The sequence below is a fragment of the Bombyx mori genome, chromosome 9, assembly GCF_030269925.1.
Source record: "Bombyx mori chromosome 9, ASM3026992v2".
Lineage (NCBI taxonomy): Eukaryota > Metazoa > Arthropoda > Insecta > Lepidoptera > Bombycidae > Bombyx > Bombyx mori.
Window position 1 is genome coordinate 9,131,052 of NC_085115.1, and position 144,179 is coordinate 9,275,230.

General features: G+C 36.6%; 8 protein-coding genes, 2 long non-coding RNA genes and 2 other non-coding genes across 25 annotated transcripts in view; 3 read left to right on the forward strand and 9 right to left on the reverse strand.

The window, feature by feature from the left end:
- Nucleotides 1-8,120: 8,120 nt before the first annotated feature.
- On the reverse strand, nt 8,121-9,656 carry LOC119628903 (uncharacterized). 2 transcript variants are annotated; one of them, XR_009973837.1, is made up of 2 exons: nt 9,472-9,656; nt 8,121-8,446 (listed from the first exon to the last, which is right to left on the reverse strand). It is a non-coding gene; the product is annotated as an uncharacterized LOC119628903 (long non-coding RNA). The 2 variants fall into 2 exon arrangements; XR_005245030.2 differs by having other exon boundaries at nt 8,121-8,471.
- Nucleotides 9,657-13,105: 3,449 nt separating this feature from the next.
- LOC119628974 (U1 spliceosomal RNA) lies at nt 13,106-13,268 on the reverse strand. The gene has a single exon (XR_005245069.1). It is a non-coding gene; the product is annotated as a U1 spliceosomal RNA (small nuclear RNA).
- Nucleotides 13,269-23,882: 10,614 nt separating this feature from the next.
- Nucleotides 23,883-31,195, forward strand: LOC119628374 (uncharacterized). The gene is made up of 3 exons (XM_038013063.2): nt 23,883-24,027; nt 24,203-24,380; nt 30,618-31,195. Exons 1-3 carry the CDS (start codon nt 24,010-24,012, stop codon nt 30,806-30,808), a joined length of 387 nt encoding a protein of 128 aa, XP_037868991.1. The 5' UTR covers nt 23,883-24,009; the 3' UTR covers nt 30,809-31,195.
- LOC134199369 (uncharacterized) lies at nt 24,079-35,428 on the reverse strand. Its single transcript, XR_009973839.1, has 4 exons — nt 35,268-35,428; nt 29,847-30,791; nt 24,857-25,076; nt 24,079-24,330 (listed from the first exon to the last, which is right to left on the reverse strand). It is a non-coding gene; the product is annotated as an uncharacterized LOC134199369 (long non-coding RNA).
- An 11,009-nt stretch (nt 35,429-46,437) lies between these two features.
- Nucleotides 46,438-62,929, forward strand: LOC105842846 (bombyxin B-3-like). Of its 5 annotated transcripts, none has more exons than XM_062670099.1 (4): nt 46,438-46,537; nt 46,780-46,939; nt 61,359-61,529; nt 62,710-62,929. In XM_062670099.1, the coding sequence occupies exons 2-4, from the start codon at nt 46,789-46,791 to the stop codon at nt 62,862-62,864; spliced, it is 477 nt and encodes a 158-aa protein (XP_062526083.1). In that variant the 5' UTR covers nt 46,438-46,537; nt 46,780-46,788; the 3' UTR covers nt 62,865-62,929. The 5 variants fall into 5 exon arrangements, with proteins under 5 accessions (XP_062526083.1, XP_037868874.1, XP_037868872.1 ...); XM_038012944.2 differs by having other exon boundaries at nt 46,460-46,613; XM_038012946.2 differs by lacking the exons at nt 61,359-61,529; nt 62,710-62,929 and adding an exon at nt 56,407-56,912 and having other exon boundaries at nt 46,440-46,613.
- Mir3275 (microRNA mir-3275) lies at nt 51,967-52,111 on the reverse strand. The gene has a single exon (NR_107560.1). It is a non-coding gene; the product is annotated as a microRNA mir-3275 (primary transcript).
- An 8,149-nt stretch (nt 62,930-71,078) lies between the features above and the next one.
- On the forward strand, nt 71,079-76,664 carry LOC101741759 (bombyxin A-3 homolog). 3 transcript variants are annotated; one of them, XM_062670268.1, is made up of 3 exons: nt 71,079-71,178; nt 71,421-71,580; nt 76,101-76,664. In XM_062670268.1, the coding sequence occupies exons 2-3, from the start codon at nt 71,430-71,432 to the stop codon at nt 76,289-76,291; spliced, it is 342 nt and encodes a 113-aa protein (XP_062526252.1). In that variant the 5' UTR covers nt 71,079-71,178; nt 71,421-71,429; the 3' UTR covers nt 76,292-76,664. The 3 variants fall into 3 exon arrangements, with proteins under 3 accessions (XP_062526252.1, XP_021202225.2, XP_021202223.2); XM_021346550.2 differs by having other exon boundaries at nt 71,098-71,254; XM_021346548.3 differs by having other exon boundaries at nt 71,101-71,254; nt 71,421-71,598.
- Nucleotides 76,665-80,099: 3,435 nt separating this feature from the next.
- Nucleotides 80,100-98,459, reverse strand: LOC101735865 (lachesin). 2 transcript variants are annotated; one of them, XM_012688560.4, is made up of 10 exons: nt 98,243-98,459; nt 93,529-93,626; nt 89,931-90,135; nt 89,223-89,378; nt 88,307-88,435; nt 86,835-86,972; nt 86,337-86,486; nt 84,414-84,491; nt 81,621-81,719; nt 80,100-80,276 (listed from the first exon to the last, which is right to left on the reverse strand). In XM_012688560.4, exons 1-10 carry the CDS (start codon nt 98,325-98,327, stop codon nt 80,257-80,259), a joined length of 1,158 nt encoding a protein of 385 aa, XP_012544014.2. In that variant the 5' UTR covers nt 98,328-98,459; the 3' UTR covers nt 80,100-80,256. The 2 variants fall into 2 exon arrangements, with proteins under 2 accessions (XP_012544014.2, XP_021202222.1); XM_021346547.3 differs by having other exon boundaries at nt 81,621-81,722; nt 98,243-98,458.
- Nucleotides 98,460-101,112: 2,653 nt separating this feature from the next.
- LOC101735733 (uncharacterized) lies at nt 101,113-103,925 on the reverse strand. The gene has a single exon (XM_021346546.3). It carries the CDS (start codon nt 103,681-103,683, stop codon nt 101,869-101,871), a length of 1,815 nt encoding a protein of 604 aa, XP_021202221.2. The 5' UTR covers nt 103,684-103,925; the 3' UTR covers nt 101,113-101,868.
- A 9-nt stretch (nt 103,926-103,934) lies between these two features.
- LOC101735593 (uncharacterized) lies at nt 103,935-105,616 on the reverse strand. Its single transcript, XM_004924000.4, has one exon. It carries the CDS (start codon nt 105,318-105,320, stop codon nt 103,944-103,946), a length of 1,377 nt encoding a protein of 458 aa, XP_004924057.3. The 5' UTR covers nt 105,321-105,616; the 3' UTR covers nt 103,935-103,943.
- Nucleotides 105,617-109,304: 3,688 nt separating this feature from the next.
- Gq (G protein alpha q) lies at nt 109,305-129,513 on the reverse strand. 6 transcript variants are annotated; one of them, XM_012688540.4, is made up of 10 exons: nt 129,198-129,513; nt 128,525-128,728; nt 124,673-124,857; nt 122,622-122,776; nt 121,683-121,811; nt 121,392-121,520; nt 119,634-119,763; nt 116,857-117,010; nt 115,347-115,454; nt 113,297-113,438 (listed from the first exon to the last, which is right to left on the reverse strand). In XM_012688540.4, exons 2-10 carry the CDS (start codon nt 128,640-128,642, stop codon nt 113,356-113,358), a joined length of 1,191 nt encoding a protein of 396 aa, XP_012543994.1. In that variant the 5' UTR covers nt 128,643-128,728; nt 129,198-129,513; the 3' UTR covers nt 113,297-113,355.
- A 4,323-nt stretch (nt 129,514-133,836) lies between these two features.
- The window catches only part of LOC101741517 (fatty-acid amide hydrolase 2), a 14,098-nt gene continuing 3,755 nt past the window's right edge, over nt 133,837-144,179 (reverse strand). The window contains exons 2-9 of the mRNA XM_004923958.2: nt 143,237-143,419; nt 141,924-142,143; nt 140,444-140,661; nt 139,544-139,673; nt 137,730-137,869; nt 136,749-136,889; nt 135,249-135,518; nt 133,837-134,533 (exon numbers count right to left, since the gene is read on the reverse strand). Coding sequence (XP_004924015.1) covers nt 134,243-134,533; nt 135,249-135,518; nt 136,749-136,889; nt 137,730-137,869; nt 139,544-139,673; nt 140,444-140,661; nt 141,924-142,143; nt 143,237-143,419 — 1,593 coding nt within the window. The 3' untranslated portion in view covers nt 133,837-134,242. The remainder of the gene's footprint in view (nt 134,534-135,248; nt 135,519-136,748; nt 136,890-137,729; nt 137,870-139,543; nt 139,674-140,443; nt 140,662-141,923; nt 142,144-143,236; nt 143,420-144,179) is intronic.

Genomic DNA, 144,179 nt, shown 5'->3' on the forward strand with positions numbered 1-144,179 from the left:
CTGTTCTCTAATTATTTTTATTGTCTAATTGGGTGAACTAATAAGCAGGTAAAAAAATATCGAAATATTTCCTTTTACTATTCAAACAGTTTAGTGTGTATTGTAATAACCATTGGACACAAGACGGTGGCTGCACTCAAGCACACTCGGCTTCCGTAATGAGAGATTAGCCCGTTGAACACAGGTGCGCCTTTGCAGGTACATAGTTTTAGCCTGAATTAATGCGCCCACACCCGGGATTTGTTAAATGAAACTAGGCTATACGAGATCCGATTATGCAATGAATTTCGGGAATTCACATCAATCGATCTCTTGTATACATAATGTAATAATATGTGCAACGAATACATTTCTAAGTCGTCATTTAATATTGAATTTATTGGAAGTTTATTTTACCTTTTCTAAGTTTTTTATTAATTTTATTGAAGTAGATATCTTAGTATCTACTAAATACTAAAATATCGTATTAGCTGTCATTATAAAAAAAAACATTAAAATTGTTTTATTATTATTATCAAATAAACATTATTTCTATTAGTTAATAATATAAGTTACAAAAATATGGTCAGAAATACAGGATTTCAAACGTTTTTAAAGTTGAAAATAGTTGTAATCAATTCTAACTTGTAGATGTCCAATAGGCAATTCAAAGTATTTTTTTGTTGAAAAATATTTATAGGAATAAATTAATATATAATTTAATTTATTTAATCTGTCATAGAGATGAAGAAGATAATTAATTTGCGGTATTGCAAGTCCGCACGGTACCGCCATCTTGTCAGTTTCTGGCGCGAAAAAGACACGAGTTTCGAATTGAGGAGTTTGACTCCCGTTTTATAATATCAAAGTAGGTATAGCGCTTATTCGCGTTCAGTGTGCATAGTGCGAGTTTTTTAACGTTCTCGATAGCGTAAAAGTTAGTTCATATTTGTATGGAATGGGATCGTTTGCCGCTAGGGGCGCTGTTCCAATTGCATACAAAATTGGCTTAACTTTTACGCTATCGAGAACGTTAAAAAACTCGCACTATGCACACTGAAGTATACCGCCTTCGGTAATGGGGTAGACCGTACTCTCGTCTCTAGAACGACAAATTAAAACGCGTAAAATGACAATCGACTGAAAGTAAGTAAACTTTTTTACAACAACATAATCAAGCGACCTTCACATACATATTTAACAAATGTAGACAGAGCGAGAGTATTCTTTATTGTACACCAATAAAAATCAAAAATGCGAAAGATTAAATACAAAAAGGTACAATTGGCGGTCTTATGGTTAAGAGCGTTCTCTTCCAGACAACCATCAGGTGGACAATAATCGTTTGAAAACGAAGTACACGCGGTGTACCAATTAATTCAAATATAGATTCATATATATATATATCCTATATAGCATATGGTTATGGAGGCCAGTGTGCTTAGTGAGAGTTTTTTAACGTCCTCGATAGCGTAAAAGTTACAAGTATGAAATGGGATCGTTTGCGTACGTTTGCCACTAGGGGCGCCGTTCCAACTGCATACAAATAATACTGCTTACATGCTGCTTAATGCTTACTGCATAAATACAAAAAGGGCTTAACTTTTACGCTATCGAGAACGTTAAGAAACTCGCACTAAGCACACAGAAGTCAAACACGAGGCTTTACGAAGCGTTTAACGTTTAAGCGTTAAAAGATGGCAATTCTTTGAGGAATCCGTAGAATTAGAATCCGTAATTAGAATTATTTCCATGCCATCAAACTTCGAGAGATCGTATTAAGATAAACAACAGATAGTTTAAGCTGCCAGGGAAACGTCACAGATCCCCACAGAACGTAGTTGGAAACGGATAACTCAATTTATAACTGTTGAGATCACAACCAAATTGTACTTGCAGATCTCACCTGAATTTATGTAAATTCCACCAAAGCTAATGTCAATGTTTCAACTTTGAATACCGTTTCCCGACCTACGGATTAAAGTCCCACGGAGCTGGCTTACTGAGTTTGTTAAATTACGTAATACATAGTCTTGTAAATAGTTTGTAATTGAGTTTAATAACTTTTTTATTTCACGTGATGGGTGAAAGAGCTAGCAGCCCACCTTGTGTTGAGTGGTTACCTAAGTCCATAGGCATCGTGAATGCACCACTTTGTGTGGTATAAAAGCTGTACCATCCTTTGAACCGGAACGCATTACTGCTTCGCGGCAGGAATAAGCAGGGTGGTGGTACCTACCCTTTTGGGCTCAGGTACGTCCTGCCATTAGTAATTACCGCAAATTCATATTATTGCGGGTTTCAATTTTACTACAAGATGCTATTTAAGGCTATTTTCCTTTGTCGTGGAAGTCATTAAGTAAGTATTACAAAAAAAAAGGTCACGACTACACAACTAATCAATATATTGTCTATTTCTGCGCCACGAAGCGACCATCCAAGGGATCTGATTTTAGTGGAAGGGTAGTGGCTTACTAAGTGTATTTATTATCTATGGTGGCTCTAACAATATAACTGAGACGGTTTTTGGCGGGAACGCGAGGAGTGAAGTTGTGTAATTTGTTTTATTTTGTGTTTCTTCAGGTTTAAATGTGTAATAACGGTGGTTTATTAACTGTTTAATATCTGTGAAAGTGCACAAATGTGGGAAAACGAAACAACGCTGGACGTAACTTTTTGGGATCCTCCAAAAAGTCCACTGAAAAAATCTCAGTAAATGACCGCCATTTTACTGAGATTATATGTCATCCCATATCATCTCATCTCATTTCATTTCATTTCATTCCAGTTGATTAATGTCTCAATTTAATCATCTATCTTTATTTCATTTCATTCCACTCTAAATTTTCATTTTTTATAAAAATAAGAAAAATAAGACATGACTTAAAGGTCCTAGTTACCAGGTCATAAAATCTCTTAAAAAAACCAATTGAGACATACTCACGTCAAAACACTATACAATTATGTTTTAACGTAAGCAATGGTATCCACGTTGTGATGCCTATAAGCAAACGATATTCGCCATCTAAGCCAGTTAATATACATATTTAAATACAATACTGTTTATTCTTTTAAACACGTTGTCTCCTTGTAGACTAAAGTGCTCATGTACTAGATATAATTTTCATTGTAAATATATCTCGATGTTTGTTTGATCTTTAAATGTAGCGCGTCGTTATTAAATCCGCGGACGTTTCGAATGAAACGTGATTGTCATATTAAAATTACGAATAAAATATACGTGATTTAACGGGATACATAGTCCCTAATAAAGTAAGCTATTCTTGTCGTTGAAAAAGATTAAATACCGACAATTCTGTGATAGTTTATAACCAAGATTATTGTTTCACCTAAATTTATCACAAGAATTTTACCTTAGTTCGTTGAATTCACGCTCCTAAATTTTCAGCTACTTGGATACGTAACTTCAACGATAGTAAGAGTTTCAAATGTCTTCTTAATTTTAGACCGTCTTTTCTTAGTTTATTATTTAGAATAGTTCTATACTTAATCTAGTGAGCTACTCATTCGGTTTAAGCAAGGATAAGTACAATAATTCTGCCTATTTCTATGCTTTGAACGGCAGGAAAAACGTTGTACAGCACAATGTAAATGCGATTTTAACGACATATCTTACTAATGGAGGGTAGCGACATTGACATTGCGATATCTATGATCTTCTAAAACCATTTAACAGCCTTGTACACCATTCTCTTACTATAAAACATAATTGTATTTTTATAACTCGATATTATATTATGACACAATGATCATCATTAGTAGCGGTCTAAATTTGAAAACAATATCGTGGGAGGTCGCATGTGTCAAAGTTAACCACTCGGCCAAAACATTTTTAGTTTGTCAGAAAAGTCTTGTATCTGAAAGAAGTACTATTGACAAATTAATAGCCGAATACTATCCTATCCATCGTAGACCATGATGAAATTATTTAATTGATCAACTGTGCTCGAATTCAATTTTCCAACGAACCAAAAAAAAAACTATTACCTTATTTTAGAATTTTTGTTTTAGTGTTGTAGCAGAAAATAATCTGCGACAACTAATTAGTCGTTGATAGAGAGAAGTTTTAAACGATTACTACAAAACTTTTCGGCGTGATTTTAACGCGAACTTTGTACGGAAAACGGCATCAGATAATAGAATAGATAGCCCGGGATATCGGCATGATTCCGTGCTGGATCGAGTCCGATTATGCAAACGAGATCTAATCCGGCTTTGTAAAGGTCTCACAGTCAGACGGCGTTGTTGAAACACGTCCATTCGAGAGACACTTTATACTAGGGCCCAATCACTTCAGCGGGGCAGAAAAAAGATTAGATTTTCTCTCATTTGAACCAAAACGTGACTGGCAATGGAAATTGATAGAGAGATCGTTTCGAATTCCTGAGGTACTTCGAACTGTAGATATATATAATGTTCGTTATCCGTCTACGTGTTTTGAACGATTTATTGTATTAGAGTGATAAAATTAAGAGATCGCTGAAGCTAACGTTAGTGTGAGATTTCATAACGATGATATTGAATAATGCATCGATTTTATTTAATTCAGTAGTAAACGAAATTACCACTCATCTGGTATTTAGATACTGGGGTCTACAGATGTCACAACGTGAATCCCACCACCTACTTTGAGACATGAAGTTCGAGCTCTCAATTATATTCAACTCTCAATTATAGCTGTTTTATCTTTTTTATGTTTGAGGGACTACTGGTGGCCAAAAGGACTTTCCAGTTTCACAAAGACAGGTTGTGTTTTTTTTTATTGCCCTTGTAGGCAGACGAGCGTACGGCCCACCTGATGGTGAGTGGTTACCGTCGCCCATGGCCTTCAGCAATGCCAGGGGCAGAGCCAAGCCGCTGCCTACCGCTCAATACTCTCCACAAGCCTCTTTTGAAGAAGGACATGTCATAGCGCTCGGGAAACACCTTGGAGGGGAGCTCATTCCATAGCCGGATGGTGCGTGGCAAAAAAGACCTCTGGAAACGCACTGTCGATGAGCGCAGCGGTTCCAGATAATATGGATGAACTCTGCTCCGATGGCGGGAGGTGCGATGGTAAAAAGGAGATGAAGGGATCATCTCAAACACCCTTTTTTACTGGTGGTAGGACCACTTGTGAGTCCATGCGGGTGGGTACCACCGCCCTGCCTATTTCTGCCGTGAAGGAGTAATGCGTTTCGATTTGAAGGGCGGGGCAGCCGTTGTAACTATACTGAGACTTTAGAACTTATATCTCAAGGTGGGTGGCGCATTCACTTTGTAGATGTCTATGGGCTCCAGTAACCACTTAACACCAGGTGGGCTGTGATCTCGTCCACCAATTTAAGTAATAAAAACAAAAACTATTTCCATTCCGAATTTAATCAAATCTGTTTTTCGTGTAAAAATATTAACAGTAGAGACATCTACTTCCGTATTTATGATGTAAGTGTGAGTTAAGTATAATTGTGTGGAATAGCAATTGCAAATTATATCTAAAGTTGTAGTACACAATTCTTGTTTTTCTTGCGAAAACAAAGTTTTTCTTAAATGTCACGTCGAACTTGTTGGTAACATTTAGCGTAATTGTGTAACACCCTTCACTTCTGTTATTCATAGAATACGCGCAAGTGTATTTGGCCGAAAGCTTAGACCTTTTGCTTTGAAATTGTAATAATATTTTCATTGTATCTAGTTTTTCTTTGCCCGAAAATATTATATCGAGAGAATATTACCACTGAATATGTTTTCGTAGGTCGTTGATTGGCTTTCTTTATGTTTTTGTAGGTAACGTTGATGTCTTGTAAACAAGTCTTTTCCATTAAGAGTGCGTATAATAAAATAAGAACTTGAAGGTTTAATGTAATAGCCAAAAAAAATAATGTAATATAAAGAAGATTTGACATAAGCAATCTTAGCTAAGTTAATACGTTCAGGCATTTTGTAAGGTTATTAAAATAGGTACTAAAAATGATTATCTCTAAAGAATCTATTATTTTTATTATCATTATTATTATTTTTAATGCTTAGATGGGTGGATGAGCTCACGGCACACTTGGTGTTAAGTGACTACCGGAGCCCATAGCCCATCTACAACGTAAATGCCGGCACCCATTTCGAGACACGAGTTCTAAGGTCTCATTTTTTACAGTACACCGGCTGGCTCACCTTTCAAGGCGAAACGCATTACTGCTTCACGGCAGAAATAGACAGGGTGGTGGTACCTATCTGGGTGGATTCACAAGACATCCTACAATCAGTATTATTTAATTAAATTTTATAGGGTGATTTAATTATTTCATCTGTTTTAATTCCACCTATTTATGTTGCGTCTTGCAAAGCCTCTGCTTTGTGATTATTCGTTATCGTCTCTTATTTTAGGTGACATTCAACGCGTCACATATCGATGTGTTCAGTGTGGTGCAAATCTAATCGGATCAAGGCGTCGACCTGCGACCTCGTTACGTTTTATCATTGACCTTATGATGACCATCGATTTCCATTAATTTGTGTTCATTTAAAAAACTGTTTGTTAAACTGTATAAATCTAATCTCGAATACAATCGAATCGAACGGCCGTCTGGCGTAGTGGTAAGTGACATGGTCACTACACAAGGGGGTCGCGGGTCCGAATCCCGCTAAGGGAAGATATTTGTATGATAAATATAAATCTCTTTTCCAGGGTTATGGATGTATATTAAATATTAAAATATATGTACGTGTATAATAAAAATCTTACATTTATTTGACATTTATTTACCGTTATCTGGTACGTGTAACACAAGTTCTTTACGAACTTAGCACGGGACCAGTTAGCGTGGCGTGATTGTTATTAAATATTTATTTATTTAATCATAATTTCAATCAATTCTAACACGTTTAATAACACGTTAGTTATTTTTGTGAAATTTGTCGCTTTTGTGGTTGTTCACTTTATTATTCAAATTAAATAACCTATTTCTGAAAAGTATTCATACTTTGCACGTATTTTATTGACGATGAAATATCAAATGGTCAAATAGTCTAAATCAGATCCAAAGCATACCTTAGGCACCTAATTTGACCTGTGAGGAAACAATCTTGGGTTTTATCTACTCAAGTTTGCAATAAAAAATTATTCATTCAAAACAATAAATACTTTTGGGCGGGAACATGATGTGTCAAGTTTTGTGAATGTTTACATTTTGTTAATCTAGTATTTTATTAGGTTTGTTCGTGTGATAATAATGACCCATTAACTGTATAGAGAGTTGGATAGTTTAGAATTAGGGGAAAACGAAGCAAACTCGTTGGATATCGATTCTGAGATTTTTAAAAGTCCATTAAATTGTCAGTAAATTTTCACCATTTTACTGCCAGGTTACTATCATTACTTAGGCATTTAATTTCATATAAAATCATTCCATAACTAATATCATATCAAACGATTTCACTTCTTTCCGTTCTAAGCTTCGGCATTCGGTAAAAAAAGATTTGGCTGTATGAGTTATTTACCGGTCCAATGATGAATGAAAACAAAAAAAAATCAAAAGGAAAAATTGACAAAAACGTTGACAGACTGGAAATCGAAAACCTAACTAAACATAAAACTGACTGATCTGATAGACATGAATTGATCCATCAGTCGGCAATGTTTGATGCTACGTCGAATGTCGATAAAAGGTTTAAAATGCTGTTTAGTCTGTTTTGGCATCGTCGGACTATACGTTTTAGCTTTATCGATTAAATTATCAATATCGATTATTATTACAGTATTTTTCTATCAAGCTTATTATTAACTCTGTTTGAAGCCTGTTAACTCAATATGAATAAGACAGTGAGTATTTCACTGAGTTAACCAAGAGCAACGGATCAAAAACTTGTTTCATTAAAAAAAAATGTGGTTATTATTGCGTAAGTAAGGCATTTTCTATGCCCGTAAGGGTACTACCTACCACCCTGTCTATTTCTGCCGTTAAGCAGTAATGCGCTTTGGTTTGAAGGGTGGGGCAGCCGACTAAACTAAGACATAGAACTTACGTCTCAAGGTGGCGGTATTTAATTTGGTGATGTCTACGGACTCAGGTACACACTTAACACCGAAACGGTGAGCTCTCCCACCTATCAAAGCAATAAGAACAAAAGGTGGATAGATACAAAAATGAATGAATACAAGTATAAGTTTATTTTAAGACTTTCTCAATAGGAAATAATCTAATTAACACATATAACGAAATAAAATCTTGATTCAATAAAATCAAACAAAAAAACATCGAAAATCGTTTAAGATCGGAAATAATCGTGATCCAATAATCATAACGTTGTGGTTCGGCTACGTTCCTTTTATAAAACCTGATTTTTTTACCTGGCCTTCGCTTATTTTCGCTTATTTCGTATTATCCGACGTCCCCGAGGTACCTTAGGTATTATTAAGGTCGCGAATCACAATTGGCCTTTTCGAATAATACCCACCAATACCTGTTTTTATCTGGTTGAAAGAATTTTGGTTTGCACTACAACTTGAAAAATTTCATGGTCAATTACAGTTAAGATGCCTACACAATCTATAAGTCAGAGCTAAACAACCGACATCTGTTGTTTTGTAATTAAAGTGTTTGTTTTTATTTATTAGCATAGATGAAGAGACAAACTCATGGTTCACCTGAATGGACATCGCAAGGTAAAAGTCGAGCCACCGCATTCCACCTTGATATAAGCTCTAAGGTCTCAGTATAGTTACAACGGCTGCCCCGCCCTTCAAGCCGAAACGAATTACTGCTTAACGGCAGAAATAGGCAGGGCGGTGGTACCTACCCGTGCGGACTCACAAGAGTACCTATCACCAGTGATTACGCAAATTATAATTTTGCGGGTATTGATTTTTATTACACGATGTTATTCCTTCACCGTGGAAGTCAATCGTGAACATTTGTCAAGTACGTATTTCATTAGAAAACTTGGTATGCGCCTGGGATTCGAACACCGGTGCATCGCTAGTTATGCACGAATGCACCGGACGTCTTATCCTTTAGGCCGCGACGACTTGTATTTCTGGCATTTCTGGCTTTGGCAGGACAGGTGAGCTTATTCAGCAGGGGGGAGGTGGGAAGATTTGCCGACAGCTGGCCGAGCCCCTCCGAATGAGAATTGACTGCTCGAGGACAGTTGCTTCCCGAATGCATCTAATACCAGATCGGAATCGGTATCCGCTGAGAAGACCCGGCGAGAAAGTTTGGTGATGCTATGGACTAGGTGCAAATATGGTCTCAATTGAACTTTGCACTTCAATAATGTTAATACTACAAAAACGGAATGAGTTAATGCTTCTCAGTATTACCCACCAATAATATATTTATGGTATAATATAAAATATGTACTATCAAAAAAAGAAAGCCTGACAAAATATGCAATTTTCAATCAGTACACTATGATGATGATACGTACATATAATTGGGCCAATTAGCCGATTCAATATCTGTTTTAAGGAGAAATATGTACAAACGCGACCCTCACCTCTGCGTCAATTGGGTTTTCCTCGTATTTAATATGCAAACACGTGAACACGCAGAATGAATTTTAATACCAATCTACATAACAAGGACGATTTTCAAACATTATTACATCACCGCACACCGAAATCATGTATTAATGTATGCACATAAATTTTACAATAACGTTACATGTCAAAGGGATTTCTTTTTTCTTGAACGTTTTTTTTTTAGTAGAGACTCATAGAAGGTATTAACGCCTGTTTTGTTTGAAATCGTTTCGAATTTAGTGGAATGTATTTTCTACTTTAGAAGCATTGTGTACTAACATGGCTGTTATACTAAAATGTGTTTTTTTAGTTTCTTCTTTGAGTCTCTTTCTCAAAACTATAATTTTTAGATTAAATTATTTTAGTCGCTTTCAAAGGATAACGAGAGTACACAATAAATCGGTAATACCACGTGTATGGATGAACTGAAATGTTTTAATATTTAGCTGTCCCACTCTACGAATTGGAATGCATCATTGCCTCGCCGACATAGGTAGTTTGATGGCTATTTAATAGTTAAAAACCGTCGTATGGCTTTAATAACGCCCTACCATCAATTTCAATCTAAATGGCAAGAGCCCGGTAATACAATAAATAGTACTAGAGGTCCCGCAGTAATCGAAATTCGACTATAATTAATTGGAATTGTAAGTTTGTACACTAATAAGATTGTATTTTATACTTCTATAATCGCAAATTTCGCCAAGACTATACTATAAAAAATATTAACAAAGACAAACAATATTTAATCTATTCTCAATTTGACCAGACGTCAAGAACAAAAGTTTGACAATAAATAGTATGCATGCGTGTGTGCGTCAAATACATGGTATGTAGTGTGTGTAATGTTTTCTTTATTGATTTAATGTATCTTTTATGCATTATTTAAAAAAATATTAACATTGTGTACTTCTTCTCCTTATTCTCTATAAGTGTGGAAAATTTCATACTCCTCCGGCCGCGCAATTTTCGTAAAAAGGGATACAACGTTTTTGCTTCACGTATTAATATATAGATTTATAATACAGATAGCTATGCAAAATTTAAAATTACATCATTTCAAAGATATATTCGAGTTAATGTATACCATAATACGTGTAATATTTCACGCACATCGAATTGTCGAAGGAAAACGTTTTTTAATCAAAACACACATAAAGCGGTGCATCACCGCGTGTCACCCTTTTACGAAGAGCAATTTACTTCGTGGTAGGAAAAACTAAATCTTTACAAATTTTTCACCACGGCGGTGCGCTGGTTCTATATTTTTGGAGGTTTCTGCGGGGGTAAGTGTCACCAAAAGGTGAACAAAAAGAGGGGTAGGCTGAGGCTAGGTAATGAAAAGTAGACGTACTTACCAACCCGTTGCTGGCTTCTTGCAGGCTGCAGAATCCAAGAAACGTGACTGGTGGACGACGCGTAATGGCGGCGCTCGGCCAAATGGTTTGACAGCACTCCTCTAAATTCACGGTGTTCATAAACACGGGTATATCACTCGCGCAACGACGAGGATAATCGTCCGTAAGAGTTCGTAATAGAAAAATAGTAAAAAATATTGAGATGAAAAACAAGCGGCGTTTGTGTGTACAATGCTCGCGATGCGGTTGGCGATAGTCTCCTTTTTTTCTTCTTTTTCTTTTCTTGTTTTTGTTTATAGCTACTCATTCGATAGGTTTTATGTTTCCCGTGGAATCCAAGCTGGTTGTTGAGTATGCCTTTTGAGGTGATGGAGTCCCAGATTCGTTTGTGTAATTTGTATAATTTAGCCTTTCGTATAATTTGCCTGAAGCTGGGAGGCAGTTGATCAGGCAGTAGCTCTCGGGTTCGCTTTAAGTTTTCCAGGTTAGTATATACGTAACTAATATTAACGTGCGCTTCTTTTCACAAAGCGACGAAGATGCAGTTCCTCACAGCAGCATTTAAAATGGAGTCAGTGGAATGTGAAAAAGAACTACATAACCATATAACAAAATTTAATTGATTAATCTAAATTTGATTATAAAGTAACAGTTTTCATTAAATGTTTTTAGTATTTCCATTCCATTTACAAATGTTGCTTACTTTTAATCAAGAAAAAGCTTTGTAAGAAATTTTGACCCTGAACTTTTACGTCACGCTTTAGTACCAAATACCTAGGCATCAAAGTTGATGAAGTCGTCCCGAAAATAGGGTTTGAGTAAGTAATTTGTCAAGATTGGATCCGATAACATCGACATAAATTTGGAACATACCTATAGTTAGTAGAACATATCTTTAGTAGTTGTTTTGTGTTTCATATTTTTTATTAATATTTTATTTCTACATACAACCTAAATAGATTTAAAGCTTAACATGAGTACAGCATCAATCATTATATAATAGTGGGCGTACAAATAAATTATCCGTTTTTCTGATCGAAGTGTAAAACTAATTTCATAGCTGGATAACTTTGATACACATAAAAGCTTAAAATAATGTGGAGGTTCATTATTTGCGCTGTGGTAAACTAATTAAAATGGTAAATTAGTTAAATCATTAATAAGTCTTTCCAGCTAAATCCCGCACGCTTCCATTGAAATAAAATGGAACCGTTGATGCGTACAAAGAGGCGTGTGTGAGTATTTCACTATATAGGTACATAGATTCTAGGCCATAGTTAGGTATTTCAGTTCAACGTTTCTTCTTTTCTTTATTATCATACCTTATAATAAATACCTTTTAGAATAATCTACACATAAAAATGCCTTCTTAAACCGTCAATTATATATTATTATGTAGAATTGTACATTCTGAAGCCTTTGTCGCGTAAAGGATAAGAATAATTGAGAGATACAACAACCCTGTAGGCAGTTATTACTTTATCTAAGAAAATACACATGAATACATATAAATAAAATTGGAGTGTCTGTTTGTAATATTTAAATAATCGCTTTTTATTACATGCATAATAATATGAATATGTAATACGGTATATACACCAAAATACATTTTTTACAATTTTTGTCTGTCTGTTTGTTCCGGCTAATCTCTGGAACGGCTGGACCGATTTTGACGAGACTTTCACTGATAGGTAGCTGATGATATAAGGAGTAACTTAGCTTAGTCCACCCAACTAAGCAATAAAAAAAATAATAAAAAAACAGAGAATCTACCACCGGATCGGAATCGCGACCCATTGAGAAGAGCCGGCGAGAAATTCAGTGGGCTGATACGTTCTTCATCGTATGGGTAGGAAGCAATATTCCACCAGGACTTGCCGCGAAATACTAATGTGTTCCAGTTTTAACTGTGGGACAGCCATTACAAAACATAATTGAGACATGAACCCCATTTATTAGGTGTATTCACTTATATTCACTAGGGGCGAGGGTAATCTAAGCATGAATATTTTTCCCAAAATTTTCAGATTGCGTTGGTTGGTTACTTTTGTTTAAAAATACTTCTTTATTTTCTTACTTTTATTGCTTGTAGTGTATGCACTAATACAGATGCTGAATTATATTTTTTAAACTTGTTTTGGATATTCGATGTCTTTATTATATATTAGAATTTAGGTGTAATATTTAATCGGCCGTTGTGCCAACCATACCATAGCAATAATATGTATATAAAGAGATAATATTTAGTGAGGAGGGGACAGCGCGTACGCAGTCTCCACTGCCAAAAATTGCGCGTCCGATTTATCCACATTAGGGATAATCGCAGGGGTTAACGAATCCGTAGTGCAATGGAAACATCTCGCCCTGGGGGAACTGCCTAATTGATTACGGTGTCCCCTATGGCAGGTAAGTATGATTCAAATTTTTTTTTTCTACCTAAGCTGGTAGCCTAGAGAGGTTATTCCAGCGGAACCTTAACTAGTAGGTGAGCTCACGGGGCTCAAACCTGACGACGATGCTAACACGAACCCTAGCAAGAGTCGTGCTTCGCAGAATCTACCACCGGATCGGAAACGCGACCCACTGAGAAGATCCGGCGAGAAACTCAGTGGGCTGTGTCTGAGAGCTAATTTACTCGTCGAGCCCTTCGTCGCAAGCGACGGGTTCGACGAGAACGGTGACCGGACCGGTACTTGAAGTACCTAGAAGCACCGTTAGTGGATCAGGAGGATCCGCGATGACGTGTTTTGGGCGACGTCGACTGCTTTCCATTCTGTCCGCAGGATCGGGAATGTGATTCAATTATAATCAATCGTGGACCTGATTGAAACTATACTTATCTCGTCACCGCGATTCAATTTTGGCGTGTTTATCTGTGGACGCCATCTATTGACCATAACATAATTATATAGGGAAGGGAAGGGTTCTTAAAGATCCCATAGACACAACCCACTGAGCTTCTTATAGGATCATCTCAGTGAGTTGCGATTTCGATCCGGTGGTTCATTTTGCGAAGCACTGCTCTTGCTAGGGCTAGTGTTAGCAAATCCTCTTAGCTTGCGCCCCGTGAGCTCACCTAACAGCCAGTGCGTTGCTGGAATAGCTCTTTCGGTTACCAGCGACCGAATAAGGAAAAAAGGGGGTCTTAAAATCCCTGTACAAGATAAATTGTGTTTATGCTGTTTTTTTTTTTTTTTTTTTTTATTTAATGCTCTCAAAAATGTTATAGAGAAGCACATAATTAAATTGTAGTAACGAGTTTTATTTTAATCTAATACATTTTCCTTTATAAACCTCGGGCTCTTGAAATACCTATTATCTACTAAGTAAAAGCACTTTACAAAACAAACAAGCCTCCAGAAGTCGTTAAAGCGAAACAAATACGTGGCTTCTCGGCTGAAAATTACGTTTCGCATTCGTAAATTGAACTGTTATTGCCCAATAACAAAAAAGGAATTTCTCGCTGCTTTCTTTCATTATAATTAAAAAAAGCTTGTCTTCAGAACCAATGGTAATTAATAAGGAAAGCATGTGATTTGGTATGGGTTTAAAATATTGATTCTTAGAGATTTAATAGATTTTGTATTACAGAAAAATAGATATGAAATATATGATAGATAAGTTTTAATTAAAAAATACATACTTTTTTTAATGATGTTGTCCTTCTTACTCCTTTTGTGCTTAACTAAAAGAAATATGTGCACTACTCTGCATATTGCTATTTAAAAAAATATATCACTGCAAAAATGGTGTTTGTGTTTTAGTTATGTATTTTGATTAATGTTAATGTTAGTTATGTTATTTATTTTCGTGTATAATAAATAAAATATTTGATCATAATATGCCATTGCAGTGGATATATGGAGATATAATCCAAGAAACAAATCCCTATGTAGCATGATAATAGGACATGATCACTTCAAGAACGCGGCACGACATGAGAACCCTCTTGTTGTGGCCGCTGGAAACTACATACCCGATCCTGTAGACCGAATGGTAAACCGTCGACGTCGCCCAAAGCACGTCATTACGGATCCCCCTGATCCATTAACGGTGCTTTTAGGCACCATAAGCGACGAAGGGCTCGACGAGCGAATTAACCCCTTGACACATCCCACTGAGTTTCTCGTCGGATATTCTCAGTGGGTCGCGTTTCCGATCCGGTGGTAGATTCTGCGAAGCACTGCTCTTGCTAGGGTCAGTGTTAGCAACACTCCGGTTTGAGCCCCGTTAGTTCACCTACACACGTTAGGGTGAAGCTGAAATAGCCTCTCAAGGCTATCAGCATAGGTAGGAAAAAAAAAAAAAAGAAAAAAAAGGACATGCTGCGACCGACCGATCCCATAAAATGTATGAAAAAAGACAAGAAGAAGAAGATTTTAATGTTGTTATTTGTGGGTATGTAAATATTTGCATTCTAAAGGAGTCAGTGGTGGTCCACACGAGAGGGAACTGTATTGCGGTTAGTAAAGTCGTGTATGGGTAATGAGATCAGACTATGTTTATTAATAAAAAAAAATAAAAAAAACCATAGAATAGTTATCTATAAGAATGGACAAAATGCATACATACATATTTAGCGACAGCTACTTTTTTGGTTGTTATAAAATACATCATATACTGACGTTACAGTTTTATTTATTTATTTTTCCTACTTAAGATGATAGCCTTGAGAACCTATTTCAGCGTAACCATAGCTAGTAGGTGAGCTCACGGGGATCAAATCCGAGTGATGCTAACACTGACCCTAGAAAGAGCAGTGCTTCGTAGAATCTACCACCGGGTCGGAAACGCGACCCACTGAGAAAATTCGGCGAGAAACTCAGTAGGCTGTGTCTATGGGTTAATTTGCTCGACGAGCCCTTCGTCGCAAGCAACGGGTTCGACGAGGACGGTGACTGGGCAGTGATTAACATAGTTTTGTAAAAAATGTTCTTAATTTGGTTCCGAAAAACGGAGCTATTCAAGGAAACGATTTCAATACCCGCTGCCCAATGAACGCTATAAATAAACTTTTCCGTTAAATAAGAATTTATGAGTCCGGACACAACTTTACATAATTGAAAAAACCTTCGAGATGAAAAAAAGATTATTCTGGATAAGTCTTATAGCTGTGAAGGACGTATAATTGGCTGTCTTCGACATATTTCACATTTCATCAAATGCACATTAAATGTAATGTGTCCAGATTTGAATTTATATTTATAACTAGCTGACCCGGCAGACTTCGTAGCGCCTCAATTGGTAAATAAAAGACGTAAACTTTTGTATAAAATAAACTTAAAACAAACAAAATGAATCCGTCCGACGACACATCAAAGGAAAAACAAAATTGTTATTTTTATTTGATTCCGAGCATTTCATATTTTCATATTTTATCTTTTAAACCTTCTCTGGACATCCACAAATAATTCAAGACCAAAATTAGCCAAATCGGTCCAACCATTCTTGAGTTTTAGCGAGACTAACGAACAGCAATTAATTTATATATATATAGATATTTGATTGGTCGTCGTTAATTTTTTTCTATGTATAACATAAAATGAAAAGCACCAAACAATTCAGTAGGAGCAGCAGTAGTAGTACGAGCAGACTACAAGAATCTTGATTATTATATCACAAACTTCACTATTCCAATAAATTCACTATTCCATCGTTCAATCGCTAAGGAATGCCTCATCACTCCAGTCTGCTAGCCCTTTCGACAACTCATTATCCTTGAGAACACATACCCGCTAACAAGAGGCGTGTCCATAATTGATTAGATAGTCAGCAAAACTGCCTATTAACAATGAAACGGCTCTACCTAGCTAGCGTAAATCACCAGCCTGGCTGTTTCTTGAACGAAAGAGTAACGTTTGCGGTATGAAAGGTAGATTAGATGTTATTCCAATGCAACTTCGACAGGAATAAAGCAAGTAATAGTCAGTGGTTTGGCTCTGCCCCTGGTATTGCCTACTTTTTAAAGCAACGGTAATCACCCAATCACTAGGTGCTCTGCACCAGGTATATTCATCTTAAAAGGACCAAAAAAAAAAATTTGGGCGGGCTGCCATGTTGTTACTATCGGTACCGGTATCCGTAGACCCAGTACAGCAGACAAGAGAAGAGCCGTGAGATCGTTTGTTAGTATTCTTTACGACTACTTTAAAAGTTCATGAACTTTACCGCAAGATTTTAAGTTGGTACGCGAACCTATAAACATTTCAACGGGATTGCCGCTACCTGCCTTGAAAAGTTTATTTTTTTATTTAATAATCTATGGAAAATATTCTAATTCGTACAGATAAATTCTTTATAACATATTGCTAACATGTACATGAATGTCACTCAAGTAAATCGTCTAAGACGGAATGTGTACGTGCTTTGAAGCGGCACATCAATCAACCCCTTGTTACTAATTTGATGGAAGGAAAACGCGGCGCTTTAGATGTCTAGCTTTGTGAAGATAATCGTACACATTTGTATTGGTTAAGGCTAATATTCTGAGTTTGTCTTCAACTGTGTTTGATACGAGTAATGGTGGCAGTGAACTCTGTACAAATTCTTGGAAAAATACATTAAGCTGTTATGGTTAAATTTCTCAAGATTTTCCGTACAAAAAATACGATTATTTTTTCATCGAAAACCGATTACGTCGTTAGTCATTGGTACGCCGAGAGTATCTGAAAATGTTTGTCTTAATAAACTACGCCATCACTAACAAAAGCTTTACAGACATAAATAATCAATCACACTCGATTTATTGTCGACTTTATTAAGGAAAATTGTTTCTTTTGAAACTAAAAGTGAGAAGAAAGTAAGTGAATAATTATTAATAATCACTACATAGTATAAAACAAAGTCGCTTTCTCTGTGCCTATATCTGTCTGTCCCTATGTATGCTTAAATCTTTAAAACTACGCAACGGATTTTGATGCGGTATTTTTTAATAGATAGAGTGATTGAAGAGGAAGGTTTATATGTATAATAATATCCATTAAATAGTGGAGAATTCAATAATAAATTACAATTTCCGAAGCGAAGCGAGGGCGGGTCGTTAGTTAATAATAATTAAGGAACAATGAGATATCCCATAATTTTGATTTGTTTGAATTTTTTTTCCTACCTATGCTGATAGCCTTGAGATGCTATGTCAGCTTCGCCCTAACGTGTAGGTGAGTTCACGGGACTCAAACCGGAGTGTTGCTAACACTGGCCCTAGCAAGAGTAGTGCTTTGTAGAATCTACCACCGGATCGGAAACGCGACCCACTGAGAAGATCCGGGGAGAACCTCAGTGGGCTGTGTCTGTGGGTTGTTTTGAGAAACTCGTTTACAGAATAAAAAGGGTCGCATAGCAACAGCGGGATAGAGAAAGCAAAACAGCGCTGTTGCAACAAGATGAAAAGCAACAATATTTCGCAAATGAGTTAACCGAAGCGTTATCAAAGTCAGCGGTGTCAAGTTATTGGGGTCACGGTGGACGGACAGAACCGAATAATAATTTAATTGAACAAGTGTGTCAATCGTCCCTTAATTTATTACTATCGTATTATCAGAGAAACGGCACACGCGTACCTATCGACTTGTTTTTGTCACCTAATTCACACACGCGCGCGCCCTATCGGGTTCGTGTTATGTGTTATCGCAACATTTTTAAGGTTTTTTTTTCAGTTACCCGTTCATTATTTAGAAGAAAGAGACGGAATATGACAAACGAATAAATGCAGAGTGTATGAGAATAAAATAAGCGTCTAATTTATCGGGCGCCACTTGTGTCAGCTATTTTAGAAATATCTCGTACGTTATCAGTTCAAACATAAACGACCGAATAACAACAACAACAACACATTAGGGATGAGACCATTATTAATTATCTAAACAGAATTATTTAATAATCATTATAAATCAATAATAATCATAATTTCGTGCTTAAAGAAATGTTTATTGTTCAATTATCGGTAAATATTTTAATGTCTAGTGAAATATAGTGTTTGTGATGTTTTTATTTTATATGTATGGATACATGTTAACAAAGAAAAATAATGGACATTTTTATTGCCATAAAACGCATAAATAAGCCTATGGCCAAATCGATCATAAGTGGTTGTTATTATAACTCTTAAGACTTGTAAATACCATAGGCTTATCCCAATTTACTTTTAAAAGCCTAGACTGAAGATGAACGTAAGACTTTGAGAAATAGGAGTATATTCTAAAGCTCAAGTGTACGTATTATAAATGGTCTCTGCAAAGGAACCATGGTTGAACGCTCTGGTTTCAGATACATGGCTTTGGCCAGTGATACGCTAAAAATCCAGCCATCTACTTCATTTAGAGACTATCGAATACAAAGAATAGAAGTCTTTCCATAGACCCAAAGACCCAGAGCTCCATAGACCCAGATAAGTTCCAAGCCGTTCACGAAACTAGGATTGTTGACAATCTATGGTAAACAGACCTTTTTTTTAATAGATCCAAGTGATGTTAATAAACCGCGCGAGACCGAACCTAAGATCGAGTCTTTGATCAGACGTGTACAGCTATTCCTTTATGTAGTTCCTCTGTATCATCATCATCAGCCTGCGGCAGTCCACTGCTGGACATAGGCCTCCCCCAAAGCTCGCGACTGAACCCGATCTTCGGTTCTACGCATCCATTTACTGCCAGCTGTCTTGCGCAGGTCGTCGCTCCATCTAGCAGGAGGACGTCCTACACTACGTTTGCCGGTTCGCAGTCTCCACTCCAGAACACGTCTACCCCAACGGTTATCGGTTCTGCGACATATGTGACCAGCCCACTGCCACTTCAGCTTACTGACTCTGCGAGTTATATCGATCACCTTGGTTTTTGCCCGAATGACTTCATTACGTATTCGGTCTCGCAATGACAAACCTCTGTACAGTTTTAAAAAATATATATATTTTTTATTGCCTTTGTAGTCAGACAAGCATACGGCCCACCTGATGGTAAGTGGTCACCGTCGCTCATGGACGTCAGCAATGCCAGGGGCAGAGCCAAGCCGCTGCCTACCATAAAGTACTCTCCCCAAGCCTCGTTTGAAGAAGGACATGTCATAGCGCTCGGAAAACACCGTGGAGGGGAGTTCATTTCAAAATATTAATTGTGCTTGAAAAATCATCGTCATCACACCAGATCACAGACGTTGAAACCTGTTTTTGAGCTGCTGCGCCGATAAGGCAATAAATTGGAGTTGCATCCTTCATCAGCTCATCACACAGAACAAAAAGACGTGAATGCAATTATGCGCATTCTGGATTCTTTTTGTTCTCTCACGCGAAGTGAATGACGTTTGGTAGCTGTCTTAAAGCGCACATAGTACTTTATCAGAAATACTGGTGATATGCATTAGTTCATGGTAAGAGGCTGTGAGGGCTTACTTGTGTACTTGTTCTCGACTGACTTCCACGGTGAAGGAATAACATCGTGTAATAAAAATCAAATCCGCAAAATTATAATTTGCGTAATTACTGGTGGTAGGACCTCTTGTGCGTCCGCACGGGTAGGTACCACCACCCTGCCTACTTCTGCCGTAAAGCAGTAATGCGTTTCGGTTTGTAGGGTGGGACAGCCGTTGTAACTATACTGGGACCTCAGAACTTATATCTCAAGGTGGGTGGCGCATTTATGTTATAGATGTCTATGGGCTCCAGTAACCGCTTAACACCAGGTGGGCTGTGAGCTCGTCCACCCATCTAAGGAATAAAAAAAAACTGATAAGAATTAACAATAACGCCGAATGTAATTTTATTACTGCAATCACAGTCTGTAGCAAAGAATCTGAATATTTTAAAGTTTTCAATTGGTAATGAACAGAAACATGTACCTCTAAATTGAAAAGTATACCCAACAAAGACTGAATTTACTTATTCGAGACGGATACTCGCCGTAAAACAAAACATAAACGAAACGAAGTACAAATTATTCATTGGAGATAATGGCGAAAGCTTCGAATTAACATTTAATCTACTTCACGGAGTCCGCACGTAAAGCGATCGATTTTCGATGCTTAATTCGTGTAGTCCAGGGGCTCCCAAACTTATTTTGTCTACTGCCCACTTCGAGAATAAATTCTTTTTTACCGCCCCCATTTTTTCACCTAGTATTCCATCCACTATAGCAAGAGCTCAGTCGGTGTCTAAGAGTCGTTCAAGATGAAATTATAAATCGCCTCCCAAGCCTCACAACGCCCTCATTTTTTTTCTGTGTCTCTTACCGCTCCCCTTTAGGCCTGCAGCGCCCACAAGGGGGCATTATCGCCCACTTTGAGAAAGGCTGATGTAGTCTGTTAAAAACTATAAATAATTATCGTTTAAATTGTCGCCTTCGTATTTTTCTTCGGCTAACAAAACGTTGCAACACACTTAACACATCCTTATTCGAATGTAGGACATAGCATAATTGGACACTGCGATCGGTCGTCTGGTAAACAGTGACCTGTGACCGGTCATTATTATTAGCTTACAAATGTAGCGTGACTTCCTGGCGCATATCTCTCGACGCGTATCAGCGCGTGTTGCTATGTGCACGAAAACTGTATTCAGAAATAAATAGTTGGACTATAATAAATACGATGTATATATAATTTTTTTTTTTTAATACAAACACCCAAGTAATTAATTAAAAAAGCCTTGAATTATCAATAAAAATAATATTAAGCAAAATATTTTGTATTCATTTCCTTGTCTTGAATCATTGTATTGTATTTTAAATATGTTATTATTATTATTATTTGGTCAACGTCACTCAAGAACATCGGAAATGATAGGGGAGAAGCCAAGGCGCTAATAAATAAACAAAAAAAAAGTTGTGTGGTGTCGTGGGACACCGGATAGGAACGAAGTTCCTTATAATAAAAAAAAAATTAATTTTAAGTTCTATTCGAGGTATAAAGAAAATAATTATTCGGGTACACATTTTTATTATGATTTTTTATTGATAAAATAAAATTAATCGCAAGGCTCAACCACTCTGCAGTACAATGGAGCAGTCTCGCCCTGGGGAAACCGCCTGCATGATCACGGTATCCCCTACGCCAGGTAAGTATGATTTAGCAAGAGAAATACGAGAACGTCTATCAACTGTGTAACATGACGTCACCGCGATTCAGGAATTGTTGAATTTACGTGCAGCGACATCTGTTGATAACAAGCTAAATAGAAAAAATCTTACGTTACGGACGTTTTTTCCCGGTTAGGGTACCCCTCTGCATCGTCCCTTATGGAATTTCGTTCCAAAAAACATATATTTGTTGATGTAATTTAAAGTTTGCACAATGCTAATATTTTTTTAAAATAATGCATAAAAGATACATTAAATCAATAAAGAAAACATTACACACACTACATACCATGTATTTGACGCACACACGCATGCATACTATTTATTGTCAAACTTTTGTTCTTGACGTCTGTTGTCAAATTGAGAATAGATTAAATATTGTTTGTCTTTGTTAATATTTTTTATAGTGTAGTCTTGGAGAAATTTGTGATTATAGAAGTATAAAATACAATCATGATAGTGTACAAACTTACAATTCCAATTAATTATAGTCGAATTTCGACTACTGCGGGACCTCTAGTAACAATAATTTGAACAAAAATAATAGCTATACTTCGGGCCTTTTAGATAAATTCATTTTGGTTTAAATATCGTGCATTCTTCATGTTTGTTTTGATTAGTAAATGTTCAATTCTCTGGAAAATACCACTAGACACGAAGAACGATTAGCCGATATGTATAATCAGCGCATTCAACAATTAACTTTATGTATTCAGTAAATTAAACATGTACATTTAAATGGAAATCAATTACATAATTACGGTAAAGTGAAGCCTTTTTAACCAAGCTTTTATGATTTGTATTTTTCATTTAAAAAAAACAATACAAAACGTAACATATTTAAAATAGAATTTAAACTATTTATAATAAAATATTGTGGTGCATATTGTTCGTAGTGGGGCGTATTTTAAATGCATCCTACTCATTTCTGTTGGGCGGGTGAAACTGCGAAACAATACTATATAGACACCGACCTCATGTCTCAAGCGGGTGACGGGATTCTCGTTATGATGACTGTGGGCTACGATCAACAATTAACACTAGGAAGGCGGTGATTTGGTTCCAGTCTTCCAGTATTTAACACTAATTCCCTAAAGTCACTTAGAATGTTGCACAAAGTTCGCTAGTACGAGCTAATCCTTCAAAAGTAGTACAGTTCGCAACTTTACAGTCGCAATAATAGATATCAAAGCAAAACCGAGAAAGTTATCGCAGATTGGATCCTCTGTAACTAAGATCTCCTTGCACCGGTCAGGTACAGGTTTCAGCTAACTTTAAGCAAGTTCTTATTTGTTATCAAGACTGGTATTGATCTTTATAAACCAATCACTCGGCAACCAACCCTGCCTATTTCTGCCGTGAAGCGGTAATGCGTTTCGGTTTGAAGGATAGGGCAGACGTAACTATACTGAGACCTTAGAAGTTATATCTTAAGGTGGGTGGCGCATTTACGTTGTAGATGTCTATGGGCTCCAGTAACCACTTAACACCAGGTGGGCTGTGCGCTTGTCCACCAATCTAAGCAATAAAAAAAACCCCACCATAATTGGTTTTTTTAATGACTTTCTTGGCAGATGAGCATACGCCTCACCTGATGGTTACCGTCATTCATGGACGTTAGCAATGCCAGGGGCATAGCCAAGTCGCTGCCTACCAATATAAAGCGTTTGGCGGATTCAAAAATAACAATCACAATATTTTATTTCTTACTTTGTCTTAAATTTTATAATAATGGTATTAACAAGGGTATTCATTTCAGTTATATAAACTGAACCTAACTCTGTAAGCGAATGCAGGATATTGAGTTTTGAAGTTGAATTAAAATAAAAAGAATATACTTCCAAGTGTGGCCCGCGCTTTAAGCACCCACTAATAAATCACGTGACATTTTGTTTAGAGGAGCCGTTATCGCATTGCCATGACAATGTTTTGTAAACGCATTTATCGATGTAAACAAGTTTTAAGTAATTCCGTACTCTGGACCATTGGGGGCTATTTTTAGACGTGCTCTCTGATGACAGTTTCATTCATCAGGTAACTTTGATAGGGAGCATTTGTCGGGCCGTCCGCCGATACATCGATACTCTCGAAGATGGGACTTCGATGTTTTGTGGGTACATTTGATTTGTTTTATAAAAAATAAATAAAAAAAAAACAAAAATTACTAAAACACTGCTCTAAGTTATATTAAAGTTTTGTCAATTTTTTTAAACTATTAATTCATAAGCTGTTAATTTGTTTCGATATTTAATAGAAATAAACATTAGTTTTTTTCTTTCTTTCAGATATACATAATGTTGATACTCATGAGGAGTAGCAGCATTGTGTTCGGCGACAATGCGGAAAGGGTGTACAGCATCCACGACAAAGTGACCAGCTGCAGCGGATGGCTCTCCACAATCATCTTCAACTTCTGTAATAACGTTTACAAGATTGTCAAAAGAGATACATCGCTAATGATAGGTTAGCAATTCATTTACTTTATTAATTGTGTGGTTTGATTGCACGTGTTGATTGTCGTCATTTTTGTGCTGTTTTGGTCGATATGAGGGTGCATTTGAGACTTTGAACTGTGGACTCCGATGCCGTCTGTCAACACGTGCACATGAGCGCGAATAAAATTATCTCGTGTACATCGTCTTTGTCCAATCTTTTATAGTTGAAAGCTTGAATGAAAGCCGATTTTGGTCTCAATTCAATAGATCAGTATTGTCACTATAGTTGCCGACGTTGAATTTGTACTAAATCATAAGTAAAGTAATTATTGTAAAGTACATTTATCTACTGTATAAACTAATTAACTAACTTTGTGTAAGGGTAAAATTTCTGATTAATATATTTAATATGTTTATTGCATTTATCATAGGTAATGTGTTTATGTAAACGTGACATTTATGCATAAATTGTTTACTTTTAGTTTTTTTTATCAAGTTACGTACGCTGCGATTATTATTTTTCTTAGATAACTCTTTTCCACCCCATTGTTTTCTAGAAGAGATCGCTCTTAGCGATAAGGTCATTGTACTTTTGTATTTAGTGTTTTGTACTTGGGTTGATTTTGACAGAACGGTATTCTGAAATAAAAATACACTAGAAGCAAACATAACAAGTACTTACCTACTTACTTACTTTTTATGAAAGCTACAACTTTATAATATACTTATTGATGTGCCTTTGGAAAACATACAGCATTGTATTATGAAGAAGCAGTGTGTACTTAGCTTAGATTCCTTGTCTATGTCCAACCATAGACCGTCAATTTAGTTCCATCTTTAGCCGCTAGGTGCTGCCAGCAAGTATAAAGGGAGCGCAGCCATCTTTGATCTTCATAGCGTTGTGTACTTTCGTACTGTGAAGTCGCAAGTCCACAAATATTTATTCGACTTCTTATTAATTGCAAAAAATATTTATTTTGTGTTTCTATGAGTGTTATTTTGCAATCATTACGAGTATTATTTACCAATCCTATCATCGGACGCCATGAATCACGCGTCATCTGTTGGAGGTGATGTTGAGTCAAGCTCCATAATTTCCGAGAGGGAAGATGTCCAGGCGAGACGCGATGGAGACGCCTCGCGTTCGAACAGCTCGTCAAGCGAAAAAGAACAAAAGGAGTCTCTGCGTAAGAAACGACGGGATTCAAAGGTAACGGTCGATCTTCGAATCGGCTCGTTATCCCACCAGGTCAGTGACGTTGTAAATCTAATAATGCATCAACTGTGTGTAACAATTGAATGTAACGAAAAATGTTGTAAACAAATTGATCTCGTCAATACGGAAATTTTGACAAAAACACAACAGATTTAAACTAATAATCTTTGTAACATAATTACTGAAGACTTTGACAAATCGTCTCCGTCGTACAAGTTACCCGTAAAAAGCGTTTTAAATTGTATACGGAAAAAAGGGCCGTATGTATAGAAATAACACGTCAAAGTTTAATTTCCGTGGTCTCTAACAAAGTATCCTGTTGCCAACGCACCACTCATTGAGGAATTTTTGTTTGATAATAGTAAATTGAAATCTATTCAGTCCCTCGGAGGGCTACAATCCTATTTGTCACGATCTCGTACAAAAGGTAAGCCAAACATTATAAACAATCATAGTCTGTAACATCTGGCACAATCCAGAGGGGGGCAATTGAAGACACCGACGGGAGGCACTGAGTGCCACCAAAATTGTAATAATTTGTAAACCATGTATGGTTACCAAATAACGTAAAAAAAAAAAAAAAAAACAAACTACCTTTTTTCTGCGGAAGAAAAGCGACGGATCAATGCGTCCAATTTTGAATCTTAACTGTTTTCGGACACCTAGGTACCAAACTTTCTCCACCCAGGGGACTGGATGATAGAATTGAACATTTCTCAGGAATATTTTTCTAGTATCAGTCGCAAAATTTCGTCGATACTTCTTGAGGATCAGTACCAAGGTACCAGTATCAGTACCTCCAGGAAGGAATCGGTACCTTCTTATGAGTTAGTATGAAATGACATGCCTACCCTTCGGTCTGGCTTCAGAGCCACACCTTTTTGCTTCTATAACATGCGGGTCGCAGAGACCTTGCGTGCAAAGGGAACTCGAGTGCTAGTGTCTACTAGACGACTTCCTTTTTGGTCGACCAAGACAAATCCAAGTTGAAACTTCAGGCCGCAGAAGCTGTGAAGCTTTTGGATTAACCTTTTTTGCTTCCATAACATGCTGGGTCGCAGAGACCTTGCGTGCAAAAGGAACTCGAGTGCTAGTCTACCTAGACGACTTCCTTTTGGTCGACCAAAACAAATCCAAGTTGAAACTTCAGGCTGCAGAAGCTGTGAAGGTTTTGGATTATCTGGGCTGGCATGTCAATTTCCATTATATAGGGTGCTCGGTCGCTCGGTCGCTCGGTCGCGGAGATATTGCGTGCAAAGTCGAGTGCTAGCTTACCTACACGACTTAATCTTGTTTCACCAAGACAAATAAACGTTTTTGTTCCCATAGCATGCTCGGTCGCGGAGACCTTGCGTACATAGGGAAGTCAAATGTTAACGTACCTACGCGACTTTCTCTTGGTCCTTGAAGACAAATACACCTTTTTGCTTCCACAGCATGCTCGGTCGCGGAGGCATTGCGTGCAAAATCGAAGTGCTAGCTTACTTACACGACATGATCTTGTTTCACCAAGACAAATAAACGTTTTTGCTCCCATTGCATGCTCGGTCGCGAAGACCTTAGTACATAGGGAAGTCAAATGTTAACCTACCTACGCGACTTTTTCTTGGTCCATGAAGACAAATACACCTTTTTTGCTTGCATAGCATGCTCGGTCGCGGAAACATTGCGTGCAAAGGGATGTTGAGTGTTATCCCACCTACGTAAATCCCACCAGGTCCATCAAAAGAAGTCCAAGTTGAGTCTTCAGGCCACATAAGCTGTAAAGCTCTTGGATTATTTGGGCTGCCAAGTCAGCCTTACAAAAAATCGATTAGTACACTGGTTCAAGAGATGACATGTCTAGGGATTCGATGGAAAATTGCGAGAAACGAAGTGGCCACTCAACAACATCCTAGCTCAAACTCTGACGGAATTACATCAATCTATGCTAACTTGCAAATTTTCTTGCGAAGTTTCAAGAAAAGGGGTAAAAAACAGGCCATCCTGCATGTGTTAACAATTAAATGCAGTGCTGACGCGAAGCCACATGTTAGACATTGCCGATACACAAAACCAACCATTTCCTGGCAACGGAAGCTTCGGACATGTGTAGGGGTTACAAATGCAGTGCTGACGCGGAGCCACATGTCAAACATTGCCGAGACCCAAAACCAACCATTTCCTGGCAACGGAAGCTTCAGACATGGGTAGGGGTTACAATTAGACAAAATATTAACGTCCTGTCTATGGTCAGCTCAACAACAGAAACGGCTCACCCACAAAAGAGCTATTTGCAATGGTAGTGACAATCAAAATGAATCTGAAAGTATTTCACTAACGTTGACCTTTCGATTTTTAAACCTAAGCGATAAGTTCAAGATAACTATCAGCTTATCTCTCGGGGAGATACAACATCATAGCCGACAGGCTATCACGAGGAAATCAATCTGCGAAATGGCACTTTTTACCACAAGTGACCACAAAAGTTTTTCGAAAGTGGGGTCATCCAGATATAAACCCATTCGCCGACCAAGATTGGATACCTTCAGCAGACCGTAGAGGATGCAACTAGCATGGAGAATTCCTCCTCTCAACCTTCTCCCCAAAGTACTGACTCACTTCAACAGTGTCTAGGGAACCTACCTGGTAGTGTTCCCAGACTGAGCGAAAGCATTTGGGTTTCCAAGCCCTCAGATCCCGAACGCTAGATAACTCGCACGAAATCCAAAACCTGCCTCCTCCACAGGTTAAACATTAACCCTGAAAGCTTAGAAAGGGGGGGGGGAGGGTTAGAGGTTGTACAAATAATGACTGGTCTAAACAGGAGAAGATTTGTTGAAAATTAGCTGGTGTCGATCCACTTTGTCAGCATACTTACCAGCAACTAGAAGATGGTGCATATGGTGCTACAGTTTTAAAATTGATCCTAAGTCTGCAGATGTTGCCAAATTCTTTCTTCTTTTCCAAAAAGAAAATTTTGCCTATAAAACAATCCTTCTGCATCGTAAAGCAGCGCTGTCGACTTTCTGTGGGCGAAATACATGTAGGACAGCAAACATTCTCAAGCTCTCTAATAAAAATTGCTAATTGCTATTTTAAAAAAGCCATCGGAATAGCTAAACAAAATTCAACTACTTATTACAATTTTACTAAGTGTAGTCCCATTCACATGAGATCCGAGAATAGTTCTAAACTGGTTTTCTTCAAACCCAGCCACCACATCACGCCTCAATGTAGCTTGAAGGACACCAACAACCATGTTGCTGGCTACGGGACGCAGAGTTAATGACCTTACTTTGCTCAACATTTCTAAAGACAGTTTCTTTGATAACAGAGAAAAACATCTTTCTGATACCAGTCTTTGGGTCTAAAATTGAAATCCATTTTCGTCAATAATCTGCATAAGTGCTTTCTAAACATGAAACTAAAGACATGCCCGGTAAGATTCGTAAGGACTTTTTTCTAACTATGTGTGTTGTCACAAAAGCGGCATCCCGTACTATAATTGGAAACTGGTCTTCGTTCAACCTTACGAGGTAATGGCATCAACGCATCTCTAAGAAGTGATAGATCAGCAGTAGCCTCTGAGATGGATTGATAATGAACCAATGGACGAAATACTTTCTAGAGGCAATTGCAAATCATCCAAACGTTTACAATAATTATTGCCGAATAATAGAGCTTCGTAAAGATCCTCACGATTCTTTTTTTCAACACATTTACTTCTACATGATGTATATACATCATTTATACAATTTATACATTTTCTTGTATATACAAGATAAAATGTTTATTACAAACTTATAAATATTTTTTAATTATTGAATTAACGTGGAAGTTAACAACTGTTTTTTCGATTTAATAATTATATAAATTATGAACATTATCATTGCGCTTCATAATTTTATTATGGCTTTACCTATTTCATCATAGCGTTGTGCTTAATAATTTCACCAGCAGATAACAAACACGTCTTCATAATACAATGCTGTATGTTTTCCAAAGGCACATCAATATTACGGTTTTACATAACAATAAAACCGATATTATGTGCCGAGAAGGAAAACATACAGCATTGCAGGAAGTTCTTCCTGGTGAAGACTATGAAGATCAAAGATGGCTGCGCTCCCTTTATACTTGCTGGCAGCACCTAGCGGCTAAAGATGGAACTAAATTGACGGTCTATGGTTGGACATAGACAAGGAATCTAAGCTAAGTACACACTGCTTCTTCATAATACAATGCTGTATGTTTTCCTTCTCGGCACATAATATCGGTTTTATTGTTATGTAAAACCGTAATATTAAGTTTCTCATATTTATTAAGTTTTAAGCCACGTTCTTTTATTCTCGTCGGCCACCACTGGATACTGCACGGAATCGTTTTTATTTTTTAGAAAGCTATAAATTTAATATTTAGTTATTTATAAAAAGGTGTGTTGTTGACCAAATTAGACACGTCTATTAATCCGGGCCAATTTAATGTGATTTTCTTTCTAATCACGGTTTTTCTATACTTTTTATTGAGTTCACTCAATAAAAATATTTTTTTATAGTATATTTTAAAATTTAAATAATGATATGGTGTATTATCAAGTTAGGATAGATTCATGAGTAATTTTACTTATTGTAAAGACTGATTATTATGTATTAAATATATAATAAAACATATTGTGTACGGTTCGGCTTGAGACTATGAGTACATCAACTATTTTAATAAATTCCTGAGTCACGTCTCCTATTTTAATCCTGAAATTCGCTTAGCTGCCAATTTTCAAATATTTCATTCACTAACAAAATATTATGCGTTAACATTATTATTTATTTAGTTTCGGGCCTTAAAAAGTCGATCGAGATTTTAGCGTACGTACCATAAATATTTATGAGGCTAATATTATAATATATTCTGACGAATAAAGATGTATATTAAATGTGAACAATGATGTTCAAATAAATCAATAAAACTTAGATAATCTAGTAGGTTAACTTACAAATTTGAATTACGATTTGATTAAAACAGTAAAACTTAAAAGAAAAATCTGTTTTTATGTTGTTATTGTTTTTACAGAAAAAATGGCGCCTAAAGATCTACAACAAGACACGACCAAGCAACGGCTTCTCGGTGAAGGAAAATGGCGGCGTGTTCGTAGACAGGTCGCGAATGAATGTTGCTTACGATCTTGCACTGTCGCTGAGCTCATCAGGTACTGTCCGGACGACGCTCTGCTCGTGCAAGAACATCCTGAAATCTTCTATTGATCTATCATTGTTTCATTTTTTCAAAAGATTTCATTAAATTGTATCTCGAGACGTAAAAGTGAATTAATTGGCTCAAGTTCAGCTATGACAAATCTAAATTAAACATCACCTATCAATTGCTCTCGGATTTTCGCAAATCATAAATATTTTGGGAAATTAATGAATACAGACATTTTAAAATCTCATGTTACTTCTATTTCTATATATTATATACTAATTGTAAATGCTTTTTTGGTGGGCCATAAACAACAATGTAATTTGAAAATAAAAATCATAAAGATTTTCATCAATCTAACTGAATGTTATTTAACCGTGTAAGTACAATGTACTGAATAGCAAGGTATTACTACTAAATTAAGCTGTAAATACAATATTTAATCCCAATAACATTGTTTCATTAAATTCTGTTATCGAATTTCGAACAACAATTAATAATGACTAGTGGTCGCTCAGTTGTGAAAATTTGATTTTAATCAGTGATACAACAAGATTTATTTTAGATTGATTTTATTCATCAAAATTTATGAGTCTCGTACAAAAAAAAAAACTTCTTCTTCATCTTGCCCTTCTCCCACATAATTAGGGTTCGGCGCAGCATGTTCTCTAACCAAACCAGAATAGGGGTTTGGCATGTGCTTTACAATTGGTCGTCTTTCTGACGTCAACCCTACTTAAGTTCTATCTTCAAATATTCATTACTATGTGCTTAGTGAAGGATTTTTTTTGATTGCATGATTGGCATTTTATTAAAATTCAGAATTTTCAAATACCTAAATAAATAAAACTACGTAACTTCGATGGACATGATCTGCCAAGTAGTCCCGCAAAACGGAGCTACTTGGCAGTTGCAGTCGCCAATCCTCTCCAACTGCTGCTACGGTTCAAAAGCATCACTCATGCCCCGCCTCCCATCAACCGGAACAGCTGGGTCGCATTGTCAGCGCATACGACTGTAACCACTACATCTATGGCTAATCGGCTGCGTCCGACCGCAGTGCAAGCCGCCTTCGTCTACTACTTATCGTCGAGCTAAGACCGTGGGCGACTCCCTGGGGGGAACTCGGTCGAGCCGTTTCTCTTTTCTGATCCCATCCTATGAACGATGCTCCTCGCCGCTGGCAAACGGATGCCCGCGAGAACTTTTCCCCACGAGTTTGACTTACTGAGCGGCGGGTTGTAGCCATCAAATAAGACAGGCCTCCCCCGCAGCCTGACGATCGCCTGCCCCACTGCGGTTTGATAGCTTGATGGCGCTACGCTGGAGGCCCTACAAATAAATACGACCCCACAAACCTGGGTGGCTTAACCCAGTGACCCGTCTGTAGTGGCAAACGGCGACGATACCACAAAAACAGGCCATCACCTGAAATGGTTACCCCGGTACATGTGCACGGGAGTCCACGTGGAAGACTATACGGTCGTGACCTTATAGAGCCACACTATGACCCATCTAAGCACTGTGGTGCTGCGTCGTTCGTTACGTATGAACGCGGTCAAGGTGATACAAGGTTATCACACTACCTTCGACAACGAGATAAAAAGAACTAGATACACCAAGATCCTGAACATCAAATAGCTTTGAAAGATAGCCATCATCCTACTTATTTTGAGGCGAAGCAGCCATGCAATATTGTTAGAATAGTGAGAAAGCTGTTATACGATTTCGACCTCAAGATAGGAACCAACATTACCGCCGTGATATCTATGGGCTCGTTCACCCATCTATCCAAAAAAAGATTCTGTCTGTGACAGGCCTGCAGTCGATTTTGTTATTAAGCACGTATAGTAACAGAACTTAGGAGATTAGTTGTTAAAACTGATCGTATTGTATCTAGCAGTAGTGAAATTGTCAACCGGAGCAAGCTTAGGCAGTTTATCCTAGTGTGACTTTAAAAATGCGAATGTTTTCGTAAATAAGTAAAAAAAGAAAATTTATTGTGTAATATCGTGTGGTTAGGTTAAAAAAGCGGTTACTTTATTACTCTGCAGTGAATGGAAGTGGGGTCTCAAAGGGTCATTTATTTCGTTTTTTTTTGGAGTACAGAACAGGACTATGGTATGTAATTAACATTTATTTTTTGAATTGTTGTGAATGTGGAAATCGTTTTTGCAACTTCGATTGCATTGTCCGTAGTTTCTATACAGGCTGTACTGAAGAAGTTCTTTAAAAAGAAGACAAGTTAAGATTTCGAGGTCTTACAATTTAAGAGGTTTTAAAATTTATTATTATATTGAGATAAACAGTACAGTACAAGTTATAAAAACTAACGAACTCACAGCCCACCTGGTGTTAAGTTGTTACCGTAGCCCATAGACATCTACAACGTAAATGCCACCACCCACCTTGACATATGAGTTCTAAGGTCTCAGTATATGTAGTTATAAACGCTGCCCCGCCCTTCGAACCGAAACACATTACTGCTTCACGGCTGAAAAAAGCAGGGTGGTGGTACTTACCGGCGTGGACTCACAAGAGGTCCCACCACCAGTAATTACCCAAATTGTAATTTTGCGGGTTTGATTTTTATTACACGATGTTATTCCTTCACCGTGGAAGTCAATCGTGAACATTTGTTAAGTACGTATTTCATTAGAAAGATTGGTACCCGCTTCCGGGATTCGAACACGGGTGCATCGCTAGATATTAATTCACAATATATGGAACTACTAAAAGCATGGTACTTATTTTACTGATTTAAGAGTCCACACTGTTGGGTACCAGCATCTGGTTGTGCTATGTAGCAGTTATGCTTTCTGGTTTGAAAGGTGGGACAGTCATTTTGCAATGTGTCGCATTTAAGGGCACTGATACCACTGAATATTTGATAGATCGTGAGTTCGTTGTCTCGTCTAAGTAACAAATAAAAAAGGCTGGGAAATTATATTACATTTTATAAGCGTTTGTACCGTTGCTGAAATATTGGAAATTGAGTAAATTTAGCAATGTGATAAGGGGTCAATAGAATATGGTATTTCAGTTAACACGTTGACTTGCCATGTCTTTTTTTATATTTTTTTATTGCTTAGATGGGTGGATGAGCTCACAGCTTACCTGGTGTTAAGTGGTTACTGGAGCCCATAGACATCCTACGACGTAAATGGGCCACCTTGCGATATAAGTTCTAAGGTCTCAAGTATAGTTACAACAGCCGACTTAACCTAATAGGTGTATGGCTCTAATAAAGAAAAAAAATAATTTACAACGGCTGCTCCGCCCTTCAAACCGAAACGCATTACTACTTCACGGCAGAAATAGGCAGGGTGGTGGTACCTACCCACGTGGACTCACAAGAAATTACGGGTAGATTATGGGCTCTACGCGGCGCACTGAAATAATTATGTCGATTTCTGTTACTAAGGCCCGGATTGCGTAGCTTTGCCTTCTTTTGTTTGTTAATGTATGTATTAGACTTTTAGGTCTCTTAGAAATAGATTCATTCTCATTATCTTCGGATTCGTCTTTCCCAGAGTCTACAAAATATTGTACTGGTTAAGAAGATCGAAAAGAGAAGTCGAAAATAAATACTTTAATGCACCACGTATGGCATCGGTAACCCACATGGCAGTCAACGTGTTAATTTAAAATAGGCACATTTCCGAAATCATCCCATCCTTAAGCGGAATTAATGGACTGTTAAATACTGCCTCATGTCACTTCGATTTCCGAATATATTAGGTATGAATAAATTACTGACTAAAACAATTATTCCCAAAAATTACTGAAGACACATGCTTTTGTGAGCAATTTAGAATAAGCGCTTGATATGACAGCTAACAACTTAGTGTATAGAAGTTAGCGATGCTTTATAGTATTATGAACTAACAATAAATCCGCTTTTCGCATAGAATACGATCAAACAAGCTTTTTATATATTTCTTTTTAATTTTCAAAACATAGTTTGAACGGGATCGAGTCGCGCTTAACCCATATTTATGTTTATCGAATAAAAAAACGATCAATATTAGTTTGTCCAGAACTTTGTCAACCACTGATGCAATCGTCCTTTCTGTGCCTGCACGTTCGCAATAACACTATGCCAAAAGAAGTCTTAACTGTGACACTTTAAAGTTCAGTATCGCCTAAATAACTTTCTGTCGATGGTGATCTGAATTGGCTTGTGATTACTGATTCAAATACTTATTGAGCGACAAAGTAATTTCTCCTGCCGGTTTTAAAAAAAGTTGTAAAAGGAATCGACGATAGAAACCCAGCGGGCTTGTTTTTTTGATACTGACTGCTGTACCTCGGTATTGATATCAGATTTCAACTTGTCAGTCAATGCTTATGACACTCATGATACAGGAGGAAAACCTAGCTCCATGCTTTTAATTGTGCACAAAAAAAACATTTAAGTTTAAATTTTACTCAGTAATCATTACCGAGGTTTTCCGCTCGCTTCTGTAATATCAACGCCGCTTTCATTTTCTCCAAAATAGTATATAAGCATGGGATACTCACCTGAAATTATCACACATCTTTAATCTTCCCATTGTTCCACATCGGAGATCATAATACAAGGTAAAATAATAAAAATTTCTTTTAAATTTATGAATGTTTTAAATGTAATTTGACTGACTCGGTGTTGAAATAGTTACGCCTTCAGAGGTGTAACTACTCTACTAACTCTACAGCTACTACAGTCAGCTATTGTGCCGAGGATCGTGGTACGGTCATCGTCCTCGTCGAACCCGTCCCTGACGATGAAGGGCTCAGCGATTAAGCCAACCCACAGACACAGCCTACTGAGTTTCTCGCCAGATCTTCTTAGTGGGTCGCGCTTCCGATTCGGTGGTAGATTCTGCGAAGCACTGCTCTTCCTAGGGTTAGTGTTAGCAACAACGTCAGGTTTGAGCCCCGTGAGCTCACCTACTAGTTAAGGTTACGCTGAAGTGGTCTCTCAAGCCCATCGGCTTAGGTAGGAAAAACAAAAAAGAGGGTCGTGGGTTCGATTCCCAAACCAAGCAAACATTCGTGTGATTAACAAGTTTGTTTTCTCTTTGTCTGTGTGCTTGTTATCTGTATGTGTTTATATTTAAACGTATATAAGTATATATGTCAGTTTCTGGTATCATAAACACAGGGAATCCTAATTTGAGGTCGGATGATCGTGCGTGATTTGATTCCAGTTATTTATTTATTTAATTATTACGTTACGTTCCTATCAACCACATTCATTGAAGTCGGTTTTTTTTGTTATTTAAAGTAACGGGGGTAGGTAGGTAAATTAAAAAACTAATAGTCCTATATATTGTTCAACGATCACTCGAATCTCCCTTTGTGCTGTTTCAGAGATTTTTAACATGAAATTCACGGTGATGATAGTGCTGATGGCGTTAGCTTACGTCTCAGCGCACAAGGAAGCAGTCACTCTGTGTGGACGGAACCTTGCAAACGCAAGGGTTGCAGTTTGCTATGGAGCAGAATACGTTGATAAACGGACATCGGGAAACACATTATTCGGTAGGCCAAAGCTAGTAACAACAACGTCTACTCTTGATGTTTTATTAATATTCAAAAGAATATTCGAAGAACGTAGATTGATAGGTTCGTAGATTAACCCTCATAATTATTTTACGTACAGTGATGAAAGCTTTAAGCGATCCAGAAATAAAAATATGTTAATTGTTTGATTTGTGTATTATACGAGAAAATTTCGGGAATTAACGAAGTGACACAACATTACTACTTAAAAATGTATTTATTGCTTTTCGAAGTATTCTCCGCGAAATTTGACACATTTTTCCATACGATGGAACCAATCATTGAAGCAACCATTCCATTCGGAAGTTGGGGTCTCCAAAATGGCCGTTTTGTAGGCGTCCACAGCTTCTTCAGGTGATGAAAATCTCTGTCCACGCAATTTATTCTTTATTTTAGGGAAAGTATAGAAATCATTAGGGCTTAGGTAGGGGCTGTACGGTGGATGGTCTAATAATTCTATGTTTTCTTGCTCAAAAAAACTCTGCTGTTCTGTGCGCGGTGTGAGAGCTCACATTGTCGTGATGGAGGATGATGCGGCGGTTGCAGTTCTCTTTACGGAGTTCAGAAACGACCTGTGGCAAACAAATGCTAGCATACCATTCTGTATTAACCGTTCTTTGTCCCTCAAGAGGAATAGTCGTAACATGGCCGGTTTTGGAGACAAACGTGGCCACCATTTTTTTGCAACACTCCGTGAACGAACAATTTTTGTTGGCTTTAACTCATTTTCGAACACCCAAACTCGTGACTGGTTTTTTGTTTCGGGTTCGTACGCGTATATCCAGGATTCGTCACCTGATACAATGTTGTATACAGCATTTGAGGATCCTGCGTGGAAACTTTCGAGAGTTCTGACGCACCAAGTAACACGAGCCGGTTTTTGCTCTTCACAGAGCGAATGCGGTATCCATCGGGAAAACAACTTTTTTACACCTAATTGTTCATGCAAGATTATTTGTATTTGATTCATGCCAATGTCTAAAGTTGCCTGAATTTCGCGGTATGTCACATGTCGATCTTCCTCAATCAGTTTACGCACAGCGTTTTCTTGGGTGACTGCAGTTTTTGGACGACCTTGACGGGGATCATCACTGAGCTTGACACGTCCACGTTGAAACTCAGCAAACCGGCGATAAATTGTGGTTTTGGATGGGGCTTCATCACCAAATGCAGAAATCATCCGGTCAACACACTGTTTTTGTGTTAAACTACTTCGAAAGTCATAATAAATCGTCGCTCTTGAATTTTCTCGAGTCAATTCCATTTTCTCAATAACTAAACAAGTTTGACAAAACCTCGTGACAAGACCGAGAATCTTTTTTTAAATAAATAAATGGTATTCGATTTTTAAAACCAAGGAGTTTTCAATTAAAAAGATTTTAATATGACAGGAACAGTGGAAATATTGCATTCCCGATACTTTTAGTGCAGCCTAGTATAAGTCGAAATACCAGAGAAAATTAGGTCGTTGTGGCCTAACGGATAAGAAGTCCGGTGCATTCGTGTTGAGCGATGCACCGGTGTTCGAGTCTCAGGCGGGTACCAATTTTTGTAATGAAATACGTACACAACAAATGTTCACGATTGACTTTCACGCTGAAAGAATAACGTCGTATAATAAAAATGAAACCCGCAACATTATAATTTGCGTAATTACTGGTGGTAGGACCTCTTGTGAGTCCGCACGGGTAGGTACCACCGCCCTGTCTATTTCTGTCGTGAAGCAGTCATGCGTTTCGGTTTGAAGAGTGGGGCAGCCGATATGACTATACTTGAGACCTTAGAGCTTATATCTCAGGGTGGGTGGCGCATTTACGTTGTGGATGTCTATGGGCTCCAGTAACACCAGGTGGGCTGTGAGTTCCTCCACCCATCTAAGCAATAAAAAATAAAATAAAACTACTATGACTAACTAAGAGACATTGGACGAAGAGCGGCTTGTGAGCTCAGTTGTGTTAGGTATCACCGTCCTGCCTATTATTACAAGACTGGGACAGCTGAAGTAGACCTCATGTCTCAAGGTCGGTCACAATATTTACGTGATTTCTATTCCTCCGGTAACGATTTAATTAATGTAATAAAAAAAATATTATAGTTTCGTAAGAACTTTACACAAAACGTATTTTATTTGTATTTTTATTCGTTTTATATTCATTTAGAATAGCCAGCATAAGTTATATTTAATTATACTGAATCATGTTATAAGTTAATCGAAAACGCTGAATTAAATTTAAGCATGTTTCTAATAAACTAGAAAAACTGTCACAGCTGCTGTTAATATAGTACTTGGCTGTTTAATTAACTTTGAAATTATATTTTTTTAATGAAGTTTAATTTCGACTTACTGCAGAATTATGAAACTGATTTTGAAATTTTATAATTAAACACACTATTTCAACAGATGATTTCGAAGATGTAGACCTGCACGGCGATTGGCCGTGGACTGGCCGTCGAGGCGCCCTCTCCGCTGACTGGACCCGCTACAAGCGCCAAGGAATCGTCAACGAATGCTGTTTCAAACCATGCACCACCGACGTACTCTTGAAATATTGTTAAATATTAACCAAATTATTGTTGAAAAAAAAAAGAAACTTAAAATATATTTCACGATGATTACCTAATCTGAGTATTTATTCTTTTTGCACTAAGCCAATGTGATTTATTCTGGATATTGGATAGTAGGCCTAAACAACGCGATGTTGTGCTGTAGTCTCAGAACGGAGATGGCAATTTTAAATTGAAACCTTAAGTGTAGCCGCCACAGCCTTTAAAGCGGTCCTTTAAAACAAATGCGCAAGTTTTTTTTTCCTGCTTCTCGACGGGAGAATGAAATTGTAATGATCTTCAAATTTAAGAAATAGAAGTAAATTAGAAAACAAATCACCTAAATGAAAACTCTTTGTGTGATGGGTGGACGAGCTCACGGCCCACCTCGTGTTAAGTGGTTACTGGAACCCATACCTACGACGTAAATGCGCCACCCACCTGAGATATCAGTTCCAAGATCTCAGTATAGTTACAGTTACAGCCATATCTCATGAAAAGGCATTTGAAGGGAGCTGAACTTCATCAAAAAAACATACAAGTATTATCACGTGCTTTATTCACCATTCATAAAATTATGTTACTCAAACAATTGTATTACTAAACTATGCGAGTTACAAACAATATTACGTAAAATAAGCTCGGAGTGTTCAGTTTTTGGGCCGATGACCACATAGACCAGTGGTCCAGCCCGTGTTCTGGTCACGAACTCGGAGACAAATCTGCGAATGATCAAATTATATATACATACATCCATATACAATATCTAACAGCTAACAACTACAACTAACAAAAGCCAAACGCATTTTGGATCAAGATTAATGTAATTTTAATTCAACCAATGCCATAACCGAATTTAATTAATGTGTGATTGCACATTTCACAACGCCCTCCAAACCGCCAGAGACAAGAATAGATGGAGAAAGATAGTGCTTGCGAAGGATGGTAGGATACAAAAAGGTGGTCACGACCCTCAGCAATGAGGAATACGATGTAAGGAGGAGGAATTTAACCAAATACATCAATCGTCACGCCTCACACTTCTAAGTGGATTGTTCTAAGTGAGCGTTAAGGTAAGTAATTTCGTATGATCACAATAATTGTAATCCGATTAATGAAGTAAATAGAACTATTGAGTATCTCTAAAGTTGGTCAAGATTCAAGAGTGAGAGCAGTTAACTAAAAAGGGTTGAAATAATAATTCATCCCCAAAGGTATTATTGCTTCAGGTCTCCTTAGTGCTTATTTATTTTGTTTTCATAGAACTAGAGTTATCGATGATTGCCTTTTGTCCTTAAAAACGTTCAGCCTTGGATAAATTTTAGAGCAAATATTTTTTTAAATCATTCCATTACCGATCGATATATACTATTGCCACGTCTCTCCATCCATTTTCAAATTAAGCTTTACATGAATTACGAATATGACAAAAATGGTTTAATTTTTTTCTGCTTTTGTAAATGTCAAATTGTACGTAAGTGTTTTTGGGAAGTTTTTCCTTTAGATTCCTCGCCGGATGTTATGAATGCTATGTTATTTATTTATTATAAGGATGGACGAACTCATGTCCCACCTGGTGTTAATTAAAACTATCAATCATTCAAGTCTACGCACTCACAGAAGCAGCAAAAGAAGAAGATATTTCTTATTTTTATGAGACAGTCAAAAGGGCTAGGAAGTCAGGGCATAAAGACTATATCATAATGGGCGACTTCAATGCTAAGATAGGTAAACCAAGACACGAGGAATTCTTGGTTACAGAACCATTTGGTCTTGGTACAAGAAATGAAATAGGTCAAAAATTGATAGATTTCGCTCTAGAAACTAAGACTGCAATAATGAACACATACTATTATAAGAAACCAAACCGCAGATGGACATGGCGTTCACCAGGTGACAAATATAAAAATGAGATCGATTACATTCTATCTAACATATCACAGAAGTTTCATAATGTGGAAGTTCTAAATATCAACTACCCATCAGACCACCGGCCAGTGAGAGCAACTATATCTCTTGAAAAAATAAAAATATCCAGGACTAGATACAAGACCAAGCAGTGTGCGAATCTAAAATACGAAAGCGAAATACTCCGATTCAGATAAAATCTCCAATTCCACCTGTTACGTGCCGATGACCAGAACTTAAAAGATGCTGATAATGTACAGACCCAATACAACAAAATAATCAATGTCATCTCGAGAAGCCTAGAAGAAACGCACAAGGAACACAATTCGAACAAGCACAAAAAAATATCGCTACGCACAGAAAAACTCATGACTAGAAGAAAAGAATTACAGAAGACTAAAAACAAAACCAGAAGTATAAGAAACGAAATATCAGCTTTATACAAACTCATTAGCAAGTATATCAGGCAAGATTACGCAAAATACAGACAGGATACCATAACTAGGCACTTACAAGTTTCAGGCAGCACAAAAAAGTCTTATAAAGAGCTAACACAAAATAAAACTTGGATCGAAGGACTTAAAACATCAGGAAAACAATCTATAATAATAAACCGCAATGATATCATTAATATGGTCACTGAATTTTATAAATCACTATACAGTAAAAATACACCCTCATATGTAGACATAACACCAAGCAATAATATATCAAACAACGAAAAGGTACAACCAATCTAGAATCTGAACTTATCGCAGCAATAAAAAACCTGAAAACCGACAAAAGCCCAGGCCCAGATGGCATTCCAAACGACGCTTTAAAGACAGCTGACAGAATATTAGCACCACCTGTGGCAAAATTATTTAACCAGATATTAGAAAGAGCTGAGATCCCCATCCAATGGACACAATCAAATATCATTTTAATCTATAAAAAAGGAGATCCAAAGGACATAACAAATTACAGGGCTATTAGTTTACTGTCTTGTTTCTATAAACTCTTTTCGTCAATTATAAACAACAGAATCAGTGATTCGCTAGAGAAAAATCAACCAATTGAACAAGCAGGATTCAGAAAAGGTTTTTCTACAGTGGACCACATTCACACCTTGGAACTTTTGATAGAAAAATACCAAGAAAAACAGAGAACACTATACATTGCATACATAGACAACTAAAAGGCATTTGACACTGTGTCACATGATAGTGTATCGAAGTCGCTAAAAAACCAAGGGAATGATAAATATATACAGATAAATTAAAAACATTTATAAAACTAATACAAGTAGAATAAAACTAGAATCTATAGGCTCAAGATTTCCTATCAAAAGAGGTGTAAGACAGGGAGACCCCATGTACCCAAAAATTTTCATTGCCATACTTGAAACAATATTTAGACAGCTAGATTGGAAAAACCTCGGCTTAAATATTGAAGGTAAATAAATATCTGACTCATCTCCACTTTGCAGACTTAGTAGTGCTGGCAGAATCAGGTTCAGAACTTCAATACATGGTCGAGTCTCTCCACAGAGCCAGCATTAAAGTAGGCTTAGAAATGAATACAACAAAAACTATGGTAATGACAAATAGTGCTAGAAAGAAAATAACAGTCGGAAACGAACTATTGAAATACACAGACTATATTTACTTAGGAAAACAGATCAGCTTTGAAAGAAAAAGCAATGAGATGGAGATTGGAAGAAAAATCCAATTCACCTGGAACAAGTACTGGAATTTACGTGAAGTATTTCAAAGCACGTTGCCAATATACTTAAAAATCAAGGTTCTGAATTCCTGCATTCTACCATGTTTGACCTATGGCTGCCAAACTTGGAAGTTTACATCAAAGGCCAATAATCTAATAGTAAGCTGCCAACGAGGAATGGAGCGAAGTCTGCTGAATATAAGACAGATTCATAAAATCAGACACACAAAAATTAGAGAAAAAATCTATAGATGCTCTCGAATATGCCAGAAACTTGAAGTGGAAATGGGCTGGTCATGTAGCCAGACTTAAGGACCAGAGATGGACTGCAAGAATAAGTGCATGGAAAGGGCCACAAGGGAAAGAAAAAAGGGTCGCCCGATATCAAAATGGGAGGACGATATAAAAGCTATTGCTGGCCCTCGATGGATACAGGTAACTCAAAATAGAATCAAATGGAAGGACTTGGAGGAGGCCTTCACCATGTTGAATGGGTTTCTGCCAAACATAAGTGAAGAGAAATAAAATTTATTAAATACCTATTTACTTTGTATTTTAGCAGGAAATAAAAGGCTTTTTACTTTTATTTATAATTATTTATTTGTGGGTATGTAAAGATTTGCATTCTAAGGAGTCAGTGGTGGTCCACACGAGACGGAACCGTAGTGCGGTTAGTAAAGTCGTGTATGGGTAATGAGATCAGACTATGTTTATTAATAATAATAAAAAACCATAGAATAGTTATCTATAAGAATTGACAAAATGAATACATACATATTTAGCGACAGCTACTTTTTTATTTGTTATAAAATACATCCTATACTGACGTTAGAGTTTTATTTATTTATTTTTCCTACCTAAGCTGATAGTCTTGAGAACCTATTTCAGCGTAGCCTTAGCTAGTAGGTGAGCTCACGGGGCTCAAATCGGAGTGATGCTAACACTGACCCTAGTAAGAGCAGTGCTTCGCAGAATTATCATTGGATCGGAAACGTGACCCACTGAGAAGATTCGACGAGAAACTCAGTGGGTTAATTCGCTCGTCGAGCCCTTCGTCGCAAGCGACGGGTTCAACGAGGACGGTGACTGGGCGTTACAGTAATTAACATAGTTTTGTAAAAAATGTTCCTAATTTGGTTCCGAAAAACGGAGCTATTCACGAAAACGATTTCAATACCCGCTGCCCAATGAACGCTATAAATAAACCTTTCCGTTAAATAAGAATTTATGAGTTTGGACACAACATTACATAATTGAAAAAAACCTTCAAAATGAAAAAAAGATTATTCTGGATAAGTCTTGTAGCCGTGAGGACGCATAAGTGGCTCTCTTCGACACATTTCACATTTCGCTGAAATAGCCTCTCAAGGCTAACTAACAATGCTTCGCCCTAACGTGTAGGTGAGTTCACGGGGCTCAAACCGGAGTGTTGCTAACACTGCGCGCGTGACAGTTACGGGAAGAACGTCCGTATAATTGACAGTTATGGCACTGACTAGGTGTGCCTTTCTTGTGTGGGGCTTCGACGGCGATTCCGGAAAGCCTACAGACCGTTCGTATGCTGAATATTTGCTTACCCTCAGGGGTAGGCTGGAGGGCGACGAGAACCATGTTGTATGGCTCCCTTCCGCGGCCTCTGTGCATGCGGTGTACGGAGTTAACTGGTAGACCTTGTTCGAGAAGGTCGGCCTTGACGAGCTCCGCATCCAAATCTTTAGGGATGCCACGTATGACGGCACGGAGTTCGCGCTCCTCCTGAAGCGTATACGTATGGAAACTTATACGCTCCTTACGGAGGTAAGAAGAGAGAGCCCTATGGTCGTCGGGTGTTTGAACCTTAATTTGAATGCCGTTCGCGAGATTACGGGCATTCGTGAAATTGATATTTTTGGCCTTAAGGGCCAGGCAAACTCGATCCCAAGTTGCCTTCTCTTGAAGCATAACCGGGGGAGGGGTCTGGGTTTTATTTCGTGCCACCGGACGCGGCGTCGGAGTGGCACGGGCTCGGGGCGCAACGGGAGTCTGAGGGCGGGGGCGAGACGCGTTCGCGGCTTTGCTAATTTTAGCGGCCGCGGGAGCTCGAGACTCCGCGGCACGCTTCTTACCCTTTTGTACCAGGGTGAATCCATCCGTCGATAAGGCGGGGTCGAGGTCGACCTCCATGTCCTAGTCAGAGTCGGAGCACGAGGAGGCGGACGCAGGCGATCTACGAGCAAGTGTAGGTGTTTTAGAGGGCGCGACGGAGGCCGCGGATGATCGCTCAGCTGAAACGGTGGCCATGGTGGACGACGCAGCAGCTTTACTCGCCAGTATAGGCGACACGGGAGCGGCAGGCACGACGGAAGCTGCGGTGCTCGATGCAGAAGCTTTGCACGCAGGTACAGGCGACGCAGGAGCAGAGAGCACGGCGGAGTCCTCGAGAGGGCTCGCAGTGTGATTAGCCTTGAAGGTCAGAAACTCTGAGGCGAGCTGTGGGTAGCGAAGTCGGAGGAACTCCGCAAATACAGCGTCCATGATCGCTGAGTGCCCAGGTGGGGCGGCCCCGGGTCTTAAAAACACTCGCCTTGCGGCGAGGCCCCAACTTCTCGGACCTGAGCGGTTCTATTGAACGCAGGTGGCGATGCGGCGCTATTACTACAGGACAAAGAAGAACACAACAAAACAGAAATAACAAAAAGAAACAAAACAAATAAACACTTCCAGGACAACACTTTGTCGGCAGATGTACTACGAACACAGGCCGCGCGAACAATGGCCGGGCTAACAAAAGCCGGGCGAACAAGGGCCGGGCGATCGAGTGGTCGATGAGCACGTCCGCACGTGACGAATGCTTCTATCGAGATGAGTGTTCAATTCTCTGGAAAATACCACTAGACACGAAGAACTATTAGCCGATATGTATAATCAGCGCATTCAACAATTAACTTTATGTATTCAGTAAATTAAACATGTACATTTAAATGTAAATCAATTACATAATTACGGTAAAGTGAAGCCTTTTTAACCAAGCATTTATAATTTGTATTTTTCATTTAGAAAAACAATACAAAACGTAACATATTTAAAATAGAATTTAAACTATTACCTGCATATTGTTCGTAGTGGGGCGTATTTTAAATGCATCCTACTCATTTCTATTGGGTGGGTGAAACTGTGATACAATATTATATAAACATCGACCTCATCTCTCAAGACGGGTGATTCTGATGTCAGTAATAGATAATAGGCAGTAATAGATATCAAAGCAAGTACGGAGTAAGTTATCGCAGACTGGGTCCTCTATAACTAAGATTTCCTTGCACCCTTCGATCAACAATTGATGATCGAAGCTTGCACCGGTCAGTTTCAGATTTCAGCTAACTATAAGTTCTTGTTTGTTATCAAGACTGGTATTGATCTTTATAAACCAATCACTCGGCAACCAACCCTGCCTATTTCTGCCGTGAAGCGGTAATGCGTTTCGGTTTGAAGCATAGGGCAGACGTTGTAACTATACTGAGACCTTAGAAGTTATATCTTAAGGTGGGTGGCGCATTTACGTTGTAGATGTTTATGGGCTCCAGTAACCACTTTACACCAGGTGGGCTGTGAGCTCGTCCACCCATCTAAGCAATAAAAAAAAAACCAACCACAATTGGTTTTTTTAATGACTTTGTTGACAGATGAGCATACGCCTCACCTGATGGTTACTGTCATTCATGGACGTTAGCAATGCCAGGGGCACAGCCAAATCGCTGCCTACCATTATAAAGGGTTTGGCGGTTTCAAAAATAACAATCATAATATCTTATTCAAAATGTTTTCTTAAAAAATTAAATTAATGTGTTAGCTTTTATGTTCCACTAAACAAACTTTGTAAGCGAATGCAGATTATTGAGTTTTGAATTTGAATTAAAATAAAACGAATACACTTCCAAGTGTGGCCCGCGCTTTAAGCACCCACTAATAAATCACGTGACATTTTGTTTTGAGGAGCCGTTATCGCATTGCCGTGACAATGTTTTATAAACGCATTTATCGAGTAATTCCGTACGCTGGACCATTGGGGGATATATTTAGACGTGCTCTCTGATGACAGCTTCATTCATCAGGTAACTTTGATAGGGAGCATTTGTCGAGCCGTCCGCCGATACATCGATACTCTCGAAGATGAGACTTCGATGTTATGTGGGTTCATTTGATTTATTTTATAAAATAAATAAAAATAAAACTAAACTGAAAAGTTGCTCTAAGATACATTAAAAAAAATTATTTAAACTGTTAATTCGTAATCTGTTAATTTGTTTCGATATTTAAAAGAAATAAACATTAGTTTTTTTTTTCTTTCTTTCAGATATACATAATGTTGATACTCATGAGGAGTAGCACCATTGTGTTCGGCGACAATGCGGAAAGGGTGTACAGCCTCGACGACAAAGTGAAATGCTGCAGCAGATGGCTCTCCATTATCATCTTCAACTTCTGTAATAACGCTTACAAGATTGTCAAAAGAGGTACATCGCTAATGATAGGTTATCAATTCATTTACTTTATTAATTGTGTGGTTTGATTGCACGTGTTGATTGTTGTCATTTTTGTTCTGTTTTGGTCGATATGAGGGTGCATTTGAGACTTTGAACTGTGGACTCCGATGCCGTCTGTCAGTCAACACGTGCACATGAGCGCGAATAAAATTATTTCGCGTACATCGTCTTTGTCCAATACAACCTTCATAGTTCAAAAGCTTGAATGAAAACCGATTTTGGTCTCAATTCAATAGATCAGTCAGTATTGTCACTACGGTTGCCGGCGTTGAATTTGTGCTAAATCATAAGTAAAGTAATTATTGTAAAGTACATTTATCTACTGTATAAACTAATTAACTAACTTTGTGTAAGGGTAAAATTTCTGATTAATATATTTAATATGTTTATTGTATTTATCATTGGTATTGCATTTATGTAAACGTGACATTTATGCATAAATTGTTTACTTTAATTTTTTTTTTATCACGTTATGTACGCCGCGATATATTTTTTTACTTAGAAACTCTTATCCGCCGGATTGTTTCCAGAAGATATCGCTCTTAGCGATAAGGCCATTGTGGTTTTGTATTTAGTGTTTTGCAGTTGTGGTAATTTTCTATTCGTGTATCTATACTAATATTATAAAGAGGAAAGATTTGTTTGTTTGTTTGTTTCGAATAGGCTCCGAAACTACTGGACCGATTTGAAAAATTCTTTTTCCATTAGAAGCCGACATTGTCCCTGATGAACATAGGCTACTTTTTTTTTATTTTTTTTTTATTTTTTTGGTTTCATGTGTATTTTAATGTTTCCGAAGCGAAGCGAGGGCGGGTCGCTAGTAATAGATATATACATATTCAATTGGGTCTCGGCTTAAGTTTAACTTTCACCAATGCCGTGAAGAGTGGGAGTATATTGATGACAGAGCGGTATTCTGAAATAAAAATACACTAGAAGTAAACTTAACAAGTACTTACTTACTTACTTTTTACGAGAGCTACACCGTTCTCATATATGTTAAGTTTTAAGCCACGTTCTTTTATTCTCGTCTGCCACCACTGGATACTGCACGGAATCGTTTTTCTTTTTTAGAAAACTATAATATTTAGTTATTTATAAAAAGTTGTGTTGTTGACCAAATTAGACACGTCTATTAATCCGGGCCAATTTAATGTGATTTCCTTTCTAATCACGGTTTTTCTATACTTTTTATTGAGTTCACTCAATTAAAATATTTTTTATAGTATATTTTAAAATTTAAATAATGATATGGTGTATTATCAAGTTAGGATAGATTCATGAGTAATTTTACTTATTGTAAAAGATGATTATTATGTATTAAATATACCTATAACAAAACATATTGTGTACGGTTCGGCTTGAGACTATGAGTACATCAACTATTTTAATAAATTCCCGAGTCACATCTCCTATTTTAATCCTGAAATTCGCTTAGCTGCAAATTTTCAAATATTTCATTCACTACCAAAATATTATGCGTTAACATTTTTATTTGTTTAGTTTTGGGCCTTAAAAAGTCGATCGAGATTTTAGCGTACTGTTATATCTTCCCTTTGTATGACTATATTGAACTGTAGACACATTAAGTCATGCACTCAGCATTTCATGCGAGAAGCTCGTATAACTTTAATAATAAAACGACAGTTCAATCTCAGCCCTCATTTGACGTACTCGTTGCTTTCGTCACATTCTATTTTTTTTAACAATTACTAAATCTTATACTAAATCAGTGTAATATAGTGTTCAACATAACATTCAAATAGTTTTTTTTAAAACGTGAACTCCCGAACCCCGCATAACATTGGTGGCAGCGTAAAAGGGATCAAAAAACCCGGTCCTCGGTTCGTCTTCGTACCTGAAGTCATCACCGTGATTCTGGAAACTCGTGGTAGGACCTCTTGGGAGTCCGCACGGGTAGGTACCACCACCCCGCCTATTTCCGCCGTGAAGCAGTAATGCGTTTCGGTTCGAAGGGTGGGGTAGCCGTTGTAACTATACTGAGATCTTAGAACTTATATCTCGAGGTGGGTGGCGCATTTACGTTGTAGATGTCTATGGGCTCCAGTAACCACTTAACACCAGGTGGGCTGTGAGCTCGTCCATCCATTTAATCAATAAAAAAAAAAGAAAAAAAATGTGAGCTTTGAAAGAAGAAAAAGAAGAAAATAACCACTGTATCCTGGAAAGAATAGAGGAGAAAATTGTCAAGACACAGCGAATTCCACCGTCTCCTGTGAAAAAAAAAACACTTCAAATTCCACTGTCTCCTGTAAAAAACAAGACATCAGATTCCACCGTCTCCTTTGAAAAACAACTTATCAAATTCCACTGTCTCCTGTGAAAAACGACTCTTCAAATTCCACCGTCTCCTGTGAAAAACGACTCTTCAAATTCCACTGTTTTCTATGAGAAAACTACACATCAAATTCCACTGCTTCCTGTGAGAAGAAAAGTAAGGCGCAAATTTTATCATATATTCAAACTCATCGCATGAAGGAAGTCCTACTCAAGAATCAAATCATCATCATCCCGTCTCCCAGTTCTTCGTGCTCCAACTTCGAGATGCTCCTCGTACTGTAAGTCCTAAGATAAGGAACTTGATAATTCACCGACTTAATTGTATAATCACTAATTCGTTTTATAAATTTATTAATAATTAATTACCCTGCGATTTAAAATAAAATATCATATTAAAAATATTCAAACCACGCGTCTAACATTCAATGCAATCTGAAATTTCTTAGAAGCGATAAGGACCGCCCGCGCGCGTGCAACTTTTAGATAATTTTAATAGCCGTAAGTTTTAACCTTGTAATAATCTCACCACTATAAGTTATACATCGTGCTTTTTCAATTTCAAATTTTATGTAAAATATTATTATAATTTTTTTTCTTTTTTTTTTCTTCCTGTTTGTTTGTTTTAATCATTTTAAGTCACATAAATATAAATAAATATTTGAATAACATATACATAAATCATATATTGAATGACGAAGCAGAGAGAGGTTAAAGAAGAAGAATCTGTTACAATGTCGGAAATTGCTCTAAACGTCCTTATCGTATTCATCGGTACTTTCGATGGTTCACGAGATAAGCTAACATCGTTCTTAAATAATTGTCGCAACGCCATAAATTTAGCATCCGCTTCTCAAGCAGAGGTTCTCTTAAAATATATACTCAGCCTAGAGGGCAAAGCGGAAAAGGCATGTGCCGTCAAAGAATTTACTAAATGGTCACAGTTAAATCTCTGTAAAAATGTTATACTTACCTGTGTGAATCGACTGATGTATATACAATACCCGGAAATCCGTCCTGTGACATTGAAATTATTACAAAATCTGCAACAACTTTACCTGAAAGTTGTCAATATAAAATAATACATGGTGACATAGATATATGGCATAAGCTACATAATGAGAAATTTATATTTGTCCAATTTAAATCTTCCAAACTCTCGATTGAATGCGATAACAATGATGTAACCGAAATTGTTATATCTGGTACAGGTGTACTTAGTATTCCAACTAAATGTATTGGTTATCATAAGAACTTTAAGCTAGTGAGGAAAATCTCACCTAAGATTGATGTGCCTAGTATTGTATCTACTTTTAATATTCTTAATGATAGTTGCTGTAATTTAAACCAAATTAGAAAATAGATCTTGCCAATGTCTAAAATACAGAATGTTAATTTAGATAGTCTATAAACTATAAATATTGCCTCGGATAAAATAATTAAGGAATAAGATCTTGTACGATATCCAGGTGACTGGAATAGTCTTTTTAGTTTTCCTATTTTAAGTGTGCTAGCTTTTATTCTATGTTTTAGTATTTTGATTTTTTATGTTTGTAAAAAGAATGAGTATCTCCAAAGATTATGCAGAACTAATAAATTAACTATTAATAAAGAACAAAATTCTGAAACAGAAATGGAAATAGAACAACCTCGTTTGCGTATGGGTTAAACCATATTGAAAACTTATTTTTCGATAAGTTTCCTGTTAAAGGGGGGGTTGTTGTATCTTCCCCTTTGTATGACTATATTGAACTGTAGACACATTAAGTCATGCACTCAGCATTTCATGCGAGAAGCTCGTATAACTTTAATAATAAAACGACAGTTCAATCTCAGCCCTCATTTGACGAACTCGTTGCTTTCGTCACATTCTATTTTTTTTAACAATTACTAAATCTTATACCAAATCAGTGTAATATAGTGTTCAACATAACATTCAAATAGTTTTTTTTAAAACGTGTACTCCCGAACCCCGCTTAACATTGGTGGCAGCGTGAAAGGGATCCAAAAATCCGGTCCTCGGTTCGTCTTCGTACCTGAAGTCATCACCGTGATTCTGGAGAATTTGGCTGTTTTTCACTGGTGGTAGGACCTCTTGGGTGTCCGCACGGGTAGGTACCACCACCCCGCCTATTTCCGCCGTGAAGCAGTAATGCGTTTCGGTTCGAAGGGTGGGGTAGCCGTTGTAACTATACTGAGATCTTAGAACTTATATCTCGAGGTGGGTGGCGCATTTACGTTGTAGATGTCTATGGGCTCCAGTAACCACTTAACACCAGGTGGGCTGTGAGCTCGTCCATCCATCTAAGCAATAAAAAAAGAAAAGAAAAATAATAATAATGTGAGCTTTGAAAGAAGAAAAAGAAGAAAATAACCACTGTATCCTGGAAAGAATAGAGGAGAAAATTGTCAAGACACTGCGAATTCCACCGTCTCCTGTGAAAAAAAAAAACACTATTCAAATTCCACTGTCTCCTGTAAAAAACAAGACATCAGATTCCACCGTCTCCTTTGAAAAACAACTTATCAAATTCCACTGTCTCCTGTGAAAAACGACTCTTCAAATTCCACCGTCTCCTGTGAAAAACGACTCTTCAAATTCCACTGTTTTCTATGAGAAAACTACACATCAAATTCCACTGCTTCCTGTGAGAAGAAAAGTAAGGCGCAAATTTTATCATATATTCAAACTCATCGCATGAAGGAAGTCCTACTCAAGAATCAAATCATCATCATCCCGTCTCCCAGTTCTTCGTGCTCCAACTTCGAGATGCTCCTCGTACTGTAAGTCCTAAGATAAGGAACTTGATAATTCACCGACTTAATTGTATAATCACTAATTCGTTTTATAAATTTATTAATAATTAATTACCCTGCGATTTAAAATAAAATATCATATTAAAAATATTCAAACCACGCGTCTAACATTCAATGCAATCTGAAATTTCTTAGAAGCGATAAGGACCGCCCGCGCGCGTGCAACTTTTAGATAATTTTAATAGCCGTAAGTTTTAACCTTGTAATAATCTCACCACTATAAGTTATACATCGTGCTTTTTCAATTTCAAATTTTATGTAAAATATTATTATAATTTTTTTTCTTTTTTTTTTCTTCCTGTTTGTTTGTTTTAATCATTTTAAGTCACATAAATATAAATAAATATTTGAATAACATATACATAAATCATATATTGAATGACGAAGCAGAGAGAGGTTAAAGAAGAAGAATCTGTTACAATGTCGGAAATTGCTCTAAACGTCCTTATCGTATTCATCGGTACTTTCGATGGTTCACGAGATAAGCTAACATCGTTCTTAAATAATTGTCGCAACGCCATAAATTTAGCATCCGCTTCTCAAGCAGAGGTTCTCTTAAAATATATACTCAGCCTAGAGGGCAAAGCGGAAAAGGCATGTGCCGTCAAAGAATTTACTAAATGGTCACAGTTAAATCTCTGTAAAAATGTTATACTTACCTGTGTGAATCGACTGATGTTTATACAATACCCGGAAATCCGTCCTGTGACATTGAAATTATTACAAAATCTGCAACAACTTTACCTGAAAGTTGTCAATATAAAATAATACATGGTGACATAGATATATGGCATAAGCTACATAATGAGAAATTTATATTTGTCCAATCTAAATCTTCCAAACTCTCGATTGAATGCGATAACAATGATGTAACCGAAATTGTTATATCTGGTACAGGTGTATTTAGTATTCCAACTAAATGTATTGGTTATCATAAGAACTTTAAGCTAGTGAGGAAAATCTCACCTAAGATTGATGTGCCTAGTATTGTATCTACTTTTAATATTCTTAATGATAGTTGCTGTAATTTAAGCCAAATTAGAAAATATATCTTGCCAATGTCTAAAATACAGAATGTTAATTTAGATAGTCTATAAACTATAAATATTGCCTCGGATAAAATAATTAAGGAATAAGATCTTGTACGATATCCAGGTGACTGGAATAGTCTTTTTAGTTTTCCTATTTTAAGTGTGCTAGCTTTTATTCTATGTTTTAGTATTTTGATTTTTTATGTTTGTAAAAAGAATGAGTATCTCCAAAGATTATGCAGAACTAATAAATTAACTATTAATAAAGAACAAAATTCTGAAACAGAAATGGAAATAGAACAACCTCGTTTGCGTATGGGTTAAACCATATTGAAAACTTATTTTTCGATAAGTTTCCTCTTAAAGGGGGGGTTGTTGTATCTTCCCCTTTGCATGACTATATTGAACTGTAGACACATTAAGTCATGCACTCAGCATTTCATGCGAGAAGCTCGTATAACTTTAATAATAAAACGACAGTTCAATCTCAGCCCTCATTTGACGTACTCGTTGCTTTCGTCACATTCTATTTTTTTTAACAATTACTAAATCTTATACCAAATCAGTGTAATATAGTGTTCAACATAACATTCAAATAGTTTTTTTTAAAACGTGAACTCCCGAACCTCGCATAACATTGGTGGCAGCGTGAAAGGGATCAAAAAACCCGGTCCTCGGTTCGTCTTCGTACCTGAAGTCATCACCGTGATTCTGGAAACTGGTGGTAGGACCTCTTGGGAGTCCGCACGGGTAGGTACCACCACCCCGCCTATTTCCGCCGTGAAGCAGTAATGCGTTTCGGTTCGAAGGGTGGGGTAGCCGTTGTAACTATACTGAGATCTTAGAACTTATATCTCGAGGTGGGTGGCGCATCTACGTTGTAGATGTCTATGGGCTCCAGTAACCACTTAACACCCGGTGGGCTGTGAGCTGGTCCATCCATCTAAGCAATAAAAAAAAAGAAAATAATAATAATGTGAGCTTTGAAAGAAGAAAAAGAAGAAAATAACCACTGTATCCTGGAAAGAATAGAGGAGAAAATTGTCAAGACACTGCGAATTCCACCGTCTCCTGTGAAAAAAAAAACACTCTTCAAATTCCACTGTCTCCTGTAAAAAACAAGACATCAGATTCCACCGTCTCCTTTGAAAAACAACTTATCAAATTCCACCGTCTACTGTGAAAAACGACTCTTCAAATTCCACTGTTTTCTATGAGAAAACTACACATCAAATTCCACTGCTTCCTGTGAGAAGAAAAGTAAGGCGCAAATTTTATCATATATTCAAACTCATCGCGTGAAGGAAGTCCTACTCAAGAATCAAATCATCATCATCCCGTCTCCCAGTTCTTCGTGCTCCAACTTCGAGATGCTCCTCGTACTGTAAGTCCTAAGATAAGGAACTTGATAATTCACCGACTTAATTGTATAATCACTAATTCGTTTTATAAATTTATTAATAATTAATTACCCTGCGATTTAAAATAAAATATCATATTAAAAATATTCAAACCACGCGTCTAACATTCAATGCAATCTGAAATTTCTTAGAAGCGATAAGGACCGCCCGCGCGCTTGCAACTTTTAGATAATTTTAATAGCCGTAAGTTTTAACCTTGTAATAATCTCACCACTATAAGTTATACATCGTGCTTTTTCAATTTCAAATTTTATGTAAAATATTATTATAATTTTTTTTCTTTTTTTTTTCTTCCTGTTTGTTTGTTTTAATCATTTTAAGTCACATAAATATAAATAAATATTTGAATAACATATACATAAATCATATATTGAATGACGAAACAGAGAGAGGTTAAAGAAGAAGAATCTGTTACAATGTCGGAAATTGCTCTAAACGTCCTTATCGTATTCATCGGTACTTTCGATGGTTCACGAGATAAGCTAACATCGTTCTTAAATAATTGTCGCAACGCCATAAATTTAGCATCCGCTTCTCAAGCAGAGGTTCTCTTAAAATATATACTCAGCCTAGAGGGCAAAGCGGAAAAGGCATGTGCCGTCAAAGAATTTACTAAATGGTCACAGTTAAATCTCTGTAAAAATGTTATACTGACCTGTGTGAATCGACTGATGTTTATACAATACCCGGAAATCCGTCCTGTGAAATTGAAATTATTACAAAATCTGCAACAACTTTACCTGAAAGTTGTCAATATAAAATAATACATGGTGACATAGATATATGGCATAAGCTACATAATGAGAAATTTATATTTGTCCAATTTAAATCTTCCAAACTCTCGATTGAATGCGATAACAATGATGTAACCGAAATTGTTATATCTGGTACAGGTGTATTTAGTATTCCAACTAAATGTATTGGTTATCATAAGAACTTTAAGCTAGTGAGGAAAATCTCACCTAAGATTGATGTGCCTAGTATTGTATCTACTTTTAATATTCTTAATGATAGTTGCTGTAATTTAAGCCAAATTAGAAAATATATCTTGCCAATGTCTAAAATACAGAATGTTAATTTAGATAGTCTATAAACTATAAATATTGCCTCGGATAAAATAATTAAGGAATAAGATCTTGTACGATATCCAGGTGACTGGAATAGTCTTTTTAGTTTTCCTATTTTAAGTGTGCTAGCTTTTATTCTATGTTTTAGTATTTTGATTTTTTATGTTTGTAAAAAGAATGAGTATCTCCAAAGATTATGCAGAACTAATAAATTAACTATTAATAAAGAACAAAATTCTGAAACAGAAATGGAAATAGAACAACCTCGTTTGCGTATGGGTTAAACCATATTGAAAACTTATTTTTCGATAAGTTTCCTCTTAAAGGGGGGGTTGTTGTATCTTCCCCTTTGCATGACTATATTGAACTGTAGACACATTAAGTCATGCACTCAGCATTTCATGCGAGAAGCTCGTATAACTTTAATAATAAAACGACAGTTCAATCTCAGCCCTCATTTGACGTACTCGTTGCTTTCGTCACATTCTATTTTTTTTAACAATTACTAAATCTTATACCAAATCAGTGTAATATAGTGTTCAACATAACATTCAAATAGTTTTTTTTAAAAACGTGAACTCCCGAACCCCGCATAACAGTACGTACCATAAATATTTATGAGGCTAATATTATAATATATTCTGACGAATAAAGATGTATATTAAATGTGAACAATGATGTTCAAATAAATCAATAAAACTTAGATAATCTAGTAGGTTAACTTACAAAATTGAATTACGATTTGATTAAAATAGTAAAAATTAAAAGAAAAATCTGTTTTTATGTTGTTATTGTTTTTACAGAAAAAATGGCGCCTAAAGATCTACAACAAGACACGACCAAGCAACGGCATCTCGTTGAAGGAAAATGGCGGCGTGTTCGTAGACAGGTCGCGAATGAATGTTGCTTACGATCTTGCACTGTCGCTGAGCTCATCAGGTACTGTCCGAAGGACGCTCCGCTCGTGCAGAAACATCCTGAACTCTTCGTATCTCGAGACGTAAAAGTGAATTCAAGTTCAACTATGACAAATCTAAATTAAACATCGTCTATCAATTGCTCTCGGATTTTCGCAAATCATAAATATTTTGGGAAACTAATGAATACAGACATTTTAAAATCTCGTGTAATTTCTATTTCAATTGTAAATGCTTTTTTGGTGGGCCATAAACAACAATGTAATTTGAAAATAAAAATCATAAAGATTTTCATCAATCTAACTGAATGTTATTTAACCGTGTAAGTACAATGTACTGAATAGCAAGGTATTACTACTAAATTAAGCTGTAAATACAATATTTAATCCCAATAACATTGTTTCATTAAATTCTATTATCGAATTTCGAACAATAATTAATAATGACTAGTGGTCGCTCAGTTGTGGAAATTTGATTTTAATCAGTGATACAACAAGATTTATTTTAGATTGATTTTATTTATCAAAATTTATGAGTCTCGTACAAAAAAAAACTTCTTCATCTTGCCCTTCTCCCACATAATTAAGGTTCGGCGCAGCATGTTCTCTAACCAAACCAGAATAGGGGTTTGGCATGTGCTTTACTATTAGGTCGTCTTTCTGACGTCAACCCTACTTAAGTTCTATCTTCAAATATTCATTACTATGTGCTTAGGGAAGGATTTTTTTTGATTGCATGATTGGCATTTTAAACGGATGCCCGCGAGAACTTTTCCCCACGAGTTTGACTTACTGAGCGGCGGGTTGTAGCCATCAAATAAGACAGGCCTCCCCCGCAGCCTGAAGATCGCCTGCCCCACTGCGGTTTGATAACTTGATGGCGCTACGCTGGAGGCCCTACAAATAAATACGACCCCACAAACCTGGGTGGCTTAACCCAGTGACCCGTTTGTAGTGGCAAACGGCGACGATATCACAAAAACAGGCCCTCACCTGAAATGGTTACCCCGGTACATGTGCACGGGAGTCCACGTGGAAGACTATACGGTCGTGACCTTATAGAGCCACACTATGACCCATCTAAGCACTGTGGTGCTGCGTCGTTCGTTACGCATGAACGCGGTCAAGGTGATACAAGGTTATCACACTACCTTCGACAACGAGATAAAAAGAACTAGATACACCAAGATCCTGAACATCAAATAGCTTTGAAAGATAGCCATCATCCTGCTTATTTTGAGGCGAAGCAGCCATGTAATATTGTTAGAATAGTGAGAAAGCTGTTATACTATTTCGACCTCAAGATAGGAACCAACATACCGCCGTGATATCTATGGGCTCGTTCACCCATCTATCCAAAAAAAGATTCTGTCTGTGACAGGCCTGCAGTCGATTTTGTTATTAAGCACCTATAGTAACAGAACTTGGAGATTAGTTGTTAAAACTGATCGTATTGTATCTAGCAGTATTGAAATTGTCAATCGGAGCAAGCTTAGGCAGTTTATCCTAGTGTGACTTTAAAAATGCGAATGTTTTCGTAAATAAGTAAAAAAAGAAAATTTATTGTGTAATATCGTGTGGTTAGGTTAAAAAAGCGGTTACTTTATTACTCCGCAGTGAATGGAAGTGGGGTCTCAAAGGGTCATTTATTTCGTTTTTTTTTGGACTACAGAACAGGACTATGGTATGTAATTAACATTTATTTTTTGAATTGTTGTGAATGTGGAAATCGTTTTTGCAACTTCGATTGCATTGTCCGTAGTTTCTATACAGGCTGTACTGAAGAAGTTCTTTAAAAAGAAGACAAGTTAAGATTTCGAGGTCTTACAATTTAAGAGGTTTTAAAATTTATTATTATATTGAGATAAACAGTACAGTACAAGTTATAAAAACTAACGAACTCACAGCCCACCTGGTGTTAAGTTGTTACCGTAGCCCATAGACATCTACAACGTAAATGCCACCACCCACCTTGACATATGAGTTCTAAGGTCTCAGTATATGTAGTTATAAACGCTGCCCCGCCCTTCGAACCGAAACACATTACTGCTTCACGGCTGAAAAAAGCAGGGTGGTGGTACTTACCGGCGTGGACTCACAAGAGGTCCCACCACCAGTAATTACCCAAATTGTAATTTTGCGGGTTTGATTTTTATTACACGATGTTATTCCTTCACCGTGGAAGTCAATCGTGAACATTTGTTAAGTACGTATTTCATTAGAAAGATTGGTACCCGCTTCCGGGATTCGAACACGGGTGCATCGCTAGATATTAATTCACAATATATGGAACTACTAAAAGCATGGTACTTATTTTACTGATTTAAGAGTCCACACTGTTGGGTACCAGCATCTGGTTGTGCTATGTAGCAGTTATGCTTTCTGGTTTGAAAGGTGGGACAGTCATTTTGCAATGTGTCGCATTTAAGGGCACTGATACCACTGAATACTTGATAGATCGTGAGTTCGTTGTCTCGTCTAAGTAACAAATAAAAAAGGCTGGGAAATTATATTACATTTTATAAGCGTTAGTACCGTTGCTGAAATATTGGAAATTGAGTAAATTTAGCAATGTGATAAGGGGTCAATAGAATATGGTATTTCAGTTAACACGTTGACTTGCCATGTCTTTTTTAATTTTTTTATTGCTTAGATGGGTGGATGAGCTCACAGCCTACCTGGTGTTAAGTGGTTACTGGAGCCCATAGACATCCTACGACGTAAATGGGCCACCTTGCGATATAAGTTCTAAGGTCTCAAGTAAAGTTACAACGGCTGCTCCGCCCTTCAAACCGAAACGCATTACTACTTCACGGCAGAAATAGGCAGGGTGGTGGTACCTACCCACGTGGACTCACAAGAAATTACGGGTACATTACGGGCTCTACGTGGCGCACTGAAATAATTATGTCGATTTCTGTTACTAACGCCCGGATTGCGTAGCTTTGCCTTCTTTTGTTTGTTAATGTATGTATTAGACTTTTAGGTCTCTTAGAAATAGATTCATTCTCATTATCTTCGGATTCGTCTTTCCCAGAGTCTACTAAATATTGTACTGGTTAAGAAGATCGAAGAGAGAAGTCGAAAATAAATACTTTAATGCACCACGTATGGCATCGGTAACCCACATGGCAGTCAACGTGTTAATTTAAAATAGGCACATTTCCGAAATCATCCCATCCTTAAGCGGAATTAATGGACTGTTAAATACTGCCTCATGTCACTTGGATTTCCGAATATATTAAGTATGAATAAATTACTGACTAAAACAATTATTCCCAAAAATTACTGAAAACACATGCTTTTGTGAGCAATTTAGAATAAGCGCCTGATATGACAGCTAACAACTTAGTGTATAGAAGTTAGCGATGCTTTATAGCATTATGAACTAAAAATTAATCAGCTTTTCGCACAGAATACAATCATACAAGCTTTTTTAAATTTTATGTTTAATTTCAAAACATAGTTTGAACGGGATCGAGTCGCGCTTAACCCATATTTATGTTTTTCGAATAAAAAAACGATCAATATTAGTTTGTCCAGAACTTTGTCAACCACTGATGCAATCGTCCTTTCTGTGCCTACACGTTCGCAATAACACTATGCCAAAAGAAGTCTTAGTTATGACACTTTAAAGTTCAATATCGCCTAAATAGCTTTCTGTCGATGGTGATCTGAATGGCTTGTGATTACTGATTAAAATACTTATTGAACGACAAAGTGATTTCTCCTGCCGGTTTAAAAATAAGTTGTAAAAGGAATCGACGATAGAAACCCAGCGGGCTTGTTTTTTGATAGTGACTGCTGTACCTCGGTATTGATATCAGATTTCAAGTTGTCAGTCAATGCTTATGACACTTATGATACAGGAGGAAAACCTAGCTCCATGCTTTTGATTGCGCTAAAAAAAAAACATTTAAGTTAAAATTTTACTCAGTAATCATTACCGAGGTTTTCCGCTCGCTTATGTAATATCAACGCCGCTTTGATTTTCTCCAAAATAGTATATAAGCATGGGATACTCACCTGAAATTATCACACATTTTCAATCTTCCCATTGTTCCACATCGGAGATCATAATACAAGGTAAAATTATATAATTTCTTTGAAGTTTATGAATGTTTTAAATGTAATTTGACTGACTCGGTGTTGAAGTAGTTACGCCTCCTACTAACTCTACAGCTACTACAGTCAGCTAATGTGCCGAGGATCGTGGTCCGGTCACCGTCCTCGTCGAACCCATCCCTGACGACGAAGGGCTCAGCGATTAAACTAACCCACAGAGACAGCCCACTGACTCTCGCCGGATATCCTCAGTGGGTCGCGTTTCCGATTCGGTTGTAGATTCTGCGAAGCACTGCTCTTCCTAGGGTTAGTGTTAGCAACAACGTCAGGTTTGAGCCCCGTGAGCTCACCTACTAGTTAAGGTTACGCTGAAGTGGTCTCTCAAGCCCATCGGCTTAGGTAGGAAAAACAAAAAAGAGGGTCGTGGGTTCGATTCCCAAACCAAGCAAACATTCGTGTGATTAACAAGTTTGTTTTCTCTTTGTCTGTGTGCTTGTTATCTGTATGTGTTTATATTTAAACGTATATAAGTATATATGTCAGTCTCTGGTACCTATAGCACAGATAATCCTAATTTGGGGTCGGATGATCGTGCGTGATTTGATTCTAGTTATTTATTTATTTAATTATTACGTTACATTCCTATCAACTACATTCATTGAAGTCATTTTTTTCGGGTTATTTAAAGTAACGTGGGTAGGTAGTTAAATTAAAAAAGTAATAGTCCTATATATTGTTCAACGATCACTCGAATCTCCTTTTGTGCCGTTTCAGAGATTTTTAACATGAAATTCACGGTGATGATAGTGCTGATGGCGTTAGCTTACGTCTCAGCGCACAAGGAAGCAGTCACTCTGTGTGGACGGAACCTTGCAAACGCAAGGGTTGCAGTGTGTTATGGAGCAGAATACGTTGATAAACGGACATCGGGAAACACATTATTCGGTAGGCAAAAGCTAGTAACAACAACGTGTACTCTTGATATTTTATTAATATTCAAAAGAATATTCGAAGAACGTAGATTGATAGGTTCGTAGATTGCCCTCATAATTATTTTACGTACAGTGATGAAAGCTTTAAGCGATCCAGAAATAAAAATATGTTAATTGTTTGATTTGTGTATTATATAAGTCGAAATACCAGAGAAAATGAGGTCGTCGTGGCCTAACGGATAAGACGTCCGGTGCATTCGTGTTGAGCGATGCACCGGTGTTCGAATCTCAGGCGGGTACCAATTTTTGTAATGAAATACGTACACAACAAATGTTCACGATTCACTTTCACGCTGAAAGAATAACGTCGTGTAATAAAAATGAAACCCGCAACATTATAATTTGCGTAATTACTGGTGGTAGGACCTCTTGTGAGTCCGCACGGGTAGGTACCACCGCCCTGTCTATTTCTGTCGTGAAGCAGTCATGCGTTTCGGTTTGAAGAGTGGGGCAGCCGATGTGACTATACTTGAGACCTTAGAGCTTATATCTCAGGGTGGGTGGCGCATTTACGTTGTGGATGTCTATGGGCTCCAGTAACACCAGGTGGGCTGTGAGTTCCTCCACCCATCTAAGCAATAAAAAATAAAATAAAATAAAACTACTATGACTAACTAAGAGACATTGGACGAAGAGCGTCTTGTGAGCTCAGTTGTGTTAGGTACCACTGTCCTGCCTATTATTACAAGACTGGGACAGCTGAAGTAGACCTCATGTCTCAAGGTCGGTCACAATATTTACGTGATTTCTATTCCTCCGGTAACGATTTAATTTCAGGTGGTCGGTGAGCTAGTTCACTTAACTATGTAATAAAAAAAATATTATAGTTTCGTAAGAACTTTACACAAAACGTATTTTATTTGTATTTTTATTCGTTTTATATTCATTTAGAATAGCCAGCATAAGTTATATTTAATTATACTGAATCATGTTATAAGTTAATCGAAAACGCTGAATTAAATTTAAGCATGTTTCTAATAAACTAGAAAAACTGTCACAGCTGCTGTTAATATAGTACTTGGCTGTTTAATTAACTTTGAAATTATATTTTTTTAATGAAGTTTAATTTCGACTTACTGCAGAATTATGAAACTGATTTTGAAATTTTATAATTAAACACACTATTTCAACAGATGATTTCGAAGATGTAGACCTGCACGGCGATTGGCCGTGGACTGGCCGTCGAGGCGCCCTCTCCGCTGACTGGACCCGCTACAAGCGCCAAGGAATCGTCAACGAATGCTGTTTCAAACCATGCACCACCGACGTACTCTTGAAATATTGTTAAATATTAACCAAATTATTGTTGAAAAAAAAAAGAAACTTAAAATATATTTCACGATGATTACCTAATCTGAGTATTTATTCTTTTTGCACTAAGCCAATGTGCTTTATTCTGGATATTGGATAGTATGCCTAAACAACGCGATGTCGTGCTGTAGTCTCAGAACGGGGATGGCAATTTTAAATTGAAACCTTAAGTGTAGCCGCCACAGCCTTTAAATCGGTCCTTTAAAAGAAATGCGCAAGATTTTTTTTCTGCACTTAAGTGCACTTTTTCTTTAAGCGTAATGTTATTTCGTAATACTGACTTTCAAATTTAAGAAATAGAAGTAAATTAGAAAACTAATCACTTAAATTGAGACTCTTTAATCTCGTGTATGAGATGTCAATACGTCATAATAGATACATAGTACGTAATAATTGTAGCGGTTTTGTTCGTCTTCATCGTAGAAGTCATAGTGCTAAGTACGAATTTCCATAGAAAAACGAGGGGGCATCTAACTGCGAGATTACAATATCGACATAGTCGCGCCCTTCGATGTGAGCACACTAGGCGTTTTATGATTTAGTCACGACGACTCAAATAATTATTATTCTGTCTATTTCCGTCACAAAGCAGTCTGAGTTCGTAAAAATAGGATAATCGTTATTATAATGCTATAAAAAATTCCGAGCTCATGTCTTTGCACTGTGGGTTCCGGTGACTATTTAACATTAGACGGATTAAGAGTTCCTCTGCTTAACTACGAATGCGTATCTCATTATCAGCTTGTTCATTGTTCTCAATTTAAAACTGCCTATCTCGAACATAGGCTATCGCCCAGAAATTTAAACCTTATGTCTCAAGATGGGAGGTCGCATTCACGTTGTGATGTCTCTGAGCTTGCATAGCTATTACCGAGAGAGCTCGATCACCAAAGAATGTATTAGTCAGTGAAGTCAAGGAAAGGATTTAAACCCTTACTAGTGCTGTGATATGCCATTTTTTTATTGCTTAGATGGGTGGACGAGCTCACGGCCCACCTCGTGTTAAGTGGTTACTGGAACCCATACCTACGACGTAAATGCGCCACCCACCTTGAGATATCAGTTCCAAGATCTCAGTATAGTTACAGTTACAGCCATATCTCATGAAAAGGCATTTGAAGGAATCTGAACTGCATCGAAAAAAACATACAAGTATTATCACGTGCTTTATTCACCATTCATAAAATTATGTTACACAAACAATTGTATTACTAAACTATGCGAGTTACAAACAATATTACGTTTTGGGGCCGATGACAACATAGACCAGTGGTCCAGCCCGTGTTCTGGTCACGTACTCGGAGACAAATCTGCGAATGATCAAATTATATATACATACATCCATATACAATATCTAACAGCTAACAACTACAACTAACAAAAGCCAAACGCATTTTGGATCAAGATTAATGTAATTTTAATTCAACCAATGCCATAACCGAATTTAATTAATGTGTGATTGCACATTTCACAACGCCCTCCAAACCGCCAGAGACAAGAATAGATGGAGAAAGATAGTGCTTGCGAAGGATGGTAGGATACAAAAAGGTGGTCACGACCCTCAGCAATGAGGAATACGATGTAAGGAGGAGGAATTTAACCAAATACATCAATCGTCACGCCTCACACTTCTAAGTGGATTGTTCTAAGTGAGCGTTAAGGTAAGTAATTTCGTATGATCACAATAATTGTAATCCGATTAATGAAGTAAATGGAACTATTGAGTATCTCTAAAGTTGGTCAAGATTCAAGAGTGAGAGCAGTTAACTAAAAAGGGTTGAAATAATAATTCATCCCCAAAGGTATTATTGCTTCAGGTCTCCTTAGTGCTTATTTATTTTGTTTTCATAGAACTAGAGTTATCGATGATTGCCTTTTGTCCTTAAAAACGTTCAGCCTTGGATAAATTTTAGAGCAAATATTTTTTTAAATCATTCCATTACCGATCGATATATACTATTGCCACGTCTCTCCATCCATTTTCAAATTAAGCTTTACATGAATTACGAATATAACGAAAATGGTTTAATTTTTTTCTGCTTTTGTAAATGTCAAATTGTACGTAAGTGTTTTTGGGAAGTTTTTCCTTTAGATTCCTCGCCGGATGTTATGAATGCTATTTTATTTATTTATTATAAGGATGGACGAACTCATGTCCCACCTGGTGTTAATTAAAACTATCAATCATTCAAGTCTACGCACTCACAGAAGCAGCAAAAGAAGAAGATATTTCTTATTTTTATGAGACAGTCAAAAGGGCTAGGAAGTCAGGGCATAAAGACTATATCATAATGGGCGACTTCAATGCTAAGATAGGTAAACCAAGACACGAGGAATTCTTGGTTACAGAACCATTTGGTCTTGGTACAAGAAATGAAATAGGCCAAAAATTGATAGATTTCGCTCTAGAAACTAAGACTGCAATAATGAACACATACTATTATAAGAAACCAAACCGCAGATGGACATGGCGTTCACCAAGTGACAAATATAAAAATGAGATCGATTACATTCTATCTAACATACCACAGAAGTTTCATAATGTGGAAGTTCTAAATATCAACTACCCATCAGACCACCGGCCAGTGAGAGCAACTATATCTCTTGAAAAAATAAAAATATCCAGGACTAGATACAAGACCAAGCAGTGTGCGAATCTAAAATACGAAAGCGAAATACTCCGATTCAGATAAAATCTCCAATTCCACCTGTTACGTGCCGATGACCAGAACTTAAAAGATGCTGATAATGTACAGACCCAATACAACAAAATAATCAATGCCATCTCGAGAAGCCTAGAAGAAACGCACAAGGAACACAATTCGAACAAGCACAAAAAAATATCGCTACGCACAGAAAAACTCATGACTAGAAGAAAAGAATTACAGAAGACTAAAAACAAAACCAGAAGTATAAGAAACGAAATATCAGCTTTATACAAACTCATTAGCAAGTATATCAGGCAAGATTACGCAAAATACAGACAGGATACCATAACTAGGCACTTACAAGTTTCAGGCAGCACAAAAAAGTCTTATAAAGAGCTAACACAAAATAAAACTTGGATCGAAGGACTTAAAACATCAGGAAAACAATCTATAATAATAAACCGCAATGATATCATTAATATGGTCACTGAATTTTATAAATCACTATACAGTAAAAATACACCCTCATATGTAGACATAACACCAAGCAATAATATATCAAACAACGAAAAGGTACAACCAATCTAGAATCTGAACTTATCGCAGCAATAAAAAACCTGAAAACCGACAAAAGCCCAGGCCCAGATGGCATTCCAAACGACGCTTTAAAGACAGCTGACAGAATATTAGCACCACCTGTGGCAAAATTATTTAACCAGATATTAGAAAGAGCTGAGATCCCCATCCAATGGACACAATCAAATATCATTTTAATCTATAAAAAAGGAGATCCAAAGGACATAACAAATTACAGGGCTATTAGTTTACTGTCTTGTTTCTATAAACTCTTTTCGTCAATTATAAACAACAGAATCAGTGATTCGCTAGAGAAAAATCAACCAATTGAACAAGCAGGATTCAGAAAAGGTTTTTCTACAGTGGACCACATTCACACCTTGGAACTTTTGATAGAAAAATACCAAGAAAAACAGAGAACACTATACATTGCATACATAGACAACTAAAAGGCATTTGACACTGTGTCACATGATAGTGTATCGAAGTCGCTAAAAAACCAAGGGAATGATAAATATATACAGATAAATTAAAAACATTTATAAAACTAATACAAGTAGAATAAAACTAGAATCTATAGGCTCAAGATTTCCTATCAAAAGAGGTGTAAGACAGGGAGACCCCATGTACCCAAAAATTTTCATTGCCATACTTGAAACAATATTTAGACAGCTAGATTGGAAAAACCTCGGCTTAAATATTGAAGGTAAATAAATATCTGACTCATCTCCACTTTGCAGACTTAGTAGTGCTGGCAGAATCAGGTTCAGAACTTCAATACATGGTCGAGTCTCTCCACAGAGCCAGCATTAAAGTAGGCTTAGAAATGAATACAACAAAAACTATGGTAATGACAAATAGTGCTAGAAAGAAAATAACAGTCGGAAACGAACTATTGAAATACACAGACTATATTTACTTAGGAAAACAGATCAGCTTTGAAAGAAAAAGCAATGAGATGGAGATTGGAAGAAAAATCCAATTCACCTGGAACAAGTACTGGAATTTACGTGAAGTATTTCAAAGCACGTTGCCAATATACTTAAAAATCAAGGTTCTGAATTCCTGCATTCTACCATGTTTGACCTATGGCTGCCAAACTTGGAAGTTTACATCAAAGGCCAATAATCTAATAGTAAGCTGCCAACGAGGAATGGAGCGAAGTCTGCTGAATATAAGACAGATTCATAAAATCAGACACACAAAAATTAGAGAAAAAATCTATAGATGCTCTCGAATATGCCAGAAACTTGAAGTGGAAATGGGCTGGTCATGTAGCCAGACTTAAGGACCAGAGATGGACTGCAAGAATAAGTGCATGGAAAGGGCCACAAGGGAAAGAAAAAAGGGTCGCCCGATATCAAAATGGGAGGACGATATAAAAGCTATTGCTGGCCCTCGATGGATACAGGTAACTCAAAATAGAATCAAATGGAAGGACTTGGAGGAGGCCTTCACCATGTTGAATGGGTTTCTGCCAAACATAAGTGAAGAGAAATAAAATTTATTAAATACCTATTTACTTTGTATTTTAGCAGGAAATAAAAGGCTTTTTACTTTTATTTATAATTATTTATTTGTGGGTATGTAAAGATTTGCATTCTAAGGAGTCAGTGGTGGTCCACACGAGACGGAACCGTAGTGCGGTTAGTAAAGTCGTGTATGGGTAATGAGATCAGACTATGTTTATTAATAATAATAAAAAACCATAGAATAGTTATCTATAAGAATTGACAAAATGAATACATACATATTTAGCGACAGCTACTTTTTTATTTGTTATAAAATACATCCTATACTGACGTTAGAGTTTTATTTATTTATTTTTCCTACCTAAGCTGATAGTCTTGAGAACCTATTTCAGCGTAGCCTTAGCTAGTAGGTGAGCTCACGGGGCTCAAATCGGAGTGATGCTAACACTGACCCTAGTAAGAGCAGTGCTTCGCAGAATTATCATTGGATCGGAAACGTGACCCACTGAGAAGATTCGACGAGAAACTCAGTGGGTTAATTCGCTCGTCGAGCCCTTCGTCGCAAGCGACGGGTTCAACGAGGACGGTGACTGGGCGTTACAGTAATTAACATAGTTTTGTAAAAAATGTTCCTAATTTGGTTCCGAAAAACGGAGCTATTCACGAAAACGATTTCAATACCCGCTGCCCAATGAACGCTATAAATAAACCTTTCCGTTAAATAAGAATTTATGAGTTTGGACACAACATTACATAATTGAAAAAAACCTTCAAAATGAAAAAAAGATTATTCTGGATAAGTCTTGTAGCCGTGAGGACGCATAAGTGGCTCTCTTCGACACATTTCACATTTCGCTGAAATAGCCTCTCAAGGCTAACTAACAATGCTTCGCCCTAACGTGCAGGTGAGTTCACGGGGCTCAAACCGGAGTGTTGCTAACATTGCGCGCGTGACAGTTACGGGAAGAACGTCCGTATAATTGACAGTTATGGCACTGACTAGGTGTGCCTTTCTTGTGTGGGGCTTCGACGGCGATTCCGGAAAGCCTACAGACCGTTCGTATGCTGAATATTTGCTTACCCTCAGGGGTAGGCTGGAGGGCGACGAGAACCATGTTGTATGGCTCCCTTCCGCGGCCTCTGTGCATGCGGTGTACGGAGTTAACTGGTAGACCTTGTTCGAGAAGGTCGGCCTTGACGAGCTCCGCATCCAAATCTTTAGGGATGCCACGTATGACGGCACGGAGTTCGCGCTCCTCCTGAAGCGTATACGTATGGAAACTTATACGCTCCTTACGGAGGTAAGAAGAGAGAGCCCTATGGTCGTCGGGTGTTTGAACCTTAATTTGAATGCCGTTCGCGAGATTACGGGCATTCGTGAAATTGATATTTTTGGCCTTAAGGGCCAGGCAAACTCGATCCCAAGTTGCCTTCTCTTGAAGCATAACCGGGGGAGGGGTCTGGGTTTTATTTCGTGCCACCGGACGCGGCGTCGGAGTGGCACGGGCTCGGGGCGCAACGGGAGTCTGAGGGCGGGGGCGAGACGCGTTCGCGGCTTTGCTAATTTTAGCGGCCGCGGGAGCTCGAGACTCCGCGGCACGCTTCTTACCCTTTTGTACCAGGGTGAATCCATCCGTCGATAAGGCGGGGTCGAGGTCGACCTCCATGTCCTAGTCAGAGTCGGAGCACGAGGAGGCGGACGCAGGCGATCTACGAGCAAGTGTAGGTGTTTTAGAGGGCGCGACGGAGGCCGCGGATGATCGCTCAGCTGAAACGGTGGCCATGGTGGACGACGCAGCAGCTTTACTCGCCAGTATAGGCGACACGGGAGCGGCAGGCACGACGGAAGCTGCGGTGCTCGATGCAGAAGCTTTGCACGCAGGTACAGGCGACGCAGGAGCAGAGAGCACGGCGGAGTCCTCGAGAGGGCTCGCAGTGTGATTAGCCTTGAAGGTCAGAAACTCTGAGGCGAGCTGTGGGTAGCGAAGTCGGAGGAACTCCGCAAATACAGCGTCCATGATCGCTGAGTGCCCAGGTGGGGCGGCCCCGGGTCTTAAAAACACTCGCCTTGCGGCGAGGCCCCAACTTCTCGGACCTGAGCGGTTCTATTGAACGCAGGTGGCGATGCGGCGCTATTACTACAGGACAAAGAAGAACACAACAAAACAGAAATAACAAAAAGAAACAAAACAAATAAACACTTCCAGGACAACACTTTGTCGGCAGATGTACTACGAACACAGGCCGCGCGAACAATGGCCGGGCTAACAAAAGCCGGGCGAACAAGGGCCGGGCGATCGAGTGGTCGATGAGCACGTCCGCACGTGACGAATGCTTCTATCGAGATGAGTGTTCAATTCTCTGGAAAATACCACTAGACGCGAAGAACTATTAGCCGATATGTATAATCAGCGCATTCAACAATTAACTTTATGTATTCAGTAAATTAAACATGTACATTTAAATGTAAATCAATTACATAATTACGGTAAAGTGAAGCCTTTTTAACCAAGCATTTATAATTTGTATTTTTCATTTAGAAAAACAATACAAAACGTAACATATTTAAAATAGAATTTAAACTATTACCTGCATATTGTTCGTAGTGGGGCGTATTTTAAATGCATCCTACTCATTTCTATTGGGTGGGTGAAACTGTGATACAATATTATATAAACATCGACCTCATCTCTCAAGACGGGTGATTCTGATGTCAGTAATAGATAATAGGCAGTAATAGATATCAAAGCAAGTACGGAGTAAGTTATCGCAGACTGGGTCCTCTATAACTAAGATTTCCTTGCACCCTTCGATCAACAATTGATGATCGAAGCTTGCACCGGTCAGTTTCAGATTTCAGCTAACTATAAGTTCTTGTTTGTTATCAAGACTGGTATTGATCTTTATAAACCAATCACTCGGCAACCAACCCTGCCTATTTCTGCCGTGAAGCGGTAATGCGTTTCGGTTTGAAGCATAGGGCAGACGTTGTAACTATACTGAGACCTTAGAAGTTATATCTTAAGGTGGGTGGCGCATTTACGTTGTAGATGTTTATGGGCTCCAGTAACCACTTTACACCAGGTGGGCTGTGAGCTCGTCCACCCATCTAAGCAATAAAAAAAAAACCAACCACAATTGGTTTTTTTAATGACTTTGTTGACAGATGAGCATACGCCTCACCTGATGGTTACTGTCATTCATGGACGTTAGCAATGCCAGGGGCACAGCCAAATCGCTGCCTACCATTATAAAGGGTTTGGCGGTTTCAAAAATAACAATCATAATATCTTATTCAAAATGTTTTCTTAAAAAATTAAATTAATGTGTTAGCTTTTATGTTCCACTAAACAAACTTTGTAAGCGAATGCAGATTATTGAGTTTTGAATTTGAATTAAAATAAAACGAATACACTTCCAAGTGTGGCCCGCGCTTTAAGCACCCACTAATAAATCACGTGACATTTTGTTTTGAGGAGCCGTTATCGCATTGCCGTGACAATGTTTTATAAACGCATTTATCGAGTAATTCCGTACGCTGGACCATTGGGGGATATATTTAGACGTGCTCTCTGATGACAGCTTCATTCATCAGGTAACTTTGATAGGGAGCATTTGTCGAGCCGTCCGCCGATACATCGATACTCTCGAAGATGAGACTTCGATGTTATGTGGGTTCATTTGATTTATTTTATAAAATAAATAAAAATAAAACTAAACTGAAAAGTTGCTCTAAGATACATTAAAAAAAATTATTTAAACTGTTAATTCGTAATCTGTTAATTTGTTTCGATATTTAAAAGAAATAAACATTAGTTTTTTTTTTCTTTCTTTCAGATATACATAATGTTGATACTCATGAGGAGTAGCACCATTGTGTTCGGCGACAATGCGGAAAGGGTGTACAGCCTCGACGACAAAGTGAAATGCTGCAGCAGATGGCTCTCCATTATCATCTTCAACTTCTGTAATAACGCTTACAAGATTGTCAAAAGAGGTACATCGCTAATGATAGGTTATCAATTCATTTACTTTATTAATTGTGTGGTTTGATTGCACGTGTTGATTGTTGTCATTTTTGTTCTGTTTTGGTCGATATGAGGGTGCATTTGAGACTTTGAACTGTGGACTCCGATGCCGTCTGTCAGTCAACACGTGCACATGAGCGCGAATAAAATTATTTCGCGTACATCGTCTTTGTCCAATACAACCTTCATAGTTCAAAAGCTTGAATGAAAACCGATTTTGGTCTCAATTCAATAGATCAGTCAGTATTGTCACTACGGTTGCCGGCGTTGAATTTGTGCTAAATCATAAGTAAAGTAATTATTGTAAAGTACATTTATCTACTGTATAAACTAATTAACTAACTTTGTGTAAGGGTAAAATTTCTGATTAATATATTTAATATGTTTATTGTATTTATCATTGGTATTGCATTTATGTAAACGTGACATTTATGCATAAATTGTTTACTTTAATTTTTTTTTTATCACGTTATGTACGCCGCGATATATTTTTTTACTTAGAAACTCTTATCCGCCGGATTGTTTCCAGAAGATATCGCTCTTAGCGATAAGGCCATTGTGGTTTTGTATTTAGTGTTTTGCAGTTGTGGTAATTTTCTATTCGTGTATCTATACTAATATTATAAAGAGGAAAGATTTGTTTGTTTGTTTGTTTCGAATAGGCTCCGAAACTACTGGACCGATTTGAAAAATTCTTTTTCCATTAGAAGCCGACATTGTCCCTGATGAACATAGGCTACTTTTTTTTTATTTTTTTTTTTATTTTTTTGGTTTCATGTGTATTTTAATGTTTCCGAAGCGAAGCGAGGGCGGGTCGCTAGTAATAGATATATACATATTCAATTGGGTCTCGGCTTAAGTTTAACTTTCACCAATGCCGTGAAGAGTGGGAGTATATTGATGACAGAGCGGTATTCTGAAATAAAAATACACTAGAAGTAAACTTAACAAGTACTTACTTACTTACTTTTTACGAGAGCTACACCGTTCTCATATATGTTAAGTTTTAAGCCACGTTCTTTTATTCTCGTCTGCCACCACTGGATACTGCACGGAATCGTTTTTCTTTTTTAGAAAACTATAATATTTAGTTATTTATAAAAAGTTGTGTTGTTGACCAAATTAGACACGTCTATTAATCCGGGCCAATTTAATGTGATTTCCTTTCTAATCACGGTTTTTCTATACTTTTTATTGAGTTCACTCAATTAAAATATTTTTTATAGTATATTTTAAAATTTAAATAATGATATGGTGTATTATCAAGTTAGGATAGATTCATGAGTAATTTTACTTATTGTAAAAGATGATTATTATGTATTAAATATACCTATAACAAAACATATTGTGTACGGTTCGGCTTGAGACTATGAGTACATCAACTATTTTAATAAATTCCCGAGTCACGTCTCCTATTTTAATCCTGAAATTCGCTTAGCTGCAAATTTTCAAATATTTCATTCACTACCAAAATATTATGCGTTAACATTTTTATTTGTTTAGTTTTGGGCCTTAAAAAGTCGATCGAGATTTTAGCGTACTGTTATATCTTCCCTTTGTATGACTATATTGAACTGTAGACACATTAAGTCATGCACTCAGCATTTCATGCGAGAAGCTCGTATAACTTTAATAATAAAACGACAGTTCAATCTCAGCCCTCATTTGACGTACTCGTTGCTTTCGTCACATTCTATTTTTTTTAACAATTACTAAATCTTATACTAAATCAGTGTAATATAGTGTTCAACATAACATTCAAATAGTTTTTTTTAAAACGTGAACTCCCGAACCCCGCATAACATTGGTGGCAGCGTAAAAGGGATCAAAAAACCCGGTCCTCGGTTCGTCTTCGTACCTGAAGTCATCACCGTGATTCTGGAAACTGGTGGTAGGACCTCTTGGGAGTCCGCACGGGTAGGTACCACCACCCCGCCTATTTCCGCCGTGAAGCAGTAATGCGTTTCGGTTCGAAGGGTGGGGTTGCCGTTGTAACTATACTGAGATCTTAGAACTTATATCTCGAGGTGGGTGGCGCATTTACGTTGTAGATGTCTATGGGCTCCAGTAACCACTTAACACCAGGTGGGCTGTGAGCTCGTCCATCCATCTAAGCAATAAAAAAAAAAAGAAAAAAAATGTGAGCTTTGAAAGAAGAAAAAGAAGAAAATAACCACTGTATCCTGGAAAGAATAGAGGAGAAAATTGTCAAGACACAGCGAATTCCACCGTCTCCTGTGAAAAAAAAAACACTTCAAATTCCACTGTCTCCTGTAAAAAACAAGACATCATATTCCACCGTCTCCTTTGAAAAACAACTTATCAAATTCCACTGTCTCCTGTGAAAAACGACTCTTCAAATTCCACCGTCTCCTGTGAAAAACGACTCTTCAAATTCCACTGTTTTCTATGAGAAAACTACACATCAAATTCCACTGCTTCCTGTGAGAAGAAAAGTAAGGCGCAAATTTTATCATATATTCAAACTCATCGCGTGAAGGAAGTCCTACTCAAGAATCAAATCATCATCATCCCGTCTCCCAGTTCTTCGTGCTCCAACTTCGAGATGCTCCTCGTACTGTAAGTCCTAAGATAAGGAACTTGATAATTCACCGACTTAATTGTATAATCACTAATTCGTTTTATAAATTTATTAATAATTAATTACCCTGCGATTTAAAATAAAATATCATATTAAAAATATTCAAACCACGCGTCTAACATTCAATGCAATCTGAAATTTCTTAGAAGCGATAAGGACCGCCCGCGCGCGTGCAACTTTTAGATAATTTTAATAGCCGTAAGTTTTAACCTTGTAATAATCTCACCACTATAAGTTATACATCGTGCTTTTTCAATTTCAAATTTTATGTAAAATATTATTATAATTTTTTTTCTTTTTTTTTTCTTCCTGTTTGTTTGTTTTAATCATTTTAAGTCACATAAATATAAATAAATATTTGAATAACATATACATAAATCATATATTGAATGACGAAGCAGAGAGAGGTTAAAGAAGAAGAATCTGTTACAATGTCGGAAATTGCTCTAAACGTCCTTATCGTATTCATCGGTACTTTCGATGGTTCACGAGATAAGCTAACATCGTTCTTAAATAATTGTCGCAACGCCATAAATTTAGCATCCGCTTCTCAAGCAGAGGTTCTCTTAAAATATATACTCAGCCTAGAGGGCAAAGCGGAAAAGGCATGTGCCGTCAAAGAATTTACTAAATGGTCACAGTTAAATCTCTGTAAAAATGTTATACTTACCTGTGTGAATCGACTGATGTTTATACAATACCCGGAAATCCGTCCTGTGAAATTGAAATTATTACAAAATCTGCAACAACTTTACCTGAAAGTTGTCAATATAAAATAATACATGGTGACATAGATATATATGGCATAAGCTACATAATGAGAAATTTATATTTGTCCAATCTAAATCTTCCAAACTCTCGATTGAATGCGATAACAATGATGTAACCGAAATTGTTATATCTGGTACAGGTGTATTTAGTATTCCAACTAAATGTATTGGTTATCATAAGAACTTTAAGCTAGTGAGGAAAATCTCACCTAAGATTGATGTGCCTAGTATTGTATCTACTTTTAATATTCTTAATGATAGTTGCTGTAATTTAAGCCAAATTAGAAAATATATCTTGCCAATGTCTAAAATACAGAATGTTAATTTAGATAGTCTATAAACTATAAATATTGCCTCGGATAAAATAATTAAGGAATAAGATCTTGTACGATATCCAGGTGACTGGAATAGTCTTTTTAGTTTTCCTATTTTAAGTGTGCTAGCTTTTATTCTATGTTTTAGTATTTTGATTTTATATGTTTGTAAAAAGAATGAGTATCTCCAAAGATTATGCAGAACTAATAAATTAACTATTAATAAAGAACAAAATTCTGAAACAGAAATGGAAATAGAACAACCTCGTTTGCGTATGGGTTAAACCATATTGAAAACTTATTTTTCGATAAGTTTCCTCTTAAAGGGGGGGTTTTTGTATCTTCCCCTTTGTATGACTATATTGAACTGTAGACACATTAAGCCATGCACTCAGCATTTCATGCGAGAAGCTCGTATAACTTTAATAATAAAACGACAGTTCAATCTCAGCCCTCATTTGACGTACTCGTTGCTTTCGTCACATTCTATTTTTTTTAACAATTACTAAATCTTATACTAAATCAGTTTAATATAGTGTTCAACATAACATTCAAATAGTTTTTTTTAAAAACGTGAACTCCCGAACCCCGCATAACAGTACGTACCATAAATATTTATGAGGCTAATATTATAATATATTCTGACGAATAAAGATGTATATTAAATGTGAACAATGATGTTCAAATAAATCAATAAAACTTAGATAATCTAGTAGGTTAACTTACAAAATTTAATTACGATTTGATTAAAATAGTAAAAATTAAAAGAAAAATCTGTTTTTATGTTGTTATTGTTTTTACAGAAAAAATGGCGCCTAAAGATCTACAACAAGACACGACCAAGCAACGGCTTCTCGTTGAAGGAAAATGGCGGCGTGTTCGTAGACAGGTCGCGGAAGAATGTTGCTTACGATCTTGCACTGTCGCTGAGCTCATCAGGTACTGTTCGAAGGACGCTCCGCTCGTGCAGAAACATCCTGAACTCTTCTATTGATCTATCAATGTTTCATTTTACACATCTATTATCCAAAAGATTTCATTAAATTGTATCTCGAGACGTAAAAGTGAATTCAAGTTCAACTATGACAAATCTGAATTAAACATCATCTATCAATTGCTCTCGGATTTTCGTAAATCATAAATATTTTGGGAAATTAATGAATACAGAACTTTTAAAATCTCGTGTAACTTCTATTTCAATTGTAAATGCTTTTTTGGTGGGCCATAAACAACAATGTAATTTGAAAATAAAAATCATAAAGATTTTCATGAATCTAACTGAATGTTATTTAACCGGGTAAGTACAATATACTGAATAGCAAAGTATTACTACTAAATTAAGCTGTAAATACAATATTTAATCCCAATAACATTGTTTCATTAAATTCTATTATCGAATTTCGAACAATAATTAGTAATGACTATGGTCGCTCAGTTGTGGAAATTTGATTTTAATCAGTGATACAACAAGATTTATTTTAGATTGATTTTATTTATCAAAATTTATGAGTCTCGTACAAAAAAAAACTTCTTCATCTTGCCCTTCTCCCACATAATTAAGGTTCGGCGCAGCATGTTCTCTAACCAAACCAGAATAGGGGTTTGGCATGTGCTTTACTATTAGGTCGTCTTTCTGACGTCAACCCTACTTAAGTTCTATCTTCAAATATTCATTACTATGTGCTTAGGGAAGGATTTTTTTTGATTGCATGATTGGCATTTTAAACGGATGCCCGCGAGAACTTTTCCCCACGAGTTTGACTTACTGAGCGGCGGGTTGTAGCCATCAAATAAGACAGGCCTCCCCCGCAGCCTGAAGATCGCCTGCCCCATTGCGGTTTGATAACTTGATGGCGCTACGCTGGAGGCCCTACAAATAAATACGACCCCACAAACCTGGGTGGCTTAACCCAGTGACCCGTTTGTAGTGGCAAACGGCGACGATACCACAAAAACAGGCCCTCACCTGAAATGGTTACCCCGGTACATGTGCACGGGAGTCCACGTGGAAGACTATACGGTCGTGACCTTATAGAGCCACACTATGACCCATCTAAGCACTGTGGTGCTGCGTCGTTCGTTACGCATGAACGCGGTCAAGGTGATACAAGGTTATCACACTACCTTCGACAACGAGATAAAAAGAACTAGATACACCAAGATCCTGAACATCAAATAGCTTTGAAAGATAGCCATCATCCTGCTTATTTTGAGGCGAAGCAGCCATGCAATATTGTTAGAATAGTGAGAAAGCTGTTATACGATTTCGACCTCAAGATAGGAACCAACATTACCGCCGTGATATCTATGGGCTCGTTCACCCATCTATCCAAAAAAAGATTCTGTCTGTGACAGGCCTGCAGTCGATTTTGTTATTAAGCACCTATAGTAACAGAACTTAGGAGATTACTTGTTAAAACTGATCGTATTGTATCTAGCAGTATTGAAATTGTCAACCGGAGCAAGTTTAGGCAGTTTATCCTAGTGTGACTTTAAAAATGCGAATGTTTTCGTAAATAAGTAAAAAAAGAAAATTTATTGTGTAATATCGTGTGGTTAGGTTAAAAAAGCGGTAACTTTATTACTCCGCAGTGAATGGAAGTGGGGTCACAAAGGGTCATTTATTTCGTTTTTTTTTGGACTATAGAACAGGACTATGGTATGTAATTAACATTTATTTTTTGAATTGTCGTGAATGTGCAAATCGTTTTTGCAACTTCGATTGCATTGTCTGTAGTTACTACACAGGCTGTACAGAAGAAGTTCTTTAAAAATAAGACAAGTTAAGATTTCGAGGTCTTACAATTTAAGAGGTTTTAAAATTTATTATTATATTGAGATAAACAGGACAGTACAGGTTATAAAAACTAACGAACTCACAGCCCACCTGGTGTTAAGTTGTTACCGTAGCCCATAGACATCTACAACGTAAATGCCACCACCCACCTTGAGATATGAGTTCTAAGGTCTCAGTATATGTAGTTATAAACGCTGCCCCGCCCTTCAAACCGAAACACATTACTGCTTCACGGTTGAAATAGGTAGGGTGGTAGTACCTACCCGCGCGGATTTACAAGAGGTTACGGGCACTACGTGGCGCACTGAAGTAATTATGTCAATTTCTGTTACTAACGCCCGGATTGCGTAACTTTGCCTTCTTTTATTTGTTAATGTATGTATTAGACTTTTAGGTCTCTTAGAAATAGATTCATTCTCAGTATCTTCGGATTCGTCTTTCCCAGAGTCTACTAAATATTGCACTGGTTAAGAAGATCGAAGAGAGAAGTCGAAAATAAATACTTTAATGCACCACGTATGGCATCGGTAACCCACATGGCAGTCAACTTGAAATATTGTTAAATATCAACCAAATTATATTTGAAAAAAAAAAAGAAACTTAAAATATATTACACGATGATTACCTAATCTGAGTATTTATTCTTTTTGCACTAAGCCAATGTGCTTTATTCTGGATGTTGAATAGGTGGCCTACATAACGCGATATCGTACTGTAGTCTCAGAACGGAGATGGCAATTTTAAATTGAAACCTCAAGTGTAGCCGCCACAGCCTTTAAAGCGGTCCTTTAAAACAAATGCGCATGTTTTTTTTTTCTGCTTCTCGACGGGAGAATGAAATTGTAATGTTATTTCGTAATACTGACCTTCAAATTTAAGAAATAGAAGTAAATTAGAAAACAAATCACTTAAATGAAAACTCTTTAATCTCGTGTGTGAGATGTCAAGACGTCATAATAGATAAATAGTAGTACGTAATAAAAAAAAATCTTGCCTAGACGAGCTCAAAGCTCACCTGGTGTTAAGTGGTTACTGGAACCCACAAACATCTACGACGTAAATGCGCCACCCACCTTGAGATATAAGTTCTAAGGTCTCAGTATAGTTAGTTACAAGGCTTGCCCTACCATTCAAACCGAATCGCATTACTGCTTCACGGCAGAAATAGGCGGAGTGGTGGTACCTACCCGTGCCGACTCACAAGAGGTCCTACCACTAGTAAATATTTGTTGCGGTTGTTGTAATAATAATTGTTGCGGTTTTGTTCGTCTTCATCGTAGAAGTCTAGTGCTAAGTACGAATTTCCATAGAAAAACGAGTGGGCATCTAAATGCGAAATTTAAATATCGGTAAAGTCGCACTCTTCGATGCGAGCACACTAGGCATCTTATGATTTAGCTACGACGACTCAAATAATTATTATTCTATTTTCGTCACAAAGCAGTCTGAGTTCTGTATCGAAAGATAGGATTATCGTTTTTATAATGCTATAAAAAATTCCGAGCTCATTTTTTACACTGTGGGTTCCGGTGACTATTTAACACTAGACGGATCAAGAGTTCGTTTGCTTAACTACGAATGCGTATCTCATTATCAGCTTGTTCATTGTTCTCAATTTAAAACTGCCTATCTCGAACATATGCTATCGCCCAGAAATTTAAACCTTATGTCTCAAGATGGGAGGTCGCATTCACGTTGTGATGTCTCTGAGTTTGCATAGCTATTACCGAGAGAGCTCGATCACCACAGAATGTATTAGCCAGTGAAGTCAAGGAAAGGATTTAAAACCTTACTAGTGCTGTGATATGCCATTTTTTTATTGCTTAGATGGGTGGACGAGCTCACGGCTCACCTCGTGTTAAGCGGTTACTGGAACCCATACCCTACGACGTAAATGCGCCACCCATCTTGAGATATCAGTTCCAAGGTCTCAGTATAGTTACAGTTACAGCCATATCTCATGGAAAGGCGAAGGGAGCTGAACTTCATCAAAAAAACATACAAGTATTATCACGTACTTTATTCACCATTCATAAAATTATGTTACACAAACAATTGTATTACTAAACTATGCGAGTTACAAACAATATTACGTAAAAGCTCGGAGTGTTCAGTTTTGGGGCCGACGACCACATAGACCAGTGGTCCAGCCCGTGTTCTGGTCACGAACTCGGAGACAAATCTGCGAATGACCAAATTATACATACATACATCCATATACAACATCTAAAAACTAAGAACATCAACTAACAGAATCCAAACGCAGCTCTAAGTAAGCGTTAAGATAAATAGTTTTGTATGATCACAATAATTGTAATCAGATTAATGAAGCAAATAGAACTATTGAGTATCTCTAAAGTTGGTCAAGATTCAAGAGTGAGAGCAGTTAACAAAAGTGTTGAAATAATAATTCATCCCCAAAGGTATTATTGCTTCAACACGAAGGGTATTATCGCTTCAGGTCTCCTTAGTGCTTATTTATTTTGTTTTCATAGAACTAGAGTTATCGATGATTGCCTTTTGTCCTTAATAACGTTCAGCCTTGGATAATTATTAGAGCAAATATTTTTTTAAATCATTCCATTACCGATCGATATATACTACTGCCACGTCTCTCCATCCATTTTTCAAATTAAGCTTTACATGAATTACGAATATAACGAAAATGGTCAAAATTTTTTCTGCTTTCGTAAATATCAAACTGTACGTGTTTTTTGATAGTTTTTCCTTAAGATTCCTCGCCGGATGCTATGACTATAAGGGTGGACGAACTCATGTCCCACCTGGTGTTAAGTGGTAACTGTAGCTCATAGACATCTCTAATGTAAATCCTCACCCCCCATGAAAAATAAGTTCTAATTTTCAGCTGTATAGTAAAACGGGTGCTACCCCCATCAAACCTAAACGCATTGTTTCTTCACGGCAGAAATAAGCAGGGTGGTGGTACCTTCTTGTGCGGACTCCTAAGACGCCTTACCACCAGTAATTAAGCAAATTACATTTTTCGCGGTTTTGATTTTCATTAAACGATGTTGTGGCATGAGCTCAATGAGCACGTGTTAAGTACCTACGTATTTCATTAGAAAAAACAGTAACTGCCTGCAGGATTCGAACACCGATCGACAGATTCGCATCACCCGAAATGAATGTACCGGGCGCCTTATCGTAGAGTCCATGACGATTTCAAATTTTAAACTTTAACGACCCGCGCTAACTTATCACTATACATATATAGCAGCAATCATTTTATGAAGAAAACTGGTGGTAGGACCTCTTGTGAGTCCGCACGGGTAGGTACCACCACCCCGCCTATTTCTGCCGTGAAGCAGTAATGCGTTTCGGTTGGAAGGGTGGGGCAGCCGTTGTGACTATACTGAGACCTTAGAACTATATCTCAAGGTGTGTGGCGCATTTACGTTGTAGATGTCTATGGGCTCCAGTAACCACTTAACACCAGGTGGGCTGTGAGCTCGTCCACATATCTAAGCAATAAAAAATAAAAAACGATCTGTAGAAATGTAGTTACCAATGTTTTGCATTTGCTGTTGGCTGAGCACAACCACGAAACTGTCTTCATTCGAATACTTCTGGCCCTCGTCATCAACGCTCACTTCTAATTCTGCATCTGCTAATCAAATTCCATTATCTAAGTAAGTGAAAAAAAAAGCACAACCACTTATGCTGTTGTATAAAAAAACCCGTAATTAATCCGCGAATGAGTCATCTCGTATTTATGAAAGCGAGAAACATAATAATAATAATAATAAAAGTTTCGATCAACATCTCAAGAAACTTTCGTTATCCAGCTGGGTTAAGGGCCTAATACAGAGGGCAGTTATCCTCGATACTGCACGCATTGTGAGGAGGTTTCTCACTCTGGAGTCCTAACCACTGGTGGCTTGTGTCGTAGATACCGCCATCAGCGGCAATCTATTTTTATATAGTGTTTTTTAAAAATTGTATTTTTAATATCTTTTTAAAAAAATATTATGTAATTAATAAGATTTTAAATAAATATAAGATAATAATAGTAATTACATGTATTTACTCCATAATACAAATAACTTTTCAATTAACATAAAATAAAAATTCTAATTCTAAACAATACTACAATATATTATACTGACATAGTGGAGATAAAAAGGCCGCGGCTCAGCTTTGTATAGCTGAAACTATCGCTGTTATTCTGCCGCTGCCTGTAATCTTAATCTATAAACTAACAACAACAATGAATGACAACATAATCGTCATCCGTACTATAGTCCGCGGTCAGTTCCGCCGCCGAGAATGGTCGTGTGAAGAAACCATAGAAACCGAAGTTCACATTTATCAGGAAAGTGCTGGAGAAATTAGTGTACGCACCTTCCACATTTTTTTAAATTAACTTAATGTATTTTTATTTATTACACTTCATGTATTTAAATGCATTGGTAGGCTTAATGCTCATGGCGTTGTATACTAGCCAAGCAATGTAGGAATAATAGTAGGCGTATAGAAACATAAATTAGATATAATATATATATATATATACCTAGTCAGGTCATAAATTCTGTCACATGTTTAATGTAAAATAATTGAAACAAGTTTATTCATTATGTAACCATTCACATACCAAAATGAACTTAACAAAACATAGATTCTTATGACACTATAGTTTATTCAAAATGACCTTCGTGATTTTGAATACAGGCCTTCAATCTGCGCGGCCAGTCGTCTATCGCAGCACGAACGAGGTCCATGTCAATATCGGCGGCTGCCTTAATCAAGGATGTCTTGAGTGACTCCAAATTGGGATGAGGCTTTGAGCACGCCTTTTCCTCCAAGTGTTGCCATATCTTGTAATCTAACGGATTCAAATCTTGACTGGAGGAGGGCCAGTCTTCGTGCCGGATGAAGTCGATTTCACGCGCCGCCAGCCAGTCTTGTGTGCTCTTCGCTCTATGAGCTGGCGCCGAATCTTGTTGGAATACCCAGCGCCTGTTATTGAACATGGTATGAGAAACAGGTTCCACAAGGTTCGTCAGGACTGTATTTTGATACACAACTGCATTCGTTTTTACACCTTTCTCACAAAAATGTACCTCTGTTAAGCCCCAATAAGAAACTCCCAACCATACCATGAGCGAGGATGGAAAATGACCTCGTTGGACACGCGGAATACGGCTGCTCGCTTCTTCACTACTGTGTGCATACACTTTATCATTTTGTTTGTTGTAGCTCTCTTCTACGGTAAATTTTTTTTTATCCGAAAAAAGAATTTCCCGATATTTTTTTCCCGCGTACCGCTTCAACAAAGCGCGGCATCTCTTCAGTCTCAGGTCCATTAGACCAGCATTCAAACGATGTCCTGTTTTTCTTCGATATGCCCGAAGCCCTCTTCTTCATTTAACACCCTTTTCACCGTGGTTCTGCTTAACCCCATCTGAAGGGCCAACAGTTTCTGCTTACGTTTGGGATTTCTTTGAATTCACGCCTTCACAGCTTTTATCACTGCTGGAGTCCTAACAGACCGAGGGCGACCACTTCTTGACCTGTCATCTACACTAGAGTCTTCATTGTATCGTTTGATGGTACGATAAACGAATCTTTTGGTTATATTCAAATTTTTCAGTATGTTAAAAATTTGAATTGGCGCGTAACCGCAACGATGCAACGCAATAACTGCAACACGGTCTTCTTTAAGCGTCCACTCCATATTTAAAAATGAGTAAAATTCTAAAAGTATACATTTTTATTTTCATGAACAATGCGAAATTCGAATTCAATAAACTTTTTTGTGGCCAGCATTCTAAAAGAAAAGTTTTTACTGTGTGACAATACTTATGACCTGACTAGTTATATAGTCACATATTCTAATAAAGGCAATAAATACAATTATGAGACACATACCTATATACATAAACATAAAAATACGAAATTGTTGATTAATATAAGGAAAGTTTTTATCAATAAAAATATGAACCCCTGGTGTGCACGGGAGCCAACAAACTCTTCAAAAGCATTTAATACGGCCTCTCGGCATTGAATTTTTTTTCTGCCAAAAAGTAGAAATCTGTCGGTGCAAGGTCCGATGTTACATTTGAATTGTGAAACGGCAACTTCATAGGTAAATATAATATAGTACCTATTATATATATATTATACAATATTCAAATGAGTTAGTATATTCAAATGAATATAGTTAGTAATAGAAAAGAGTAGTAATACATATTCAAACGAATATACTAAAATTTGACCGCTATAGCGTTATACATATAAAAGGAGAGGATATATAAGATAGATAAAGAAGCCCGTATTACTTCTATTCCCTTATACTCACATGGCTGAGTAGATTTCGGGATCCACGCCGTTGTGGTTCGTTCAGTTGTTGAAGTACTCATAGTCGTCGTTGCTAAGGCTTAAAATCAAAAGGCACGATAACTTTTCAATTGAATTCAATCTAGATTATTACTGCGGGAACTAAGAAATAATTTTAGTGCGAATTAATTTTCAGACGAAGTGAGAGAGAGAACTTTGAAAATTATTTGGAGAATGTTTGACGAGCGATAAGTCTTAAATGTTTGATAGAACTTGTACTAATTATACTGAGTAGTTTTGAATTATCGCCCAGCATCTTCTTATCTTTGACTGCGTCGGTGGGCTAGCGAGCTTACGTCACATCTGGGTTTAAGTTGTTATCTGGTCCTTGCAACGTGAACAAACCTAAAGGCATGAGGACAGAGTCAGGGCTCCAAGAGCGAATTAACCCACAGACACAGCCCATTGAGTTTCTCGCCGGATCTTCTCAGTGGGTCGCGTTTCCGATCCGGTGGTAGATTCTGCGAAGCACTGCTCTTGCTAGGGCCAGAGTTAGCAACACTCCGGTTTGAGCCCCGTGAGCTCACCTACACGTTATGGCGAAGCTGATATAGCCTCTCAAGGCTATCAGCATAGGTTGAAAAAAAAAGATAGTACTTATATATGCTTAGATAGATACCCTTCAAACTCGAACGCATGATTGCTTCGCGACAGAAACGAGGATGATGGTGGTAGCAATCCATGCGAGCTTATATGTAACATCTAATTTAAGAATTACGGTACTGTCCCCAGTAAACTAAATAAGACAATCCATCTCAATATTTACAAATTAAAATTCAGCGTAGGGAAAGAATTCAAAAACATTTCGAGATCCTCCCAACCGACACCTTAATTAATTAAACCACAATTAATTGGATATATTTAGACAGAAAGCCGCCGGCGTATTTTTGAAGGGAATTAATTTCGTTGGACGTGATCGCAAACTTATTCCAGACAAGAATTTCCAATTTAACCTAACGATTAATTAAAAGGAAATTAAACACCGTGTTAAATCTTTTATGTTTGGAAGAACAACAACAATAAAAATGTTATCCTTCTTGTTTTGTTATCTTTCGTGAGCTTTATATACACAAATATATCTATATAATCATCAGTTGAATGAATGCAATTCTAAGCTTGTAGAATGTACAAGAACATTCAAGAACAAACCATCTTGTAGGATAAAGCCTATCCGATTTATTGTTTTTCATTACCTATTCACTGGTAGCCTAAGGGGCTATTCCAATTACGCGTAGACGGATGGTGCTACAACCTGGAGGTGTTTGCCAAAATTAGCCCTAGCAAGAGCAGTGCTTTACAAAATGTACCATCGGGATCGCGACCCACTGAGAAGATCCGGCGAGAAACTCAGTGAGTTAATGTCCGATTATTAATCTGCAGTTAACAATATTGGGCGACGGTCTTTTTTTTTATTGCTTAGATGGGTGGACGAGTTCATAGCCCGCCTGGTGTTAAGTGGTTACTGGAGCCCATAGACATCTACAACGTAAATACGCCACCCACTTTGAGATATAAGTTCTAAGGTCTCATGTATAGTTACAACGGCTGCCCCACCCTTCAAACCGAAACGCATTACTGCTTTACGGCAGAAATAGGCGGGGTGGTGGTACCTATCCGTGCGGACTCACAAGAGGTCCTACCACCAGTATGAACTATGCAATGCAACTACTTTTACTATGCAATCACTTACCATCGGTTCAGTTTTGAGCCCACCTTAAGTCTACGCTACTAAAACCCAATGTTGTGTCTCCTTCATAAAATAGTGTTACTAGAGACCATAGTGTTACTTCCGATTCATTAAATTTATCAATAGGCACTATACATTGAGATTGTAAGTCACTTCTTATTCAAGACACCTTTACCTTACTGTAAACTAAATGCTTACTGTATAATGTGACATCGTTCTTCGAAGATCCAAGCTGGTTCTCAGCGCAGCAATAGTAAGAGCCTATGTCTTCTCTACAGACGTTGTATACTCTTAGTATCACTGTGTGTTTGTAGCTCTTCGATTCCGTGATGACCTGGTACTTTGTACCTAATTTGAGAAAAAGAACATTTTTAAATTTGTTTATATTCTATGATAAACTGAACAGCTAAAAGTTCCGGTCGCTTTCACATATCTAATACTTATTTTCACAATAGATTTGTATAATTTTGAAAATAAATAATTGAACAATTACGTAGAATCTACGAATTAGTGGTATTTGTATTGTAGATTTTTTGATAAGATTGCGTCATCAATCTTTATTATATCGCAAGACCGTCCAATTTGACATACGTTGGGCGTATTGATCTTCAAAGTACAAAACAAATAGATGTTTTGAATGTACATACTAAATTTAATATACTTATCTGCAAGCGTGATTAAAAAAGGTATGCCTACCATTTTGTAATTTGATGGTGTCTTGATGTATCCAGGTTATAACTGGCGGTGGAAATGCTTCAATTTTGCAATGAAGATTTACAGTATCTCCGATGTAGGCACCAATCATTTTTTGTATTACATGGACTTTAGGTTTGCCTAAAAAAATCAAGTACCTTTAAACAAGGCATTTCCTTTATGATATCATTATCATCAACGGCCTTTGAATGAAGAAATGAAGACAGGTTGTAGCACTGGGCATCTACAAGTTGATAGATTCAGTATCTCAAGCGGAAAATCAAATTCACCAGTGTTTTTCATCGTAAGCAACATAAGACTATTAAAGTCAGATTAGTTTCAAAAATAAAAACGTTTATTGCCAGCATTGGATCAGGATTCATAAGTAAAAGCTCTATTCAATTTAACATTTCAAGCCGTGTCAGAGAACATGTTTTGTAGCATTTATGTCATATTATACCCTCTACTGTAATCAGGCTTGTTCCCAACGCCGGAAGGAAAATATAAAACAACCTTTAGTAATAAGCCTTCTTTTAATAACCAGCCTTTAGTAATAAGTTTCGGACAGATTTAATTTTTTTCATCGATAAATGAAATACATCGACGCATTCGTGAGACAAGCTTTGAATGTAAAATAACACTTCGGTAACATTTCACGTTTCTTGTTTCACATTCCCATTTTGTATTTCACATTCTAAACGAGTGTAGACCTTCGTTTGTTTCCGAACATTTAATTTAATGTAATGGGACTCACAATCCTTTCAATAAGAATCTGCCAACTTAGGGGTGTGATGTTTGCTTCAAGCTTTGAGTTCGAGATCATGCGGGCACGAGTATGCGGTGTATTGATTTTTTTAAAATACAGAGGCATAAGGTATGTATATGGTATCGTATTTTCAAATTATCATTCGTATCATTACTAATGTGTTATATTATCTATGCAAAATTTATTTCAAGGCCACAAGACGAGTATAGAGAAAATACAAACGATAAAAACATTAAAAAAAAATATAGTTTAATTCATTGTTTTATTAGCACGTGTAATTAGTTTTATTTAGGTACTTTATTTTATTATATTTATTATTATAATATTCTATTTATGTTATTCTATTATGGTTTGGAAATTTTAGGTTTTTTTTTTGAAGAAACTCAAATGTTATTTATAAAATATTATTTACGAAATAAAATTCAAAGTAACCAAATATATTGTATTCAGTTGGGTTCTCGTTAAATTTTAGCTTATGTTCTATCTGAAGGTTAATAAGTCTGTCCTCAGGCACTTTTAGGTTAAATATCGATACAAATAACCAAAAGATGAATTTGAAAGGTGAATTTTTATTTATATGTATAACTATGAAATCAAAGTATATTTGACTTGATAACCGGAGAATTTATAATAATATTTCAAAATACATTTAACTTTCTTCAGGGGCTTGAAGTTTCGGATCAAATTTTCAAGGTTCGAACATACTCACACATAACACGTAGCAAAATTCTTTTGCTAACAGAAGGAGGCACGCCATTTGTGGCTATGCAAAGGAAAGCGCCATTAATATCTCGACTCACAGACGACATGTTTAACCACACGCCGTTCCATTTCGACGCTAGAAATTAAATTTGCTTAATTTCTATTTATTACATCGCCTCACCTCGTAGATGGGTGAACAATATCACAGCACACATATCGTCTTTTCGCATTAAAAATGTACAATTTCCAAAAATATTCAAAATTGAGTTAATATGCGAAAACATTTGGTATCACCACTATTTTTCTCATAAATACTGTCAAAAGAACGTAGTTTAGTTTTGCTTTTTTTTTTTAGTTTACCTATGTTTTGACTACTATTAACAAAATTATTACATAATTTTATCTTACTTTAAGAGACAGATAGTGTAACTGGTAAAAAATAAAAAATAAATTTGCAAATATGCTTAATATGAAAAATATCACATGTTAAACCTTTAAAACACTCTCCTGTAAAATTCGTAAATTTTGAGATTATACAGTTTTAATGCGAGAAGAAGATATGTGTTCCGTCATCTCGAGTCACGAGAATAATGTGCCATTCCGAATAGGTATAAATTGATTTTTCCACATTAATTATTGATAAGTGAAAAAACATGCGTTTATTTTATGGTCACAAAATCTTTGTACACTGCTTTTTTTTTTTAGACCCTTATAGCACTCATGCTTTACGGCTTGAAGGGCAGAACAGCCGCTTTTGTAATGGAATTGAGACCTCGATCTCATGCCTCAAAGTGGATGGCACTTATGATACCTATGGAACCGATCTGGGAACCGCTTAAATCGCATGACCTTGATCAGCTATTATGACGCCATCACTACGACATGAATGAATATTACAAATTATTTTGTTAGTTGTATCTTACCCACTTCAGATCCAATTTTCATTGGAGTTAAATCTTCTCTCCTCCAAGTGATTGTAGGTTTGGGAGCACCAGAAGCAGAGCAATGCAGAGAAACGTTTTCTCCCTCACGTACTGTAATCTCACCGCTACTGCTTGAATTTATGATATCCGGTGGCACTAAAATTTTTTTTGGCTTAATACGTTAATTCGTGCACGAGCTCACGGCCCACCTGGTGTTAAGTGGTTACCGGAACACATAGAAATCAGAACGCGGATACCGCCACCCATCATGAGACCTGAGGTATTTTGTATCAATTGTATAATAATCATACAAATTATAATTTATGCCGGTTTGATTTTCATTACAGGATGCTATTCCTTCATCTTTCCATTCATTGTGGGAGTCATTCGGAAAAACTTCACAAGATTTGAACATCGAAATACTCGACATGAGTACATTTTAATTTTAGTCTTTAGGCGACGACGACTTCTTCGGTGATATGAAAATTTTATAATTAATACGTTAGGAAGAAGACTTTTTAGGTATTACATATTATCTATTTGTTTATCGATACTAACATGGTAAATTATCATATTATATATAGGTACAATATAAAAATATCTAATTGAATATCGTTAATATTGAACTTTTAAATCTTAAATGTATGTTTTTAAATGGCATAGAGTACGGTGAATGCGAGCGTTCTTATAAGAATTATTGTTGATTACCTGATACTTGTAAATGATGGGTCTGTATGGTCATCGGTTCAGTGTTCAATTGGCACATGTACTGTCCCGCATCTGACAGACGAATGTCTCGAATCGTTAAGGACCAGGTCTGGTCTCCTTTGCCGATGCTCACGCGATGATTCTTCGTGATCACGTGATTGCCGATCGTCAAGATAGTTTGTGTATCAACTTTGAGCCAAGCGACCTAATCAATTATACCTATTCATTATTTAAAAATAACACTATAAATATATTTGTGTTTTGTCCGTTTTTTTTTTATTCGGATTATTTGTAAATTCATCTTTTATTATACGTGCCATGTATGTTCTATTAAGTGTAAAAATGAAGCAGAACAAACTTATTATTAATCATCATCACAGTTTGATACTACAACCTACTATTAATATTAAAAAGACGAGAATAACTCTATCTGTCTGTGAAGTTTCCACGCCCAAGTCACTGAATTGATTTTGACAAAATTCGGTATGGAAATAGTTTTCCTGGGAAAGAATTTCGGCTACTTTTCATGCCACTTTTGAGTACCAGTCTCCGCCCACGCGATTTAAAATGTAACTACGCAGATAAAGATGCGAGACGAAAACTAGTTATAACATAAAATTTTAAATCAAAGGACACTATTACACAACTACTTTTTCGCCCGCAAATTCGCCTTCGTAGACAACACGTTAATTAACAACGCCTAGTTTACCCTCTCACATTTTAAATAGCGCCGATATACATACATACTCTAAGGGTAGGTCTAACCAAAAGTCGGTAAATGGAATTTCGTTCTTTTTACTTTGAAAATAACGGAATTCCATACAACCATTCATTTCTTACTTTACCCCTTCAGGCGTTTTCCAGTAATCCTTCTGTAGTGGCTGCTTACAACACAAAAGACATCAATGGTCAAATTTTCGAGATTCTAGATCGGTGGATCGTCGTTCAGTGGAGAGGGGGCTTATACATTCATATATCTGCATTCATGAATCAGTCAGTCAGTCAATCAGGATAGCGGATTATAAATGTTTATATGTATATAGTCCGGGTTTCTCGAGATAACACTCATAATTTCTTCTTCCGCATTGGTAGTGGGATGTCAAAGTTATTATCTTTTTTGGGCCAGAGGCTGAATCTCCTACAATATCAGTTTATTAACTTTCACTAATTCCAACCTTTATTTCGCAATGATTCCAAGCTTAGCAATCCCAAGAAGGGTTAACTTCAGTCAGGTGGCGTACCGTAATACTATAAGCCAAATCAAGCTAATGGATAAATGCTGTCCCTCAGTAATGGAAGACAAGAATGAGTTTTGTATAAATAAAGTAGAAAAAATATTGAGTTTTAAATCAAATATAGCAAGTTATCCAATTATTTAGCTGTTACTCGTAGAATGTTCACACGCTTCACTGATTCAGAAACAATTTTACAAGTATAAAAGTAATTTTAATGAAATATTAAAGATTTAATTCTAAAAGATTGGTGAAGAAATTTACGTCTTTACTTTTAAATGAGACTTTTTACTTTATGATTGTTATCTTAATCTAAATGAAAAATATAGTTACAGAAAAAAGGATTTAGAAGTTGTTCGAAACCTGTTTATGGAAAAGTTGATTGTTCCCTGAAATGTCCATCAGATATAGTTCGCAAAATTATTTTATGTAAATTGGCAGAATACTTTGAATATTAATACCGAAATATAGAATGTTAAATTGTTAAATATTTAGAAGTAATATACTAGGAATATTCACTGAAATAATTTATTGTTTCACTACGTTTATATAGTATAATATTGTTATTTGTATTTATATGTGCTTTTAATAATAATAGTATAATGTGTAATATCTATTTATTTTTACATTAATTTAGCAACCATTGTACCGACTAAGTTTTTTTGGTTGACTGGTAGGGAATGCCTTAGCCACTAAGTCCGCCGATGTGCATGAGTGTAATAAATAAATTAAAAATATTTTTTCAAACTGAATTTCCAACTTTATCTTTTTTTTTATTGCCCTTGCAGGCATACGAGCATACGGCCCACCTGATGATGAGTGGTTACCGTCGCCCATGGACTTCAGCAATGCCAGGGGCAGAGCCGACGCTGCCTACCGCTGTAAGTATTATAATGATTTATTAAATTCCTTGAGAAATTGTTATTGTTGGCATTGCAGCTTTTGTATAATAAACAAATATTATAATTGAAAAATTAAATGAGATAAAACTGTTATATAATATATAATGGAATAATAAAAGCAATGGAAAGAGCAGTTATGATTCACAGCAGACTGTTTTACTAAATGGTGTAACTTTACCTTCGTAATTGCTCTTGTGGAGGACAAATGCGTTGGAAGCACTTAACCCTTAATATTTACGAGTGCTAGCCAGATATGTACTTAGAAACTTTTGAAGCGGAAACAACACAAGAATCACATTTAAATTTGGTTTTGATAACAAGATGATTGTACCTTCGTACGCACCAGTGTGTGATCTTACAATAGGACAAATTATTAGTAATTTTATACCTTTGATTTTTACTATACAGTGTCATTACTTCGTATATCTATCCTAAGAAAAGTGATACCAGTGACCGGAACTAATTATCACTTAATATTTTTTTTATTTTTTTATTGCTTAGATGGATGGACGAGCTCACAGCCCACCTGTTGTTAAATGGTTACTGGAGCCCATAGACGTCCACAACGTAAATGCGCCACCCACCTTGAGATATAAGTTCTAAGGTCGCAAGTACAGCGGGTGTCTTATTAATTACGAGTATGGCTTGCAGGCACCAGTGCGGACCGTCGATAAAGAAATACATGAAAGAGTCCAGTTATATTGGGATAAAGGTTCGATCATTACGAAAACGGTTCCGTATAAATGTAGGTACATACGCCTCAACGCATCCTCAATTCGCACCTGCGTCCAAAACGTTTAGTGGGAAACTGCGAACATTTTCTTATGAGCTGGAGTTATGAATGGAAAGCCGTTACAACGGACTAAATGACTAATGGTAACTATTAGCCTAACTAATGGAGATGCCGATGCAGACAGGGTCCCGTAGGGGTAATGCGTTTGAGCGAATGTAGCAAGAGCGGCCTTTGTCCTTATTTCGGGATCGTAAATATTGAGCAACGTACTTTAGCGAGTTGAATAACGTTCACAAACGGCAATGCTCAAACGTTTTGTATACTGAATACGTAAGAGATTGGAAAGCGCGTAGATATTGAAGATTATATTGGATATTTGTATGGAGACTTTGAATACGGTCGAGTAGATATATTTTATTTTATTGAGACGACTTAAGTACCTATTGTAAAATTTTAAAGACCTGTATGGGTAGATTAGGTTGTCTTACTTCATATTTAGTATTTACCAGACATAGGCATAGACACCGCAGGTCGTGAATGCTGCTACGCTTGAGATATAAGATCCAAGTCACAACGCCGTTGAACAATGCCTATCCTTCAGTAATCCATAATTTTTTTCGCGGCAGAAGTAGCCAGAATCTGCACCGATTAAGGTATTTTTATTGTAATTGATTAAAACATCTTGATTTTCCATAAACAAAATTTTAGTATTGCTATCTATCATTATTCACCTTGAATTTTTGCAAGTTCTCCACGGTACAGGTAAGTGTAGCGTCTCTTCCGATCACCACAGTAACATTTGTATCTGAACCAACGAATTTCGGCGTATCTGTAAAAATAGAACTTGACAAATAAATAAAAATAGATATGAATATGTAACAGCAACAGACTTAGAAAAGAGCAGACACGGTTTACGAAAATGTAATGCAACTTATTTTTTAGATTAATTAATAAATAGAACAATATATTGTAGGGTATAAATACATTTTCAGAGCACTCCCCGAGGAATATACGATACGCAGAGCAGAATCTTCCCGTAGACTCAGAGGTTTCGTGTCAGGTTTTGGAGTCTACGGACTGGTGGTAGGACATCTTGTTTACTGGTGGTAGGAGGTTTTGTGAGTCCGCACGGGTAGGTACCACCACCGTGCCTATTTCTGCCGTGAAGCAGTAATGCGTTTCGGTTTGAAAGGTACGGCAGCCGTTGTAACTGTACCGAGACCTTAGAACTTATATCTCAAGGTAGCTGGCGGCATTTGTCTAGCTATTATAGGTTGGTATAACATTGGACCCATAACAGCCCTGAGCTTTGAAGACCCTGTCGGCACTAATGACATAGAGAAATTCAGAATATATAAGATTCCGAGTTCTCCATTATGAACTTCATACAGGAACAGTAGATCGAGCATGCGTCTTCGATCTTAAAGAGAGTTCATGTGAAAGTACTTTGGCCTTGTCGTGTAAATGTGAATAGTTTTAGAAATGTTGCTGGTAAAAGTAAAGTACCACGGATTGTGCTTCCGAGGACTTTCGGGCTTTTTTAATACACGTCATAAAAACGGTTCCATGTTCCATCTACAAAATTACAATGTAATCTAGCATTCATAGTACGATGCAATACTTGTAAGATTTTTTGTGCTTTTTAAACTATTATATTATATTTTCGCAATACAAAGCAAAGGAAGTAATGTTTATTATGCTGCTATTTAATAATTTATCTCGGTATTAATAGCCAAAATGGTGGTATTTAACCGTGCGGGCTCACTTTAATTAATTATGATGGCCAAAGCAAACTGGGAAATAGGTACAGTTACAAACTAAATTGAATCTACTGTTAGAAAACAATTGAGACTAATATTATCTACTCATGATAGGTACAAAGAGATAGGATTGAACATTTTCTCCATATTTATTCATGAGTTCGTTTGCTCTTCAATTTTTCTTCCTGGAATATTCTCTTTTCAATTCCTTAAGCGGCTTATCTTTGGTATTGCGTATTATTATGAAATGAAAGGAACAAATTGTTTGTTGCTCGAAAAAATTCATGCAGAATGTAAACAAGTTTTTACTGGTGGTAGGACCTCTTGTGAGTCCGCGCGGGTAGGTACCACTACCTTGCCTATTTCTGGCGTGAAGCAGTAATGCGTTTCGGATTGAACGGTGAGGTAACTGTTGTAACTATACTGAGACCTTAGAACTTATATCTCAAGGTGGGTGCCGCATTTACGTTGTGTATGTTTATGAGCTCTAAGTAACTACTTAACACTAGGTGGGCTGTGAGCTCGTCCACCCATCTGAGCAATAAAAAAAAGAGTAACGCAACACATATTTTGTTAAGGTAAAATTATACTTATGGGTTTTTTTGTAATAAGAGAAAATAATAAGTTAATATTTGAATAGTAGCTTCAGTAGTTCTGAGGTTTTCATTAGTTCTTCTAGAACATAAGGGGGAGAATAATAAGGGGGGGAACATAAGAATGGCACAATTCTTCGAATTAGTATTTTCATTTTATATTAAATATAGGGGATGTTCAATTCAAAATACAAATATCCTACTCGGACTTAAATTTTCTACTTAAAGGTTTTTAATGTTTCTTATTTTATTTTATTTATATTTAAAAGATGTAAATTTTTCTGAGTTGTATAAAACTGTTTCAAGTATTCTTTCAAATGTGTGTTTTTATTAAGAGACAATGACATTAATTACGTCATTACACATCATTTTGCATTAACCCACTGTCTGGTTTCATAAAAATATTAAAACTTTATTGCTCTGCAAAGTACTTAAAAAGATTTATAAGGTAACAACAGAAAATATAATTAGCCCTTGTTACAGAAGTGGCGATACGATTATTCTCAATGTATAAACGAGGGTAATTTACAATTGTTATCAAGTCTAAGTACTATTGCTAGATCAGACGCACGTGAAGACGATGTTACTAGATCGCAGGTGAGGTTCGTAGCGTAAGAAATCCGATAACAAATAAGACGAGACTCAGTGGAAACTCATAATCGCTGCGAATTGGTGGACGAGCTCACAGCCCACCTGGTATTAAGTGGTTACTGGGGCCCATAGACATCTACAACGTAAATGCGCCACCCAGCTTGAGATATAAGTTCTAAGGTCTCAGTATAGTTACAACGGCTACCCCACCCTTCAAACCGAAACGCATTACTGCTTCACGGCAGAAAAAATAGGCGGGCGGTGGTACCTACCCGTGCGGACTCACAAGAGGTCCTACCACCAGTGATTACGTAAATTATAATTTTTCGGGTTTGATTTTTATTGCACGATGTTATTCCTTCACCGTGGAAGTCAATCGTGAACATTTGTTAAATACGTATTTCATTAGAAAAATTGGTACCCACCTGCGGGATTCGAACACCGATGCATCGCAACAACGAATGCACCGGACCTCTTATCCTTAAAGGCGAATTTACATTACGAAATTAGTGGCATGAAACTAATTTCGTGACATTAGTTTTACCAACAGTTTCACGTGTAATTTAATACTTTCGTAATGCATGCATTAATTTCATGCATTCAAATTAGTTTCGTGCGCTGCGCGATTTTTTGGTGAAATTAGTGTCATGCAACTAATTTCATAGTGTAGACGCGACGTGAAACTAATGTCGCGAAAGGGCCTGCGCTGTGCGGACGTGTGTATTGTTAGTTTGGACGCGCTTCAAGCGTTGAAAATGGCAAACCAACGATGGAGTACAGAATAAAAATTAGATCTTATTAATGAATAACAGCGACAAGGGTGTCTCTGGGACCCGAAACACCTACAGTAAAAAAGCAAAATTATCATTCGAAAATTACCAACTTTTTTTTTCTTGATAGTCTTTTTTTAAGTTTATATTCTATAGCTACATTGAATATAGCAAATTATAGCTTTGATGCTGAAGGCGCCATGGTTACTGCGATACTGTGAATTTCGCGACACTAATTTTTTAACGAAACTACTTTCGCATATATCGAAACTACTTTCGTGAAACTGAGCTCAACATGCATGACACTAATTTCGTAATGTAAATCCCGCATTAGGCCACGACGACTTACAAATAAAAGTCTATAAACATATCTACAAATGTACGTCGTATTTAACGTGTATTATTATTATGTTCATTATAATTCAGAAGTAGATATGAACTTTAATGCTATATTCATAACATAATTTCGGAGTTCAGACGATAAAACAAATAAACTATGCTAATTATATTATATCAACATTTTGCTGTTTGATGTATAATGTTCGTTTGTTTGTGGTCATATTTTTTCTTATTAGCACGCTGACGAGATTTACTTTTGTTTGATAGGTAGGACTAGCTGGTGTTAAGCAGCATTCGCTCCTTATTGCTGCAGCACGTTGTCAAATATAAGGGGAATCACTTGGATTTGAATTGAGGAATTTGAACATGTGAAGTCGAAGTTTCAGTTGCACTCTACTAACAATTTTTCAATTCCTTCAACTCATACGACTGCTTCGTGGCTGAAGTAGAGTGGTGGTACCCATCTGTGTGTCCTTATAAGGTACCCCCTGCCACCAGTAAAAAGTTTCCAGAACATTCTTAACGCTGTGTTATTATTTTTTCTCTACCTGTTGGCTGGTAGCCTAAGAGGCTATTCCAGCTAAGCCCGGGCGGGTAGGTGAGAATTTACTAACACAAGCCCTAGCAAGATCAGCGCTGAATCTACCACCGAATCGGACTCGCTACCCATTGAGATGATCCGGCAAGAAACTCGGGGTTATGTCTAAGAGCTCTGTCAAGTAGACACTACTGTTGTTACGTCGTAGCACGTAAATATGTGAACGGTTCGTAAATACGAGTACGGCTTATAACTACGGGTCCGAGCAGCTTGAAATTTCCATTAATTTTTACCTGAGAGGTTATTGATTTTTATTGAATGTTAAAGAAATTTAAATTATATTTTCGTCTACGTAATTACGAATAGCCTCGAAGGGCTATTCTGGTTTCACCGGGTGTAGAAAAGAAACAATAACTACATCAATATATTAACAGTGAAATAGATTGTTAATAAATATTTGTCGCGAGCTTTTCTGGCTTTACTTAGATCACGCGTAATAAAATTAATTAACAACATTTTTACGCTGAATGGCGTTTATGTTATTCGCCTTGCCTTTCCTCGGCTTCTCAATTTTGTATTTTATTAACCAATTATTGTGGTTAGGATGCGATTGTTTTGTATTGAGAATACGTTGGTTTATATATCAGGTTTAACTTGAGTTCTTTAACATTCTGTGTAGAAAGTGTTTATAGAGGTTTAAATAGTCTAATCTTTTTACAGTACGCTAATTTGGTTGTACCTTGGTATCACCGAGTCTGTTGGCGGCAATGAGAATTTACCATCAGATGTGATGTCACATTATGTTTAACTTTTTAACTTTATATAAATATCATAAAAAATATATGTTTTCTCACCTTCAAATTTTACTTTCAAAACTTTAGCACCAACAACGGAAACTACTAATAATAGTAAAAAACATACATAACTGATTGCACTCATGCTAATAATATCCAAAATATTTTTCCTTCGAACAGGTTCGTTTTACGAAATTCCTACATTAAAGTTTGTATCGTATCCGTAATATTCGTTATGAACAGACGGTCTTAGTCCGCAGCATCCGTCACTTGAACTGAGACCACCAAAATTTTCGCTCCAGTCTGGAAGAGGTTTGACACAAACGCGCATGCGGGTGGCGAACTCGCGAACATTTCAAAATAAAAAGTACTTGCGTTTGGTATTCAAGATTCAATTCATCGAAACTATTATATTAGATATTATAAATGCATTTCGGTGTACGTATAAGCTATTTACAGTAAGACAATAAAATTTTGGGATTTTTTTTTTTTTTTTTATAACAAATAATACCTTGAATAAAATTTTCAATGGTAGCTTCACTATACCTGCACAACTAACAATTTTTTTTTTTTAATACCGATATATTTTTTTGTTTTTAATTTATGTAAACAATAGTTGTTGTAAACGAGCCGATATCGTTACTTCAAAGCTAATGAGGTCACTCTATAAGCTTGTCGCACAATTTAAACTGGACAGTGTAAGTGCTTTGCGGCATAAATAGGCAGGTGGTACCTACATATTCGAACTGGCAATACTGCCTACCCACTAGTTTTAGTACAGAAAAACAATAGGGAGTGCTTCATAGCTAGCTTTCTATTACATTTACTATTAAATCTTATCGCACTTCCCTAAGATGTTTCCCCATGATAATATGTTTATGTTTATGATAATCTATATATATATATCTATCTATCTATCTATATTTATACTTAATATTATAAAGAGGATTATTTTGTTTGTTTGTTTGTATTGAATAGGCTCCGAAACTACAGAAACGATTTGAAAAATTCTTTCACTGTTTGGAAGCTACACTATTCCCGAGTGACTTAAGCTATAATATTTTTGGAAAAAAAATTAGGGATCCTTACTAAAACTCCGATAATGTAACCCAAGGTGTAAAAAAATATTTTAATATAAATTTTTGTTAAGGACCCGAACGGAGCCGAAGCGGGCCGCTAGTATATTAATATGTTGAATACAATCTACCTTATCGTACATGTCCATCAACAAAGTTTTAAGTACTTACCTCAATTAAAATTTATATTCGAGTTACATAATATTGTCACAAATGTGTAATGATATTCAATCTTACATTTAATGTTACTTGATAGTGTCGTTAATTTGTTTTGGCACATTTCAATTTGTATATTTGATTTACGTGTTACCGTGCAACCTAATTCATGTATCAGCCCGCTGAGTTTCTCGCCGAATCTTCTCAGCGGGTCGTGATTCCGATCTGGTAGTAGATTCATACGCGAAGCAGCTCCTCTTGAGTTTTTAGGTCTCCTTGGTGCCGCTCGGGCAGTTGTTAGCAAATCCCACCCGTCCTGGCTGAGCCTTTTCTCGCCCACCTACCCTGGTGAAACTGGAAAGGCCTGCGAGCCATCAGTTATCCCTCATTCATAAACATTTGATTTACAAAATTGTAATTTGTCGTCTTCAGATATTATGTAAACTAGATGTAGACCGCGGGATCATTCATATTAGCTATTAATTACTATTGAATTAGGTGTTATTTTTCAGGATAGTAAGTGTGCTGTCGCTCTAGTGTCTATTGGCCTTAAACAGTTTTTTTTTTAAATCAGGTAATTGCTACTTGAAATAGCTCACGATTTTTTTTTATCTATGAATTCACGTAAGCACTCGTAGTGGGGTTATTGTGAATCCGCGTCAGGAGGTACCGCCATCCTACTTGTTTCTGATATTGAAGGGCTATACATCAATTGAAACTTTGACATCAAGTCTCAAGGTGGGTAGCGGCATTAACGTTGCTAGTATGTGTTCAGGTAATCACGAAACACCGGAGGGAACGTGAACTCAACCATTCATACTCGTAGAGCACATTTAAAAGAAGAATTCTTTTCGCTTTGCCAATATCTGTTCGCTTAAAGAAGCATAATTAGTATATTGTATAACACAATACTAAAACATCAAATTTTTTATTTTAATTTTAATTATTCAACCAATGCACCTAGTACTACATGCTTTTCTGTATTACCCTTGGTCGACTCATAGAAAATGCTTTAGACATTTAATGTGTCAATGTAAGAGTGTCGATACTATAATATAATGTAATATTTTTTTACCTATTTATGTGGAATTATAATTATGTGTTTTTACGACTCTGCAAATTATGTATTATCTAGTTTTATTTTACTGGTGGTAGGACCTCTTGTGAGTCCACACGGGTAGGTACCACCGCCCCGCCTATTTCTGCCGTGAAGCAGTAATGCGTTTCGGTTTGAAGGGTGGGGCAGCCGTTGTAACTATACTGAGACCTTAGAACTTATATCTCAAGGTGTGTGGCGCATTTACGTTGTAGATGTCTATGGGTTCCAGTAACCACTTAACACCAGGTGGGCGGGCGGTGAGCTCGTCCACACATCTAGGCAATAAAAAAAAATAAAAAAAATTATAGGCCATTTTCCTTCATTAATTAAGTATTTTTACATTTATGAACGATAAATCTACTTCAAGGCTTCAACTACATTCCAATCAGTTCAAGTATGAATTGAGTCTGTAAAACTATTTCGATTTAACAGAAACTTACCACGTATCGAAACTAAAGAAGCTTAGAACAGATTAACAAAGTTTTATACTTATCCACGTTAAGCTGTCACGCACGCTGGAAGTTGGGTGATTGCGTCCGTTTAGTACTTATGCAGCCTAAGGTGAAGATCAGTGAAGTTATATTCGTGTCGCGGTTTTGGTAATGAATACATGGAAATGTTGACTTTTTAAGCTGAATTAATATTAACAGCTAGTGAAACACTGCCTAGTTTGGCTGTGATGCTGTATCGATTCAGAAAGGATCGCATGTTCTTTTTGTTTAATCAACAAACAAACAAAGACTTCTTTTATTACAAACTTATATTTTACGTAGTTAAAGAAAGGGGTACCAAAAATAAGTAACCTTAAAAATGTATTCGAAACAGTTGGAGGGAAATTAATGAATCGGTTTATTTACAAATACTTTATTTATTGTGTAGGCATAGTGACATTTTGCTTCAAACTTGTGATGTGAGGAAAACCAACGATGCACTAAGTTACTTGCTTTCGTAGAACCATTATTATAAAACATATAGTAAGGCTGAGCATTGCAAAAATAGTGTTGTCGTGTGGAACAAATCGTAGTAGGTGAATAGGCACTGTAAATGAAGAGCTAATTATTGCCTATGTACACCAGGTACGTGAATACTAAAGGACTATATTGCTTTGTTTCCCTCTTTACTTATATTTGAAGGAAATACTGTGAGTTACAATTTCTGTTAAAATTTATGTTTATAATGTATTCTATTTCGAAGGGTAGGACGGTTATAGCATAGTAACTATTGTCGAATCGGTATGAAGAGGTGGGTTATATGATACAGATGACAATACAATAGTACTACTAACCTGTTCTCAGGATGAACCTGAATGCGAACATTTAAGCAATCAGATTGGAATTTAAAACATCTGTATCAATTCATTCTTGATCAACTCGAAGATCAATCCTCTGATTTGTTTTGTCAATTTTGTGACATACCACCTCTAGAACGAAATATAATATTGATATTCCGTATCCGATAATCAATAAAAAAAAACAACCACTAAAATTATCCAGTGTCAGAGGTTGTAGATTGTAGGCATAGTGAGAATTCAAAAGGTGTTTTTGACGCTTCCAGTTCGTCTGATACGAATATTGAATGAAGCCACACTCTAATGCTGCGTTCATTATCTTGGCTATTGGATCTGTCATCGGCGAATGTTTTCTAAAATACAATACTATCGGACTGTTTACAATGCAATTATCAATAACTTGTATCCGTTTTGATCCAATATGTTCAGCAGCATGATGTAATATTGTATCTTTATTTAAAGCTAGCACAAAATCAGTTTTCTCTTCCATTATTTCATCTAAAAGTTTGTAAGCCTTTTGCATGTCTACCGAAGTCCAATTTTCATAGAAATCTTTGTCTTCGATGAAGTAATCTCTTATTGATGACATTCCTCCAAATGGGTACTTCAATATGTCGCTATCATAACGCAAGTTATAATTATAGGTTATGCTTTTCAAACTAGTGACGAGAGTAACCTGGTATGCACATCGTATAACAAAGCTAAACCAAATCCAAGCCAAAATGATGATTTTAAAATGTTTTCTGGATGAGAATTTCTCTAAAGGTAATCCAAGAAACAAAAGCCATGCGTAAAAGAGAGAATTACGTTTAGGCGGCGTTATATTACAAACGCGCCTTATATTATTAAAAAAAATTGTTTTCCGAAGCATATTCAACAAAATTATACCAAGAAAAAGGGACAGTATAGTCAATTTTAGGGGAAGATTAAAAGGTTGCAATATTTTTTGCCAGGAGGGTACTAGAGGCGGTACTTTCGCAGTCCAAACAACCTCCATATAATAATATGGATAAGAAACTTGAAAATTGCCATAAAGGTTTGATGTTAGGGGAGCATTGCACATAGCAAAATGAACTCGAGTTTTAAAGATTTCACCCAAACACCCTGTCCAGTTTTTATTCTTATATTGTCCCCACTCGTGTTCTTTTGGTACCCTGATGACAAGCGAAGCATTTAAGACGTCAGCAATAAGTTTCGCTAGATTTCCATCTTTACCCGATATTTTGTTTGTGTCGTTTTCAAGGTACATAAACGGAGGTTGTTGAAAAGTTGCAATGAATAACGAGCATCCGTAAAAATTTGATAACTTTTCTGGAAAAAGATTCTTGAAGCACGCATTGTTTTCACAATTTATATTGACGTCCAACCTTTCAGGTTTACTGCTGAAACATTTTCTCGGACGAACTATTCTATACCAGTATACCGAAGGTTCTTCGCGATATACAATTGACGGTTTCAAGTATATTACGTTAATCATAACTGATTTCATCAAGGTTTTAAACACTTGTTCTTCGTCACATTTATCTTGAGCACAAATAATTATAATCTTACCGTTAGAATTATATTTGGATGTGACAAGCATATTCAGTATGTTGGATATATCTGAAAAATCGTCGCTGAAAATTACGAATTGCTGTATGTGGCGACGATAATGCAGTTTAAATTGGCCTGTATTGAGGGCCACAGTTTTATTGTAGTTTGTTACAAATGAACTTATCGCCGCAGTCTGAACCGTGGTAAATAACACAAGGGTAACATAACGCCATTCGAAATTGAAGTATGCAATTTTGGCTGCTAAAATCGCCATGCGATTTATCACAGCGTCATCATCTTTCAAAAACATTTCAGTGAAATTTTCATACTTTACAGTTTTTGTTTCCATTTCTGTTTCAAGAATGCCACCGTCATTGACAGTTAATGAATAAATATTAAAAAAGCAAGTATCGACATAAAATCAACATTCGTATTGGTTTATTTTATTACTGTTATTAGTGTAGTTGCCTTAATGCACTTCTTATCTGACTTTTAATCGAAGAGAACACAGCATTCAGTCGATACTTACAGATTTTTATTATAAAAAAACACTAATAAATAATTCAGTAGCACTAATTATAAATAAAATACGTACATTACACACGTATATCAGAATTTATTGAAAATTTTTCTAAAACAAATTTCAGCCATACAACAAAGAATCGATATAATCCAGCCGCCCAGCAATACCATATAACACCCCGTATAATTCTCTATATCGATCGGTTCCCTTATCTGTGTGGGATTTTTCACCACATTATGAGTAAAGTAATTTCTAGAAATCTTTTCTACAAATCCAGATTCGGTTAGTTGTTGCAATAGCTCATTGATCGGCGCCACTAGAGGGGAATTTTTGTTGAAAAATAATACAGAGGGACTGACAACAACTTTCTCCGCTAAAAAATGAACGTTTATCTTTTCAAAATTCGTTAAGGATTTAGCTAAGTCGTATATCGTGGCTGCAATAAAGTTCGAGCCTTCTGATATTTCATGAAGAGTTACATTAAGTGAGACAGTTTCTTTCCAATTATTGTAAATATAAGGATAGTCAACGAAATATTCTTTTAAAAAAATTCCTCCTCCAATATCATATCCAGCTTCGATAGCCTCATCTATCTTTTCAAAACCATCAAGATAAAACTTCCCTTGTAGTGAGTTTATAAGCCACACTTGATAAAATGTTCTAATCAGAAAACAATACCAGATCCAGAGAACAATTAAGGAAAGAAAAGTAGACGTTGAAGGTAGATGGGCGATTGGTACGCCTATACATATCATCCAAGTATTAAAAAGGAGAGACGTTTTCTTTTTTGTTGTTCTTACTCTGCGGCAACACAGCAACCACATCTTTTTGCTACTTACAAACAAAACGCATGCGATTACAATAAAAAAGATAATACCAAGTGCTATTTGTGTTGATGGTTTAAATGGGTGCAGTAATTTCAACGCAGGCGATAATGCTTTCGGTGGATGTGAAATCCAGACAACATTTGTTGAACGGTAAGGTATTGAAATTTTAAAATAGGAAATTATAGATGCTGTTAAGGCAGCAGAAGTCATAGAAATATCAGCTGCACCATAGTAAACATCTCCGAGAGAACCCGACCATGTTCCATTTGAATCTAGCTTGCCCCAATAATTGTGATCACCAGGAATGATTACTTCAAGTGTAGCGTTTAGTCTTTCCATAATCAAGAGTAATAAGTCACCGTCAGCTCCTTCGGGTATTCCATTGTTAATGATCATGAAGGGTCTTCGTATTAAGGTCGATACTACAATTTTACATTTATTCAAGTTGTCCAATTTCTTGTCAAATACGCCACATTTTGTTGCATTAATAATACACGGTTTTAGACCAAATAGCGGTATGGGATCACTTATTTCACATTGTTCATTATATACGGGCATATAGGTATAGGCCATGACGAAAACATCTTTTTTCAAAAAGACCACGTTGGTTATTTTAACGGACCAAAAACTTCGCATGGCTTCTTCCGCACTGCATTTCCATGATATTGGCGATTGACAGATAACGATAACTTTTCCTGTCTCATCGAATTGATTCGGCAGTGAATTAAGCGCAAGCGTGATTCCTACGATGTCATCGCAGAATAACACTAATTGTTGAATCTTTCCATCAATACGAGGTTCCACCAAACCGTTTCCAACAACCACGCCTTTATTGTATGTCTTCAAAAAAATATTCAAATTACACAGAAACGTAGCGTTGAAGAAAACGTATGTTAAAATACGCCATTTAAAATTATGCAGCGCTATATTTAGAGCTGCAGTTGTAATTTCATTTGAATTTTCCTCACAAAAATGACTTGCATCGCTCAGGTTGCGCGGAGACATAGTATAGTTCAAAACTAAACTAAAATCACTGTTAGAGCCACAACATATCGGTTAGCCAAATCTGCGATTGAATCTATCGATACCTACTTGACAGCAATTACTGTGCCTCATTTATCACCACCTACACACAAAATTATTAGTATCGTAATTTCTATCATTTTGGAAACACTATGAAAGGAAATATTCTTGTGTCCTAATAATTAGGAACATAATTGGAATATGTTTTAGCGTACTTAGGAAGTTCCACAGCCGGTATTAAGCATAGTTGACATCACAGTGAGAATGCCTCTTAACATCGTGTAATAAAAATCAAGCCCGCAAAATTATAATTTGCGTAATTACATGCGTAATTACGTGGGGCAGCCGTTGTAACTATACTGAGACCTTAGAACTTATATCTCAAGGTGGGTGGCGCATTTACGTTGTAGATGTCTATAAGCTCCGGTAACCGGTTTGTTTAGCGGCAAAATCTTTACATTTAAGTGATTTAATAAAAAATGCCCCTGACAAGATAAAGATGACTTGGAACATCATTGGTAGAGAAAGTGGAAAAGTCAGAAATAGACACCAAGAATTCTCATTAAAAATAGATGATAAATTGGTAACTAGTCATAAAGATGTGGCTAATGCTTTTGAAAAGTTTTTCTCTGACATTCCAGTTTCAACTACCACTTCTCTAAATTCATCCCCCACAGCAGCTGAAATATTATTGCATAAACATGTCAACAAATGTAATGAAATTTTTAAATTTAAGGAAATTAATTCAAGCAATATAATAAAAAGTTTTAATAGCCTTAATGTAAAAAATACAGCTGACTTGTGGGGAATATCAGTAAAGGTTTTGAAGTCTGTAATAGACATTATTGCTCCTCATCTTGCTAGTATTTTTAATGATTGTATTAGGTGTGGTGTATTTCCTGACTTAATGAAACATAGTAAAGTGATTCCTCTTTTTAAATCTGGTAGTACTGATGACCCCTCTAACTATAGACCTATTTCAGTACTCCCTACGTTGAGTAAAATCTTTGAAAAAATAATTTTGACACAACTTTTAGAACATTTTAATTCAAATAACCTGCTTCATAATAAACAATTCGGGTTTACCAGGGGTCGCTCTACAACTGATGCAGGTGCTTATCTAGTCAAAAATATTTTTAAATCTTGGGAGGAATCACATGATTGTCTTGGAATTTTCTGTGACTTATCCAAAGCATTTGACTGTGTTGAACATGAAACATTGGTGAGGAAACTACATCACTATGGTATTAGGGATGGTGCATTGGAACTTATTACTTCCTATTTATCAGGACGGATACAAACAGTAGATGTGAAAGGTAATAGATCTTCAGGTACCTTGTTGAAAATGGGTGTACCTCAGGGTTCCATTTTGGGTCCTTTTTTATTTCTAATATATATAAACGATTTACCTAGTTTTATTGAATCCCGACACGAGGTCGTATTATTCGCAGATGATACATCTTTATTATTTAAAATTAAACGACAATTACAAGTCTATGACGAAGTGAATGATGCGATTTCGTGTGTGGTTCATTGGTTCCGTATCAATAACCTATTATTGAATAGTAAGAAAACTAAATGTATTAAATTTACTTTAAAATGTATTAAACCATCTTTAAATGTGAGACAAGTGGATAGTGATGTAATTGTTTCTGAGGAATCATTGGAGCTTGTTGAGTCAACCGTATTTCTTGGTATAACAGTGGACTCCAAACTGCAATGGGGACCTCATATTCATAAATTGGCGAGTAAGCTCAGCTCTGCAGCATACGCAGTAAAAAAAATTAGAATGTTAACAAACGCGGACACGGCTCGTTTAGTTTACTTTAGTTACTTCCACAGTGTCATGTCCTATGGCATTTTGCTATGGGGCAATGCGGCCGATGTAGAAACGATATTTATTCTGCAGAAAAGAGCTATACGCGCTATTTATAACATGCACTCAAGGGAATCCCTGAGCGAAAAATTTAAAGAAATTAAAGTTCTCACTATGCCATCCCAGTACATTTTTGAAAATTTGATGTATGTTCGTAAACATATTGAGGAGTTTCCTAAGATGTCGGACATACATAATAGAAATACTAGGAACAAACAAGCTTGTTGTGCCGATGAGTAGGTTACATAAGATACGAAATTCATTCGGGTGTTTGTCTGTGCGCCTGTACAACAAAATCCCACAAGATGTTCAGAACCTACATATACATAGGTTTAAGAAAACTGTTAAAGAACATCTGTGCAATAAAGCTTACTATAAAGTCAATGATTATCTAGAAGATTGCACAAAGTGGGAATGAGTTGCTCGCTCCGGGCATTTCAATATTGTAGTAATTGTTACGTTATAATACTCATTGTAAAAAACTCATATTTAAAAAAAAATATGTAATATTACAAAATTAATAAATAATAATTTATTAAAAAAAAAAAAAAAAACATGCCCGCTGAGTTTCTTGCCAATTCTTCTCAGGACGGAGGCTAGTTCTTGTGAATTGGCGGTAGTTCTTTTGACGTTCAACAAGTATGTACTTTCATTTATGTTGAATAAAAATTTTTTGATTTGATTTGATTTGATTTGAACCACTTAACACCAGGTGGGCTGTGAGCTCGTCCACACATCTAAGCAAAAAAAAAAAGATATTGTCTATTTACTTGAAATACTCGTTTAGGGCGTCTTGCTAGCCCGCACGGGTAGGTACCACCACCACGCCTATTTCTGCCTTGAAGCAGTAATGCGTTTCGGTTTTAAGGGCGTGGCCGTCATTGTACGACAAAACTGAGACTTAATACTCGTGTCTCAAGATAGATTTTACGATGTCCATGCCTATCGGTTCCGGTTACAGTTTAACACCAGGTCGGCAGTGAGCTCGTCCAAGCAACAACAAAATATGTTCCTACCTTGGAAGAAGTACTCGAGATGGTGAAAATGTTCCATTACCGTGTGGCCTACCCTCGATTAATTGATTTAGCATACACTGATTTGTTATTAAAAAGGTTGTTAGTGCCAACTTCACCACTTCGATAAAGCGGCACGACACCAGAACCCTCTCATCGTGGCCGCCGGTAACTACATTCCCGATCCTGCGGAAAGAATGGAAAGCAGTCGACGTCGCCAAACACGTCATTTCGGATCCTCCCGATCCACTAACGGTGCTTTTAGGTACCCCAAGCACCGGTCACCGTTCTCGTCGAACCCGTCGCTTGCGACGAAGGGCTCGACGAGTAAATTAACCCTCAGACACAGCCCACTGAGTTTCTCGCCGAATCTTCTCAGTGGGTCACGTTTCCGATTCGGTGGTAGATTCTGCGAAGCACGGTTCTTGCTAGGGTTCGTGTTAGCAAAGTCGTCAGGCTTGAGCCCCGTGAGCTCACCTACTAGTTAAGGTTCCGCTGATATAGCCTCTCAAGGCTATCAGCTTAGGAAGGAAAAAAAAGGCGACTTCATTATTTAATTACGAGACGTCATTAATACTCACAATTTGCCAAATGTTCCTGTAAATAAATACTTTCAATGACTTTTCGCATTGTAAAACGCAATTGCGTTTCATCGATGACGCGAGCCGCGCTGATAAACAAGATCAAAAAAATAAATAAAAACTACCCTTAGCTGAAAAAAATTATATTTTATGAGAAATTATAATTTACAATATTTCATTCAGGCATCCATCTTCAGTCGGAACTTAAGCTAAAACTCTCACAATCTCACGCAAAAGGTAAAGCAACGTTAGACTATAAATATACGTTCAGCTGACATTGTACGTTTGTCATTGCCCGATCGTTAAAACAAAATGGGTGAGGAGCCCCACACCGATATACGAATAAACACGATTCGTTAAGGATGCGTACACATTGTTCACAGACGGGAGCGAGGCCAGCGAGAAACATCTTCAGTATTTTTTCAAATCGAACGCGGTTTCTTTTCGATTTTAAGTTAAAACTCTTGCTTTGATCCGGTAAATATAAGTTTATTAAATAGCATTTACTAGCTTACAATAACGGCAGTGCATACTGGGGTTCAGATAATGGGTTCCGGTGACGCGTCACAGCGAACCGATTATCTCCTTAGAAACGAAACCGCGTTCTCCTCGGATTCTTATTTTAAAAAAAAAAACTTTGTTTACATCATCACTGACAAACATTCTTTGATAAATTCTAATTACCGATGAAACTGTGTAAAAAAAAAGTTATCCAGTGTTTTGCATTATTGGTAACATTCTGTTTATTTTTAAAAACCCTTTGCATTCCGGTACGATAAATACAGTAAACTAACGACCTAGTATCATTATCAATGACGCTAGCGAAAAAACTGAAAAACTTTAGCGTGTTCATAATTAAGAGCTCTAAAATTTGGTACATACTATAGAAAATAAGTTATTTATCTGAAAGTGTATGTTATGTTGCGTATTACTGTTGGTAACGAGTCCTTTGGGTGTGACAGCCCTGTCTGCGACTTATCGAGAAGCAATCACGCTTCCTCGTTCGAAGGGTAGCGCCCTTAGGTTCCGGTAAACGTTTAACATCAGGTAGGCCGAGAATTCGTTCGAGTATCCTTCTAAATAAACAAAAACACATAATCCTGCACCGAAACCAAATAATCGTTCCATGGGCTACGTTTAAAGCCGGCGTGGTCAAGTTTATTCTCAAAATCCAATAGATACGTGTCAACTTTATAAGCAAAGGGAAATAATATAAATGCAATCGGTAGTGGCGAAAGGGAGACTGTCCTGTCTTACTCAGATTTTTTTTTTACCTACGCTGTCGGAATGCAAAGGGTTCGAATCAAAACAGTATATTATCGTGTGACGTCACTACCGCCGGTGAACCTCGTTGGGCTCGAAGTCAAAATGAATCCACAACATCGCTGTACAAATGCACAAAAGAAATAATATGTATAGTTCCTATGTACAGGGGGCATACACAGAGATTGTTTCAGTGAACATCAATAGAAATTCAATAATTGTGCGCTAAGTTCATTTTCACATCATTTTGAGCATCAAAGACAGCTGTTTCTTAATTTAAAAGCACACCTTGAGATCAGAAGCATAAGGTTGAATTTAATTTAAAACAAACAAAAAAATCGTTTTTATACAGTAGTTCGTGTGTAGTTTCGTCGGGGTCTCGACCTCTGGACTACAATTTAGATCAATACTTTAAAGATATCTTATCCTATAATGGTCATATAAATTCCTATAATACATACGATTACCAAATTGAAATATTCCGTTTGAATAGTTTTAATAACCGATTCCATACCTTATGCCTCTAATGTCGAGATACAGTTTTGCTATTGACAGTGTCAGATGTTACTGTGATTAGCCGTTCACATATAATATTATATAAGCTTAATTCGTATATTACATTATAAAAAAAGTATAATAAGACACAACAACAAATAAGTTAATAAGTTATATATCTGCAAAAAAAACCTAGAAACTTTGTTTCTTAATATACATTAAACTAAATATAACACAAAGCGACACTAAATTAAGCATAGCATAATAAAGTATTTCTAAAAATATATTTAAATGAAACAGACAATAAATGTTTTTTTTTGTTGTTTAATAACATAAATATTTTGTGCTTCGTATTCCCGTGATAATGTTGCCAATAGCAAAACTTGGCACTGAACTGTCAGCTCAATTCACTCAGCACATTTAGACCCAAATGTACAATATATTACATTCATGTGGTAAAAGCATTCGTGCAAAAACATGGGTACCAGTTTTATAGTTCACTTATAGCTTTGATTTCTTGGGTTTCTAGTAAAAAAAGTTCATATCAAATGCATCAAAAATGTCCTTAAACAACTAACGTAGTAGTAACCTTCCTATATTTGACATAATGGTAGCTGTTTAATTCTCCTATACAGATAACACCAGGAAGAAACCAAATACACCAGACCGTTGCGTACACAAAGCCTACATTCAACGTAAACGATTTGCGTCAAGTCATTACTTGTAGAAAAAAAAAACACCGTATTTAATCTTAAACTGCTTAAATAATAACGTAATATTATATTTATTTAACAAAAAAAATCCAATGTACAAAAGTAACGAAATATTACATTTTAATACAATAATAAAGTTATAAACCTTTGAAGCTAACAGAACAAAACGGTAATGTTTGCACAATAAAATTATATATTTATTAAGTAGGAGTAGAGAGACGGCCGGTTGGAGACGAACGCCACAGCCACCGTACTCAAGCTGAACACAAGGGTTGTCACGGTGACAGTGACAGTGACGGCTGACAGTTGACAGCACTAGTGCTGTAGTGCGCGCGTGGTAACAGAGGGCGGTGCAGTCGCCCGTCCCGGCCCTAGTTAGCGCTGGTACGACCGTGACCTCTCGAGACATCATTCACATCTTAAATAAATAGGTACGTACATAATAGTAACACGGAAGCATTCCGATCGATACAATCATAGCGCGAAGTCCGGTCTCGACCAACGTTCATTGGACTAGTTTGTTCGAATCCATTCTCGTGGACACAATAAAACGTATCTAATGTAGAAAGATATTATGGCAACAAACTTTATAAAAATCCTAAAACAATGACTAAAAGCAGCTCGTGGCGAGGCCGAGACCCACCATTACTTTTAAAATGCACAATTCAATAATCACCGTTACAGACACATACATAATTTGTGAATAACTTCATCATAAAAAAACATGTCAAAAAACCTGACTCGTCGGAGGCGTTCCCCCGGCTCGGAGCGCGAGCGAGTGATCGCGGCCCGTCCGAACCCACCGCTTAATTGTGGTTAAATGACTTACAATCTATTCTTAATTTCTCATTAAACGTTTTAAGATGAAATATGTTCGTCCATCCGATCTCAGTTCGTCAATTTACAAACACATTCTGTTGAGAGGTGATGATGTTTACGTGTGTTATACACAATCACAGATTTGTGTCAAGGACCAATGTTGCTTTCGCTTAAACGAGATTGTACTCTTTCAGGTTGGACTGTAGGATTGTGTCCTTTACGGCGGCGAATACGAACCGGATGTTTTCGGTATCTGCGAAAGATGATGTCATTATGACGTAATGAAATAAAATACACTTTACATTAAACACACACACATAAAATTACTGCACTCGTGTTCGATAATCTTACTTGTGTACACTTCGGCGCGTAGTTCAAACTGTATTACATTTACCAACGGAAGCATTTATTAGTATTATTGTAAACACTGACCTCCCCTTACAGAGTTATAACATTCATAGTAACATAAAAAAAATATGCGCGTGCAACTAGGTGCACGTGAAAGAAGTGAAACTTCTTTTGGCGGTGTGTAGTATTGCGGTTTTCTTTATTTTTCATCCTTCAACCGAATTTCTCTAGTAATAGGGAATGCTATGTTTAAGAGAAACGACCTAGCTCGTTTTGTCCTTTCCCCCTCTCCACGGTGGAGTGGTTTGCGAAATGCTCAATCTAACGAAGTTTAATTTTACACTCAACGAGCCTAGAGAAGTTTCACTTCAAAAAGCAGAAAATAAAATAAATTTAATATAACAAATGGTTATATGTGAGTTATTTTTTTTAGTAGAATCAAAGCGTTATTATAACAAAGGTCGGACAAATAAAACATGCATTTAGAAAAATAAAGTTTAATGAACCAATTTCAACGTAAACACATTAAGTTAAGCAATATTAAGCCAAATTAAATTCTTTGAGAGCACTCTGCATAATTGTATCCTTCACAGCACAGAACACGAGTTTAATGTTTTCAGTATCTTTTAAGGCATCCAGAGTGATTCAGCGCGTTACAGTAAGCAGCATGCAAAAAGTTTATTAATAAATTAGTTTAGTGAAAATAAAAATAAAAACAAAAATAACTAACTACAGAACAACTTTTTTTTAGTATCCTTTGGGTGTTGTGGTTATACATATTCTATGACCTCATGCATGGTCTACCCGATGTTTAAGCGGTTACTAGTACCATAGACATAAAATATTGACCTTATAATAATGGCCTTTTGATTCAAATTGGAATGCATTCGTTGCAGAAATAGGCAGCGATATTATTAACCAGTGGCGGCTCATATATGCCAAAATATAGCAACATTCTTCATCAATTCGCATATATACAGTACTGTTTTTTTAGTTTGGCGTTTATACTGATTCCGAGGTTCTTAACGATATTTCAGAGTCCAATTTGGTCCAAAAATAACGACCGTATGACATGTGACAGTATCCTCTGTTCTGCCTAACCTGGGGGAGTTAGGTTAGCTCTCCTAATTTCTGCCACAAGGGCTGGTTACAAGCCCGCAATGGGTCGGTACCACTATCCTATTTTATCGACAAGCAATCATGCGTCCGGTTTGAAAGATAGACCAATAGTACTATGGAATTGTGATTTGACGTCCCAAGAATGAAGGTGATTCACGTTGTCATTGAGTTTCCATAACCACTTAGCATAAAGTTTGACTGTGAGCTTGTGTTTGGTCTCTGAGCTAAAAAAAAGGCTATTTATTTTTATAATGACAAATTACTTATATAAAATACCAACATACACGAAACAAGGCTGAGCTAAAAAAAGCTAGTTTTTTAATGACAAATTATTTACATTAAATACCAACATTCACGAAAAAACCCTATTCTATTTCTACAAAATTAGTAAAAGCAGTGCAAAAATAAAACATTATCTACTTTGTGTACTAATGGTTACCAAGCATCATTCACCAAAAAAAAAAACACAGCAATTAGCGGATATATATAAAATAAAACAGAAATTAGGAACATCTTACATACCTCTGATGACATTGAAAAATCATGAAAACAACTAAAATTACTTGTTTAAAGAAAATCTTATTATTCATAATTTTGATATCATCACGACAAATAGCATTAAGAATTTTTTTATTTAAAATAGTAGAAGAAAATATGTTACGCTGACGAAGTGCAGTAATTTTGTTTAATAGATAAGCAAATATAGTTCTGATCAAAACAAACTACTTTGATATTATCTTGTCTATATAACATTAATTAGAAAATTTCAGTTTTAGAAATATTTGCATAGAAGTTTTTAAACAGTCTGTTTACGAAAACTGTAAGGACTTAACATCATAATATTGTCTGTTCAGTTATACGCAAAGCGTTGAAAAATAGCGAAACTTTTAATTGGTTTTACCGATAATCGATTTTTTGTAATTTGGCCATCCATATATCAATAAAAAAGCGATTCAATTATGTACAAATTCATACGATATGGTATATCGATATAAATTAGTATTCAATTATCCCTAGTTCGAACAAACAAACTCATTTTAACGTCTATTGATTAAAAAAGACACGGGCATCGACATCGACACTGTACCAATACCATTTATCCAAAATTATGTGTTGCCAATTTGTTTTTTTTTTTACGTGATAACGTCTTATCGATGAACACCGGCTGCACGCACGAAAAATTGTCACGTTCCGCCTGAGCCGGAGCGTGCAAGCGAGAGCGTGGAACAAGCGATAGAGAGGCACGATCGGCCCAAGCGTTGGCTTGTGACACATTTATCTCTCTTCTCGCGTGACGTCAGAGTTAGCAGTTCGAATAGTTCCGCTACTGACGTTATCACGTAAAACTATCGTACGTAAACCGACTTTACAGACAACCGATTATTATTATTTTATGACAAAATATGACCTACCTGTCGCACATGTGAAATGCGAATAGATGATTTTCTCCGCGTCCGGGTTCAAGTCGACGAACATCCGCAGAATGAACTCGCGCGCCGCATTGGCGTCGCGTTGCGGGCCTGTTACGTCACACACACGTCACACTACTAGCGTTACTACATAGCTTACTCAAAAGGATTTCGACTGACAACTCTCGACATTGGAAGCATAAGGTCGATTTTTTCCATGATTTCAACATAAGTGAACAATTTTAGGATTGAGACTAAAAAAATCTACAATCAGTCTAGAGGTAAATGAAAAATTAAAGGAAAACATGTCAACCTTTATGCTTGTCATGTCGAGTTTCATATTGTGTGACTTAGCAGTATAACAAAACACAGTAGCGAAATGACAATTTATTTTGTCTTTTTTTTATTCCTTTAACATCTCGTGAGTACATCTTACCTTTTCGAACGGTGCTTCAAAACATTAGCAAGATGTATACCGATGCTAGCTAATCTAGACTTTGAGACAACTAACTTTATCATTCCGTTACTGTATAACACAAAATTATTAGCTCTACAAATTGTACTATTATACATGGACCATTACAAACGTGCGAAGTGAGTTAAAATATTACGTCAAAGGAATATGACAATGCCGCGCAGCTCGAAATCGATAAAGGGATGACATTCGGGTTCAGGTAGTCAGATGACGTGGTCGTTGATGACTGGTACATATAATTTGTAGGTTGTAGGTGTTTGTAAAATGGTTTTTTTTTATTGCCCTTGTAGGCAGACGAGTATACGGCCCACCTGAGTGGTTACCGTCGCCCATGGACTTCAGCAATGCCAGGGGTAGAGCCAAGCCGCTGCCTACCAGAAAGTTATCAATAGACAATCCTACGCGAACCATCGAAGCATTATTAGATACTTAACTTTGTTAAAATTAAAGGGCGATATCAACGCCCAAACTCGTTGGGTTATTCATAATGTGTTGATAGCGTTTAAAGTCACCCGGATTTTTTTTAAAATAAAAAACGTTTTTTTTGTGTAATTATATTGATTTAAGTTTTGTACACAAAACACTACAAGTATGAGCGAGAGATCCGATATGCCTATAAGTGTGAGCGAGAGGTCTGATAAAAATGATTTATGACTCGGTTCGCACGTTTATAATGGCCCAAGTACAATGTTTTACAAATAAACCATTGACTGTGTTCAACCTGTTGCAGTAGTGAAATGCGAATAACACGACCTATCCGGATCCGGGTTCTCCTTCAGATACTTTTGTAGAATGTATTCTCGAGCAGGTATTGGATCGCATTTCGGACCTATATATGCGTCAAGTTTTGATTACAACAACAACATTTCATTAAAATTATATCTGTCTGTATGTAAAAGTGCAATACCGAACATTACTATAACTGATCGTTTTTATTTATTTATTATTGTATAATTAGTAAACACAATGGGCCTCATTCACTTATCTGCTTCGTGTATATTAACTAATGTTATTATTATAAATATGTTAATTACATACCGTCGTATTCAGGGAAGTAGTCAACAAGGTGAGAATACATAATCTTCTCCTCGAGCAAATCCTTTTTGTTGAGAAACAGAATGACCGAGGAGTGCTGGAACCACGGGTACGTTATGATGGTCTTGAACAATGCTTTCGATTCTTCCATTCGATTCTGTGTGAGAACGATATAAAATATTATTAGTTTCATTTGAAATAAGACTTATATAAATAAGACTAGCGGCCCGCTCCGACTCCGCTCGGGTCTTTAACAGAATTTCAACGACATTTGACGTTTTATTTTTTAAAATAAAATAACACTTATTGCGGCATAACTATAATTAATAGTTAGACATATTATGCTGTCACGACACTTTTTGTAAATAATAATGTGTTCTACAAAGTCGTAGTACATTATTTTATTCTATCATCAATAGTTTTCGCAGGGTACGCGATTTAAAGAATATTTTAGGTAATTTTTTTACACCTTTGGTTACATTATTGGATTTTTAGTAACGACCCCTAATTTTTTCAAAAAAGATTATAGCCTATGTCACTCGGGAATAGCGTAGCTTCCAAACAGTGAAAGAATTTTTTAAATCGGTTCAGTAGTTTCGGAGCCTATTCTTCAATACAAACAAACAAACAAATCTTTCCTCTTTATAATATTAGTATAGATATCGTAAAGTGTATTGTGACTCATTTAACAAAACGTATAGCTGCCCCACTGTTCAAACCATGTTGATCATGTATTCAGACTAATTGGACGCGTGTATCTCAGACTCTCCGTTTACCAACCACGTAGATACTGTTAAACTACTTCTACGGGTTAACCCTAGCCTTTTTGAAGTGAAACTTCTTTAGGCGCGTTGAGAGTAATATTGAATATTCCCGATCCTGCGGACAGAATGGAAAGCAGTCGACGTCGCCCCAAACACGTCATTTCGGATCCTCCCGATCCACTAACGGTGCTTTTAGGTACTTCAAGCACCGGTCATCGTCCTCGTCGAACCCGTCGCTTGCGACGAAGGGCTCGACGAGTAAATTAACCCTCAGACCCAGCCCACTGAGTTTCTCACCGGATCTTCTCAGTGGGTCGCGTTTCCGATCCGGTGGTAGATTCTGCGAAGTACGGCTCTTGCTAGGGTTCGTGTTAGCAACTTCATCAGGTTTGAGCCCCGTGAGCTCACCTACTAGTTAAGGCGACGCTGATATAGCCTCTCAAGACTATCAGCTTAGGTAGGGAAAAAAAAAAATTAATTCGCGACGATTCGTTACGGCTAGAGAGAAAAGATAGGTATAGAAAGCCAGTAACAGTGAGAGTGAGAAAATGGACAGAGCGTCCCAAGAAAACCACAACACTACATACGGGAAAAGAAGTAAAACTTCTTTAATGTGCCCCAAGTTGCACGCGTACCATTTTTTTACTGATGTTTAAAAAAAAATAGGAGATTAAATCGTATAAGTAGTCTAATTATGTTTACGACTAGTGTAAGCCGAAGAAAATACTAAGCTCGTATATGCATTTCCAAATTAAGTGATAGGTAGTTATACGAACGATGTCTATAGAACAAAGATTTGTAATCGTGGTCGAGGATTTTATTAACAAAAAAAAACAAAAGAAAAACGCGTTATGTCAATTTTTTTTTTAATAACGAGAAACAAATCACGCACGTTCATCAGGCCTTAATTCCCTGTGATGTGGGTACAAGAGACTGATAAACATACTTTTGTATGTTTAAATATACTGTACATGTACAGATAATAAAACTCAGACAAAGGTCAATCCGTTCATTACACAAAGTTTGCCCGATTTGGGAATCGAACCCACGACTCTGGGCGCAACAGTCAGGAGCGCTAACTATTGCACCGAGTCTGTCTTTAAATATAGTACTCTCGTTTAAAGACAATTTTTGAGACAATTAAAGGCAATTTTTTTTGTGCAGTTTTAAAAATAGGCTAGTCAGACACTAGTCAAACTGTTGTATTGTGTTACTTATGCATTTATTTTATATAGCATTTTAAATCCCGGTAGAACGATATTGATGAATGATGATAAATGGAAGATTAAATTTGTAAACGTTTTCAACTACAACGGTTTTCAAGGAAAGCCGGTTTTCGGTTTTACTATTGGTAGGACCTCCTGTGAGTCCGCACGGGTAGGTACCACCACTAACCTATTTTTGCCGTGAAGCAGTAATGCGTTTCGGTTTGAAGGGTGGGGCAGCCGTAACTGTACTTGAGACCTTAAAACTTATATCTCAAGGTGGGTGGCGCATTTACGTAGTAGATGTCTATGGTCTCCAGTAACCACTTAACACCAGGTGGGCTGTGAGCTCGCCCACCCATCTAAGCAATAAAAAAAAGCCATTGCAGTCTGACCGAAACATTTTTGGAATGCTTTAAAATCGAATAGGTATTACAAGTTTTAGGAGAGTTTCATATTATGAAAGTGAAAGGAGATATTCAAGCCGTTTATCAATTGAAATAGTTATCGGTATGTAATTATTTCAGTTCAAATTTAATAAGAGCATATATTTTCAGCAAACGTCCGACGCACAAATTGGAAGATAAAAATACACGTGTTGGACTTCGAAACGGAAACACTAACTCGTCTACATCCTGGCAAACTATAGTTTGGTATAATTAGATTATGAGATCATAATATATTTTACAGAATCATTTTAAACCAAGACTAATCTTCAAATGGATTCCTTAAACGAAGAAAAATCCCTTTAACTTTGGCTGTAGATTTTTTTATAAAATAAGCGAAAAAAATAACTTATAACAAAACTTACCTCGTTCTCTGATTCGAATAAAATTTGGTCATATTCACTAAGAGCTACTAAGAATATGATGGATGTGACGTTTTCGAAACAATGGATCCACTTCCTTCTTTCGGATCTCTGGCCCCCGACGTCCACCATTCTGTAGATAATAGACCATATCAATAAATTCATGCATTAATGTACATTGTTAAAAATAAAATGTTATAAAAAAACACCAAATAAACATGCTTTACATGCAATTATATAAAACTTTAAATTGACGCCTACAACTATCACGAGATTAATTGTACTTGCTATTTAAAACATGCATCCTTATCAGTAAAAACTAAAATTAGATTTGTTACAAAATTAAAGTGTTATTAAAACGGTTTTTTTTATTTATTTATCATCTACCTAGCGTTATCTATAAGTCTTTGATTGACCTTGTTCATAGTTAGCTGCTACTTGGTCTTAAGTTCGGGCGTATATTATAAGTCTTAGCAGTTCCAACAAGTATCTCCATCACTCTATGATAGTCGCGTTAGAAGATAAGTGATTCGTAGCTTGACCCAAAATAGATTTACAGTGCGTTTTGACGTAAATAAGAAACTCATTGGGACCGATACGACCGGACAATGTGCGCCTTATAGATTTTTCACTGCTAATAAGGACTACTCAGCAAATGTGTTGAGCTCCCTCATTTAAAATAAGACTTAAAGATGCAAAAAAAAAAAGTGAAACAATTGAAAACAGCAAAGTGCTGAAATGTTCTTCGATCTATTTTTTATCAAAGGTTCGTTTGATAGTGAATCGATTTTAAATTACTTGCACAGATTTTTTTTAATTCTTGGTCACACTACGTTACGATTCGCATTAGTCACAAAATTAAACTAACACATAATAACCTCTTAGAAAATTGCTGACTAGATATCGTTGTGTATGAATGGGCAATAACATTAAAAATTAATTAAGCTATAATTAAACTAAAAAGACTATAGTTGACTATACATTATTCAAGCGCTGAATTAATACTTTAAAATGATCACTTGCACGCGTGTGATTGATAACCTTTGCACGCAGGAAAACATTGCAGTTTGAGTCACGTGGAATGAGTAGGGTGACCATAGATGACGAACAAAAAGTAGGACTTGACATTATATCTCGATTCATACTTAATTTTGGGGCTCACTAATCGACTGCGTTACTCTCATAAAAAATATAAGAAATTTACAATATAATTTTCGTTTTTTTTTACATATTATGTATTAGATAAGCCCGTAACATTATATTAGATTACTTTTTGTTAAACTGCATAATCATAGCACTGGTGTTCTATTGTTATTGTTAGTATTTGTGCATTTAATATTTTGGAGTTATCTGTCAAACTTAAGTTAGAAAGCTCAAATTTACTGACGTGCTGCTAATTGGATAAGGATCTAACTACTTAGGCCAATACAAGAGATGCGAATGGGATCTACACTTACAAAAAAAAAACTATTTGTTGAATGAGAATCATTAGAAGAGATTAGAATGAAATATTACTGCAATGTTAATATCGTTTTTACAAAGCATTGTGGGCAATTATTATTATTGAAATTGTGAATCACGATGTCATATTAAATAAACAATAGCGATAAAGTTAAGTTATTAGCATTATAACCGCCTTGGAATCTACATTAATTGGATATACTATACTCATACTCCAAACGGCGTTTACAAATCGATATTTCTGTTAATCGAGCTTACAGGGATTTAGCATCTCTATCGATGTACCTTCGCGAGTCATACCTAAATATAATTCCGTCGAGATCGAACGGATATTCGAGTATACCGGTTGTAGGCTGTCGGGCTCGCAAGATATCCTGTTCGGTTGGCAAATAATCGTCTTTTTCGATCCTTGCCAGATCGCTTAAATAACTGAAAAATCACACCATGCACCACTAGTAAGCGAAACACAAACGAAAACATGCACGACCCTATTAAATAAACAGTCGACCTCCGAATGAAACATCGAAACAGTCCCCACAACATGCACATAGAAGCGAAGCATGCCATCGATGATGACGTCACGTGTTTTACCGAAATCGTATTTCCTCCAAGTCAAATGGGTACTCTATGATGCCCGTTGTGGGAACTCTCACACGGAGGATATCCTGTTCGGTTGGTAGGTAATTTGGCGCTGCGACGCGGTCGATCTCCTGCAAGTAGCTGAAGAAAAAGTTCTTTTCTCATTATAACGAGCGAAAAGAAGATTGCACAATGTGGGAATGAGTTGCTCGCTCCGGGCATTTCAAAATTGCAATAATTGTTACGTTATAATAGTCATTGTTTTTTTTTTTTTTATCTAATATTTAAGAGAAGACATGCCCGCTAAGTTTCTTGCCAGTTCTTCTCAGGACGGAGGCTAGTTTTTTGTGAATTGGCGGTAGTTCTTTTTGACGTTCAACAAGTATATACTTTCATTTATGTTGAATAATTTTTTTTTTATTTGATTTCATATGATTTGAAGACAATAAACGAATACATTGCGCCGATAAAACTAACAGAATCAACATAACGTTACCGGTGTTAAAAGACGGAGAGGGCCATTTATAACGTATAAAATCAATCGTATTTGTGTCATTAGATCAGTTTCTTGAACAATCCGGAACGGCGGCTCTGTTTACTAGCGCCATAAAGTGTTAGGCGTGCGATAATGATTTACTGTACACAATCACGTTTAAACAAACATTGCGATTTGCATATTTAATTCATGACTATTATTATACTACTGGCTACCGTTGGCTAGTTTTATGGGTTATAAAAGGTTTTTTTTTTTTTTTTTTCGCAGGTCTTTGAGAATTTTTTAAAGAACATTTGAGTATATGAATAGTACGCCTCGTCTTTTGGGTATGAGGTTAAAGTCTCAATTGAATTGGCTAACGATTATACTGTTCTCCATCCATTGACAAATTTACAATTTTACGGACATATTATTTGTCGTTGAGGTCGTCGATTCGTGGGGACAAGTGTACTCACTATTTGGCCGAGTCAGTAAGTTGGTATTCTCGCCTGCGATCATAACATTCCTGGATGCCGGAATCGGCCCATAAGCCCTTGATAGCTTCCACGTACGGACTCTCGAACGTTGTCACACTCTCAAAGTCGATCGATGATATCAATTCCGCCTTTTCCTGTAATTCAGATCATTGTACTATATTTAGATATGTCATGTCATGTTAAAAGCGTCATTTTATTAAATACAAGCGATACTCGCCCGCTTCGCTGGGAATTTAAAATTAACATTATTATTTATTGTCATTATTATTAGGGAGTCCAACACTCATATAAATATTAGCCTATCCATTAAGCACATGTATTTTCTACATGGATACCAAGTTTCAAGTCAATCGGATGCATGGTTCAGTATTTATAACAGAACATCCGTAAAAACCACTGTAGATTTATATATTAGTATAGATAAGAGAATCCTAAATCGTGTCCTGTAATTAAATTATAATATCATATTTTGTTTCGTTTTGTGTTGCTATGATATTCAAACTGTATTTAATTTACGAATCTAGTATTGTTATCAGTAACTATCACCACAGAACCGATTATGTGTATTAAATAGGTTTATAATTTGGTTTAAATCGAGTGTCGTCTATGAAAACGAATAAAACTTTGTATTTTAGATAACTTAGGTTATCTACATTGCGAAATTTCATCACTAATTTAAATAAAGAAAACAAATGAATGTAAAACTGTCAGAATGTTATATTAATCTGTTTGAAATGAATGAGCTACATAACATTTTTTTTTAATTGCTTAGATTGATGGACGAGCTCACAGACCACCTGGTGTTAAGTGGTTACTGGAGCCCATAGACGTCTACAACGTAAATGCGCCACCCACCTTGAGATATAAGTTCTAAGATCTCAGTATAGTTACAACGGCTGCCCTACTCTTCAGACCGAAATGCATTACTGCTTCACGGCAGAAATAGGCAGGGCGGTGGTACCTACCCGCGCGGGCTCACAAGAGGTCCTACCACCAGTAATGACTGAATGAATGAACAATGAATTTCATGAAATCGCAATAAGATGTTCGCGTACGAGAGAGATGGTAAAATGTTCCTGTTAAGTTTAATTATGTCCAACCATCTAAATGATAGTCTTTAAAATACTAGGATATCCCTTGTGAAACAATTATCACAGCAAAATGTAGCTTGTAAAATAATGTACTAATAATGAAGAGCTAGAAACATTCTCCTCACTGACTGACCGGTATCATTGCTCGTTTCGAATTTATTATACCTAGTCGAAATGTCGCGTGACGAAGACGTACATTTGTGATTTTACTCATCATTGTTTATACCAAATTAAAACATAAAGACGGTATTTGATTCAAACTTGTACAGGGACCTATCTATACATATATAAAAATTAATTGCTGTTCGTTAGTCGCGCTAAAACTCGAGAACGGCTGGACCGATTTGGCTAATTTTGATCTTGAATTATTTGTGGGAGTCCAGGGAAGGTTTATAAGGTAGATAAATATGCAAATGCTCGGAATTAAATAAAAATAACAATTTTGTTTTTCCTTTGATGAGTCCGCCGTCGGACGAATTCCTTTTGTTTGTTTTAAGTTTATTTTATACTAAAGTTTAAGTCTTTTTTATCGATTGAATACAACGGTTCTTATTGTTTCATTCCATTGTTTTAAGCAAATATATTTATTGTAAAAAAATACACATTTGTACTATTTAGATACATAATATTGGACAATATAGGCGCGACGACGTTTTTATAGCTCTTCTGTAAAGTTGAGACGTAACACCTATAAAGGATTCGTCAGAAATCAACAACAAACAAAACAAGTACCTACCCACATTTTACATGAATGCGAACCGGTCAGTCGCCGCCTTTAGAATTTACTTACAACCAGAAAATATACGTCAGTTAATACCATAAGCCCTCTTTTGTGTCATTGGAAGAATAACAACGTTATTTTTTACTTTTTACCTTATATTATGCTATATGGGCTTTTATTCGCTAAATTCTCAGTATCTTAGCCATTAATATACTTACTACATTGGACGGGTTCCCATATTGTATTGTTAGTAGGTCCATGGCGCGTATCATACTCTGCATCGCCATGAAGATGTTCTGGTAAACGAGTTTGATGAAGCCGCGCTTGTCTTCGTCGCTATAACCCGAGCCGTGGATGATTCTCATCTGCTTGATGAAAGTAGATTTGCCCGACTCTCCAGTTCCTGTTGTTAACAAACACTCAGGTAACTGATTGCGTATCTCGACGTGTCACACTTAGATAAAAATATCTGTCATCGTTGTTTGAAATTTGTAAGCATGTGTCCGATTATTCTCTACTTTTCATTGCTTTTATAAAGTTACTAGCCGTACTGGCCCGCTTCGCTGGGCATTTAAAATTGACATTATTATTTATTGTCATTATTATTAGGGAGTCCAACACTCATATAAATTTTAGCCTATCCATTAAGAACATGTATTTTCTACATGGATACCAAGTTTCAAATCAATCGGATGCATGGTTCAGTGTTTATAACAGAACATCCGTAATAATCACTGTAGATTTATATATTAGTTATAGATATGTCGTTGTCAACAGCAAATGCATTTTTGGCGTATGGACTAAGGAAATAAATATGGAAACTAGAATCGTAATATTGGGTGTGTAAAATCGCAGAAACCATGTACTAAAAATGTATCATGTATCACCTCAGAGTTTAAATAATGTTTTAGAAAAATGTACGATGGATTTTTATCATCTTTTATATTTCGAGAAATTAATGTCTCCGTCTTTACTTCATTACTATCATAACGCGAAAATTACGTTTTGTGGGAATAAACAATTTCACCGGTTCCATACATTCAAGTACTGGACCTCTTACGGCTATATTGTTAGAACAAAATTATTCAGAGCATGACTTGACATGCCGACACCTGAACATGAACACATTTTAGAATAAATGGCAATTAAACGGGGTAAACTTGTTTTGCTCTTCTATATAAATCAAGTAATTTCAATTTATTTCCTGTTATCACAATTCTAATGTTAATATGATGTAATATAAAATGTGTGAACATTTTGAATTATTGAATGTCACAAAAATGTGTATAATCTGACTTTATTACTTTTCAGAGAATTAAAATTCTAGCTAGAAATAATGTATGTTTGAATCTACAAGAACTAACATATATATATATATATATTTACTAAATTAATATATTAAATTGATGATTGATTAGGATAAATGCTAGAATACTAAGATAGCACATCAATTTAAGTATTTTCTATGTAACTTCCCCAAAAGATTTCAAATATATTTTAATAATAAATATTAACAAAAACACTATCTGGGATGATGAGGTAGATTACTGGCAGGAAAGGCAGGAAGATAAAGAACAACTTCTGTGCATTTAGGATGACCTCTTTCACTGTGAACTCATTATTGGCATTTTTTTTTTGTTGTATAGAAGGGTGCACAAGCTCACAGCCCATCTGGTGATAAGTGGTTACCGCAGCCCATAGACATCTATAACGTAAATTCCGCAGCCCATCTTGAGACACGAGTTGTAAGGTCTCAGTACAGTTAGAACGGCTGCCCCACTCTTCAAATGGAAACGAATTACTGTTTCAGGGCAGAAATAGCCAGGACAGTAGTAGCTTTCCCATGCAGACTCACAAGACGTCCTACCACCAATAATCTGACTTTTATAGTTTCGAACGCTTGTACGGAGCACATGACCCTTCCCACAGGTTGTAAAGAAATTCTACATGTTCATCCCTCACTCATACTTTTACTGTGATTAAATCAATTACATACCTAATTTATTGTAATATGCTGTTTTGTTTTATAATTATGTGCCCCATCCCATGTCTTTATTTTGAGAAATAGTCACCCATAGTATAATTGGGTCGCTGATCCTCTTGACTCGTGATTTGCAATTGACATTGAATGTAACTAACTATAAGACTCATTTTACTGTTGTTTTTATTTTATTAATGTGAATATTTCAGTTGTATACTTAATATTATAGATTTAAATATTGTTTGCAAAAATATACAGTGTTCGAAATATTCAAAATTAGCAATAAAATGTTTGGGTTAATTTCGAATATTTGTAAGATTACAAATAACACTTTTAATTCAGAAATTGACATTTCAATTTAGAGAAGAAATTGTTTATTATCTGTTATGTTATTTAAAAACATTTAGAAAGATAGAACAAAGCTATATTGAAAGAGTGAATACCTCATGAGTCATGCTTCACTTGGCAAAAATTTGAGGAAATCAATCTTACTCGTAAAATATTTGTGAGGTTTACAGGAATGAGATACATCCTAACAGGTGCCTATTTATAAGTTTAAATTTATAAATGTTCTGATATGTAACTTAGACTTACAATACATTTATTACTATTTCTTAAACTCAAGTCACATAAGAAGCAAAAAATTATATCTTACCAACTATTTAGTTTCATCAGTCGTCACTAAGCATTAACATTCTAATATTTATTAACATTTATTGAAATATCAATAAATTCCACAGTTCTGAGAAGTAATAATTTAATGTGTTCTTATGGAAAAGTTATAAATAATAAGTAATGAGAGGCAAATAGTTCAGTTATCTAAAAAAACCCATAAATAGGCTTCATCACTATACCATAAGAACCACACCGATACTTACATATTGGTTTTAATATATAAGTTTATAGACATTATAGGTTTGAATATGTATGTTTATATATATAGACATTACAATTGTACTTGTGGTACCTATTTTCTGCTTTTAGGAAAAAAGTTATTAATTTTTTGTGTGGTAAAATACAACTTTTCTAAAGACATTTAACTTCTCTTATGGGATTTTCTAGTTTTCCACCAATTTATTACTAAGTAAAGCACAAATAATAATATTAACATGAACTATATCAATTTTTCATTTTTCAAATTTTAAAGAATTTAGTATTTTTATTATTTGCATGTTTTACAAGCTCTATTTAATAGATTTTGATAGATAGTATTTGATTAATATTAAAAATTTTTTTAGAAAATTATAAAACTTTCTATATATATTTGCAGACATATTTTGAACTTATTAGGTACTATTAGTTCAGTGTCAACTTTATCATTTTACTTATGGAAAACAAAACTGAAAATTCTAATTTTGATTTTAATGAATAATAAATATAATATAGGAATTTATATTAACATAATATTGGATTTATTTATTTATAAATTTAAATGTAGATTAATCAACAGTCACAATGAAGGTTTGATATGATTTTCAACTTTTTATACACTGGCGGCTGGGCATGATCTAAGACCCAAGAGTTGGTTATAATGTCCCACCAATATCTGTTTCAAAGCAATTATGAGGATAGCCAATAACTCAAATATAATTCAGATTTGAAGTTCCTGCCTCAAGGTGGGTAAGTTAGTATTTTTTAGAGGAAGTGAGGGTTTGTTATAAAATCTGCATAGGGGCCTGAGAACTGGACCATTAAATCATATACTCTAATGAAAAAAATAAACTTTTTTAAACTCTTTAATTTAGTTTTTAATAAGCATTATTTTCATGAAATTTAATTTGTCACTTGACATTCTTCTACTACACTAGGCATTCTTTATTCTAGTACTACAACATAATATAGTATAATCAAGGTTAGGTTAGATTGGTTATAAAACAAAAATCTTATATTATTACATAATTGAGATTATTAATTGTTTGTTGCATCAAATTATTATTTTGAATATTTTACTTGTATGCAACACTTTGCCAGGTTTCTATTCCTTTAATGTAATTTAAGAGTATGCAGTTACTTTGACACAGAGTAAATACAGATTTGATACTTTAAATAAAACGAAAAAAGTAATGCTATAGTTAGTGGATGTACTCACCAAGTAGGAGCAGTTTGAGTTCTCTTCTGGCATCTCGTTTGTCCTTTCTGAGTTGCCTCTCTATTTCTTGATTGATCCTTTTTTGTTCCTTTGCTTCTTCTGACATGCAGCACTCCATGATTTTTCAGAGCGGAGGGCCGCAATCTGTCCTCTCGCGCGGAGCCCTGTCCTTTCGGCAGGCCTTTCAACCGAGGCACACCACTCCTAGAAATTACATTTATACATTACACTTCTAAGCACACGCTAAATCACAGCACTTATAGATCACATCACAATGACATACCAACGCGACGACGCGCGAACCATCCGAACTAAAAACTATCAAATACTAAAACCGACAATCCGGTCACTGGGTGTGGTGACTTATGATCGGTCATATACATAAACGCTTCTGTCAACTGCCGACATAAACACTTCGAAATCCGTTTTTATACGAATGTGGAACCTTGCAGGTCGATCGTATAATCTCATTAATGTAACTAGATTCAAGAAACCTACGGCTATTCCCAGCACGTGTGTATTAATAAGATTAAAATTGCGAGCAAACAGCGGTTGATGATACCTAAGTAATCTACTGATAACTAGAACGGCCAAGACTAGGTTACGATGTTGTTTCAGGCGCTTTACACTAATTTAGATATTTTATAAGTGCACTGTTCCGTTCTTTACGTACCCGAATATATATCCATAGGGCACGATCAAATGTTCCACTTCAAATTATTGCACTAACCACGATTATTCACTCAAGTCATACAACGTCCGCCTCTCTCAATATGGCGCTGGGAGATTTTTGGGCGATGGGCGTTCTGCGCGTGCGTTATTTGACTATTAGCACAAAAATTTAGATAAAATTACATTCGTCTTGAAAAACTTGGAATTTTTACTAATAATTTATTTATGAATTAAATTAGTAGTCTAAACGGATAAATTAATCCTAATTTTCATACATACTCTCATCAATTGCAAATGACAGATCTGTCAATTTGTCATTCCCATTCAATCAAATTATAAAAATATCTTACCAACTTATGTACGTATATTCCCTATTACAAGTATGACTCAGTTGTGAACTTTTATAAATTAATTTGACTAAATAGGCTGAAAGCATAATATTGTAATAGATATTAAATATTATTTAATTTGGAACAATTTTTAAGATGTAAATTTCAAACAGGGTTTGTTTGAATATATGTATGTACATAATTGAACCTATATTTAAATTAAATTAAATTTAATTGTTTCTATCGCTTTAAATCGGCTTAAAAAAATTTTCGTTACCAAAATATTTCTAGCATGTTAAATTGGCTTTTGAAAGATTTGTACTTGTAAGGATCTAGGTATCGACTAGTATCTTAGTATTTTACTGTCAATAGTGCTGTGATTCGGTGCCCTTGCTCCGTGTTCCCTATTAAGTTTTGGAAGTGTTGCCTGGTAGAGTTCTTTTACACAACAATCGAATCTAGAAATCTAGAACAGATCTGCCTTATTTGTACGCCATTCCATGCGTTTCACGGTCTGCACGACCAAGCCGTGTTTTTGTGGAAATCTTGATGTTTTCAGGAGGCAACTAGAATGGTAGGTATCGTAGTTTCAATCACATGCAGTAAGGACTATGGAAATGGTAGCTTAAATTATTTGCGGTTTGATTATGAAAAACCTTTCAGACCTAGACTGTAACCTAGATTGTTCTATAACCTAGATCGCCCTACAATCTATAGTGCCTCATAGTCTAAATTTCCATAGCAAATATATGAGCCTAATATCCATAAAATCGCAAGTGATATCTACTGTAATGTCGCAGGCACAAACAAATTTCTATTCACTAATGAGGATTTATTTGGAACCTACTTCAAAAAAAGATGAAGAAGAATTATTATAAGGTATGTTATATATGTATATTATATATTATAAGGTTATGATACATAATAATACATAATCAGGGAAATATCATAGATACATATTATTATGTTTAAACATTTTTAAGTACCTATACGTTGTATTTATATCAAGAATTTTATTGGTAATACACAATTAATCCTATTTATTACATGATATATTTAATATGTATAATTTGTAATTATAATTTAATATTTGTTTGTATTTTACGTTCCCTTGCCTTTAACAGAATAAAACAATTTGAATCATCTTTTTTTTTTATTGCTTAGGTGGTTGGACGAGCTCACAGCCCACCTGATGTTAAGTGGTTACTGGAGCCCATAGACATCTACAACGTAAATGCGCCACCCACCTTGAGATATAAGTTGTAAGGTCTCAGTATAGTTACAACGGCTGCCCCACCCTTCAAACCGAAACGCATTACTGCTTCACGGCAGAAATAGGCAAGGGCGGTGGTACCTACCCGTGCGGACTCACAAGAGGTCCTACCACCAGTAAATATAGTAGTCTATAAACCCTGTAAAAAATATTTTAGTGCTAAAACTAAAATTTCTTTTTTTCTTGTTATATACCTACGGGGCTTCGATGTCCTAGCACTCTTTAACTTTTCCCACGTTTTAGTACAAATTTTAAAGATTTGTAAAAGTAGATGTCTGAGGTTAGTTCTGCAGGAGTCGTGTGCGAAAGCAAAATTCAAATTTATCACGAATCCTTATAATTGATTAAATACGTATGTAAGTATCTCATTTTTACCATCGCACCGCCCGCCACCGGAGTAGAGTTCATCCATACTACCTGGAGCCACTGCGGTCATCCACAGTGCGTTTCCAGAAGTCTTTTTTGCCACGTACCATCCGGCCATGGAATGAGCTCCCCTCCACTTGTTTCCCGAGCGCTATGACATGTCCTTCTTCAAACGAGGCTTGTGGAGAGTATTAAGCGGTAGGCAGCGGCTTGGCTCTGCCCCTGGCATTGCTGAAGTCCATGGGCGACGGTAGCCACTCACCATCAGGTGGGCCGTATGCTCGTCTACCTACAAGGGCAATAAAAAAAAAGTATTTTACGCTTTGTAAGGCTTTATTGATCTTTATTTTTTACATTTAATCAGTGTCCCCTTTAATAATGCTAAAATTTTTGTAATTATTTATTTAATTATTGTTCTCGAATATAAGTAAATATTGATCTACTTACTTAGCTATACCTATAATTTTGAACTCAAAGCTTGCTTTTCAAACATTTCCAACAATCATCATTATGATTTGAGAGGCCACTATAATCTACGAGGAAACCTTACATGTGATATAGTAATGCTTAGTGCACAATGTCGCGTGCTTGTCCTAGACATGGATTAACCTTGGTACAGAAAGTTACAAGGTCTATGTAAGTTACGAACCTAATACGTAATTAATGTAACTTGTATTCGCTTATTGATCGAAATTCGATCATACGTACCTGAGGAATTCAATTCATTTTATGTTTTGCATCTCTTTTGTTTTGTTATGGACATTTAAAAAAAAGTAATCAATCCTATTCTTATTCCAATATTTTTTTTATTGATGACACAAACTCACCAATAAATAGCTCCAAGCAAAAAAAGGTAAAGAAAATCGGTTAACAAACAGATGCGATTAAGGTTATCTTCTTCTTTTTTTTTTCAATTTTGTAATCGACTTCTTGCGATGGCATTGTTACCAACGTCGAGTTAATACCATCTTTAAATATTTTTAAACATAGTTAACATGCCTTAAAGATTTTGACTGAGTCGGTGCTAAGCGGCCCTGATTGTTGCGTCGTGGGTCGTGGGTTCGATTTCCACAACGAACAAACATTGTGTTGAACAGGATTAGTTTGCTTTTGTCTGGGTGCTTATTATCTATATATGTATTTTTTTATTGCCCTTGTAGGCAGACGAGCATACGGCCCACCTGATGGTGAGTGGTTACCGTCGCCCATGGACTTCAGCAATGCCAGGGGCAGAGCCAAGCCGCTGCCTACCGCTTAATACTCTCCACAAGCCTCGTATAAAGAAGGACATGTCATAGCGCTCGGGAAACACCGTGGAGGGGAGCTCATTCAATATTTAAACATATATAAGTATGTTTAACAGTCTCTGATGACTCTAATGAGTTGACTACTAATCATCCGTCTGTAGTACTAGCATCCTAAAATAATTTTGTTTCGGCGGTTAAGTTTTGTTAACGCTGTAGAAGATATCCCGGCATCATCATAATCGGTTGCTCTTGGCAGAGCAGTCGTGGTCATGTGGAATTCTTGCTCATTAAAGCCTTGACAGATGTTTTCCACAGTTTGTGAACCGAGGCCTGGCGCACACACTCGTTAAGTGGGGTTTCAGTAAGGTCTTTCACCTGATCAGTCCAACGCATGGGGATTCGTCCACGAGATCTCTTACCATTGACCCTACCCTGAACAACAAGTTTCTCGATAGACTAATATACCTGGTGTTAAATGGCTATTCAGCAGGCAGTGTCTGCCTTGAGATATCCGAAGTCTCAATTGAATTGTTTATTGGCCACCAATTGAAAGAGGATAGCACGACGGTTTTGCGTTAAAAATAGGCTGCACCTATCTGTTTATTATACACTCTGCCACTAATTACGGAAGCGTGTAAATTTTGTCGATTGATTTTTATTACGCCTTAATATTCTTTAGGGAGGCCACGACCTCAGCATTGAGGATTATCGACGGAAGGAGAAGGATTGTTCTTTCATTGTGAAAGTTCAAGAAGAGAAAGAAAGTCAATTAAAAAATAAACCATTTGTAAATAATATGTGGTTATCAAAAAAGTAATGACCAGTGTGCTTAGTGCGAGTTTTTGCGCCTCTAGCACCCCTAGCGGCAAACGTAAGCAAACGTTCCAACTCCATAAAAATTTGAATTAACTTTTACGCTATCGAGAACGTTAAAAACTCGCATTAAACACACTGTACGTTTCTCATAAGCTGCAAATTCAATGGACCGCTTAAAAATTTAATTTGGCTCTATTCCTCGTAGGAATAAAGTCTAATTGATAACATTATCATATTATAGCAAAACGATCTTCTTTTTAACCTTATTGCACTTTAATAGTACAAGAATATTTAACAAAGATTGCCACAGACATGTAAAAACGCAATTAATAATTCATAACATAATTAGTACAGGTTCAAAATTCAAATGTATGGTTTTTTATCTTTTAATTGTGAAAATCTTAATGGCCAGACTGTGTAAAAATGCAGTATTGACAGTACCGATTAGAAAGGATTTGATGTTTCTTTACCTACCTTATCGTAGCCAATGGGACTATTCCAACTACGCGCGGATGGGAACGACCTACGATAGTATAATTAAAAGGAATGGGAAAAGAAGAGAAAAATAACACTACTGCTACTCACTATAAATGACGAAAAAGCAACACATACGCTAGTCACATTTTTAATATTTATTTTCAATTTACATTTGTCTTACATTAGGTACATTAAACTAAGTAAAAAATAATAAAACCACAGATCGGTACTTAAATAGTGGGTTTCCAATACATAAATCACATTAAAAGGAAATAGAAAAGTGAACTAATCCTTTTAAATAGGACATCCTCATGACAATATGTATTAGGCAATTATAGCCTCAGCTGATTTCAACTGTGTAGATATTGCATGCACGATGTACTAAAAACCCAAACATTATTTGGTCAAATATAACTATATATATTTTTTACACGATTTTTCTGTGTTATCATATCAACCATTCTTAATATTTCAAAATGACAGCATGGTCACGTGTGATGTATGTCTTAATTATACAAATATTATATTACGTTTTACTCTATACTGTAACCGAATCTTTATTAGGAGCTGCCCAGCCACCGAATGCTTTCTCAAATTCATTAGCGACCGCCACAGTTAAATGATCTTTGTATCTGTTTGCCGCAATTTGGATGCCGACAGGGAGGCCTTTTTTCGACATTTCAATCGGACAGGCCGTAACTGGCAGCCCTAATGCATTGAACATCGTTAAATATCCACAGTTCAAAAATTTATAGTACACTCGGTAGTGCAAGTGGGCGGGATGTGGAAAAGTCGGAAACAACAAAACTGCATCGTCAGATAAAATTGTCTGGAACAATACAAAAAAAAAAGAAATTATTTCGTAATTCTTTCTGGTGGTAGGACCTCTTGTGAGTCCGCGCGTGTGGGTACCACCACCCTGCCTATTTCTGCCGTGAAGTAGTAATGCGTTTCGGTTTGAAGGGTAGGGCAGCCGTTGTAAGTATACTTGAGATCTTAGAACTTATATCTCAAGGTGGGTGGCGCATTTACGTTGTGGATGTCTATGGGCTCCAGTAACCACTTAACACCAGGTGGACTGTGAGCTCGTCCACCCATGTAAGCAATAAAAAAAAAACACATGAGATAATTATTTAGTTGCAGTTTTGATTAAGTCAAATTTTGGTTTGGTTAGATAATCGTTTTTCTTTATGAACCAGTACATAATGGTAGATACAACGAATAATGTGTGCACAGTGAGCCTAAACGCTGCATAATGTAATGCAGCATTATGTTTTACTGGTGGTAGGACGTGTTGTGAGTCCGCACGGGTAGGTACCACCACCCTGCCTATTTCTGCCGTGAAGCAGTAATGCGTTTCGGTTTGAAGGGCGGGGCAGCCGTTGTAACTACACTGAGACTTTAGAACTCATATTTCAAGGTGGGTGGCGGCATTTACGTTGTAGATGTCTATGGGCTCCGGTAACCACTGAATACCAGGTCAGCCGTGAGCTCGCCCACCCATCGAAGCAATAAAAAAAATAAAAAAAAAATGTTTCCATTACCTCAAATTCAGTTTTAATGTCTTCGAATTTAGTTAGAAGGTTCTTGTAGTAGCTTCTCGGTAGGGCATCAAAGAATTTCTTCAAAGGACCATAGCAAACAGAAAAAAAGTTGTTGTTCGATAAACCAAACATTTTCTTGATGATTTCAGGCCAGATCGATACCCATTGCTTAGGATTGTTCGGATCAGTGTAGATGTTGCGAACGTGGCTTATATTCATTAATACTCTGACGCTTATCTCCCACATGTGTTCGATGTTTTTTATGCTTAGCTGCAAAAAATAATGTAATAAATATTTACATTTATAAATTTGTATCAATAATCGAATAAATTACAAATGGTTCGACCGATTCGATTGACCTAGGTGTCGTTCGTTTCTATAATTATGTATGACGGAGCATCACAGGAGTATGTTCATCGGGTTGAGTGATTCCTTTGTCACTACGTTCGTAATTGTCAGGATAAGGTTTATATTATGGATTTTTGTTTATGAAATCCCCAAGATAATTAAGAAAATTTACAGCTTAGCGTGCCCGTGTTTCGAGAGTTTTCAATAATAAGCTTTCAATAATAAGCAGGGGTTAGACTGGTTTAAAAAAATCAAAATATTCGATTTATTGTTATAAAAAATTATATTTATAGTTTTGGGCCCAGTTTTCAATAGTGACTAAAACTCCTTGTTATTGCTTTCAAAGCTGGTCGCTTAAGCTCTGTCAAGGGTACAGTATCAATACCTTCAGTAGCGACATGGGTCTTACAGATGATCAACAGTAACAATTTAGGATTAGGTGAGGTCTAAGATTGCTGAATAATAATCAATAATTTTTAATCAATCGGATCATTGATTTTTTTCCCTACTTATTGCTAGCAATCTCGAGGGGTTGTGTCTGCACCGGACGTGTAGGCGAATTTACGGGGCTCAGCCTGAAGACTTTGCTAACACTAGCTCTAGCAAGACCAGTGTCTCGCTGAATTTACCACCGGATCAGAATCGCGACCCACTGAGAAGATCTTCGATTGATCAATATATGTCTTAGTACTGGAGATGTATTAATGAACACCCCAACTTATTCTATTGTCAAAATTGCTTAATACAATTTTGATGTGTATAGTTGTCCAAATGTAAAATGTTGTGAAATGTTTTTTTTTATTGCCCTTGTAGGCAGACGAGCCGTATGGCCCACCTGATGGTGAGTGGTTACCGTCGCCCATGGACTTCAGCAATGCCAGGGGCAGAGCCAAGCCGCTGCCTACCGCAAAACCTACTGTTTCTTTTTATATTTTATTTTTCATTGCCCGTGTAGGCAGATGAGCACTAATTTATGTGTATTATCTATGGACGAGCATACGGTCCACCTGATAGTGAGTGACTACCTGCATTGCTGATATCCATATTTCAGCAATCCCAGGAGCAAAGCCAAGCCGCTGCCTACAAATGCTACTACAGGAGTATAAGAATTAAATCATTATTGAATCTTTTATATGTATACTAGATACTAACCGGTTTCGCTTCGATATTATAGGTTTGTTTGAGGTACTCCCGCGTTTTTTGCATAGCCATCTTGACGTCACGACCAATGGAATCGGAAACGTTACTGCCATCACTTTCCATGTAATAGAATTTCAGTGTTGATACGTCAACCTGTAATTTTTAATACGCTTTTATTAGCTTCAGACGTATGTATGTATGTTTGTAATGGAATCTTTGAAAATGATTTTGACCTCCTTCAAACAGTCGGATTAGCTCGAAATTTGGTATACTTAAGGTTAAGGACCGATGACAATTCAATATAAAAAATATAAAAAAAATTGAAGTTCAACTAAAAAATGAAAAAAAAAAAATTTCTAAGGATTTTCTATAAAAGCGTATTTTGTTAGTTTTTTTAAACTATTATATTACATTATTTTTATAGTTAGCCAGGCGTGCTCGGTATTTTCAGGAATATTAAATTCCCATCCTTTTTTTTACTTTAGAATGGTAGTACGGTCCGCCTGGTTTTAAATGGTTATCCTCTATGGAGGCACATAGACATCATGTGTCGGAACAGGGTTGTTTCAAGTATTTTATTTGTTGGGAACATATTTGATCCAAATTCGTGAAAAAATGTTAAGCATACCTACGCTTCCTTAGCCAAAATTGTACCTACCTAGCGGCAAGATTTAAAACCTTATATCATTATATCGCTAATACGTGATACATCTTATATTGTCCGGGTCACGACGACTTCAACAGCTAGAAATATTTTGAATCTAGTGAAATAGGCAACTTTCCGTAAAGCTATGCTCATAATAGTTTAGACATAACTTAAAATATGGGGAGCGGGAAGGGTAGCGATAAATGCCCGCTGTTCGCTCATTCTCCAAATTTAAAATGATCATTTTAACAACCTATTTCTTCATTGTTATGTGCAAACTTATTTTTATTAAGTACATGTGCATGTACTTTTTAAAGCTTCTAAATGTAAAAAATCAGAACTCTCACCGGTTTATCGAAAGGTATGTCAGGGCTTCCAGGTTTCTTTAAAACTTTTAACATAAGTGCTAAATCTTCGGCGTAGCGTGTTAAAGGACCAAGAGTGAAATATTCTTCAAAATCAGGATCCAAGCAGTCTGGTATGTGTCCTAAAATATGTAATCAGTAATGATGAATTGTTATGATCTAGGAACCATAAATAATGCAATTATTGTGAGGAATGATAGCGGTCGGATATGTCATTGAGGGTTCGTGCACTTGACTTGATGGGACTACGGCTTGCTGTGGGATTACTGCAATTGATGTATGTGTGGGTATAAATTATTATCAGAGATAACAAAATTAACTTTTAGTTTCGTATGTGCCTGTTCCAAATCATTGGAACCGACGACAAAAAAATGGTCACTGCAATGAAGTCACGTCAACTTGTGACTCATCCGATCGATAGCATAAAAAAAACTATAACTTGTTAATTTTCGAGATTTATTTTCGAAAATATAACTAGTCAGGTCATAAGTATTGTCACACAGTAAAAACTTTTCTTTTAGAATGCTGGCCACAAAAAAGTTTATTGAATTCGAATTTCGAATTGTTCATGAAAATAAAAATTTATACTTTTAGAATTTTACTCATTTTTAAAAATGGAGTGGACGCTTAAACAAGACCGTGTTGCAGTTATTGCGTTGCATCGTTGCGGTTACGCGCCAATTCAAGTTTTTAACATACTGAAAAATTTGAATATAACCAAAAGATTCGTTTATCGTACCATCAAACGATACAATGAAGACTCTAGTGTAGATGACAGGTCAAGAAGTGGTCGCCCTCGGTCTGTTAGGACTCCAGCAGTGATAAAAGCTGTGAAGGCGCGAATTCAAAGAAATCCCAAACGTAAGCAGAAACTGTTGGCCCTTCAGATGGGGTTAAGCAGAACCACGGTGAAAAGGGTGTTAAATGAAGACTTAGGGCTTCGGGCATATCGAAGAAAAACAGGACATCGTTTGAATGCTCGTCTAATGGACCTGAGACTGAAGAGATGCCGCGCTTTGTTGAAGCGGTACGCGGGAAAAAAATATCGGGAAATTCTTTTTTTGGATGAAAAAATTTTTACCGTAGAAGAGAGCTACAACAAACAAAATGATAAGGTGTACGCACACAGTAGTGAAGAAGCGAGCAACCGTATTCCGCGTGTCCAACGAGGTCATTTTCCATCCTCGCTCATGGTATGGTTGGGAGTTTCTTATTGGGGCTTAACAGAGGTACATTTTTGTGAGAAAGGTGTAAAAACGAATGCAGTTGTGTATCAAAATACTGTCCTGACGAACCTTGTGGAACCTGTTTCTCATACCATGTTCAATAACAGGCACTGGGTATTCCAACAAGATTCGGCGCCAGCTCATAGAGCGAAGAGCACACAAGACTGGCTGGCGGCGCGTGAAATCGACTTCATCCGGCACGAAGACTGGCCCTCCTCCAGTCCAGATTTGAATCCGTTAGATTACAAGATATGGCAACACTTGGAGGAAAACGCGTGCTCAAAGCCTCATCCCAATTTGGAGTCACTCAAGACATCCTTGATTAAGGCAGCCGCCGATATAGACGACTGGAAGCGCAGATTGAAGGCCTGTATTCAAAATCACGGAGGTCATTTTGGATAAACTTTAGTGTCATAAGAATCTATGTTTTGTTAAGTTCATTTTGGTATATGAATGGTTACATAATGAATAAACTTGTTTCAATTATTTTACATTAAACATGTGACAGAATTTATGACCTGACTAGGTATAATGATTACTCCCTTATTAATACGAAATTGTTGACATTACCTTCAATCGAAAGTAATCTAGGTGATGGTTTGTGTCCATAGATTCCAGTGAACATTGGAGGCAATCTAAGGGACCCAGCCATATCCGATCCGAGTCCTATTAGCGATGCTGCTGAAGAAATCAAAGCCGACTGAAAACCGAAAATACGAAATAAAAAAACCCCACCATAAACAGTACGAATAAAGATAATAAAATCACTGCTATTGTTTCAAAAGGATCTTTTGTTTGTGCTTAATTTAAAGTGGTAAGCGCATTTTCCTTTTGTATTGTTAGTGTAATTAGCATAAATGAGATCAACGAACTTGAACAATAAATATATTTCGGTACAAGAAGGCATGAAAACATGCATTTACATATGGAAACCCTTTGTCTAGGACAAGATTTATATTTAACTCAATAAGCTTTTGATCGACTTTAATCATTCACATTCCTCTTCAAACTAGTCGATTTCGATGGGCGAACTGACCCACAGACAGCGCTCTGAGTTTCTCGCCGGATCATCTCAGTGAGTCGCGATTCCGATGCGGTAGTAAGTTCTGCGAAGCAATCCTCTGGCTAGGGCCAGTGTTAGCAAACTCTCTCAGGTTGAATCCGTTAGCTCACTTACTAGCCAGAGTGTAGCTGGAATAGTCTCTTAGGCTACCAGCAAATAGGTATGGGGAACAAATCGACTTTTTACTGTTGACATCATTCTGTGGGCAGGTTTGTTGTTACTTAAACTTACAGTTGTTGTTGTAGGTACTGTTGAACTTATAGTCACATTGTTATGACTATAATTTACGGTAACCTTCAATTAGTATTTTTTTATATCGTTAGAATATGAAGTTAAGTGAAATTGAAAACAATCGGAATACAATTTTTTGATGGAGTTTTTATAGTATTAAAAAAATCGGTTCTCACCTCACCCCCCGAAGAGCCTCCAGTTGTACGTTTCGGATCGTAAGGGTTCATCGTTACTCCTATAACATTATTGTATGTTTCCCAGTTCATGCACAACTGGGGTGTACTGGTTACAGCTATGGGAATTGCACCAGCCGCTCTGGCTTGCCTGACAATAGCCGCGTCTTTCTTGGCTGGATTTCTATTTGTGTATACCGTTCCGCAATCATTGCTCATGCCTGAAATTTCAATTGTTTCATTTTGACTACCAAAATTGCCAAAATTCGGTTACCTCAAATGTACCTAAAAGTTACAGTGTAAATTTAGAGCTGAAGATTTAGCGTTCAGCGAAAAAATGGAAAAATAAGAAAACCAATCGGTTATTCAGTTGTGTACCAAAAACGAAAATCTGCTTATATTTAAAAAAAAATTAAGATAGTTATATAAACACAGCAGTAACATTTTTTCCTTTGTTTCTCAAGCGATTACGTAATAATTTTTCCGTTAATGAAACTTTTTGAAATAGTTTACAATAAGAAAAGGCAATAAAAGCCGAAAGAGAAATTTAAATACATAAAACGAATTAAATTTTTGAGGTGGCAATGATTACTGTCTGCTTGGGCGATCACTTGTTTTTACTAATGGGTAATAAATTATGTATTGCAAACATTGTATGCGGTTGACTAATATCTGAACTAAATAAATAGCTAAACGTCAATTAATTTAAAAGTTGTCGCCACTTATATCATTGGGTCACCGAAGACGATAAATTTTGTTAGTAGCATCTTGTAAGTATTGTTTGTTACGATGATTGTAATACATTAATTTATAAGTACTTAATGGACCTGTTATACTGGAATCATTACGGTTAACAATCATTCCGCCTTGTTAATTACGCTTTGTGGCATTGTCAGTTAAACTTCCGAATTTGGGCATACAACATTATATGCGATTTTAATCCGTAATTTATTTTGTTAAAATAAGAGCTCTAAGCAGGCGGTATAATTTTATTTGTCTCATGGCATGAAGATAGCAGGAGTTTATGTTTTTAGCATATTATGGCATTATATTATATATTATAGCATATTTTTGGACCAGGCCTCCCAAGTAGGTACTAGCTAGTTCCATTTGATCCATTACAGAAAGGGCTGCTAGGATCGTTAATCACGATTTCAAGGCTCGTTTCGGATCTCTGGGACCATGGAAAGACTTAAGTTAACTGGAAGCATTGCGTTATTCATAATACGCTTCCAAATATTAGTTGTCGTGCTTCGTGTCTTTGCTCTGGAATGAATTTCCTTTCAAGTTGTTCCTTGAACCCAATGACCTGTCCTTGAAACGAGGTTCGAAGTGAGACCTAACTAGTTGTAGCTGCTTGGCTAATTCGCCATTGGCTGGCAGTGGCCACTAGCAATCAGATGATTCGTAACCTGGATCACCTTTACAGGCAATAAAAATGAACTTAATCAATAGTGATGTGATTTGTAAACTGTAAACTCACCCTCAACCGCTATACTTTCTTTGATAGTAAGCGGAATTCCCAATAGTGGATATTCCTGTTCTAATTCTTCTGGCGTGCGATCTGTTGACTTTATCATTTTGTCTATTCCTCTTGCTTCTCTTAGCGCTACTTCATACCGTGGTTCGATTACAGCGTTTACGTAAGGATTAACTTCTTTACACCGTTCTATAAACGCAGACACAACCTCTTCCGATGTTATCTAAAATTAAAAGTTTCATAATCACCCTTCATATTAATATTAAATGGCATTAATCATCATCTCCATCTATAATGATTAAAATAACGACAACCTCCGTCGGTCGGTAGAGCCTTTGTCTTGAAGAGTACCAGCTTTGATTTCTATTTAAAGCTAATGAATCATATCGTAACTTCCTCATGGATTTTCTTCCATGCAAACCTTATTCACAGTTCATTGAGCTTCTCACCGGATCTTCTGATTTGATCGTGATTCCTATTAGGCGGCAGATTCTGTGAAGCACTGACCTTGCTAGGGTAGTGTTATTAAATTCTTTCAGATTTAGACCGTGACCTCACCTACCCCTCCGGGCGTAGCTGGAATAGCCCCTTAGGGTACCAGCGAATAGATACGGGGAAAAAAGCCAACCTTACTCTTTCATTTAGAAACACAACGAAAAAGAAATTATAAAAAAAACCGTTTGAAGTCGTCGTGGCCTAAATGATAAGACGTCCGGTGCGTTCGTGTTGAGCGATGCACCGGTGTTCGAATCCCGGAGGCGGGTACCAATTTTTCTAACGAAATACGTACTCAATGAATGTTCACGATTGACTTGCACGGTGAAGGAATAACATCGTGTAATAACAATCAAACCCGCAAAATTATAATTTGCGTAATTACTTGTGGTAGGTACCGCCACCTTTCCTATTTCTGCCGAGGAGCAGTAACGCGTTTCGGTTCGAAGGGTGGGGCAGTCGCTGTAACTATACTTGAGACCTTAGAACTTATATCACAAGGTGGGTGACGCATTTACGTCGTAGATGTCTATGGGCTCCAGTAACCACTTAACACCAGGTAGGCTGTGAGCTGGTCCACCTATATAAGCAATAACTAAAATAAAAAAATAAAAATTAGGTGTAGTTGTTCCCAAGCGATGTGCCGTCGTGTTTGCGGTTGATTGACATGATAGATTTATACATATCTGATGATTGTTAAAACTTTACGCATTATAGTACTAATATTAAATAGATCCAATAGGAAGTAAAAAAATTGACAAAATTGAATTATTTAGGCAGTATTCATGAACATTTTTGTATTTATGTAGACAAAAACGTACCTGTTTCTTTCTTATCATATCTGCTAGCTTAGTTGCTGATTTGAAGAGGATGGGATTTGTTGGCGGGGGACATTTCCGTTTTCGTTTGAAGCTTGAAAAATATGAAACCGGCACCACTATGATGGCCAGCAACGATACGAGAAATCTGAGAAACCTCCTCATGAACGCGTTCATGGTTGCTGTCTGTGGAATAAACAATAGTCTAGTATTGAAATGTTATTCAATACCACCTATGGTACTTGGTGGTAGGTCTTGGGAGCTCGCACGGGGATAGGTAGGTAGGTTCCACTACGCTGTCTATTTCTGCCGTGAAGCAGTAAAGCGTTTCGGTTTGAGGGTGGGGTAGCAAAACTGAGACTTAGAACTCATTTCTCAAGGTGGGTGGCGGCATTTACATTGCCGATGCTTATGGGCTCCGGTAACCCGTTAACATCAGGTGGGCTGACAGCTCACCAACCTAACTAAGCAAGAAAAAAGTACCATTATTCGGCTAATTCGGTGGGGCAGTAGTTAGCGGCCCTGACTGTTGCGCTGTGGGTCGTGAGTTTGATTCCCACATTGGGCGAACATTGTGTGATGAACAGGTTTCCTATTTCTGCCGTGAAGCAGTAATGCGTTTCAGTTTGAAGGGTGGGGCAGTCGCTGTAACTATACTGAGACCTTAGAACTGTTATCTCAAGGTGGGTGGCGGCATTTACGTTGTAGATGTCTATGGGCTCCAGTAACCACTTAACACAAGGAGGGCTGTGAGTTCGTCCACCCATCTAAGCAATAAAAAAAAAAGGTTTGTTTGCTCTTTATCTGGGTGTTTAATATCTATATATTATGTATGCATATATTTAAACACATAGAAGCATGCTTATCAGTCTCTAGTATCTATAGCACTGGAAATGATAATAGCCCGTGCGTGATTTGTTCCTAGTTATTTCTTGTGCATAAAATA

What these genes read in the sequence shown, in the direction of transcription:
- LOC119628374 (XM_038013063.2), top strand. An exon ending in AGATACATCGCTAATGATAG is followed by an intron (nt 24,381 to 30,617) that starts GTTAGCAATTCA and finishes TTGTTTTTACAG; the next exon opens with AAAAAATGGCGCCTAAAGAT.
- LOC105842846 (XM_038012944.2), top strand. An exon ending in TTACAAGATTGTCAAAAGAG is followed by an intron (nt 46,940 to 61,358) that starts GTACATCGCTAA and finishes GTGCCGTTTCAG; the next exon opens with AGATTTTTAACATGAAATTC. An exon ending in ATCGGGAAACACATTATTCG is followed by an intron (nt 61,530 to 62,709) that starts GTAGGCAAAAGC and finishes CTATTTCAACAG; the next exon opens with ATGATTTCGAAGATGTAGAC.
- LOC101741759 (XM_021346548.3), top strand. An exon ending in AGGTACATCGCTAATGATAG is followed by an intron (nt 71,599 to 76,100) that starts GTTATCAATTCA and finishes TTGTTTTTACAG; the next exon opens with AAAAAATGGCGCCTAAAGAT.
- LOC101735865 (XM_021346547.3), bottom strand. Translation starts at nt 98,327, where the DNA reads ATGAGTGCAATCAGTTATGTATGTTTTTTACTATTATTAGTAGTTTCC. An exon ending in TTTGAAAGTAAAATTTGAAG is followed by an intron (nt 93,627 to 98,242) that starts GTGAGAAAACAT and finishes CTATTTTTACAG; the next exon opens with ATACGCCGAAATTCGTTGGT. An exon ending in AGAACTTGCAAAAATTCAAG is followed by an intron (nt 90,136 to 93,528) that starts GTGAATAATGAT and finishes ATAATTGATTAG; the next exon opens with GTCGCTTGGCTCAAAGTTGA.
- LOC101735733 (XM_021346546.3), bottom strand. Translation starts at nt 103,683, where the DNA reads ATGGAAACAAAAACTGTAAAGTATGAAAATTTCACTGAAATGTTTTTG.
- LOC101735593 (XM_004924000.4), bottom strand. Translation starts at nt 105,320, where the DNA reads ATGCGAAGTTTTTGGTCCGTTAAAATAACCAACGTGGTCTTTTTGAAA.
- Gq (XM_012688540.4), bottom strand. Translation starts at nt 128,642, where the DNA reads ATGGAGTGCTGCATGTCAGAAGAAGCAAAGGAACAAAAAAGGATCAAT. An exon ending in TTGGAGGAAATACGATTTCG is followed by an intron (nt 121,521 to 121,682) that starts GTAAAACACGTG and finishes GTGATTTTTCAG; the next exon opens with TTATTTAAGCGATCTGGCAA. An exon ending in CTACTTCCCTGAATACGACG is followed by an intron (nt 115,455 to 116,856) that starts GTATGTAATTAA and finishes GTGACGTAACAG; the next exon opens with GCCCGCAACGCGACGCCAAT.